The sequence below is a fragment of the Callospermophilus lateralis genome, chromosome 9, assembly GCF_048772815.1.
Source record: "Callospermophilus lateralis isolate mCalLat2 chromosome 9, mCalLat2.hap1, whole genome shotgun sequence".
NCBI classification, from domain to species: domain Eukaryota; kingdom Metazoa; phylum Chordata; class Mammalia; order Rodentia; family Sciuridae; genus Callospermophilus; species Callospermophilus lateralis.
Genome location: NC_135313.1, coordinates 11,705,245 through 11,849,423, shown reverse-complemented (window position 1 = coordinate 11,849,423; position 144,179 = coordinate 11,705,245).

Below are 144,179 nucleotides of genomic sequence, written 5' to 3'. Positions count from 1 at the left end.
TTATTACACATATAGAGCACAATTTTTCATATCTCTCTATATAAAGTAGATCTACACCCAATTCGTGTCTTCATACATATACTTTGGATAATGATGTCCATCACATTCCATCATCCTTGCTAATCCCTTGTCTCCTCCCTTTCCATCCCTCCCCTCTTCCCTATGTAGAATTTATCTATTCCTCCCATGCTCCTCCTCCCTACCCCATTATGAGTCAGCCTCCTTATATTAGAGAAAACATTCAGCATTTTGTTTGGGGGGATTGACTAACTTCACTTAGCATTATCTGCTCCAACTGTATCCATTTACTTGCAAATGCCATGATTTTATTCTCTTTTATTGCTGAGTAAAATTCCAATGTGTATATATGCCACATTATTTTTTTTATCCATTTTCCACTGAAGGGCATCTAGGTTGGCTCCACAGTTTAGCTATTGTGAATTGTGCTGCTGTAAACATTGATGTGGCTGTGTCCCTATAGTATGCTGTTTTTAAGTCCTTTGGGTATAGTCTGAGGAGAGGATACCTAGGTCAAATGGTGGCTCCATTCCCAGATTTCCAAGGAATCTCCATACTGCTTTCCATATTAGCTACACCAATTTGCAATCCCACCAGCATTGTATGAGTGTACTTTTTTCCCCACATCCTCGCTAACACTTATTGTTGTTTGTTTTCATAATAGCTGTCATTCTGACTGTAGTGAGATGATATCTTAGTTTTGACTTGCATTTCTCTGATTGATAGAGATGATGAGCAGTTTTTCATATGTCTGTTGGTTGATTGTATATCATCTTCCTGAGAAGTGTCTGTTCAGGTCCTTGGCCCATTTGTTGATTGGGTCTTTTTTTTTTTTTTCCGGTGCTTAGCTTTTTGAGTTCTTTATATACCCTAGAGATTAGTGCTCTATCTGATGTGTGAGGGGAAAAATTTGCTCCCAGGATGTAGGCTCTCTGTTAACCTCACAGATTGTTTCTTTTGCTGAGAAGAAACTTTTTAGTTTGATTCCTTCCCAATTATTGATTCTTGGTTTTAATTCTTTGCATTATAGGAGTCTTATTAAGGAAGTTGGGGCCTAATCCCACAAGATGGAGATCAGGGCCACCATGATTTAGTAAATGATTGTGCACTTTCTGAAAACACAGACCACTTCTCTAGCAAATAGTATGACCCTGAAATTTCCAGAAATAGCTATGCTGTATTCATAGGATTATACTTAATCTAGAGCTGGGCTGTCTGTCTTCTAGAACAGAGTTGTCCAAGAGATGTTTATGAAATCATGTAAATGTTCTATAAGAACTTGAAATATGGCTAGTGAGACTAAAAAAATCAGGGATTCTTTTTCCAGGGCTGGGAATTGAACTCAGGGGTGCTTGACCATTGAGATATAACTCCAGCCCTTAGGGTGTCCTTTTTGAGACAGGGTCTTGCTAATTTTCCCAAAATGCCCTCAAATTTGTAATATCTCAGCCTCATGAATCCTGGGATTACAGGAATGCATTATCTTGTCTGACCTTAAGAACTGAATCTTAAGTTTTTACTTAATTTAAATAGCCATGTGTCATTATATCAAACAAAACAATTCTAGAGATGTGCTGCTCAAAGTGTGGTCTGAGGTCCAGCAGCTTCTACATTGCTTGCTAAAGTATCATCTGTTACATTTCTATGAGAAACACAGAATCATATCTCACAAACAAAATCTACATTTTCAACAAGGTTCCAGGTGATTTACATATACATCAGAATTTATGAGATGCTGCTCTAGAACATTTCTTGATAAGGCTGATTCTTTCCTGGCTCCAAATAAAACTCCAGTCAGTTAGGTTTTTTTGTTGGTTTGTTTTGGGCAGAAAAACTAGAGGTTTCAATATTACTCTAGTTTATTGCAATAAACTAGAGATTGCAAATGTAATAGATACATTACCATAAACTATAGATCTTAAATCTGATCTCTATTCAATCTCACTCAATTGAGACCCTCTTTTTAGCCACTAGAGCTGCCTTTGCACTTAAACTTGTAGTTTATTTGATAAAAAGACTTTTACTAACTCTAGAAAGAGGCCTCCATGCTACACCCAATAGCACTATCAAAGTTCTTGCTCATGTTGAAATCGGATTGCCAATTCTTTCCACAATTAAAGATAAAATTTTGAAAGCGTGCTTACCTGGAAGGTGGTATATTAAATTTTCACTAGTCTGCTAGGAACAGCAATATCAGTTACCTGAGCACTAAATGTGATAAGGAAGAGGTCCAAAAGAGCATCCCTCTCTGAATATAATGAGAAAGAAATCAGCAGAGATGAAGGAAGAGAGAAGAAAGAAAAGATGACGTTGCAGGTAGCAGGTGAGGCAGGGTGAATTCTGAACTGAAAGAGCCATTTTGGTCCAGAATCAAATCCTAAAGAGAGTGGTGGTAGTAGTGTAGGTGGTAAACTGGACTCTGGGAATATTAGGTGCATGAATTGCAAATGTCTATACCTCCAACTAGGTCCCACACTTAACTATCCTTCAGGACAACCATTTGTATCACAGCCTAAATCATCACTGGCAAGAATACCAGTGTTCCTTAGGGTGATGGACATTTTTGTGTTCTCTGGTTTTTGAGCTCTGTGTGCACGTCCCCTTTTTCCAACACCAGCTCTGAAATTTTATTTGGGGATATTTACCTGTTGATCACTCTTAACCCCAGAGTATCCAGTGGGGTGCTGCTTTCACTCAAAGTGGGAAAGACAGCAAGTGCTAGCCACTAGCCTGGAGATGGTGGTTGGTGCAGAGAATTGCAGAAGAATCAATCAAAACCCAACAGAAAATGTGGACTTTGTCTGGCTGGGAATTCTGCGAAAGACTCTTGATCTTTTGAGTTGAACTTGAAACCATAAAGCATAGAGTTGGGGCAATCATTTTAACAGCAGAGGAGCAACATGCATGAGAATGAATCCACGTGGGACCTTAGCCCAGAGACTGAAAAGAAGAAGAAAATCCTGATATCCTGAAGCCTTTTTCTAAGCATCCAACTCAAGCCTCACCTGAAGCCAGCCCTCCACACGCATTGCATGAGACAATAAATGGCTCCTTTTGCCTAAGAAAGCCTGCTTTCAACCATGTATCCCTTGGAACCAAGGAACTAACAGATAAATCTACTCTTCAAAGAACAGGCTAAGAAAAAACGGAAAATGTTGGCTACAACGCAACCTAGTAAAGGAACCAATTGTGAATGCAGAACTCTGAGCTCTGGAAGCTTGTGCTTCTAAAGAGTAGGCCTCTTGCTTCCTTCCTTCCTGCATGCACATTTCTGTAAATAAACATAGAGGCCAGAGAGAAACTCCAAAACCAAGATGACATAAACAAAATTTTAAAAATTAACTTGTAACATTATTCATCACTTGGGTGAAAACTCATAAGATTTCCAAACGTCCAATTTAACTACGTATTATCTCTATTTTACAGAGGAAGCAATATTTAATTTTATCACACACAGAATAATAGAAATTGTAGCACATGTTCCCAGCTATCTTGTTGTACCATCTAAGTCCGATTTCTATTGGGAAGGCTGAGAGAACACAAGAACTAAAGGGAAAAAAATTAAGTGACGTGCTCTAAAATATTGGAAACAAAATTTAATAATGATGGTGACAACTCTTCTGTGGCATGTGCTAATAAGTCTGAGTCATTTCTTTTTAGTAAAAACAATGTTGGGAACTGAGTCTGTGGCACATAGACCTTAGGTGGTGTCAAGCACATAAGCAACAATAATAAATCAGTGGCAAGGTCTCTGACAGTGAGTGCATAATGTAACACCAGGCAGAGAGGCATCCTATCCTCAGTCACATGAGCCACTTGCCCCCTGAAGGAAATGCCAGTCACGGGTCCCAAATTACAAGTTTCCATAACGCCAGAGGCATTCAATGTGTCATTGTTTTTTGGAGATGAGGTGCAAAAATACATCTGTACATGGATTCATTTTAACATGGATCCGTTTTTAGAGGAAGCTAAGTTTTCTGTATCAAATCAGGAATGGGGATTGCAGCCAATAAAGATGGGGAAAAAAAAAAAAAAAAAAAAACAGCTTACCCCTTACTGCTGGCAAAGCCAATTAGGAGTATATTTGTTTCATGACAGCTATATAAAGAATTGAGGAGATGAGAGTGTGGGCATTTGATATGGATATGCAAACTAATTCTTTCTGTTGGCTCACATAAACAACATTTAGTAGAATATCCAGTAGATGTTTTCTGGCCTCACTTCCCCAAACCTTGTAAAGGCAATGAGATTTAATACATGCGGCAGGTTTCTGTCTTGTTCCCCACCTACCCACCCACCCCTCCAAAAAGAAGAATACAGGAGTTTCCTCAAATAGAAAATTTAAGATGCATTGAAGCGTCAATCCTGATTCATTTTGATTATTCAATTTGAAACTAAAATCAGGCTCACATTTGCATTACGTGCTTGACGACTTTGACTTTCTGAATTTTTGTCATACACTAGCAATACAGCAATTGTTCAATATGCAAATTCAGCATCAGCATGGCTTTTTAAATTGCAAGTATTCATTTTATTACCTTAATCCTTTTGCCATTTATTTTTTACCCATCTCTGCTCCTAGGTCATGATCTCCTGGAGTGGAAGGGCTTCATTTCTGTTACTTTGTCAGTGTTGCCCACATACATACTGAGGTCAAATGCTTATGAAATAAAATTTAGTATCGGTTCATATAAAGAAAGATATTGAGCATTTCAGTTAATATTTTATTATGAAAGATTGACCCACAAGTAAGGTTAAGCAGGATTCTTCTGGCTAGTTCTCATTCTTATTTTATGTTCGTATATTTTTTGGAAGTTCTCTTAAGCACAAGACCTCTTTACCAGTAATATCCACCATTTCCTGATTGCTCACCATGAGTCAGTCAAAAGACGAGGTGCTCCCAACTCAACTATTCCTTCTTTGTTCACAACTACCCTGTGAGAGTAGCATAGGCCATAATTACCCAAATATCACAAGGTAATTAAAGCTTAGGGGGCTTTGTTATTTGCCCAAGGTCATTCATTCTGGCTCGTGGAGTCCTTGTTCTTCAGCAAAGAGCAGTCTGCTGTGCACTCAAACAAACCGGTGTGTAAAGGGGGAATGGATCATGCAACCTCCTTAGGTTGGTGGATCTGCAGAGTCAGAATGGCATGGGATGTTGGCTATTTCCTATCATGTCAGGAATCCTTCTTCCTGTTTCAAGAGAGAAAAAATTCGAACATTTTATATGACAATTGGAGGTGATGAGTTGGACAGCTGTTATCCAGAACAAAGAATTAACAGTGACTAACATTCATTTAGACACAAAGTGTTATTTACTTGATGTTTTCAGATAAAACTTACAATAACTTGATTTGCTTTGAAGAGGTTTTGTGTAATGTAAAATAAGAAAAAGATTCCTTCCTACTGACACTACAAAATAAAAAATTTTTAAAAACCCACATTGATGGAAGATTTAATCCATTTTAATTCCTTTATAAAGAATCTCTACTGAACTAAATTGTTGGCAAAATAAGGTGTGAGATCAATTAGGGAAATACCAGCAGGGCTGCATTATTAAAATATTTGTGAAATCCAAATCCATTTTCCCAAGGCCTCCTTAATATATTCGGAGGGTAATAAATGGATATGTAAAACGATGACTTGGCAGAGCAGGGAGATAGTTAAGATCAGCTTTCAAAAAGCCAATAATAGGAGGTATCTCATCAAAAATAAATCCTTACCCCAAAGGAAAAAAAAAATACTCTTCTTTAGTCATTTCTAGCTTTTCAAATATTTTCTCTGCCAAAAATTCCCATCAAAAGTAGGACAGTACATGGCACAATTGAAAAGAGACCACATGACACAAACCAAAGGCAACCAGGGTCCCAGAGCCAAGAGTTGGAACATAGTCAATAAAATGATAAGCATCTACATACTTATGTCGGTAGATTCTTCTGTCTCATGCTTTACAGTTATATAAAATGTGTTTATATTCAACAATGTGTATTTCCGTTGGCAATCACAGCACCTTCATAGGGTTGCCTTATCCAAATGTTACAGATGCAAGGACTGAGCTGCAGGAAGGTACAAATGATTGCCAATGTCCCACGATAATATAAAGGAAACCCAAAGTCCCATCTTTCCATAATTTTTTCACTAAACAATATAATTTCTCAAACATTTAAAAATGAAAAGTGCTAAGTTTTTAAAAAATTCTTTGAAATTATTATGTCATAGATATCTCATATTGTTTTCCCTGCATAAGCAATTCATATGTGTGTGAATACTTCCATTTATACCATCAAAATATTCTGATGCGCCTGTACAAATATGCCTCAGTGAAACTTGCTACTCTGTATAATTATTATGCACCCATAAAAGTAAATAAATAAAATGCTAGAGTCATTATATATAACTAGCAAATTTTAAATCAGAAAGCAGCATGAATTTTTGATTCAAAATATTTGAATCAGTGAATATGTTTAAACTCTAAGTGCATGACAAAATGTACCGAAATTACTGGAAGTCCTGGACTTGGAATCTGAACATCATCATTTCTAATACAGCTGTATTTCAAAAGAGGTGATCCTCGAACACATTTGCTTTTCAGGACTTTCTGTGGCTCAGATATCATCCTAGTGTCTTGCAAAAGGTTATGTGCTGACAGCTTGGTCCCCAGTATGGTAACGTTGAAAGTGGCAGAAACTTCAATGGTGGGGGAAGATGAGAAGATGATTAAATCATTGGGGACATCACTTTTGGAGGGGATTAATGCTAGTATTATGTAGTAAGTTAGTTCTCACAAGAGAAGGCTGTTAAGAAGTGAGACCACATCCTTCTGTATGAGGCTATTTTCCTTTCTGCTTCTACCATGATGTGATTCAGCCAATGGGACCTCACCAGAGGTCAAACAAATGGAATAGATGGATTGGACTTTCCAATTTGTGAACCAAGTTAACCTCTTTTCTTTATAAGCAACATTTCTTCAGGTATTTTGTTATAGCAAAAGACAAAGGAACAATACAGGATTTTTCTTCAACTATAAAAGGGAGGGTAAATTTGTCTATTGTATACCATCTTAAAGATCTCATTTATTTCTTTTGTTGTTGTTGTTTTGCTATGGCTTTTTGAAGTAATTACCTCCTAAAAACATTATTGCAGATATAGTCACGTTGTAGGTTAGGAAATGCAGGAATTTTGTAGTGACACAATTCAGTCCATAAAAAAGAAAATACTTCTCTTACCTTCTCTAGCTTTACTTCATCCACAAGAAACAGCCAACTTTAAAAAACAATTTAGTTCTTCTGATGCCATTTTCCATACATATTGTGGGGCTCATTGTCTTCCAGCTTCTTGGTCTCTTACAAGTAGCCTCAGTACTGATGACCCAGAAGACGAGGTGTGGAAGCCTTGCTCTAGGGCATCAGTCTCACCCCATATCACCTGCTATAAATTTGATCAATTTCTTTAATAAAAACTTCAGTTTTGAGGGAGTTGGTTAAATAGCTGAAAAATAACAACTGAGTTCTTTTAATGTTGGGAAATAGATAACGAAAAGTGTTTGGGTAGAACTGCTTCATCGATGAACAGGCTTTTAATTAGCCACTCCAATTTCCACCCCTTCTCATTCCTGCAGTCTCTAAGACCGAAATTCCTTATTTGTTGTCTCCTTCCTCAAGAGTGTTCAAAGAACTGCAATTCTGCTATTCTAGGTTCTGTATTTTATTATCCAAGAATTTTTTTGAAATACCTTCTTTTGGCTAAGTTTTCTCCCAGATACCTTTTATCTAGGATCATACTCGACTTTTATTTTGTTACTATTATTTTTATCCTGTCTCTGGAGGCAGAAGAACTAAATCCATGCACTCAGTTTTCCGTTTTCAGTGGGAAATTAGTTTCTACTTAGTAACTGAGAGTTTACTTAATCAGCCATCCATTCTGTATTTAACAAACTTTTGCTGAATATTTTCTAATTAAAAGTCCTAAAAGCCGCATAAGTAGGCCAGGCATTCGTTTAATATTGTTTTCAGCCAGGTGTCCGATGGAGCCAGGCATGATCCAGAATGTCATGATTAACTAGCGACTCAGGATACCAAAGGAGACACCAAGAAGAGCTCTACATTCTCTTTTCTCGAAATCTAAAAATGAAGATAGATATTCACCTCCCTCTGCGGCCAGAGAGGAATGGCTTCCAGAATCTTCTTCAACCCAAGAACTCTGAGAAATGCAAAGAGTGGAGGTCCAGTGGCCTGGGTTCCAGCTTCGACCCAAGGGGAGGATTTGAGCTGTCCCCTTGTCAACTTCCTTCTTCCTCTTCAACTGCCTCCCCTGAGGGTGCCTGGAATCCCACACCACCTGCTAGAGACGAATGGCATCTTTGCTTCTTTTGCAATGGAACGTGAGTGAAAATCATCTGTGCACAACTTACGAGTTACTTATATGAGAAATGCCTGGTCTCAGACCTCCTCTTCCTTCCTCTACCACGTGTTTTAAATATGGATAAATCAACTTCCAACTTTAATCACACAAAAATGGACAATGAATGACACAGAGATAGAAGAGAAAAGTGGGTAGGAGCATGTCCCCCCGCCCAGCCCAGGCCAAATGGGCGGTCACATGAGGAATCAAAAACTCCTCTCTTATTCAGGGCACTCTACTTAGGGAGTCTCTTGATTTTCGAACATCTTAAAATTTCCCCTAAATAATGCAGTAGCTTCATTTCACCAATTAATTGCCAATCCTCTATCAGTCTTCACACATATATTAAAATTATGTTTTAAAAAGGACACCAACCCTAGTTTCCAAATATTCAAATTGTATTCAAACAAAATGTTAGGGTTTCAGTTCTAAATAACAACTCAGAAAGCAAAATGCACAGAAAAAAACATTGCTCTCATCTCAGGCAAAGGTCAAGAGCAGGACAGACTCCTTCACTGCTCCTGCAGGCTCCACTCGGGTATCCGCAGGCACTTCACTCACACTGCATTGGCTGAACCCAGTCAGGGAGGAAGCCCGAGTCAGTGGGGCCACAGAAAGGCACAGTCACTCCTCAAACAACGGCCAGGCAGACACAGTGCTCTTACCAAGAGGGAAACAAAAACTCAGAGCCACAGCTCAATCTCTGCCATCACCAGAACCCAATCCAACAGACTTTTACAAAAGTCTCAGCCAAATAATGTCAGGGTTTCAATTTTACTCATGTATCTTTTTCTTCTTTGTGTTAATGGGTTCTCATGGAGGAGAAAGCATGGTATGGAGTTAAGACAGAGAGAGCCTTTGGCAGTCAGGTCCGGGCCTGCTGCCTTCTTACTGAGGACCTTCAAGCACTGGCCGCCTCCCTTCCTGGTGCCGCGACGCCTTCACCTCCGCACTCAGTAGAGCAGACAGAAGCTCCCTTGCCATGGAAAGGATTTCTGCCATTTTAAACGATAGTTTGCCTTTGCCTCGAGTAATGGTTCATTGGTATACCATTGCAGATGGGCTCAATTTACAAATCCCACCTACTGGAATCCTAAGTGGAAATATTAATTTTAATCACAAAGTGGAATTTTAAGAACAAGGATTTATAAAATATCTCCACAGTGCACATTAAGGAAATTTTTTAATCTTCCATAGTTTTTAGTAATGTTCAATTAGTATAGCTTTCACTGAAGTTTTTCTTATACTAAAGAGTGGGGGAAATACCTTCTCTTCAATTTCCAGGAAGGATTTGGTGCATGACTATATAAGCCATGTGTTACTCCATTCTTCTTCAACCTGAACCACACTAGCAAAATAATATAAAGTTATCAGGTTGTTAATTTTTTATAAAATTATATATATATATATATTGATTTTTTTAAAACTAAGCTTCAAGTAAAAATTCCACATGAAATACAGAAGATTACAAAGAGACACTATATTGGTAAGCATGGATCTTATCACTTTGAACTTATTCAAAGTTGTAGTTTTAAGAAGCAGTCCAGTCGAGAAATTTTGCACAGAAAAGAGTTTTGTATACAAGTTAGAACCTAAAAAGTTACAAGAGACTCTCATTCTTACGCCAAAAAACAAGTTAGATCATTTATAAAATCACGTTATCCTGAACCCAAAAGTGATCTAAGGATGCAAAGAGAACTACATTTCAGGAAGTGATCTGCATTTCATAGGAAATAGAATTCCCGTTTCTGACAGGCAATAAAGCAGCCCATGGTTTATGCTGATAAAGGGAAACCAATGGAACTTCCACCTGCCTCTGACTGGATGTGGGTCAGCAAGGCAGATTAGAATCAATCCCTAGGGTCCTCAGACCCAGAGCAAGTGTGTAGCCACAAGCTTGTCCCAGGATTCTCTGTCATTAACAACTCAGAGACTCACAGGCTTTGGACAAGGAAAAAGGGCTAAGAGAAACCTCTCTGGCATTTCTGAAGAAAGAGCTATCTGGAAGCAACTTTCAAATCTGGTATCTTTACTACCCAGTGCAAAGAGGAATTTTGCCAGAACTGGACTTAACGTCCTGCAAAAGAGAAAATTCTGATGCTGAGTTTAAAATATTTCAAGTGGGTCCTAAATTAAATCAAACTAAAACTGTGCTCAAGCCCAGATCAAGTTCAACAGTGGATCAGGCCGACTCAGATTCCCTAAATTTACCAATTTACACATGAAGGGGCATGTGTAAATTGGTAAATTTAGAGACTCACAGGCTTTGGACAAGGAAAAAGGGCTAAGAGAAACCTCTCTGGCATTTCTGAAGAAAGAGCTATCTGGAAGCAACTTTCAAATCTGGTATCTTTACTACCCAGTACAAAGAGGAATTTTGCCAGAACTGGACTTAACGTCCTGCAAAAGAGAAAATTCTGATGCTGAGTTTAAAATATTTCAAGTGGGTCCTAAATTAAATCAAACTAAAACTGTGCTCAAGCCCAGATCAAGTTCAACAGTGGATCAGGCCGACTCAGATTCCCTAAATTTACCAATTTACACATGAAGGGGCATGACCTTTACCAGAAAAATCTACCAACATTTACTTCACACTGTTATTGTCTACAAAATGTTAAGCATAAAAAAACATGAAGCATCTGAAGCATCAATAAAACAAGACTCATGATGAAGAGAGGAACTAGCAACTGAGAGATGGCCCAGATGTCATGATTCTCAAACTCTAAAATAACTACAGTAAAAATTCTGAAGGGTTTAGTGGAAAAGGAAAGGTACATGCAGGGCTAGCTGGGGAACTTAAGCAAATGCATACAGACTGAAAGAAGAAAGCCATTGAGTGAAAATGGTACAAATGTAAAAGATACAAGAAAAAAATGGAGAATTGATTCAGTTTGCTGAACCAAAAACTGGACTCACCCGAGGAAAGATTCAACAAAATTGAAATCATTCGAAAGTATCTAAGCTGAGCACAAGGAAATGAAAAGAGAAGGAGGAACAGGAGCAAAAGGAGAAGGAAAAAGAAGGTGGAGAGGAAGAAGAGACTGTAGGAGATAAAGAGAGGAGGAAGAGAAGGGTAGGAGAGCGTGACAAGGGAGAAAAAAAAGTAAGGGAAGCGGGGAGAAGAAAGCGCTGGAGATTTATGGGGCAAGGTTAAGTTATCAAACATTGCTAGAGGTTTTAGAGTCCCGGAAGGAGACAAGAGAGACATTAAACAGAAAACATATTTTAAGACATAATGGCTGGGATCTTTTCAAACCCAACAAAAAACAATCCAGAATCCAAAAAGATCCATGAACCACGAGTAAACGCTGAGAAGACCACACCTGAGCACATCAGAGTCAACCTGCTGAAACCAAAGGTAAAAATGAGTCTTAGAAAAAAACAAGAAAAAGACACATTAAATACAGGAAGACAATAAAATATGAAGAATAACTGACTTCTCATCAGAAACAACTGGAAACAAATGACGACAGAGTGACATTTATAGAATGCAAGGGGAGGAAATGATGGTGAACCTAAAACTCCACATCCAGTGAAAATATCCTTTTTTTTCATTTTTAAAATATTTTTATTAAGGAATTATACATGATACAGGGTTCATTTTGATATAATCACATTCATGGAATGTAATCGGATTCATTTCAGTCCCAAGTATTTCCTTTTTCCTCCATCCTGCTCCTCCCCAAAACATTCTTTTAAAATGAAGCAAAAATGTTTTCAAGCAGATAAAAACAGTTCATCTCCTGCTTGTGCACATGACAAGAAATGATAGAAGAAATTCCTTAATCTGAAGGTAAATAATTCCAGATAGAACTCAGATTCGTCAGAGGAATGAAGAAAACCAGAAGGAAGGAATCTGCTATGGTTTGGATACAGTTTGAGCATCCCTCAAAGGTTGCTGTGCTTGGCCTCCAGTGTTTCGGTGTAGAGGTGGTGGAGTCTCCGAGAGTCGGGGCTTAATGCAGGGGGATGAGGTGGTAGGGGTCCTGCCCTCAGAAAAGACTCATGCAGACATCCTGGGACCTTGGTAAATTCCCTTAAGGGCAGATCGGAAGAAAGTGAGTCGCTTTACTTTCCATTCCTCTAGAATGTTGTGATATAGCCAAGGGGGTCCTTATCAGATGCATGACCAATGGAGCCACTCAATCTCCGACTTTCCGTCTCCAAAACTGTGATCTAAATAAACCTCCTTTTTCTTCTAAAATATCCAAGTATTTTGTTTTAACAATAGAAAACAGATTAAGACAAACAACAATACAAACTAGCAATATTTACTATTATTTTAATTGGGTACATGGTTTTTAATTTAAAAGACCATTTACTAGTCTTCCTACCATTCACTCTTTATAAAAATAATATTTATGCATTACACAATATAGCATATATACTTAGGCAAAATGTAAAGCAATAATAGTAATACAAACTATGGGAGAAGACAATTGAAATGTTGTTAAAGTTCTTACACTGTTAATTTTATTGATTTATTGTATTTTTATCGGGGGGGGGGGTATTGGGGATTAAACCCAATGGGTGCATTGTTCTTAAGCTCTATCTCCAGTCCCTTTTACGTTTTTGTTTTGTTTTGTTTTGTTTTGTTTTTTTATTTTGAGACAGGATCTTGCTAAGTTTCTGAGTCTGGCCTGGAACTTGGAATCCATCTGTCCCAGTCTTCTGAGTTGCTGAGACTACAGGCATGCACTACTGAAGCTAGATTGTTAATTTTACCACAGTAAACTACGATAGCATAAAGATGCATACCATAACCTTCAGAACAATTAGTAAGAAAATAACTCTATCATTATGATCCATTCAAAAATAATACCGGAAAGGAGAGAAAGAATAAGAAAGATGAAATAGGTCTAAATAAAATTAAACAAGGATGGAGATTAAACACAACCTTATTAATAAACACGTTAAATGGAAAAATACTAAGCACTCTAGTTAAAAGGTGAAGGATCTCAGATTTGAAGGGAAAAAAAGCAAGATTCAATTTATGTTCTTCACAAGAAAATTCTCAAAAAAAAAAGACAAGATAAAATTAAAAGGGTAGAAAAAATATTTCAAAAAACAAACACTAGAAGCTGGGGTTGTGGCTCAGTGGCAGAGCTAGCACCACAAAAAAATAAACAAATAAAATAAAGACATGCTGTCCATCTACATCTACAAAATAAAGAATTTTTAAAAACCACTAAGCATAAAAAAATCTGGTATTACTGTCCTAAAATATTAAAAAGTTGGATTTGAATAAGCAAGCAATATTACTTGGAATAAAAATAAACATTTTGTAATTATAAAAGAATTAATTGGCTAACTATTCATGATGATCATAAGTATGCAGATACCTTACAGGGAATTTAAAAATATATTAAGCAAAAGTTAATGAGTGAAACATAACTTCTACTTCAGGCCAAGATGGAATAATAGGGACTAGCTTTACCTTTCCAACTAAGACAATATTTTTAACAAAATATATGAGTGAATGTGTTTTTTTAACTATATAAATACACTAATGGTCCATGACCCTAAGGGTAACAAATGAGGCAAATTCCACAATCACCCAAGATTATTGCCTTTGGGTTGCAGCATAGGGCAGGGAAACCCACATAGCCCCTAGTGGGGCCCAGTGGACTTAAGGAGTTGAGGAGGAAGAGCCAGCACACTAGCATCCTCTGATTTGAGAACTGGAAAAGAAGAGACATGCACAAGGGAGCATCTCTGGAGCTCCTTAAAGGGTCTCTTGCAAATATGGGTTGAGTACTGATAAGCACATGCGTGTGAGAATACCACACAAGCAGGAAAAGGAACTGCATAGAGGATGAGAATGTGTGACCAGTTCTTCACACTACAGAGAGCTGGCAACAGTGCCTTTTGCCACCAGTCACACGGAAAAACCTCATGATTTCGGGGGCATTGGATGGAGTATATAAATGGCCTCACCTCAGTGAGACCATTTGTATATAGGGTCACTAGGCCTTGATTTAGCATTATTCCAGTTTCACCTAAAAAAAAAATCTTAAAAAGCAAACCCAGTATCTCTTTCTAATTAACTGCATCCCAGGACAAACCACTAGAATGTTTATAGGAAAACAGAAATAACCAGCATTCAGAAGGTCAAATCACAATGATTGGATCTCATTATCAAGCATGGAAAAAAGGAGGAAACTATGAAGAAGAGATGGATGAGCAATCAAAACCAGCCCAGCACTGTCACAGACATCAGATTACAAGACAAAGATGGTTGTTGCTGAAGTATTTCATATGTACAAATGTTTACATAGAGGCCTGTGAGAAGAACCCAAACTTGTGAAGACAAGACTATGATGTGTGGAATTCAAAATACACTAGATGAAATTAGCAGCAGGTAAGAAATTACAGAAGAAAAGATGGATGAACTTGGAAGATATCACAATAGAAATCTTCCAAAATAGAGCACAGAGAAAAGAGAAGTTTGAAAAATGAACAGAATATTAGAGAGTCTGGTAAAACCTCAAGTGGCCTAATACATGTGACCTTGGATTCAGCAAAGATTGTCAGATAAAAGGCAAAAGCCCAATCCAAAAGGGGATAAATTGATAAATCAGACAAAAAAATTCAAACTTCTGCTCTTCAATAACAACCGATCCCCACCTATCCCCCAAACACACACACACACACACACACACACACACACACACATACACACACACAATAGAGAATGAAAAGACAAATTAACAGATTGGAAATAAATTTGAAATTATGTATCCAAAAATATAACTTTTATCAAGAGAACACTTAAAAGTCAATAATAAGAAAATGAACAGTCCAGTTACAAAAATGGGTTAAAGATTTGAACTAATGCTTTAAAAATAAGCATATAAAAAGATTTTCAACTTCATTATTCCTTAAGGAAAAGAAAAATTAAAGCCAAAATGAGCTACCAACATATATCTTTTGAAATGGCTAAAATTTACAAGACAGACCATACCAAGTGTTGACAAGGATGTAGAATAACAGGAACTCTCATGCATTATTGGTTGGGGTATTAAATAATGCATTCACTTTGGAAAATAGTTTGGCAGTTTAAAAAAAAAAAAAAAAAAAAAATATATATATATATATATATATATATATATATATATATTCAACTAACATATGGTTTAGTCATTAGATTACCAAGTATTTACAAAGTAAAACTAAGACCTATGTCCATGCAAATACTTATATATGAATATTAATAATTGCTTGTGTTAGTTGGCTTTTCGTTGTTACAACAAACACCTGAGTTGATCAACTTATAAATCAAAAAGGTTTATTTGGTCTTAAAATTATAGAGGTTTCAGCCTATGACTTTTTGACCCTATTTTTTTGAGCCTATTTTTTTGAGCCTGCAACATATTATGTTGGGGAGTGAGTTTTGGAGGAAACTCTTCACTTCACAGCTGGGATGTGCAAAGGGAGAAAGGAAGAGACTAGTGTCACACAACCCTCTTTAATGGCATGCCCACAATTTTCTAAAAGCCCCACAAAGTCCCACCTCTTCAAGAATTCTAGCATCTGAGGACGAAACTGAGGACCGAGTCTTTAACACATAGGCCTTTGGGGGCCATTCCAGATGCAAACCATACACAGCTTTACTTATAATAGATTCAATTTGAAAGGAATCAATATGCCCATCAACAGGTGAATAGATAAATAAACTAGTGTGTTCATACTACGGAATACTATTCAGTAATAAAATAAATTAACATTAACACATGAATGAATCTCAAAAAATTATGCATGGGTAGATCCTAAAACATTATGTTGAGTGAAAAACTCCTTACACACACACACACACACCACCACCACCGCACCAAAAATATATTCCTTAGGTGCTCTTCACATTACCCCCAAAAGCAGGCAAAATTACTATTTAGTAGTACAAGTCAGTTGGACGAAGATGGGATTTTTAAATTATGAGGGAAATGAAATTATGTTTCTTTCACTTGTCAAGTCAAGACTGTTACTAAGCACAACTTGGAACCCTCAGAGAACTGTGCCTTCCTCGCCAGGGGTTGCAGGACCCTCCCAGGACACACACAGGGACAGTGACAGGGTTGGAGACAGGCCTTCCTCACTCCTTTCTCCCCTCACCTGCTTTCCACCACCAGAGCCTGCGGAACAGGAGTCAAACTGGGCATCTATCACCCATTTCCAGGAATGGTGGTGTTTGGCTAAAAGACGTACAACAGGAGAAATAAAGCAGAGAAGGGGGAGAGAGAGGCGGGGGGACTGGATGGAAAAGGAGAGAAGGTTCTGGGGAGACCACACGCCAGAGCTGCTGTTTCTTCTGTCTCTAAAATGCAGGGAAGCCCTGTTCACGCTGGGTTTTTAAACATTCTAGGTAAAATAGCAAATACCAGGAGGTGTAGCCCTTGCTTTTGTTTCTTCATTAGTAGAAATTTTTTTTATATACTTGGAGCTTTGAGGAACCTACTTATCAACTTCAGAAGTTAGAAGGACTAATTCCATTTGGACTCGTGTGTCTGTGTGTGTGTGTGTGTGTGTGTGTGTGTTAGAATTACTTGTGTTTTCTCCCTGTATTGAGCTTACTTCTTCAGGAAGAGTAAAAACCCCACGATTTTAAACAGACTGAAGCATTCTCCTTTAAGGGTGGAAACAGAGTATAACAATAGCCCTCGAAGAAGCCCAGTTTATTCCATGTCTCTCGATGAAGCTAATAGGCCATGTTCCTTCCCAGAACATCCTGCTGTGGCTAGCAGTCTCCAGAGCTGGGAGCTAGCAGTCTCCTACAACCTGGGCATCAGCAGACCTGCTTCCTTCAGTACAACATCCTGTTTGAGTCTCACGGGGTCAGGCTGTACCACTGGCTCCCTTCCTAGTCGCTGCCATCTCCCTCATTTCCCAGGGGATTTAGCCCCTGGGCCCACTCTTCCTCCTTCTTTGCTATCTCCTATTCTCAAATGCGTGATTCTCCCAATGTTCTGGTTCCTAGATCCTTGCACACACTCAATCTAAAGAAGATGCTTTTCAACCTAACAGCCATTGACTCACCGCACTCACATACAGGCCAGCGGCTCTCAAAGTTTCACGTCACTATCACCTGAGAACTTGCTAGAAACGAGAACTCTCAGACCTAATGAGAGACCTGCTAAGTCAGGAAATTCAGGGTACAGCCCAGTTTCTGTTTAACAAGCCTTCCTTGGGGTTCTGGTACCCTCTCAGGTTTGACCCTCCTAGAGCCTCATCTCTCTCTTGAACTCCTTTCTCTTTCACGTGGCTCTTATTATTTTCCTTTTACTCCTCTGGCAAAAACTCAACCCTGGTGAAGACTAAACTTCCACGCACTTTTGGCCTGCGTCAAAAGACCTACGGATGGCTAATGAGAAACTATCACCTCCAATTTGTGGCCCCCTACTCCATTTCTCTCCCACTTCTCTGGAGAACCTTTGTGAAACCCCACACTACCCCCCCCCCACACCGCTGCCTCCATTTCTGAGAAGTGATACAATCAGAGCACAGCCCCCACCACCCTTTTCACTGTCTACAAGCACTTGTGCTCTGTTCCCACCTTCTCCTCCATTCACCTCATCCCATATCTGAGATGACCTCTTCCACTTGCACACCAGACTTCCAGCCCTCTGACCTACTGGAGGATGCAGTTCTAATAACTACCCGCTCTCCTCTGCTTCATCCAGTTCCTATTCTGCTGCATCACTCCATCCACGGAAAGCATGCCGATGTTTCTCCCATATGAAAACAAAACAACATCTTGACACTAATATCAAGACAATAAATCTTGGTATTAATATGTCTTTAGCACAGTTCCTCCTGAGACTTATCCCTTCCTGCCTTCGACAATTCATTTCCTTCCGTTATCTCTTAAATCCACTCTTCAGTCTTTTACCACCACTCCATCAAAACGTGCCTGTGACATGGTCATCATGGTCACCATGGTCACCAAGGACATCTCTGCTGCTTAACCCTGAAGGTAACATTCAGTCATGCACTTGCTTGACCCTCAGCCTTACTGGACACAACTCTTTCTTCCTGTGTCTCTGCCAATATTCCTCCCACCTCGCTGTGATCTCTTCTTCTGTCTTCATTCCCATCTCTCCAGCCTGAAATTTCCCAGTCCTCTGACCTTGTTCTATTCTCTTCTTCCGTCTCACTCACTCCCTTGGTAATTACATCAGCCTCTGGTTTCAGCAGAGACTTTGAATAACTTTCACCCTGATGACCTCTACATTGTATCTGTGACCTAGCCTGCTCACAAACTTCACACTGGTGTATCAGGTGCATGCTTGGCCACTTTTGTCATATTAGAAGCTCCATATGACAAAAATTGAGCTTCTCTTCTTCCTCAACAATCATGCTTCCCATCTCTGTGCAGAGTAACCAAGTCCTCCCAACTGCAAAGATCAAACCCTTTCCAATCATTCTTGACTTTTTTTTTAATCTCTCACACCTTACATCTAATTCCTCAACAAACCTGTTGTCTCTCTACCTCAAATCCATTCACGTTTTTTAACTGAAATTTTTATTGAGCTAATTGCAGATTCACATTCCGTTGTAAGAAATAACACAAAGAGGTCCCTTGTACCTTTTGCCCAGTTTCAATGAATGGCAACATTGTTCAAAACTATAGTATAATATCACAACCAGGATACTGACATTGTACAACCTAATGATCTTATTCAGATTCCCCCAGTTTTATTTGTACGAGGGTGTGTGTGTGTGAGTTCTGTACAATTTTAACACATGTAGTTTTCTGTATGCACCACCATGGTCAACATACCAAACACGTCCAAAACCACACAAATCTCTCATGCCGCCCTTTTATAACCCCACCCTGCAACACCTGCCATCACGATTCTGCCCTTTATTTCTAAAATATCCTCATTTCAAAAATGTTATATAAATGAAATCATACAGAATGTAATCTTTTGAAATTGCCCCCCCACACACACACACACTCTCAGCATAATTGCCTGAAGATTCCTCTGAGTTGTTACATGCATCAACAGTTGGTTCCTCCTATTCCAAGGTAGAGAAGCATTGGCAGTTTCTTTAACCATTCATCCTTTGAAGGACACCTGGGCTGACACTCTAGTTTGGAACTACTACACATAAACTGCTCTGAACATTTCTGTACAGTTTTTTTTAATGTGAACTCATTTTTTTAAATTTGTTCTAACTAGTTATACAAAATTAGAATGCATATTGATGTAATGTACACAAATGGAGCATAATTTCTCATTCCTCTGGCTGTATATGGTGCTGAGTCACACCAGTAGTGTAATCATACATGTATATAGGGTAATAATGTCTGACTCATTCTACTGCCCTTCCCACCCCACCGCTCCATTCCCACACTCCCCTCTGCACAATCCAAAGTTCCTTCATTTTTTCTTACCTTACTCCCCACCCTCACTTCTATGGATCAGCATCCACACATCACAGAAAACATTGGGCCTTTGAATTTTGTGGATTTCCTTGTTTCACTTAGCATGGTTTTCTCTGGTTCCATCCATTTACCTGCAAATGCCATATTTCATTCTTCTTTACGGCTGAGTAATATGTACCACATGTTCTTTATCCATTCATCTGTTGAAGGGCATCTAGGTTGGTTTCATAGTTTAGCTATTGTGCATTGAGCTGCTATTAAACATTGATGTGGTTTCATCACTATAGTATTCTGATTTTAAGTCCTTTGAGTATAAATTGAGAAGTGGGATAGCTGGGTCAAATGCTAGTTCCATTCCAAGTTTTCTGAGGAATCTCCATACTGATTTCATAGTAGTTGCACCAATTTGCAGTCCCACCAACAATGTATGATTGTACCTCTTGACCCACATCCTTGCCAACACTTATCACTTATATTCTTGATAATTGCCATTCCAACTGGTGTGAGATGAAATCTCAGTATAATTTTAATTTTTATTTCTCTAATTGCTAGAGATGATGAACATTTTTTCATATATTTATTTATTGATTGTATATCTTCTTCTCAGAAATATCTGTTCATCTCCTTTGCCCATTTATTGATTGGGCTATTTATTTATTTATTTTGGTGTTTTTTGAGTTCTTTATATATCCTGGCAATTAGTGCTCTGAGATGCATATGGTAAAGATTTTTTTCTCATTCTATAGGCTCTCTCTTCACATTATTGATTGTTTCCTTTGCTGAGAAGAAGCTTTTTAGTTTGAATCCATCCTATTTACTGATTCTTTTTTTTAATATTTATTTATTTTTTTTTTTTAGTTTTCGGCAGACACAACATCTTTGTTTGTATGTGGTGCTGAGGATCGAACCCAGGCCGCACGCATGCCAGGTGAGTGCGCTACCACTTGAGCCACATCCCCAGCCCTATTTATTGATTCTTAATTTTACTTCTTACACTTTGGGAGTCTTGTTAAGAAAGCCAGTTCCTAAACCGACATGATGAAGATTTGGATCAACTTTTTCTTTTATTAGGCCCAGTGTTTCTATTCCAATGCCTAGGTCTTTGATCCACTTGGAACTGATTTTTGTGCAGCTAGAGAGGTAGAAGTTTAACTTCATTTTCTTACATAGGACTTTCCAGTTTTCCCAGCACCATTGTTGAAGAGGCTATCTTTTCTCCAGTGTATGTTTTTGGCACCTTTTTCTAGTATGAGATAACTGTATTTATGTGGGTTTGTCTCTGTGTCTTCTATGTTGTACCATTGGTCTACATTTCTATTTCTGTGCCAACACCATGCCATTTTTGTTACTACTGCTCTGTAGTACAGTTTAAGGTCTGGTATTGTGATGCCTCCTGCTTCACTCTTCTTGCTAAGGATTGCTTTGATTATTCTTGTTCTCTTATTTCTCCAACTGCATTTCATGATTGCTTTTTCTAGTTCTGTGAACAATGCCAGAGCAATCAGACAGATGAAAGGAATTAAAAGGATACTAATAGAAAAAAGAAGAACTCAAGCTATCACTATTTCCTGAAATGATTCTATTTTAGAAGATCCAAAAAATTCCATCAGCAAACTTCTAGAGCTAATAAATAAATTCAGCAAAATAGCAAGATATAAAATCAAAATCCACAAATCAAATGCATTTCTATACATAAGCAATGAAGCCAGTGCAAGAGAAATTAGGAAAACTACCCATTCCACAATAGCCTCATAAAATAAAATAAAATACTTGGGAATTGATCTAACAAAAGAGATGAAAGACCTCTACAATGAAAACTATAGAACACTAAAGAAAGAAATTGAAGAAGATCTTAAAAGATGGAAAGATCTCCCCATGTTCTTGGATAGGCAGAATTAATATCATCAAAATGGCCGTACTGCCAAAACTGTTATACAGATTTGATGCCATTCCTGTTAAAATCCATTCACTTTTATGAATAACACGAAGCCAAAACCATATCAACTCTATTCCTGACATCATTATCTCCCCTTTGAGTCTGACGTTAACCAGTAAGAGTAAGTCTCTAAAAACAAATCAGATTATGAATCCCTTGATAAGAACCCCATGGTGTCTAAGTCCTTCCACGTAGTGCCCTACAAAGTCCTCCATGATGATCTGACTTTCTTCCCATCAGAACACGCAACTCAATGTTATTGTTACTCCTTCCAATTACACTGCCCCAGCCATGTTTGTCTCCTTGCTGTTTATAGAGCCTACTCTGGCTTCCAAGCATTTTTAAGCAAACTGAAACCAATAATCACCCATCCCAAAAGAAATTTATTAAATATTAACAGTGGCAATTAATAGTGGAATTGTGGGAGACATTTATTAGCATTACCATGTTTACAAAAGTTTATACGATAAATATATTGTGTTTTTCCTATGTATTAATATATATATATATATATATATATATATATATATATATATTAGAAGAATATGAATTAAAAGTGAAAGTTTCTACTCTTAAAAGAAAATAAATAATAATTATTGCATTTGCATGAGGAAGACTTTATTCTCACTCCACTCAGAATAGCAGCTATTATGAATACAAACAATAATAAGTGTTGGAGAGGCTGTGGGGGAAAAGGTACACTCATACACTGCTGGTAGGATTGCAAATTGGTGCAGCCAATATGGAAAGCAGTATGGAAATTTCTTGGAAAGTTGGGAATGGAACCACCATTTGACCCAGCTATCCCTCTCCTCGGTCTATACCAAAAGGACTTAAAAACTGCATACTACAGGGATACAGCCACATCAATGTTTGTAGCAGCACAATTAACAACAGCTAAACTGTGGAACTAACCTAGATTGCCCTTCAATAGATGAATGGATAAAAAAAATGTGACAATATATACACAATGGAATATTACTCAGCAATAAAAGAGAATAAAATCATGATATTTGCAGGTAAATGGATGTAGTTAGAGAAGATAATGCTAAGTGAAGTTAGCCAATTGCAAAATAACAAGTGCCAAAAGTTTTTTCTGATATAAGGAGGCTGATTCATAGTGGAGAGGGAGCATGGGAAGAACAGATGAACTCTAGATAGGGCAGAGGGGTGGGAAGGGAAGGAGGGGGCATGGGATTAGAAATGATGGTGGAATTTGATGAACATTATTATCCAAAGTACATGTATAAAGACACAAATTGGTGTGAATATACTGTGTATACAACTAGAGATATGAAAAAATTGTGGAATATATGTGTAATGAGAATTGTAATACATCCTGCTATCATATATAAAAAAAATAATTAAAAAAAGAATTGTTCTCTCATCTGAGCCAGTTCTTCAATCAAAGAAGGTATACAAAATAGATCATTATTTTTAACAAAATGTTTTCCTCTGCATCCAGCAGGGCAAACTAGTTTAGTGACTTCTCAAAACTTCAACATGAACCCCAAGGTCTTGGCATCTGCAGTATCTCTAGTCTACCCCTCAATATGATCATCTGTCTCCCTATACTTTCTCAACTTCAAGCTCCTAAATTTTAACTTCTACAATTTAACTTGACTTTGGTTTTTCAGCATATAACACATGAAAACAAAAAAAAAAATAAACTATTTCCTAAAAATGCAGATATTAAAAAATGAATCCAAGGCTACAAGTGTATGAGAACAGCCAGGTAGAACTAGGACTAGGTTTCCTTAGTGTTGTTAGATGTCTCCAAACTCTTTCTTCAAAGGACCAGACCGTAATTTTTTAGGTATTGTGGGTCATATTGTCTCTGCTACTCCACATCTCCTCCACTCAGCTACTGCCCAACAAACAGCCATAGACGATATGTAAGTGAATGAGTGAGTGTACCAGCATTCCAATAAAACTTTATTTACAAAAACAAGTAGTGGGTCAGATCAAGCTGCCAACCACAGTTTTCTAGCTCCTATCCCATGTCCTTTCAATTCAGCCAACAATTGTTCAAGGGTTGATACTCCTTGGAAGAATAAGCCATCTTCATATTTTGTATTCTGAGCAATTTGTTGTCAGTTATAATGGTGTGTTGCAAAGTTAATGAGTTACAAATTATATTTAAATCACTTAACTTTTCTTTCCAAAGAAAAGTACTGAAGAACATTAAGGATAACAATTGGGAAAATGGTTAGAATTCTATTGAACAGTTCTTAGAAACAAAATGCAATGAGTACAGTTATATAAACTATACAAAGAGGGGCTTTTACATATTTGCAATGTAAAATATTCAAAACTTTATTTTGCTGTTATTCAATAATTTTATCTGAATATAATTATTGAGACTTGGCAGTTAAAACACAAGGATCACTGGCAACCTTAGAAAAGTTAGAGAAAATCATAGTTCTGCCTAAGAGAAACAGTAAATACACCCTTGGTCAGAAGTAAAAATGAGTTAAAATAGATTTGGGGGTCAGTGTAATACTTTTACACCATTGACCTTGACTGTCACCAGAATACGTGATAAGACAGAGAGTTGCATGAAAGAAAATATAGCAGCACAAATATTGAAACCATTCTGAAAGTCCAATATAGTAGTTTAAAGGAGTAACGTTTTGTTGGTGGTGAGAAAAAAAAAAAAAAGCAAAACAAACTAGCAAATTAAGGAATGGTAGCAGTAATAGATAACACTTACTGGAACCCTACTCTGTGCCAGGCAACATCCCAAGTGAGATATATACTCATATCATCCATCTTAACTCATTTCATCCTTCCAGCAGCTCAGGGAAGCAACTTCCCAGATGAAAACAGATGACGAACAGATGTGATAAGCAATTGGCCCGATATATCCACCTGGAGAGATGAGCTAGGATTTGAATGTATGGAATGTGGGTTATAGCTTTGCTTTTCTGCACTTCACTATGCTACCTATTGACAATAACAGTTAAAATACTTTTTTTATTATTAAGAAAAGTTTTGCTCACCGGAAAGCAATGCAGAAAAAGCTAGTAGAGAAAGGTAAGAGAAAGGAGATAAAGGAAAAAAAATCTCCAAAAAGATTAGTAAGGAACTCAGGAGTAATTTTAATCATGGAAGAGAAAAAAAAGACATTTTTTAAAATTAAAAAAGGAGGAATGACATGGTGGTGTGAAGGTCACAGAAACTATGGTTGCACACACTGGAGTAGGAGAGGAGAAAGCCCCGGCTACCAGCAGATGCAGCTCAGGGAATGGAAAAATATGGAGAGGCCTTGAAGGGTCCCCAAAGAGCTAAGTCAGAGCAAAGCAACAGGGCCCAGCTGGGCAGATGGCACAGATTTATAATGGGCCCAAACAATTAATGTATTCTGACTTTGGTAAAATGAGCCAATTATAAATCAATTATCTATTCATTTAGACAATGGCTCTAGTGGCCTGTTAATCAATTTCAGCTATTATAATTCAAAAGTTACAAACCATATTCCTTTTTGAAAGATGCTCAACACCCGAGTTGTCACTGATTCAGACTGCCCTTGATAATCAATGCAAATCCTTGATATTTTCTCTGCTTACTGTGTTTCATCCATATGACACAGATTTATTCAGATTTTGACATCTCAGGAGTCAAGTTACATTTTATTCTCAATGATGAAATTGGGAGCATTTTCCCCTAGTGGAAAATAAAATAATGATGTATCTGACAATCTCTGGCATCTTAGATTAGATGAACCATATTATTTACTTTGCCTCCAATTAACATGAATACGTCCAAGTCGAGGGGAGACTAGACACTTAATGGCCACACTTAATATTACTCCTGCTTCCTAAGCTGCTTAACACATTTCTTCCTGTTATGTTATACTCATGCCTATCCTGTGAGATAGATGTTTATCATTGCCTTTCACAGATGAGGAATTTGAGCATCAAAGAAGTTAACAAGGCCACTCACTCAAGGAGCCCACTATCTAGTACAGGCCTTCCGGCAGCAGCCTCTGGGCCTCCAACTACCCACTTTGATCACTCTTAGGCTTTTGCTCTGAATATGTCTGACTGCTCTACATTTTAACTGAGGCCTAATAGCTACCCATAAAACTTTGGCTGTAACTGAAAACCCCTTACTCGTACCTGAGGAAAAAACACATACAAGACTCTCACCCAGCACAACCCTTCACAGATGAACAAGACTCCTAAAAACTGACTGAAAAATAAATTCTTCCTATCTCTTTTGAGTCCTTTTAATTCTAGCAGGAATGGACATCATCAAAATTCCAGAGTTTTTACATTGATATACAGAAACCTTCTTATGCACAGGAAATACATTTATTAAAAAATTTTAAAAAAAAAAGCAAACTGAAAAACTGAGACAATACTTTGAGCTGATGAAATGAGTCAAGATACAAATGAAGCCAGGGAAGAAAGAACCCTGGACTCCAGATTCTCTTGAAGACTACCAGAAAGACAGTGGAATACAATGTAAAATCTGTTATTTACTGAGAATTCAATTAAGTGTCAGTAGACCAACAGAATTATAACAAGGCAGTGTTCACCTAAGGTTACCCACCCATGATTTGCCTACAGGTGGAGGTGAACAGCCCCCGACTTGCCCCGTGGAAGACCAGGGGGAACAGCCAACCTGGTTGGACACGCAAACTAAACATTCAAACTTCCAAATGACCAGTCTGGCTGAAGAACCAGAATTATTTTGAGAGTTTGGTGACCTGACAAAATGGACTTGAAGTCCAATGGTTAGAAGGGTGCATTTGGGATGGAAGTCTGATCACAGACAAAGACAGGGAAGAGGCTGAGAGAGATCCTGGAGAGAGAGAGAAAGTGAATTTCTGGATACACTCAATCATGTGGAGATTTAGTCAAATGCTGTTAAACTCTTGAGCTATCAGACAAAATGTATTGCTAAGAGTAGATAAAACAGCATAATGTGAAGGTAGAAAGAGAATCAACATAAATAGGATATGATAATTTAAGCAATTAATGTAATGGAGAATAGATGAACTCGTGAATAACTGGATTTTGAATAACTGATCAGCTGTTTGGAAAACCAGGTAAAACAAATCGCCACTTCTTTCTTTGCTTTAAAGAAAGAAAATTCCAAATGAATCAGAAACCACAAATGTAAACATTGAAACCATAAGAATACTGGAGGAAAATACTTTTAGTATCTGAGAAAAAAATGTTTCGGCCCTATCAAAATTCAAAAACAAGGCAAATATTTATAAAGGAAATGAACAGTACATTTAACTTTATAAAATTATAAGTTTCCACTTAGCAAAGTATCTCCAAAAACAAGGTTGAAGGATAAAGAACAAAGAACAATAAGAAAAAACAAAACTTTGTGATATTCATCCCCACTAAATTAAAATACTGGATTTTCTTTAAACGTCCTATGACGTAGTTCAGATGAGTGTCTCACAAAGGCCCATATGTAAAGGCTCGGTCCCCCAGAAGGCAGCATTGATAGGTGCTGTGAACTTTAACAGGTCCTTAGGTCACTAGTGGTATGCCCTTAAGGAGGACCCTGGTCCGATCTGCACCGTACTTCCTGGCTCATAATGGGACCACACACTGCAAATATGCTCACCCCCGCCCCCCATCAGAGTGCAAACTAATGGGTTGCCTGACCTTGGATTTGTACTTCCAAACTGTGAACTATATCTTTCAGTTAATTGCCTCAGGTAGTTCATGCTAATAACACAAAGCTGACTCTTACATCCTAGGAATCAAAGATGTTTCAAATAAAAAGGCAACGACATTACCATGCACATCACAAAGGAAAAACAAAAACAAATGACTATGCACAAAGGATTTTTATGTGGGTAATGAAATGTTCTAAAACTGATTTATGGATCCTATGCTTGAAATGGGTGAGCTCTATATGTTAAATGTACCTTCACAGAAATTGTTAACAAATGCCCCCTAAACAGGGTTCTTGCTCCTTACCATTCAAAGAAATGACAATAGCACCTCCTGGAAAGCTACCCTCCCTCGGCCTCAGGGCCCCTGTGTCCTCCTGGTTTTCTTCCAACCTCTCCCAGAGCTGCTCCTCTTCCACTTCTAGAGACGCTTAGTCCTTGGGGTGCCTGCTGAACCTTCTTCCCGTTTTCTCACATTCCTTCTCTAGAGTTACCCCTGTAGACAGGGATCCGTTCCAACAATAGCAACAATCTAAAACCACCTTCCAGACCTCCTTCCTAAGCTACAGAGTCGCAAACCCAACTTTCTGCTTGATTTCTCCATTTAGCCCACATTTAGCGGGTCCAGAGGAAAACTCACTCTGCTCCGGCCCCAGTCCCCAGCTCTTTTCCTCTAGATCTCCTGAAAATGTCTCTGTCTGCTCCCTGGCTCCTGCCAAAGCTCAGAACCATCCCAGTGTCTTGCTCTTCCTTGCTACCCTCCCCCTATTACACCTATTCCCTCTAGGACAGACATATCTTTTGATTCCCGTCACTTCAGTAACTCTACACAACAGTCTTCCTGCAGTTCAGACCATCCACAGTTCTCTTGGAACAATTCTAGGAGCATCCTAACTGATTTCCCACCCATTATTTCAACACTGTGAGCCTGATTGGTTTGCTTTTTGTTTGTTTGTTGTTTGTTTGTTTGTTGTTGTTGTTTGTTTGTTTTTTAATGCAAAACAGGTCACTGTGGCGACACCACTCTATAGCACTCAGATGGCACCTCAAGGGTGATGCTATCCAGAGGCTGAGACCACTTCAGGGTTTCTGGGCTGCAGAAAGCTGCCTCTCTGAGGTCACCTTCCATCCTGGGGAGGCCCACATCCCATGACTGACCAACATTTAGGTATAAGTCCACATGCTTTCAGCCTGCCTGGGGGTAACTGTGGAGGGCCACCCTACAGTGAGGTCAGCTGAGGCTGTTGTTGGGCTCAAACCAATCCTTTTTCCCTTCCTTTCCACAAATGTTAATCCAAGAGGACTCTTCAGTCAACATCTCTTGACTGAACCCTGGCTCAAATTGTATCCTCGGGATTGCCATCTGGAACTGTCTTTTGCTTCCCTGCTTGAAACCCTACTATGACACTACCTGGTCCCATGGGTACAGACAGTCTCTTCTGCTCTCCTGACCTAGTCTGTTGCTTCTTCATCTCCAAACACACCAACTTCTGCCACCTCACAATTTATTTTGGATACACCTTGCACTTGGTATATTCAAAGTAAGGTTTCATCCTGATGATGTTACCTGACGATTGTGGACCATGGAATACTCATCACTCACAGCTAACACTTTCCTTCACTTCCTAAGCTTCTTGCAGGAATGGGTCCTAGGAAGCTGGAAATTCTTTATAGTTGTAAACTATATATAAAGGCACAGAGCTCACAGGGGGCACCCAATAAGATGTGTGTGATTAGGTTATTTGGCAACAATAACGGTATCATCCAAAAAGCTCTCCTGTTACTAAAAAGGCCAAACTCCAGTGGAACATTCATATATATACATATTTGTGTGTGTGTGTGTGTGTTTGTGTGTGTGTGTGTGTGTTTGTGTGTGTGTGTGTGTGTGTGTGTATGTATATATATGAAACTTGGAACTCTCTTATAAGGTTGAGATCAGAAATTCTTTCAAGCACAAACTGAAACACAGCCTCCACAGCAACTCAGGCTCAAGATATTCCAGGAAGTAGCAGGAAGCACACTGGGATGTTGTTTTTTCAACTCTTATCAATCACATCTCAGATACCCTCTTCCAGGAAAGGCTTCTCCTCAAATAAATTCCCTTCTAAGTCTTTCACCTTCTCCCACTGAATTTTTGTGCAAGAGATTCAAACACAAAGGATTACTTTTTATCCTACCTATTCATAGTATCCCCTTTCTCTCTAATATCCCTATACTTGATACCATGTTTTCTTCTATTCAGGATTGTTATCGACAAACTCCTGTGATTCCTGCTTATTTGTAATTAAGATGGATAATACATTCCTTAAGCCAGCATCTGTGGCCCCTTTCAAAGAACCTTCTTTTTAGACAGTTAAGAGTACTTGCCTTGTATGCATAAGGCCCTGGATTCAATCCCCAGCACCACAGAAAGAAAGAAGAAAGAAAGAAAGAAAAGAAAGAAAGAAAGAAAGAGAGAGAGAGAGAGAGAGAGAAAGAAAGAAAGAAAGAAAGAAAGAAAGAAAGAAAGAAAAGAAAAGAAAAGTAAGGTATAGCCATTTAAATAACTACAACTTCTAGAAAAGTCAATGACCCATTTGCAATCAAAGATGACCTAAAGCCTGCATACAGGCTGGATAGTTTCTCCTCCATGTTTGTTGTTGGATTTTAGTAACGAAAGATAGACAGCTCACACTTGTAAAATCATTATTAACAGCTCTTAAGGATGTGAGCTGCCTAGATTTTTAAAAAAGGTCATAGAAGTTGTTGGTAGAGAAGGGATAACAGATCACCCACCCTGAAACACGCCAGAAGCTTAATTATCACCTTTACTTAAGTCTAAACACGGAGGTTCTTGTTTTAAGGAGACCTACTCAGAATATTTTCATGACTAACCTTATGTTTGTAACTGAAGATTAAAAGCTAAATATTATTTGACAAGTTTTTATATGACGACATAAAGAGCGCTAGAGCTCACTGTTGACTCAGACATTTCTGCCAACCTCCTTTGCCTGCCAAAATATAGCTTCAATAAGCACACATAAATTTTATTTTTAATAAATAACCACAAAATGGTTTCATAAACAGACTAAACTGTGGATAATTGTAGCTTACAATGAATATGTGTTACAGTTTCTGTAAACAGAGGCCACAGGGTCTGAGGCTGGCACAGGCTACCCCCAGCGTATGTATTGATGGCAGACCCGCTGGCGTTGGGACACCCTGGCGATGCTCTTGGTCAGAGGCCGACGTGCTAACTGCTTGGGACGCTGCCCTCTTGTACCAGCCTCCTGTCTGTCTGTGCAGACGTGAGGTCTCAGCGCCCTGGGAATTTCAAAGGATAGCTGAGGTCTCCACTCGGTGTCCCAAAGGGTCTTTGTGGTAAGAAAAGTCCTTTATGCTCCAACCAACATGTAGACACCTACGATGGTCTAAAACGGATGAATAAAGGGCATTTGGGGGAATGAACACTGATGTGATGAGAATAAACTGTTCTTTCTAGCTGACTTTTCTTGTAGTTTACATGTTCCTGATGCTCAAAGGAACCTTTTAGAACAGTGTATTGCTTTTTCTTCTGTTGGCAAGCTTTCTTTTGGTGTGTGTGTGCATGTGTGTGTGGTGTATAAAAACCACTTACACATCACACACACACACCTACACACACACACACTCATATATATATATATATATATTTTTTTTTTTTTCTGGTAAGTAAATCAACTGATTCTTTGATGATGCCTTGAGAGGGGGAAAAAAGCAGTTTATTCAAAGCTTAATGGATTTTTTTCTCCTTTAGAAATCAGCTTAATTTTTAAGCTTCCTTGGCCACACGTGTACCCCGATGCATTTTCTTCCCTTCCACTCACGGAAAAGGGTTCCATGTTCCTAATTCTTCCAGCTTTCATTCTTCAAATTCCCCTTCACTTCACTTTGACCCCTGGGAAGGTAGGAGAAAAGTAAAAGGGGAGATTTCTTTCTCTCTTTCTTTCTTTCTTTTTTTTTTTTTTAATGTTTTAAAACTTCCTTTTGAAGATGAGGAGAGTTTTATCTCTAGTAAAAAACAGACTCTTTCATGGAAAGAAGTGATGATTGATCAAACAGCTTTCAAAATTCCTGGCATGCCAAGATATCAATGGGTTAAATGGTGGAGATGACTCAAAGACCCTGTGCTCTTTAAAAATAAATAAAATTACTCGGGCAGCATGTTCTGCATTCCTGTTTGTACTCAGCAATTTACGTGTTTCACATTCTACCTGTGGTGACCTTTCACCCATTTCTTAGCTCACACGTGAATGAATTTGAGCCAGAATCAACTGAGAATGTCTTTATAGAATGTATAAAACTGGACTCTAGGACGGCTGGGTCAGTGCATATGGTGAGCAGGGGGACAGAGCAAGAGGCAGTGCTGATACCAACAAGAAGCACACAGCCAAGGGCTCAGAACACAGCCCTAAGAGCACAGGGAAAGAGTGACTCATGCTGCCGGAGCTTGACCTCTAGCAGGAGGAATGCCTTGAGGTGTGTCGTGACCTATGAAAGACTGGCAGCCTCAAGTGCCACCTCACCATTCGGTTATGCTCTTCAGCACAGCCAAGGCAAGATTTCTCATCTTAACTTCAGTTTTCCCTCCAGACTGCATTCTTTACATGCAACCCCCGGTTAGACTTCTGCAGTGGGCCAGTTTTTCTATTCCTTGCTCCAAATTAAATATAACTATCTCTATATTTCATTTTATATGTAGAAAGCTATGGAGGATACAGAGCTATTGGAGCTCTTACACCAAAAGCATATAACCCAGCACCAACCAAGTTCAACAGGTAAAAATTGAATTGGGAAAAAAATGCCATAATAGAGGTGCAAGTTAAATGCAATGAGTACTTAGACAAAGTAGGGGTCTGTTTCAGGTTCATGGGGTGGTAGATGTTTTCACGAGGGTTCTAGCATGTAAACTGAAACAAGGTGGCCATCATGGCCACCTTCCAAGCTCCTCCAAGGAGCTCCAACGAACAGCCTGAGCAATAGGCTAAAAATGGATAGGTGGCCAAGACTTAGCAAATGAGTGCGGCCAGAGCACAGAATCCTTAAGGAAATCTAAGAAAAGCTGGAAAGGTTGATTTGGGCCAGATCAATCCAAATCATGGAGAACAAAATCACTTGAGGGGTCATAGGGCATAATGAAATTGTTTTCTGGTTGGGGGAGGGTGTTTGTTTGTTTCTGTTTTGTCTTTGAGAAAATACAGACAGACCCACACTGACCTTTGATAGGATTTGAAGTTAGGAGCTAAAATGGACCTATATCCACCCAGTCATAGTGGGACTAGAAGACTGTAAGGTAAGAGACCCAAGGGAGACTGAAACAAAGGTTTTCCCAATGTGGACAAAGCTCCGCTGTCACTTCTTCGTCTCCCTGTCACCCTCCATTTTAACAACCAAACAGGTAAGAACCCAGAGGTTAAGAGGATGGAATGGCCACAGAGATGTCTCATAGAACCTTCTGCAGTAATGCAGCCCCTAAGCTCTTGACATGTGACCACTGTGACTGAAGAAACAAGGGTTTTGGTTCTATTTTAATTTTTAACAACTTTGATTTACATAGTCCTGTGTGGCTAATGTTACCATAGTGGACCTCACAGCTCTAGAGAATGAAATTTTAGAGTCCAGAGATTCTAAGCATTCCTTTAAAAGTTACATTATTCTGCTCTCAATTGCCAGAATTCTGCCATTTTGCTGGATTTTAAAGATGTGTCTACTTGTCTACCAAAAGCCCTGCATTGACACATAGTAAGAGGCAGTGCCTGTATTGGCTCAGGAAGTTCAGGAATATTTTTACTACCCGACCTGATCCTTTTGAGTTATTCATAAGAATGATCTCTCCAGGTCTCCACTGAGAGCCTACTAATGCTGAATATGTCCACAGAGGTCAGTAAGAGGTGGACTAGTTCTCTCTGACTTCAGCCACACAGGATCTGCCTCCTGGGACCCATTTTCCAAAGAAAGTTTCCCTCTCATTCCTTGCCCCTGTGCTATAGAAGCATGGTGGGATGACCATGGTGTGTTGCTAAGTGTTTTTACAAGTTGATTTAATGCTAACTTTTCAGATCATATAAATGTTTTGTTCAATACTTTTTCCTCTGTGGTTTTGGAATCAAGAATTGTGATCAGTTCCTAAAACTTTCACTTTTGAGTTCTTTGAGTAGTTATTCCAAGTACATCCTTTTGCAATTTTCTTGGAAAGGAATTCCTTGTTCCGTGAATTCAGATACATTAGATGTCATGGATTTTGGTCAGCTTTCCAGACACATGGACTTTTAGGCACTTGACTCCTTTTAACTTCTCATAGAGTACCATAGTGGGACCAGAAAAACCAGAATTAGATAACTTACTTGTAAATTCTTTCAATGTACAAGATATTCCTTTGAAGAGATTTAGCAATAAGAGGCTATTAAAATAACATTTAATTTATGCATTCATCTTCTTTAGTGCAACCTACTTAGAAGATGGTTATAATAATATGAATCTCTGATAGCCTTTAAACCCACAACAGATTGCCCTGAAGCCATAACAAAAGACAGGATGTGCTGGAAGCCACAAGAATGAGACAGTGCTTATCAAACTGCCAGCTACCACCCAATAGGCTATGAAAACAGTTTGGTGGGTCAGAACTCAAATTTAAAAGTAGAATGGAACAGAAAAAGATAATATGGAAAGTATCAGTGTACACTGAACATAGAAAGGGAAGGTAAACTTTGAATTGTTAATCTCTCAGTTGTGTTTTTTTTTTCTTTTCTTTTTTTTATTGGTTGTTCAAAACATTACAAAGCTCTTGACATATCATATTTCATACATTTGATTCAAGTGGATTATGAACTCCCATTTTTACCCCGTATACAGATTGCAGAATCACATCAGTTACACATCCACGTTTTTACATATTGCCATACTAGTGTCTGTTGTATTCTGCTGCCCTTCCTATCCTCTACTATCCCCCCTCCCCTCCCCTCCCCTCCCCTCTTCTCTCTCTACCCCATCTACTGTAATTCATTTCTCTCCCTTGTTTTCTTTCCCCTTTCCCCTCCCCTCACTTCCTCTTATATGTAATTTTGTATAACAATGAGGATCTCCTTCCATTCCCATGCAATTTCCCTTCTCTCTCCCTTTCCCTTTCACCTCTCTGTCCCTGTTTAATGGTGATCTTCTTCTCATTCTCAGTTGTGTTTATGTCAGTGTGTTTGTTCTGAGTCGTGATGTCAAATAGACATTTGTTTTTTTTAATAGATCATTACTGTGCAGAAATCTTGAAAGCCACTGATTACCTGAAGACAGGGCTTGAACTTTCCTTCGGATAGACTGTTCCACAGAGCATCTGTCCCATGTCTGACGTTGGATTCAGTTATATGAAAACAAAGCTGAATACATGGTACTTCTTCAAACAGTGTTCTGCCAATCAACATATACACACAAATAATTATAATGCAATGAATATTGCAATAGATGTGTAAAGAGATGCTGAGAACATGGTAGAGGAACCTCTAGTGATGCATGAGAAGGGAAGCAGACATCAGGTAGGAAGACTTCCTGGGGAAAGTGGAAAAAGAGTCACTTAGAAGGAGAGATGGATGAGATGGATGTCCCCTGAAGACAGAATATGTCCTTCAACGGCCGAGAGGTAACATAACTAGGTCTAGAGTCCAGGTTGGCACTCTAATATTTTTTGCATTTCTTGATTCCTTATGACAACCTTCAAACCTAGGGGTAGAAAGTTGAAATTGTTTATTTCCATTATTTTTGAATTGTTACTAGTATGATGGTGTTTGATTTATAGTTCAAAACCATCACTTTTAAGAGCAAAGATTTTCAGATGGACTTCCTGGAGAAGAAAACAAAAGTTATTTGCATAATGGCAGTTATTTGCATATAGCGAGTTCCTTATAGCTCAGACTCTTTTGGTGATTTGAACCAAGCCAATATTAAAAATAATAATAATAATAATAATAATAATACAATGTAGCATCAAGAAAATTAAGTCATGCTTTTGCATACTGATAAGGTGACAGGACATGCATCATTTAACTTAATGTTACATTTATAAAATTTACACTTTAACTGGGGAAAGGGGGCTAGAAATTAAGACCCAGAATATCAGACATATGTGCCTTGAATAAACACATAAGGCTCTTGGAGAGAATTTAAGCAGCATGTGTATGCTTTATTAGCATAAAATTGGAATTAAAAGTATTACTTCAAAATAAAACTTTTCACTGATTTTGTTCTAAGTATTATTTACATTTACATGGGAATGTGTTTGGTATTTATTTCAAATCATTCCTCTTCCTTCCCTTTCTCATAATTCCTTACAGAGAGATTTTCCAATAGTATTTCCACTCATACACCAAATGATTCAACATAATCTAGGCAAAACTAATAATGCTAATCAAGAAAATAGCTAAAAAGAGATAACCAATAAATTATTGCAAACTAGGTAAAAGTTCTTAATCATTCCTCTAAATGCGGTTTGTGTGTATTCTTTCTTTGTGATGGGAAAAATTAATTTTTCAGTTGCTTTTCAAGTAATCTCAAGCAATGCAAATGACCTTTGTATTTTACATTTTGTAAATTCCAAGAGAGTTGACCTTGGGAAGGTCTTGACACAGCCTTGAGGTATAATCTTACTCCCCCTCAAATTATTGTTGTTGTTTTTGCAATAATAACTTTGATTTGAAATGAGAAAATAAATAATAGTATTTCCAAGTTTTAACATAGCACAGTTTTAAAACAAAAATCAAACCCTCCAGCTCAGGTACCCATTAAATTCTTCAGATCTTGGAAGGGAGAAGCATAGTAATTATAAGTGCAGACTCAACTCTAGACTTTAAAGTCAAACTAACCCAAAAGAATCATAACTTTTTAAGGCAGTTCTTAAGGGTTTTCCAGAATAGGAAAAGTGATTATGAGTGAACTTGTGCTTGGGTTTGGTTTTCATCCTCCGGGACTGAACACTAGACGGAAAACACATACATCTTGCAGTGAAAGCTGTACCTCTTTTCCCCAGCTGCCTGAAATAATGCAGTAATGTCAGATTTTTCACATTCTTCTCTACCTTGGAGGTTTCAGATATTTCCAGGAGCACCAGGATGGGAGCCTTTCTTTTCAGCAAGACTTCAATTGTCTACCTGTTTACATAGCAGGAGCTCTGTAATTTAATCTCCACCACAAAAGACAATCATTATGATTAAATCAGGCGCTGCTTTAACAAGGTACACCTAATAGGCACTTCTGCTCATCCAACCTTGCACAAACAACATTCTTTCATTGTGCAACATGTAAAATAGCTCAACTTTTTCCTCCTGTTGCAAACTCTGACATCAGGCACAACGTGCTACCTCTTGACTGATTTCTCAGTGGAAAGTGGAAGAGACGCCCCTCTGTTCCAGAGTCTGTGGCCTCAATTCCAGTAGCCTATATGAAAGCAGGACGCAGAGACGCCTTTTCCACAGTTTGCACTCGCTGTGGGTTTTGGGGATACCACACCAGTAAGGCCTCCTCTGAAGGCACATGGTGAAAAGAATGTGCCTTAGAGAACAGGCTTCTTCCAAACTTGATTGTTTTCCCCACCTTATAAATTTCCTCCCCCTTATTATTCAATCTCTCTCTCTCTCTCTCTCTCTCTCTCTCACACACACACACACACACACACACACACACACACACACACACACAAATCATTTGAAGAAAGCTAAGCAAACCAGAAAGGTCTTATGGAGCAAGCAAATGCAAATAAAAGGAAGACAAAGCTTTTAAAAGAGAAGGAGAAATAAATGTCAAAAGGGAAGACAACCCAGGATAAGAAAGAACCTTAGAAAAAGAGAAAATGAAATATTCTTGAGTACTGTGAAAAGGAAACTGTGTCAAAGGAGGAAGAATAAAAGGAAAGAACCCTGCAGAATCACAGTTCATGAGTGAATTTATGAACTCTCCTTTCCTTTCAAGCCCAGAGGTAGAACGTGGGCCAGCTTCTCCTCTCTCTGTCAGATGTCCTGGCTGTTTTGTTTCTGTCACCGTATCTCACGTATCTCACATGTCCTTCTTTCATTTTTTTTTTTCTCTAATCTCCCTCCCTCTCCGAGGTGAATGGAAGGTGGCCCCTCAATCAATGGCTATTATCCCTTCTAGGGTGAGGAATGTGGAGGACAGATGTCAGGAATTCTAAGCAGCCAAGCAGCATTGGCTTGGGCTGAGCCCTTTGCCAAGGGAACACCAGTGAGTCTGTAGGCAGGAATATGGAGCTAAAGTCCTCCCAAATCATTGCAATTTATGGTGCCATTTAGGGACAATTTGAGATTAAAGAGAAGCAATAGAGCAGCAGTGATGTGCTAAAGACTTGTAATTCATCGCTCACATGCATAACTTGTTCTAATATGTTCCTTCCATCCGTTGGAGGTTTGGGGATGGGAGAAGCAACCACATCCCAGAGTTTTTCAATTGCTGCCTTCTGCAGCAACTCTCAGGGCCACGCTCACCCCAGATTATGCTCTCCTGCAGTAGCTCACGGAGGAATATGTTTCTCCCCAGGAGTTGTTCTGCTGCAGTTTCTAGGCTAGAAAGGAGCTATATATAAAGAGAAGACAGATCGCCACAGTTTATATTAGAAAAGAGACCAGAAAGCACATAAAGCTGCTTGTGTGTGTATGTGTGTCTGTGCGTGTGTGAGTGTGTGATAAATATATGTGAGCACATATGATATCAGGAAGATGGGCAACATATACATACTTGGGTGTAAGTTTCCCATCTTGACTTTTTAAAAACCCATCACTGTTTTTGTTTGCATATGTCATATCATATGGTGATGATTCTGATAACTCACTTTTGAAAAGTTATACACAGTAAGTTACCTAATGTCTATCGTGGGTTCCTGATGATCAAGGCATGGTCCTACTTCTGACCTTGTTCCCATAAAATTACCTCCAGTTTTTGGTTCATCAAGGAGAAGCAGATACATCCACAGGAATTCAGACCCTTTCCTACCCTCCTTTGTGTTTGGCCCCCAACTTTTATAACTCATCTGCACTGACATGAAATCTCCTCTTATCTCTCTCTCAAATTCCAACACTCCCTTCTCTGGCTTACAGAACAGCTATCCATAAAGTGAGCTGACACTGATGTTAATAATTACAACGATGAAGAGAATGATGGTGGTGGTGGTGGCAGCTATGGTGGAGATGATGATGATCTTGACAAGAACGATAACCAATAACTCCTGGAAATGTTAATGTGGATCCAATATTTATTGAAAATTGAGATTAACTCTGAAATTTGGCCAACCAACAAATATGCAGAGAAGACCCCCAAACAATGGCTAGTCGCTGCATAGGTAGTTTACTTGCTTCCAATCAATTTAACAATTTACATATACGTAGATAAGGCACAGTCATTCAGGAAAAAAAGGCTGATTGAAAAAGATGGTGAATTTCTACTACTTTATTTTTGCCTATCAATATAGTTGTAAGGCTTAATATTCTGCATCTGCTGAATTAAAGATTTCATTATAGAATGAATGAAAGATTTTTTTTTCCTCATTACCAATTTGAAGTACTACCCATTAATTTTGCCTACTCTTCCCTATATTTGGCTGCCATTTTGGTGGTTCATTGTACAGTGTGTGTGTGTGTGTGTGTGTGTGTGTGTGTATCATGGCAGTAATGAAGGGATTGGATCAGGGTTACTGTGGATCTGGGATCTTTCTAGAACTCATCAATATAAAAAATGTTTCTGCCTCTTTCCTCAGTTCCCTGTTATTTAACATGATCATGGGTTTGTATATTGTGCTGGTATCTAATTTCAGTTCTCAGGCAGTGTGTCAACGTAAATGACCATGACTTTGATGTTAGGCATTTCTGGTGCCCCCAAGTGTGTGTGGGAGTGAAGAATCCACTTAGGGGGTGTTCTCTGCATTGCCACAGGGCTGGCCTTGCTCACAGGGATTTTGGCTTTTTCCAAGAGAAAGCCAGACTGTGAAACAGTTTGCTTGTTTTGGCCCCTTCCGTTTTTGGATCCTTCCATAGCCCAATCAATTATGTAGCAATTGGCCCAAATTTTACCCAAATGTAGTCAGCTGAGTATGTATTCAGTCTTAGGCACTTGCACACCCAGTCCCCACTGTGCCTGGTCTGAACATTTTGTAGATGAACCCCAGCTCTCAGTGGCTCAGAGCCTGCATGAACATCACAGGAAGCAGGATGCAGTACAGAATAATAGCACATGTTCTGGAGTCGGATTTTCTGGGTTCAAACTTGGGATCTGTCACTATTTGTGGCCCCGAATAAGATATTTGCCTAATGCTTGTGTGCTTCAGGGTTGTTTTGTTTTGTTTTGTTTTTTACCTGTTAAAGAGGGCCAAGTCCTACCTCAAAGAGTTGTGAAGATGAAATGAGATAATCCATGAAACGTGCTTAGCTTAATACCTGACACACAGTAACTCTCAGGAGTTATTGGTTATCGTTCTTGTCAGGATCATCATCATCTCCACCATAGCTGCCACCACCACCACCATCATTCTCCTCATCCTTTGATTATTAACATCAGTGTCAGCATCATTGTATGGATAGCTGTTCTGATAATTAAGCCAGAGAAGGGAGTGTTGGAATTTGAGGGAAAGATAAGAGGAGATTTCATGTCAGTGCAGATGAGTTATAAAAGTTGGGGGCCAAACACAAAGGAGGGTAGGAAAGGGCCTGAATTCCTGTGGATGTACCTGCTTCTCCTTGAGGAACAGCAACTAGAGGTTATTTTACGGGAACAAGGTCAGAAGTAGGTCCACGATTTGATTATGATTTGATCCAAGATTTATTGTGGATCCAAGATCCACATTTAATTTTCTTACCTAATTTTTTGGCTCAAATTCTGAATTTCAGGTACTGATAAGCTGAGTTCAAATATGCTTTCAAGTAATTTCAATTAATTTACATTAGTGTGGTGTGAGAGACGTAAACGACATTATGTACATAGACATGTCCTTTCTGAAAAGGACCTTAAAATTAGTTACAATGCAAATTATTATAAGAGTTGAAAAGGTAGGTCTAAAAGGTCACATTTAGTTGAAGGAATTCAGAGAAATGTTTTCCTCTTTTATTTTAACTCAAATAAGCAACAAAGATTTGTTTTGTAGTTTTTTTTGTTGTTGTTGTTGTTTTTAAAGAAAAAGGAAAACAAAAATCCAGTTCAGGAGGGAAAGAGGAAATACTGGAGAATGATATTGACTAAATTATATTGATATATAATATGTGTAAATGAATATGTAATAACAAATCCTACCCTAAGGTACAAGTATAATGCACCAATAAAAATATGGAAAAAATAAACTTCATCACAGTTCCCAAAGCTTTAAAAACATATCATCCAGCATCCCTTGTGTCTGAAAACCTCAGCATTTTCTTGCATTTAAAGATTTGAAGCAAATGATAGACTGACCCTGAGCCTTCTGGGAGCTTGCAATTGGTTATGCTCACACTTTGTACACTTAATGGAAACAGCTCAAATACATGCCCTGGAATGAGAAGGTCTCCATTTCTGGACTCTGCCTCCTATTGCACTGGTTTCATTCCCAGGCTCCATATGGTGACTCCTGACAACTCCTGCCTCATACTTCCTCGTTTTCAGTCTAGTAAGAGGAAGTGTTCCTTCCCAGGAGCTCCTGAGCATTCCCTGGAGTCATTCTTTCCTTCTCTGAAACAATCGCTTTGGTTAAGGGGTTTTGCTGGACTCAACGGGCATGTTTAGGTCACAGATCCACTCCTTGTACAAGGAGGACATCCTAGTTGAACCAAATGGACAGAAAGTGGAAGTATCCCCTAAAGAAAAGGAAGGGGGCACTTACCTGAAGCAGTGCAACTAGAGAAGAGAGGAACATATAACTATGATGCTTGAGTTAAAGTCTCTATTTAAATAATTGATTCTCAAACCTATGCTTGATTTTCCACGAATGGTTTGGTGCTTACTCATCTGGTGCCTTAAATCCTTGTTCTCGGATGTGGACTCTGGAATGCCTCCTGCTGAGCTCCAGTATGCATTCTGCTCACCTTTCATTGAAGAGAATACAAGTGCTGACTCTTCAATCAAAAGCATTGGAGAGTGGGGGGAAATTTCCTTCATACCTTATCAACCCAGTGAAGCTCAACAAGAGAAATACATACAAATGCAGGAGACAACCCCACAACACAGTGAGTACTTGTCCACAGCCCTGCTGCTATCAAGGCAAATGCTCACTACAGGGACTTTCTACCCAACTGTAGAAAAATGTATAAAGGCTCTGAACACTTGGTATATTGATTGAATATGGAGAAGGAAGAAAGCCCCCAAATGCATATTCATTAATTTTTCCCAAGGCAGATCATGGTTTTAGCTAATGTATTAGTAAACTGCATCGTATAACTGTTAAGCACACTCACACACCCTACTGAAATATATACTTTCTCCTGTCATCTGCTTTTTTTCAGATAATTTTCAGACTTCTAGAACAAGTTTTTGTTGTTGTTATTGTTTGTTTGTTTTCTTTTTTTGTGAGGGGGGAGGTATCATATTTTAAGTTGCTTCAACTTTTTTTTAGAAATAAGAGGGGTGATAATATCCCTGGACCATAGTTTATCACCAGAAAAATAGCAGGGCCTTAATAAATGTTGTGTTCCTTGAATTCTTAGTAATGGCTAATGGGCATGTTTCCCCACTTGAGTAGAATGTCAAAACTTTAGCAAAGACTTACAGGAATCCTTCTGGAGATGACCCCATGACTCAGAAGAATGACAAGGATTAGAAATTCCAAACAACATGGTAAACACAAAGGGCGGAATTCTTAGCATGTGCTCCATTTGGAAACCCCCTGATTTCACTATTTATCTTGCTAATGGAGAATGGAGTTTAGCTACATTACATCACCCCACACTAGAGTAGCAATCTCTATATATCTTGCCATGTCCACCAGACTCACTCAAATTAGATCAATTTTCTAAATATAGTTGTTTTTCTGGCAAGACTATCTCACTTATAAAAAATGATACATGAGAACTCACATATGATTAACAAATTTTAAAGGAACCTTAAAAACATACTTGATGAAAGTATACATTTATTTGATGACAGTTCTGACATATTCAAATAAACGCCCAGCACTACACACTGCATAGCTTCCGGGGAGGTTTCATTCACAGGGTACCTCCTGGGAGTGAAGCCCCCTAGGAGATGGACAATGCCGGGGTCTAATGTATGTCATTCTCTTAACATGCACTGTGTCTGTGTGTGTCTGTGTGTACACATGCATATCTTTATCTCAAACTAGCACACCTGTAGTCCCAGCCCCTGGGGAGGCTGAGGTGGGAGGAGAGGGAAAGATCACTTGAGCCCAGGAGTTCAAGTCCAGCCTGAAGCCAAGCCCTGTTTCCGAAGGACAACAAAAAATAACTAGATTTCATCTTTCAGAGATTTTTTTCTTTTCTCAACAGATATCAAACTGGCTTAGAGTTTTCTAATGCACTTGTGATACTGGATGCATTGTGGTATGGAAGGTACCCAACAGACAGCCATGGCCCTCTTTTCCATTCTCCATTTGATGAGCTATAAATTATAACTGAATTATCTAAACGTGTATGCTTTGTTTACAATTTTATTTAAGTAATCCATGTGCTTTATTTATTTGTATAATGTACGTAATACTAAAACTCAGGGTGTGTGAAAAGACGGAAACAGAGAAAAACAGAGAGAAACTCAAGTATCCATTTATCTCAAAACCATGGCAACCATAAACAAAGCTCTTTTTCCATAAATCAGAAGAATGAGTTGTTCCACACATATCAGGAACTCCATGAGCCTAAGTAAGTCACTTATACTTCTGACTCTTATTTAATCTTTAAGTTGCGTATTTAATTTTAAAAGAATGATAATTTATTCATCAGTAACAGTCTACTTAGTAGGATCAAACAATACCCAATATCTATCCTCAGTGTATTCTACAGCAAAAACAAGCCATCTACTGCTGTCAAGACTTAGAAAGGGTCACAAGCATAAAATTGAGAAAGCTGACAGAAGGCGCAGCATTTTCTCTTAGCTGAAGCTAATATGAATTAATTGTATAAAACTTCCTGATTTCCAAAAATGAAAACCAAGTTGGACTGTAACTGGAATAACACTTAGCTAATCTATTCAAACTGGATCTCAACCAAGTTTCCAGGGTAGAAAAGACTTATGACTAGTCACCAGTTCCCAGTACAAGTTTCAGTTTTCAAAATATTTCCTTTAAAAGAAAAAAAAAAAAAAAGAAAGAAAGAAAAGGGCAGAATACCAATAAGTCTAAAGAAAAATATCTTTGCCATATACATTCCTGGAATCCTGCTTAGTGCTGTCTCACTTTTTCCCATTACCTTAACCTTTTTGTAAAAAGGAACATTTTCCAATTAGCAGGATCCTTCTTTTGTTTAGGGCCTCCATCACTTACCATCCTGAAGGGAAAAAAAAAAAAAAAAAAAAGAAGGAGGACAGCCTTTGTAACAATAGAGCCTTTCACAAGCTTAGTCCTCGCCACTAAAGCAGTTCCTTTATTCTTACCTGTTTCCTCCTGCATAGATTTTCCTATGAAATGTGTATCCACACACTCTGCTGATTTACACCTATGGGAAATCAATGTCTTTCTTAATCCTCCAAAGACTTCACAAAAGTAACCCAACCTCAGCAGCAATAAGATTATATTCCTAGAGAGATTTTCCCTGAGAAATATTACACAGCAGTTTCTTGAACCTATTTCCTTTATTCTGCTCAATAATGTATTTTGTCCTTTCTGATGATATAGTGTTTGCAAACAAACTATTGCCTCTGATAAATCATGTAATGAAGTGTTCTGACCACTAGTTGTTAGAGGGACAATTAGAGATATTCCATGTATTTGTGTCAAATTCAGCTCCTTCCTACTGTTCTCTCTCTCTCTCTCTCTCTCTCTCTCTCTCTATATATATATATATATATATATATATATATATATATATATATATATATATATATACATATATATAAAGAATAAGTTGTTCTTTAAACCAAGAATCTTCTAACTGCTTGTCTTAAGACCTCAGAGGTCATTAGGCGGGAGACCCTGGGAAGGATCCTCTTATTAAGCTGGAATAAGCTTATTATATGGATGTCAACACTGACATCCAAAGTGTTTAAGGGACATATCCAACCTCCCACGGGCAGTTAGCACCAATATCAAAACATTCTCCTCCTAAGTCTCAGGCCAGTGTTCCTGGATTTCAAGTAAATCCACTAACTGGCTGACATGCAAATAATTTCAGAATGGGTGTGTTCCTCATTTTGCTATGCATATAGGACAAAATTCCATCTCAGAGGTTGGTCAGGCAAAGTGACCAATCACTTACCAAGAAAAAAAGAGGAGTTTCTCCTCTGCCCTGTGAGCATCATCTCCTGCAAATGCATCCACAAAAGAGGGTTCCCACCACACACAGCAGGCAGGAGGCGGGGGGTGGGGAAGCTCTAACTCTGGACACCGCATTTACTCCAGGTTTTCTCAGTGGAGTGGCCTTGGAAGGGAGCAGTACCCTCAATATGGCTCTTGCATAGGGTTGGCAGAGAAACACTCAGAGGTGCTGAGAAAAGGGGATCCTACCCAAAGGCCATTTGGGACCTTCCCTTTCCAATGACTAAAATCATTCTGCCGCACACATTCCTGCCTGGCCTATAACACTGGCTCTTCTGCTGCCCACGTTGCCCTCCTGTGGAAGCACCAAGGAAGAAGTTCTCCTTCTCTCCTTGTTGCCACCTCTCTCATCCTGCAGGAGGTGGAAGACGGTGGGAGCCTGTCTTAGGGCTGTGGATGGGGCAATACATCCTTGTTCAAGGGTCAAATTGCCTCTTGGAGTAAGCACTTCTCTCTGTCTACCTGCCTTAAAGAAGACTTCCCTCCCCCCAGCTACGCAGCCTATGACTAAGAATTATGCTTTGGCATTGGGTCCCAGCCACATCCTCCTTACATCCAGAATCAAGCTCATACCTCTCTCCTGATCCTCAGAAAATCTTTCTGAATCAGTTCAGAGTCTGATGGGAGGAAATAAGATGAGCTTAACTGGCCCCTTTAGAAGCTTTGGAGAGGAGGGGAGGGAAAGAGTGACAGATCCCATGGAAATTCAGTTTAAAATTTAATAAAAGAAATTGAAGCCACGACCAAAGTCTTACTTGCCTTGAGCCAAGCCTAGTTGGACATTTTATGAAATTTCACCAAGGAAGAAGGCAGGATGTAATAGCACCCTTCTTTAATTAAGCTACACTTGGATTCATGGAAAAGATAAAATATATTGTAGGTACTTGGAGAGACGCCAGGAGGGGATGTTATTGGAGTTGGGGAGGGAAAGCTGAGCTCAAGGTGATTTAGCAGGTGGGCAGAACCCAGACCCATACATCCACATCTGGCTTCAAATACAGGCTTTGCTCTTCCTAGCACCGTGAACTTAAAACTTCTATCCCAGCTGCTTTTCTGAGATGAGGATGATTGTTTCTACTTCAGGTTGTTTTTATGACAAAGCACGAGAAAGCCCTTAGAAAAACTTGAAGAACAATAAAAAGGATCATCATATAAGAAAAAAAGATCTGTAAAATGATTAAAAGAGATAGACAAGTGAACATTTTAATACTTTCAGGCTGGTGGATCTGAGAAGGTTGTGACTCAGACAGGGGAGGAAAAGGAAGAGAACTATCACACAGGACACCAAAACAGGGGAAGATTGTCGACAGACCCATGTTCAGCTCAGGACCACCTTTAACTCTCTCCCTGAAAACCAGGAAGGGGAGCCCCTGCCTCCAGGCACACGAGCCCCATGCCAAACTGTGGGGTTTGGTGATCGGGACAACGTTTGCTTTTCTATTCCTAATTGTCCTTTCAGCCAGTAGCCCTATGGACTTCCCAATGGGTCCAGTTGCCAAAACTGGCATAGCAGCCCTGAAACGGCTCCTGGCTTTGGGTGAACTTGGGTATCCACATTTCTCCAATGTTCTGGTCTTTTCCTTTGGAAAGCTGAATTTGTCACCACACTTGCCGCCCCCACCTTGTTTTGAGGAGCACATTATATACGTGAAAACACTTTGAGAAACATACACTGTGACAGATAATTAGAGAGCAGCCTAACCTGCACTGCTGCAGCCAGACAAGAGGGAGACAGAGGATCAGTCTGTCACGTGTGAGCTTTAGGACACCCTCCCTTGGCACAGAGAGGAGCAATAGTGACCAGAAGGCAGGTGCACAGGAGCACAGTGATGAACACGAAGACTTTCTTCTTGCTATATTCTAGCTGTAGGGTTCACCGTTGCATTCCTGTTTGGTACCATCACCCAGAGGCTATGGTGACCTCTTTGCCTATTTAATTACTCTGGTAACCAAAACCTGAGACCAAGTGCATATCACCTATATGAAACCTCTTCTCACACCTACTCATTCGTCCTCCTCCTCCCATGGCTCCTAGGGCTTTATTTCTTTTCCCACCCATTCCTATAATTTATTCATCTCAAGATGCACTTCTGTCTCGTTTAATCATTTAAACAGACCTTTGGTGCCTATTTAATTGATTCTTCCTGGGCTTTAATTTGCAAGTTTGACTTTACCATCCTGATTCTTTGACTATCCCTCGCTCTGCATGACATATGTTTATGCTTTAACAGGTTTCCAATATTCTGCAAGACTTCAGAGGCCAAGGTTGAAAAAAAAAATGTTATTTAAAACAGAATCATGTTTGATTGGCTGGGTAACTAAGCAAAACCAAGAGTAAACACTCTGAATGTTCAGGGGACACACAATCAGAGACATCCTTGAAAGTCCAGTTTTCCAGAGCCAACCTGGCTAGTTCCTGAGTCAACCACATGTTCCCCTCTCATGGCCCCTGCCCACATAAGCCCATCAATCAGAAAAGGTTAGGGTTTACTGTGAAGTATTTCAATTGGATTTTGTCTCCATACAACTTAGGAACCTACTGTTTGTTTCTCCTGTATTTGGACTTGCTTTTTATTTGGGGGCAGAGAGTTTATGATTAGAATAGAAAAAAATATTCTAATGAGTTAATAAACTGATGTGTTTAGGAAAGCTAGAAATGAATGAGTCATTCAGCAATGCCACATTCTACAATGTCCCCTGAGGACAGATTTGTGTTTTAAATTGTGTGTGGATTAAATGTAAATAAAGTTGCATGAAGATTCCTATAAATTAATACCATTCGTGGAAGGCTCTGTGATAGGAAGAAGGGAAGAGAGGTGAAGTGCTTTGACTTAATGAGCGCCTATTGGAGAAGATCCCAAAATGTCTTTCCAACTCCCAAAGGGATCCTAAACCTGGGTTCATCTTTCCCAGGTGATGGAATATCCCATTGTACTGGGATCTTGCCATTGATCTGACACAATCCTTCCATTTTCATTTTCTCACTGATAAAATGGAGACTATAAGATGGAAATTATTCTCCAACTGTATTATGAAAAATAGTTAATATTTTAAGCACCCAGAAATTCTACCATATGACAGAGAAATACTGAATATTGTGAGTGCCACATAAATTTATTATGTTCTTCAAAGGAAAAAAATTACTCAAGTTTTAATCATGAACATAGAATCATTAAACTTGCAATGTGGATGTGTAATTTCTGCCAATAAAAAACAAACCACTAAGAAAACATTCCAAGTCTTTCATTTGTTTTAATGAGCTTCAGACCCAGCTCTTGGCACCCAATTCTCTAATCAGTCCAAAGGTTTTTAACATGCATCCATCTTCTTATTGCTATATTTAAATACTTCTTCATGAAAAGTAGCATATTTGCTTTAAATGTTGTTATAATTTAGATATGAGGTCTTCCCCCAAAGCTCCCGTGTGAGACAATGAAAGAAAGTTTACAGGTAAAATGATTGGGTTATGACCACCTTAACCTAATCCATTTGTTAATCCACTTGATGGATTAACTGAGTGGTAACTGTAGGCAGGAGGGTGTGACTGAAGCAGCTGGGTCACTGGGGGCATGTCTTTGGAATATATAGTTTGTCTTTGACAGCCAAGTTTAGTCTCTGTTTCCTGATTGTCACATCCTGAACTGCTTTCCTCCACCACACCTCCACCCGTCTTTCCTAATGTTCTACCTCGAGTTGGGCCCAGAGCTATGGAACTGTCTTTCTAGGGACTGAGACCTATGAAACCAGGGCCCCAAATAAACTTTCCTTCCTCTGCATTGATCTTCTCAGGTCTTTTGGCCATAGCAGAAAAAATAAATAAATAAACCTAACTAAAACAAATGTACAAATGTATTTTTAATAAACCAAGATCCTGTTATAAGAAATCAGCAGTCCTGGGCTGGGGTTGTGGCTCAGTGGGAGAGCAGTTGCCTAGCATGTGCGAGGCCCTGGGTTTAATCCTCAGCACCACATAAACATAAATAAATAAAATGAAGTTATTTTTTAAAAAGGGTCTTTCTGATAAAAAAATAAAGAAAAAGAAATTGACAGTCAATGTTTTTTGTTTTTTTTTTTTGTGTGTGTGTGTGTGTATGTGTGTATCAATTGTAAGTCCTAGATTCTGAATGTACATAAGTAATTTTAGGAGTAACATCAATACTCCCTTTATTTTCTTTTTATTAAACTTCAACCACTCATGAATCTTAAAATAGTAAATATGAACTGGACCTAATCTGCCAATATATCCGTATATTTTTGTACTCTTGGCCTTAAGCATAAAATTTTCCACTTGTGATTCTGGGAACTCCAATTGGTACCACCAATATGACTAAATGGCAATTTCATTTGCTCTATGATTATTCCTGGATTCACCATTGTGGTCAAGTTGGCGGCAGAGTGAACCAAAGCTATGGAGCTGGGATCCAGCTATTTAGGAGATAAACATTTATGGGGATTTTTAAAATAAGTATGTTATCTTTTTTATGTACCTTTAGTGTATGAATTTATTTTTTGTATATGGTGCTGAGGATCGAATCCAGTGCCTCACACATGCTAGGTGAGTACTCTACCACTGAGCCACAACCTCAGCCCAATGAGTTTTTTATTTTATTTTTTTTTGTTTTTTATCTATTTGTTTGTTTTTTAAGAAGCAGAAATGAGGTCCAAAATTATGCAATAGGGAAAAGGAAGAGACCCAGCACAAGACTATCCCATCCTGTGGTTTGTTCACTGCATAGAGATGCGAGGAGAGCAGCTACATGGAAGTGCCTCAGTCTTCTGCGCAGTCACCACAGAGGGTGCAGGAGCGTCCACACAGGAGAGGCACCTTTTTCAACCGCAGGAGTCACTGAACCCACATGTGGAGGAAGAGAGCCACATTCCAGTCATGAACGCCAAAGCTTTCGGGGAAGATTTTAGATCAGAAGTGTTGACTTTGGATGAGGAAATGGGTCAGGGGCCCAGCAAGGGAGTGATGGGATCCTCCATTGGGGGCTCAGAACTGCTCGGCCAGAGCTCAAGTGATGAAATTAAAAAGAAAAAAGACAATGAGGAGTACTGGGAGTAGGACTCCTTGGTAGAAAGAACTAGAGGCACTGGTGAATGCACAGTATATTCTGAGGACCTGACCACCGAATGAGCAGTGCATACAGAAGCGATGTCAAAGGTGTTTGGGAGGATACCCATGTGAGACCGTCTTGGGAGTCTGGCCCCAGCAGGCAAAATCTATTCTTCTTAAGCCCTTCCAGCCTGGTGATTCCCAGAGGGCTCCAGAAAAGATGTACGTGAGTGAGACTCAGGCAGAGGCATGGCTGAGAGGTCCAGGTATTGTCAATGAAATGGAAGCATGTGCTCACAGGGGAACTAAGAGCCACCCGTTCAGTGTCATGGCAGAACTAGCTGCTGGCCTGAGACCCATTCAAATTCCCTTCCTATGGGCAAGATGAGGTCCATCATTAAGCAGCTAGACTGAAACTGCAGGAGTTTGGGGAGCTAATGTAGAGGATGTTCTCAGTCCCAATGCATCAGGCTGCAGGGCTAGGGAGCTAACTGCCCACATTTGAAAGGAAGCAGATTGTAGCAAGAAATGTAAGATGGAAAGCACAAGAAACCAGCACAAGAAAATCCTCTGTTAAAAATAAGAGTGAATTCAAAACACCTTTGGACAGAATCTAGCAGTTCTAGAAGGGTTATATAAAAGGGCTGAAGATATTCATTATTACACAGATTTTAAATAAAATTCAGAAGATGCTATTATACTCTGATGTTTGATTTTTGAATTTACACAGATTCACCCATGATAATGAAATGAGAAGTTATGATATGATAATAAGCTGTCTTACAAAATAATAAATATCTGGTTTTTCAGAATTCCCACTTTAAATACCACACCTTTCTGGGACAACAATATTCTCTGATATAGCCCTTAACTCTCTGTTATGAGAGGTAAAAGGTTTTGGCACAACAAAAAATATATATATAACAAATGGCTTCTGTACACAATATTTTTCAAATGTCTACAATTAATAAGGGAATGTCATACCTCCATAGAAAAATGAGCAAAAGACCTGAACAGGGATTTCATACAAGAGGAAATCCAAACACTCAACAAGCATATGAGAGGATGCTAAAGACCATTAGTCATGATGGAAATGCAAATTAATATCATAGCGAGATATCACCATGAACCCTCCAGAAAGGGTAAAATTGAGAAAGAAGACCATGCCAAGGTTGTCAGAATGTGTGGCAACTGGAACATTCAAATACTGATGGTGGAAATATAAACTGAAATAATTGGCTGAGAAAAAAAAAATATCTACTAAACCTGAAGATGTGCACATCCAAAAGCCAACTTAACTCCTAGCCCTAGCAGCACACCTGTAGGCAATGCACACAGCATTGCAGTGAGCCACCTTCTACAGAACTCCCAGACCCACCCTCCATCACTGCCAATTCCTTGGCTTTCAGGAAGTGAATGGAAGCATCCAAAGAAAGATTCAGAAGAATCTGCGATTTCCTCCATGTGCACTAGGAGAATATTTAAGCAAGAAGAAAACATGCATTATAGGGGAATTCTTGGCTCTCTTCACCTAGGCCTTCTTAGCAGAAATTGTTTCCAAAGTTTTTGGTGTCAAAACTGTAACCAGGTGTCTCCTGATTTTTTCCAGCATGTTTGGTGTGTGCTGTGACTCTGTGTAGATATTTCCCCCTACCCCACCCCTTTCAGGAGAGAGGTGGTTTTAAGGGTTGATTTGGGGAGTGAACTCTCCCATCTACCTCCTCTTCTGTTTCTCTGCTTGCTGATATTGTTTGTGTGATTCAGAGAATTGGAGCATTTACATTCTGTCCTTTTTTGAAAACATAAAATATTAAAAAGTAGTTGTAGAACTGAAAAATTAAAGTGAAAACTGAAAAAATTTAAATGCAAACTAATATCATGTTAATAAAGGAATTCAAGCTTTGGGGCAGCCAAACTCCTGCCTCTCTTCCCTTTGGCCAAGGCAGCGGCTTGACCAGTCCCTTGGGAAACACAGCGTCACCCCAGGTAGGTGACTAATCATATGCAACTGACAAATGCTAAGCCAAAGGAATGAGAATCTGGGGCCTAAGAGAATTAGTTGTACCAGATTTTCCTCTACCTCTGTGAGACTTTTGGGTAGAGATGTCAAAGTTGATGACCCCAAAGCACCCTTACCCCATGTTGATCCCAGTTCAGTGTGCCTGATCCTCTGTGGTAACCTGGGATTGATTCTGAAGCTCCCACCTAGCAAGCAACAGGGTCTCTTTCCTGCCCATTTGGTGCTCTATCATTCAGTGACCATCTAACATGGCCAGCTCTGGTCAGCCTGGAGCCTGCCATCCAGCTGCAATGAACTGCTCTGGAATTCTTCTTCTGACTTTCAGACTGTAGGTTCTTACCCTGGAAGTTTTTGAGCCCTCAGATCTCCTAAGTCCAGGCATTGTCTCTTGGTCTTAGAAATCTTAAAGTCAGAAAAGGAAGTGAACCAGGCTAAAGCCAGAGAATTCACCCCTGGACCAGAGCACTGCAGCCCGGCCCTTTTTTCCATGCCATAACAGTATTGCATCCATCTTCGAAAGCAGCCAGATCCACCTGGGAGGCCGTGCCACCCATCTGGGCTCATCTGCCTCATTGCAGGATGAGGAACCCACCATGCACATTAGTCCAGGACGGGGACTTGGGATTCACTCCCCTACTTCAGAAGAGACATGGTACACTTCATTGGGAGCTGGGCAGCACTGGGTACTGGTTCCTGGTAGCTGGAGTTCCTTTTGGTAATAGCAGCAGCAGTCTAAATGGTAGTATCTGAGACGTGAGCACACCTGCTACCTTCAACTGTACATAGGTATGTTGCTGAGTGGTACTGCCTATTGGATAGCACCAATACAAGGAAATTGAATTGTTCAACTTTTGCCTTTCTATGAACACTTCGCTAGTGTTTTTTTTTTTGTTGTTGTTGTTGTTTTGTTTTGTTTTTCTGTTTCATTCACGAACTAAATCCACCTGGAATTTAGAAAGTCATTTAAAAATAAATAAATAAATAAGTACATGCAACCCTGCATCAAGAGACTGTAGCATCTCCTTTCAAAGGGTTCAGATGGGAAAGAACACCAAAGTCATCAACAGTAAAACAGAAAAATATTAATAAACTCATACAACAGAATGCTGTACAGCAAAACAAAGAACAAACTATTGCTTCTCACAGTAGCAGGAATAAACTTCACAAATACATGGTTGGACAAAAGAAATCAGGTGAAATAAATACATAGTGATAATGCTACCTAAATTTCAGAAAAAAAGGCAAAATTAATTAATTGATTAATCTTAGAAATCTGGATATTTATTCCTTCTAGGTAAAAGTGATTTCTGAATGGGCAGAGGCCTGGGGAAACTTCTTGACTTCTGGACATGCTGTATTTCTTGATTCAGATAGCACTTTCATTGAGTGAAGCTCACTTTGGAACTTCATTGCACCACCTACATATGATCTATGAACTTGGATTCCAAGTATTTGGTATAGAAGTTAAAAGATGTTTTCTTTAAGAAAAAATGTATAACCCTAAAACCTTCATTAGACTTGGAAACATTCCATGCATATTTTATATTCAAAGTGATTATTACCTTGTTTTATTTAGAATTTACAGTTTTTCTTGAAGGATACCATATCACACATCTTTATATGTGTAGCACTGTGCATCTCAAGAAGTTCAGAAACATGCGTTGATATGACACACTCAGAAACAGACAAGCATTGATTGATATGAGAGAAACATTTAAGTGTCAATGCATTGAAGAATGTGTTTGTACATTCTCATGACCTTCCTTACCCTGTACCTTAATCCTTCCTTTTAAAGATTAAGAGGAAAGAAAAGAACATTCACTGAATGCTAGTGTGTTCCCTTCACTAGTCTCAGATTTCATATACATCAATGTCTTCATTAACAATGCTTTGAACTAAGCATTATTATTACAGGTGAAAAAAATCTGAGTTACAAATGACTTCAAGTAACTTGCCCAAGACAATGTAGCTACCTATACTCAAAGCAAAAGGGCATGTTGGTGGCTGGAAAGTCACCACAAATGATCTGCTCTCCCTTCTCCATTTCTTTGCTAGATGCAGCTTCGAGTGTCTGTCAAGCAAAACTTATTGCCCATCCCCAGCCTCCTCCATGTGACCCAGACTAGGCAAATCAGACTTTGTACCTGAGAGTTGATCCTAGAGCAAAAGGCACCAGCACAGGACTCATTCCAGAGGGGTTATTCTTCCTTTCTTACATCTTGGGCTTCACGTTAAAATGGCTTCTTCTCCATTCTCCTAGATCCTGTAAACAAACCACATCTTTCCAGTAAATTGCTTTTGTACTCAGCAGGCAAAAATAGGTTTCTACAGTTGTAAATCAGGTACCCAAGCATCAGACCCACAGCAGACTGGCTGAAGCTACTCTATAGCAGAACAGGTCGCCAATTACCATTTGTCTTTCACTCTGGTTTTCTTGCTAAGAGACAGCTTTGTTCCTGAAGCCTAGCTGTGGCTGTGTTTAGGTGCCCTTTGTAGCACCTCCGTTATTTTAGGCTTTCCTTCAGCTGCCATTGACCTTGCCAAGTACCATGATCAATCAGTCAACGTGCTCCAAATGCAACGTCCATGACCTTTGGCAGTTAATCCCTGGGGCCTGGCATTGCTATTTCTTGAGCCATTTCTCCCGTTGGTTTGACTGCTCCTGTGCCCTATGCTCTTCACAATGCTCAGCAAGTCCGCACCCAGAGGCTGATAGAAAAGCACAAATACAGAATCATTGCCCCCCAGTTTCCAACATTTCAATTTCAGTCACCATTGGGCTAAGAAAAGGGACCCACTGTTGACAATGAATGTGAAACTAAATCTTTGTCCAACCCTGTCTGACAACGCTTTCCTGAAGAGACCAATTCCTAAGAGCACAGAGTAAAGGCATCTTACCTGTCTGTCCTAAATGCCAGCTGCCTTGTAGTATCTCAGTTAGCTCCATTCCACATCCCTAAACTACCCTAAAATGTCCCTGATCAAAACTAAGCTAAACATCTTCAACTCTCTTGCAATCCATCCCCATGGTTAGTTCTCAGGTTTCATATTTAAGAAGTTGAAGTGAGGATAAAGTCTAATTTCAATGAAGAAATAAGATCCACTTGTATTTGCAATTTTGAAATGAATAGCAAAACTCACAGAACCTAAGTGAGAACAGAACCTAAGCAGCATTCTTCCATTCTGCTCTATGCGCTTGAAATCCCTCAAACAGGCGGTCAGAAACGAGCATACAGCTTCCAGAGGGTTTGAATAACAAAGTTGGAAAAGGACGGCCAAAAAAAATAAATTGGCCTCCCTGGCCTGAGCCAGACTCAGCCATGTAGAACTACTGAGCTGGAATAAATAAGACCGCTGATGAAAGTGGTAATCAGACCATCTGAAAAACTTGAAGAATAACATCAAGAAAAATCACAGAAGTCAGTTCTAAAATTCCTAAGATACAATAATTTCAAAATATCCAAGCATCAACCGAATGAGTGGTATCATGACCCATGTGAAGCAAAGCGAAAGCTGATATAAATAATTGTAAATACGGAAAGGTCATTATAAGCTGCCCGAGAATGCCTGACTTTGAGACAGAAGAATATCTTCATGGACAGACAGTGTTTCTCAGAACTTTTGCCAGAAGCATCATAAAAACAGGGAGATTGGGACCTGAGCCCACTAAAACTGGCTGAAAGACACAGCAAAATATAGTACTCTCCTAGCATTCAAATTAATGTCAAATTTAAATTTTGTGTTATGCTAATTTTTGATTATACTTCAATACACATCTATGTAAATATTAAAATGATTTAATTTATCTTAGATAACTATTTGAGATTTATTTTATGTTAAGCTTTGAGTAAAGTCAATTCTTGAAGCCCTGTCATATTATAGTGGTCCTATGGATTCTTGAACTGTTGACCACACCACTACTTACTGATCAGAGCCCAAATAATCCAAGCTTGATAAATGCAATTTTAGAAGCATTCATATATTTCCCAATTAGCAAGCAACTATTGACTGTTGACTGATGACATGAATATCACATTAGGAATCATGCTTTGGAGGTGCATATTCCTTAAGGATTAATTGAGGAGTTGATTTGGCTGCTGTAATAGACCCAAAGGTGTCTTTCCTTCTCGTGTCAGTCTTGGGTGACAGGGTGGCCTATGTTGGCAGCCACGCTCTGTCAGTCTTGTTATTCTGCCCTCCTTGACATGCTCCAAGGTCGCCCTCCAGCTCATGCCATGGTGACCACATCTCTCAGGAGATGGTTGTTCTTCCCCAGAAATTTCATTTGTCATTCCCAGTCACACTCCAAATGCCCAGAATTTAGTCATATGGCCACATCTAACTGCAAGAGAAGATGGATGAGAAATCTCCGTATTTAACAGAGTAGTATCATGTTCTCCTTAAAATTATAATCTAGGGGAGATAGATGTTGAAGAACAACCAGCAGTCTCTGCCACACTCAGCTAAAGTTATCAGCTTTGAAGAGACATGTTCTCAGGATTCAGTCAGAGAGCAGAAATTGTCTTTTAGATATTGTGGCTAACTGAGCCACCTGTAGTATTCTGTAGAGATAACAGACAATGAGAAATTTAATTTACTAAAAAGAAGCTCAAATAAAGTGTAGAATGAACTGTTCAATAATTGAAATCAATGAAGCAGAACATTACACACATTCTAAGTCAGGGGATATTATCAACAGACTTTTAAAAACGTTCAACCATGGGCACTAGAGGAAAAGTTTCCAGGAAAAGCAGTAGGCATTGTTACCAAGGACCTATTTCCAGAAGAGTGAAATCAAATGGTGGACCTTTACTGGAGCACTTTGTCAAGGTTATGAAATACAACCTGGGTTACAAGATGCCACGGGTTTCACTGGAAGCAGGCTGGCAGGTGGGGCTTAGCATGCAGATGTTGATTCAGCAGTGCAGCTGTGGAAGGAAAGGAAGGGTAGAGACCTGGGGCACAAGGAGAAGCCGGGCAGCAGTGCTGTCCCAACTAAGTTCTCAGCCAACACCGGGGGGAACTCGCAATGTTATTTGGCCTTCTGGAATTGTCCCAGGTTGCTATGAGGATGACATGCATTGATCCGCCAGAGTCTATAGGCTGTCCTTGGGAGGAGACATGACCTGGTAGAGAAATTTTTCTTCAACTGAACGAATTCTAAAGGAGACTGACCTTGGAGGAGCGTCTGCCCACAGCATTTGCAGCACATGGGAATAAGTCTTTCAATAGTTGTAAGTCAGTTTCCCTGAGATACAGACTTTGAAACACTGATGAGCATAAAGGCTGCACAGGAGGTGGTCTTGAGCACCTGTGGAAAGGAGGGAATGGAAGCAGGACATGGTATTACAGAACCAATCAGCAAACCTGAAGGAAACTCTGGGTACTGCAACCTGTGGATTGCTTCCCTGTTGGGGAAGAGCTGGTCAGGTCTTCACACCTGTATTGATCAGTCGTTGGATGCGGTCATCAGAAAGGGGCCATGACCGTAGGCGAGACAAATTTCTTCTTCCAAAGCATTCTTCAAAGAGAATGTCTGATGCCTGTATTCCCAGCAGTCCTTCAGTCCAGAAGGATGTGAGGGCGCATCACAGGGCCACCAAACTAGATGCACTTGATATTTTTATAACAGCCACAGAAAAACTTAGAAATAAATTAGTCTTTACATGGAAATCAGATTCAATAATTTATCCATGAAAAATTAGTGTACTTTTTAACCCTTTTTTCTCCAAAGGGTAATATTCACATATATTAAATGTAAAATTGATAATGAAATTTTACAATAAAACATTCTATTTCTCTTATTCCTCCATTATATATTTTATTGCTGTTCTTCTTAGATATGCATGACAGTAGAGTGTATTATGACATAGTATACATACATGGGGTGTAACTTATTCTAATTAGGATACCATACTTGTGGCTGTACATGATATGGAGTTACACTGGAGGTGTATCATGTATTAACATAGGAAAGTTTTCTCTGATTCATTCTACTGTCTTTCCTATTCCCGTCCCCTCTCCCTTACCTCCATCCCCATTTGTCTAATCCAATGAACTTCTGTTCTTCCCCTTCCCATCCTTTCTTGTTGTGGGACAGCATCCACATATATTTATCCTTTGGTTTTTCAGAACTGGTTTATTTCATTAAGCATGATAGTCTCCAGTTCCATCCATTTACCAGCAAATGCCATGATTTCATTCTTCTTTATGGAAGAGTAATATTCCATTGTATTCTTGCCAGAGAATTCCTATCTTATTTTCCTGGCAGGGTAGGGAGAAGTAATCAACACTATTCCCTGCCCTCCTGCCCTCCTTTATTCTAATCCCAGAGCCTATGAAATAAATTTCATTGCTCTCTGAAGAAAAGAATCCTCTATCTGTGTCCTTAATCCCAATTTTTTCCAAACTCATAACCTCAAACCATCACTCTCCATCATCTTCAAAAACTTCTTTATCTTTCTAAATTTCCACATCTTGCTTATTTCACAGGTTCACAAATTTTGAAAGTGTCTTTGCTTAATGCTTCTGTTTTCCCTAATCACAGCCAGGACTCTATGTTATCCCTGACAAATTTCTTAAACTGGCAACATGGGATCATTGACTCTTTTCTATAATCCCAGTTCACTCCTGCATCCCCTGCAATCTCCCTCCCACTCACACTTTTTCATTCAAATGTGACCTCTATGCAGTGAACTCCTGTTGTTCCTGACCCTGTATTTGATGGACATCGATGTTTTCCTGTCTTTTGTCTCTCATTTCTACTCTTTCCTCCTCCCTCCGGTCACTAGTTGAGTAAATTCCCCAAAGCTCTCCTTGGCCCGTATCTAGAGCATCGGGCTTCTTCATTGCAGTCCCCGGGGTGCCCAGCATTGTTCCTGTGCTGATGACTCAGGCCTGGGTCTCCATGCTGCCTTCTTGGGCAGTTCCACAGGGTCTCCACCTGCCTCAGGGACATTTCCATTTGGACACAAAACTCTGCTCCCCAATCAACATGACCCCAACCAAATGTGTCCTCCCAGAAGGGAAGGTACTTCTCAGCTCCTCCAGCATCCTCCCTGGTGCTCACGGGAAAGGGGAAGAAGGAAAATACCTAGCAACCCAGGCATGACGGAGGAGAGAGAGAGAAAGCCACCTGCATCCACCTCTGCCGCCGTATCCCTGGCAGCCCGGATAGTTCTCTGCCTTTACTTCCCCTAGATCTCTATGTATCCTACATGCTGTGGCCAAACTTAAGTGAATCCCAACGTTTTCTTCTCTTCTAAGAAATTTCACCTTTATGGCCTTAACACTAGAACCCCAAATTACTAATCTGCTCCTCGAGACCTTCCTGAAATTGGTGCAGTGTCCTGCTCTCAGCTCCCTCTCAACTCCACACTGTCCACACTGTTTCCCTAAGTAGAAAAAGCATTCCTCCACTCACTTATCTTATTTGAACTTACTCCTCTTCAGATCCATATTTGGTTTAAAAAAGAAGCCTTGCTCAATCTTTTCTAGACTGCTAGATAATGTTCTTCTCTGTACTTCTATAGTAAATCTCAATATCCACTGCTTTGCAGGGACATAAAATTATTCCATGATAACATATCTTCTCTTAGCATTTATGTGTGAAGTCCTTAGAAAAACATTGTCCACACATGAGAACAACTCAATACATATTTTCCAAATTAAGAGGAGTTTTCCTCACAAGTGCCTCTGTACAGTATTGTAGTGGCACAATTCACAACAGCAAAGTTATGGAGCCAACATGGATAGATTCCCATCAACAGATGAATGAATAAAGAAATTGTGGCATATATACACAATGGAATACTACTCAGCCATAAAGAAGAATGACTTTATGGCATTCACCAGTAAATGGATGGATCTGGAGACTAACATGCTAAATGAAATAAGCTAATCCCCAAAAAACCCAAAGGTTGAATATATTTTCTGATTTGTGCATGCTAACCCACAATAAGAGGAGTGAGGGAAGAATAGAAGCTCAGCAAATTAGTCAAGGGGAAAAAAAGGAAGAAATGGAGATAGGAATAGGAAATTAAGTGGAAAGATTATGACATAACTTTCTATGTACATATGTGAAAACACCACAGTGAATCTCACCATTGTGTACATCCAAAGGCTGGGATCTTAACTAGAATAAAACATATTTCATGCTTGTATACAAATATTTAAATAGATTATTTCTGTCATGTATAACTAAAAAGAACCAATTTTTAAAAAAGAATAATATGATAGGTCTGGGGTGGTGGCACATTCTGTAATTCCTGCAATTTGGGAGGCTGAGACAGGAGAAGCACAAATTGAGGCCAGACTCAGCAACTTAGCAAGACCCTCAGCAACTTAGTGAGACTTGTCTCAAAAAATAAAAAGTGCTGGGGATATGGTTCAGTGGGAAAGTGCCCCTGGGTTCAATCCCTGGTGGAAAAAAAAATAACATGATAGGAATGCATAATTTCTTGCCTAATATTTCAAAAAAGAAAAAAAAGTAGAGATAAATCCACACTGTGTATTAATATACAGTGAAAGCAAACGTAGTAAGATACTGCAAAGAAAATTATTCATAAGCTAAAATTATTTCTTTATGATTATATGATTTTTATTTCTCTACACAAAATAAGACTGTTTTAGCTAAGCAGCTAGAAGAGTGGGTGATAGAAAGAAGTGTTCTCTTAGTCATTCTCACTTAGAATTTACCTGCCTTTCATGAATTATTCTTAATGCTAAGTAAATTACTATATAGATGCACATTTCCCTTGAATAGATCTTAACTTCTAACATATAATTTTTATTAAACAAGACCACACAAATGAGTAGGAAAGAAAACATTTTGTCAGCCTTATGCTCGGACACTTGTGCTAAAATATTTTTGCCAAAAAGAAATAGACTAAACATACATCAAGCCAAACGGAGATGCTTACTTTACTGACTACAGAGAGGTACTTTTTAAGATTTAAGACATTAGACCATGATCGGAGAATGTTTGGAAAGAGCATTCAATTGCTCCATGTTATAGTAATCATTGTACAAAGATCCTGTATCCAAAAAATTGTGTAAATACATAAGGCTGACTAGTAGTATTGTTACATTTTAATTTTAAAAAAAAAAAATAACTTTATGAACTTTTTGAGGTTAGTCTCAATCCTTATTGCTGTGTTTTTTGTTTATTGTTTTTGGGGGGTTTGTTTTTACATTTTTAGTGAAATATACTTAAAATAAATTGTGATCTTTATTCTTGATCATCTCTTCTTAGCGTTTTTCATCCCAGGACTCCAGCATGAATGTGTATTCCTTTGTTACATACTCACTGATGCGGTCAGAATTGCCTTGGTCGCAACTCACTCACTTGGTGAGAATTTTTCAAATGGACTAGTTTCAATTAAACACTTGTGCTTCTTCTGAGGCAGGAATGCTGTTCTGGTGTGTGTGGAGGTGGGTTGAGAGCAGTGACCATCTGTGTTCGTTTGATACATGTTTTCTGAGCACTTACTATGTGTGAGGCCCTGTGTTAAATGAAGTGGAAGAGTTTCAGCCTTTAGCCTCACTGAATTGGCATTAATAGGGACAGATGGACACTAAGTAACTAGTGACACAATAATCACAACTGGGACGAGTGCTGAAAAGGAGCAACAGCCAGGCCTCTTTGTATGAGCCTTTTCTCTCACCTTTGAGGACCTGTGGTTTGTGCCTATTTTTTATTCCTCCTAGAGATTCTGTGTAACTTATAATCAGCGAACTCCACAGTGTCTCTAGTGGATGTCTCAGCATGACCCTGCAAACTTTTCAGAGATCAGAGTCCAAGATTTTGAAACCAAACAACATGTTTTGACCAAACTTAACCTGAAAGTCAATCAGGGTAAGTTAAACATCACCAGGCATCTCTGGGAGTAAACATACATGACACAGGTTCAGAATGATGCACGGTGAGCAGTCCCCGGCAGGGCCTCCCCCAATGTCTCATTAAATACCCGAACACAAGGACAATGCACAAAGGAGCTGTGTTGATGGTCAACCTAAATCCAGGATCTAGGAGGGACTGGCATTAATTGTAAGGGAGCGGATCTGAATTGTGAAACCTCCATGCAGACTTCTTGAGAGAGAGAGGCCTGGCACCTCTCAGGTCCCTGATGCACAGATTCACATGCACAGAACCCACTCAGCAGAGGCAGTGGCACACGGACCCCTGAGAATTGTTCTGAAAGACTGAAATCTACGTTAGGAGCAAATGAGGCCAGGACTAGGAAGAAAATCAGAGAGTGACCGTGAGATAAAGCAAGGAGCAGGTGCTCTGGTGAAGTGGCTATACTGTGGCTCATAGCCACTCGGAATACCCAGAAACGTGGCCCTCAAAGATGGTGGAATGGGGTGGACATCATGACCCTAAGTACATGGATGAAGACACCAGTGGTGTGACTACTCTGTGTACAACCAGAGGAATGAAACATTGTGCTCTGTATGTGTCATATGAATTGTAATGCACTCTGCTGCTGTCCTATATAACAAATTAAAATTAAGAAAATTTAAAAAGAAACTATATCCTCTCATTGACACCCCGAAAGACAACTTAGCATGCCAAAATAATAGTACATACAGTTGATATTTCCAGTTTTGATTTAATGATAACCAAATATTATGATTATATACTGTTTTCTCTTTCCAAATTTTTACCTGAAGAACAAACAAAAAGAAAGTGCATATTTTTCTTACCATTAAATATATATCTCAGAAATTTCATGGGAACTTGATGCATCTTTAAATATATGAAATGAGTTTTCTTTTAAACAGTCTTATAAATCAAAATTTCTTTGTAAAGAATGAAACAATTTAAAGGTTTTGTTAAATAAATTTTACCAGAATATATCTCATGTTGGGAGCTAGGAATGAATGCTAATACCACCACCTTAGACACAGTATCTACTGACACTGGACAAGTACCTTCGTTATAAGCCTATTTCTGCACCTGAGCATATAGTCAGCAAAAATACATTTGTGAAAAAAAAAAAAAAAATATATATATATATATATTGCCAACAAATGGATGTTCGTAGCAACACTATTAATAATACCCAAACAATGGAAATAATGACCATCAAACAGTAGTGTAAGCAAATAAACCATGGCCTATTTGTACAACATAATACTCTATAACTATATGAACACACTGCTACTGCACGGAATGACATGGATGGATTTCAAAAAATAAAGTTGAATTTAAAAAGACAGAAACATGGAATATTCATCACATAATTCCATTTGAACAAAGTTCACAAAAACTGTACCATAGGAGGAAGCAGGGCAGTGGGTACCATTGTGATGGGGAATGCCAAAGGAGGACACAAGGAGATGCACTAGGAGGCTGGAACTGTTCTTCCCTGACGTGCACTCTAGTTACATGGGTGTGTGCATTTTGTGAAGCTGTATTGAACACAAAACTTACGAATTGTGTTCTCTTCTACATATAATGTGTGGGTTAAAGCTCTGAATCTCTCTTTTATCTCTACCTTTTTCTTGCACAACCCATAAACTAGCAAACATGCTAAGAAAAGAAGCAAGAGAGAATGCCCAGTTCACCAAGATTTTGACCTATCGAATCTCAATAGTGGATGATTCTCACACAAGCTATTCTGTTACAGACAGTGGCAGAAATCACGTAGTTTGGTTGTTAGTTTTGCTTAAGATTAAATGAGATAACACACATCAAATCCTTACCATAGAGCTAGGTACTTAAAAAGTGTTAAATTAACTACATCACTTATCACCCAATCGAAAACAATCTTTTAGAATGAAACAGATTACTACTAATAAACATACTAGATGACAAACATACATTGAAACTGTTGCAGGATAACTGAAAATTATGGTCCAAATCAAGCTAAATAAATAATCATATTTGTAATCCTGAACTATCCTATAAGTAGAAAATATATCAATAATCCATGATGAAAGTCGGGGAGCAATATATTTGTACAAAGTGATTACAGGTCATTTATAACATATTTATCACCACAGACAATGGACAACTGCACATGCATTAAAAAAAAAAAAAAAGAAGAATAGTACGAGGAAGAGACCAGATTCAACCCACCACGAGATTCTTCACACAGGTCGGAGCTACATCGGATGCTAGAGCTTTCTCAGCCTGTGAACTGAAGTTAAAAAACTGAGTACAGATGACCAGAATCCAAAGCTGCCTCATTTCTCCTAAAAAGCATAATCTGTATTACTTACTCCTATAGACTGAAAGCTCGTGACCCTCTCTAAATTCATATGCTAAAACTCAATGCCCAGTGGGATTGCATATGGAGCTGGGGGTCTTCAGAGAGATGCTTGTGTCATGAGAGGACAGCCCTCCCAGATGGAATTAGAGTGCTTATAAAAGGAACTGAGACCTTCCTCATCTCTTCCACCCTGAAAGAACAGTGAAAAGACAAGGATCTGTGACCCAGGAATAGCCTTACCATGTCTTCCAGCACCTGGGTCTTGGACTTCCCAGCAATCCATGACAGGGAGAAGTAAGTTTTTGTTGTTTATAGTCTACTCAGTCTAGTGTATTCTGTTATAGCAGCCCAAACAGACTGATACATTTACCACATTTCCTCAGACTTTGTATCTTCATATTTAACTGAAATTTTTATTTTTAAATGAGTAGCCCTGAATTTCCAGAGGCCTTGTTTTATACAAGCAAATTCCATTGCACATTACAGAGACATGCCTGGGATCCCATTAGCTGTGATTTAGCATATTTTACACAAATTTTCATGTTGACACCTCACTGCAATTGTGTCTTTCCTTGCTGACACCAGTTTCCCTTGGGTGGGCCTCCAAAGTTGATGAGGCTGGGTGGCCAACTATGGAAAAACAGCAAAAGACTGGGAAATAAGACAAAGGCAAGTTTGGGTACCACATGTTGTGCTCGTTTCCTGAGTAAATATTGGATATACTTGGGCTTCATTTCCCTGATGACTATAGACATGTTTTTCCCACTGTATTCAAATATGGCAACACAATTCCCCCCTACCACCACCAAAAAGGGAGAGGTTTGTACCTAATTGTGAAGGGTAGGGGTTTATATGAGGAAATCTTCTATTGAAGTCAAGTGTAGAAAAAAAATTGGGCCAGTTCATTTTTAAGTGTCCCTTCTCTGATCCTTCCTGGTATCTGGTTGCTAACGCATTTAGAAAGCCCCAGTCTCCTAGGAATGCCACAGACTTCAACCCCAAATATATCATTTCACTTTTCCTATTTTGCCAACTGTCCGTTCCCCACATTCAACTTCTAAAACAGGCTTCCTGTGAAAAACACCTGTTTAATTGGCCATCTTTCCCTCTCCCTGGGGCTACTTGCTTAGTTCTCAGACAGTAAGCTCCATGAGAGGGAAATGGCTCTGTTCTTCTTTCCTTGTAGCAATGCCACCACCCAGGCCACAACCTATTTGTTGGAAGAAGAAATAAATGAGCAACGACTGAGCATCACCTGCTAGAAGCTGGGTCTGAGTCCTGGAGTGAAGAGCAAGCTGGAGAAGTTAAGGAAGTCTGGGACAGGGTAGGACCCAGTGCCCAAGCAGAAGATGACGCCTCTCCGACCTACCCAGTAGTGTCCTCTCTGAAAACCCACGGTGCATAATGAAGCCTGTGTGTATTCCCAGTCTCGGTTTACTTAGACTGTACACAAATGCAGAAAAGAGTACTTCATTTCTGTAAAAGTGAGTAATATATTCTGATCTGTAATCTACTTACTTGGGGCACCCTATCTGAAAAGTAGCAGAGAATGAAAAACATTACAAAGCTCTTGACATATCATATTTCATACATTTGATTCAAGTGTTTGGAGCAAAACCTAAACAGTCACTGGGAATAAACACTTGGTTTCCAGATCCTTTTCTCCCTTTCCCTCCTCTTAAATGGCCTCTTGTCCCATGAAGTAGGGGTATGGCCAACAGCACCCTACGACACAGAGGAAGAGATGTCTTGGTCACCATGTGGTACCCTCTGTGCACTGGGCTCTGCCGCAGTTGGCTCCCAGGGAGCCCCACACTGGCACCTGCCCCTGGCCTGTCTCTGGGTTCCTTATTGCTGCCTGCAGATCTGGGCCTCGGGCCTGCTCTCACCTGGCTTTGTCCTGGCCCTGTGTGTGCTCTAGCACTTTCTCTACCTCTCAGGCCTTCCAAAGACCCCTGGAAGCTTTCCCATGACCCGTGGACACTCCTTGGCCTTTCCCTCTCTCACTAAAAGCCCACTGGACCCCTGGCAAAGTCTGTATTTATTTTCTTTGTACTCACCTACCAAGATGCTGATGAAAGAAAGTCTCTCACTGGCTCCCACCCCTTAAATCAGTATAGCTTCCTTCACTTTCCCTTACTGTGTTTTCTCTGCTATAGCTCATGCTTGGACATTAAGACTATCGTACATCACATCCCCACCCCTTGGCTTTTCTGGGTAAGCTTTTCTGAAAACAGTGTTCCAGGCACAAGCCTTTTTTAATTTCCTTTCAACCTTTTGAGTTTCTAATAATATCACTGAGTATTTATTTTTCTCAATTCAAAAAGATTTCTTATCTGGTGTCTAAGAAGAGTTTCACGTCTTACTGATGCATCCACGCATTCGAAAGTTTAACCCTCACACAGCTCCTTCCTCATCCCTTAAAGTAGTTGAAAATAAGACAAGAAGGGAGAGGTATGGGGCACCCACCTCGTCCTGCCTCCTGTGAAAAGGGGCCAGCAGCCAAGCTGCCTGCAGACATGGGGCACGTTCTCGGAAGTCTATTGCATACTTACCTGCCCTTGTAGTTGAATCCTGCCTGGAAAATACATAGATAGATAAAGGGAAACGTTCATGTTCCTACCAATGCCTAAAAAGCCCACAATGTGTGTTGACTGCTTTAAGGTAAGATTTAACTTGTTTTAATTACCTCCCTTTCCAAACCTTTGCACACTGTGAGTTGGAATATAAACTGGTACAGTCATTTTGGAAAACAGTATCAATGTTCCCCACCCTCAAATTAAATTCCCCACCTACTCCTTCAGCAATCTTTTTACTGGTTATGAAAAGCAAAGGAAATCAGTATCTCAAAGAGATATTTGCATTTCCTCTTCATTGCAGCACTATTCACAACAGCCAAAATATGGATGAATGACTAAGTACATGGTGGGTGGGGAAGGACAGGGAATATTATTCACCCATAAAAAGGGGGGAACCCTGCCATTTCCAACAATGTGGATGAAACTAGAGAGCATTATGATAAGAAAATAAGCCTGACACAGAAATAAAAATACTATAAGATCTCACTTTTATGTGGAATCTAAGAAGTCAAACTCACAGAAGCAGAGAACAGTCTTGCCAGTGAGGGCACAGACTTTCAGGTATAAGGAGTAAGTTCTGGAAATGTAATGACAGAAAGGTGACTGCAGTTGATATATTTAATATTGCTACATCATATACTTGAAATTTGCCAAGATGGTAGATGGTAAGTGTCCTTACTACAAAAAAAAACATACATAAATAAAAAGGAACTATGTGGTAATCATTTCACAATGTATAAATGTGTCAAATTATCATATAGTACATATTGAATACCATTTTTGTTTTTCAGTTATACTACAGCTCAGTGTGGGGTGGGGAGGAATCTCCCTCACCAGATGTGACAAGAACCTGCCTTCTGTGGTCCACACCCGCTGTGGCAGGCCTTGAACCCACGCTTCCAGAAACCTAAGCCACTTCATCGCATGCTCTTGGGACACCAGTCACCGCAGACAAAGCAAGGATCTGGGCTCCTCCCAGGGATCTGGGCACTTTTGATTTCTGAAAAAGATGAGAAGATCAGCCCTAGTGATGGCATAGTTAGGTTGGAGAAGAAGATGGGGACCAAAGGCTCAACAGGCTTTTCCTTCCTTCCTTCCTGAAATAAACAGTCCACTGACCACAGCCATTGGGTGGAAAAGAGATTTCTCTGATTAAAGTTCTACTTGAAGGCCAGAAAAGTGGGCAAAGTCCATGGACAGTCCAGCTCCCAAGGACCCAGTGGTGCTCTAAGCTAGTATCAGCTTCCTGGGGTTTCCATAACGAAGCACCAGCAACTAGGGGGCTCGTGACAAGGACAATTTACCTCCTCACAGTCCTGGAGGCCAGAAGTTCAAGATCAAGATGCTAGCCGAGCCAGGCTGTCTCCAAAACCTCACGGAGAGAACCCTTTCATGTCTCTTGAGCTGCTGAGACCCCTAGGTGTGTTCTTTGACCCGTGGGGACGTCGCTCCAATGTCTGCTTATAACTTTGCAGGAATGTCCCCCCTCTGTCTCTGTCTTTACTTCTTATAAGGACAACAGTCATGTTGGAGTAGAGCCCAGTTTGATGACCTCATCTTAACTTGATTACATCTTCCAAATAAGGTCACAGTCTCAGTGGCAGGTGTTCCGATTTCAACATAGCTTTTCAGGGGACATGGTCTACCCACAACAATGCTGTGGCTTCTAGCACATTTATCTCACCACTTTGAGTATCCCAGATAAAGAGATGTCACAATTTTGCCTTCCAGTAAATCTGATAAAACATGCCTTACATAGGGAGTTCCCAGTGAGGAAGAAAAGAAGGACAAGAAAGTCACATTTGTATTTTGGAAAAAAAAATTGGATTCTTATTTTTGAGCAAGACAGGAAGAAAGCAATTAGAAGAGAAACTCAGTTCATTTTTCCAATAGAGTAGATGAACAGAGACACACGATTTTAATAGCAGCTCTGTTAATCTCACGTGTTATGTGTCACCCTATGCATTTATGTCAGTTAGTGCTCTAAAACTGTATTCACAGGTGTCCAGCATAAATAAAATTGTGTTGACCTGAAGGAAATGGTTAAGGGACAGTTAAATATTAAAAATGTAAAAACAAAAAAAAATGATCAATCTCAATAATAATCAACCAAAAATGAAAATTCAAGAAGTAGTTTGGGTACTGTTTTTGCCTATCAGGTTGGCAAATATTTTCAAAATTCCATAGTATGCACTGCAGCGAGGATGTGAATAAAGACACCATCCTTAGACCATTGTTGAGAATGTAAATTGCAGCTTTGAGGACAAAGAGGATTTTCCATTGACTCAGAAGTTCTGTTTTGTTTTGTTTTCTTGGTACCAGGGATTGAACTCAGGGACACTTGAGCACTGAGCAACATCTCCAGCCCTACTTTTTAATTTTATTTAGAGACAAGATCTCACTGAATTGCTTGGTGCCTAGATTTTTGCTGAGGTTGGCTTTGAACTCAAGATCCTCTTGCCTCAGCCTCCTGAGCCACTGAGATTACAGGTGTGTGCCACTGTACCTGGCTTCCATTGACTCAGAAATTCTATTGCTGGTAAATTGTCTTCATAAAAGGCCAAGTAATAACTATTGGTGTCATTTTTTAAAAAAATAATGCAGTAAAAAAAGTATTGGAAAACTGTAGCCCCTGAGCTAAATTTACCTATAGTAAATAAAGTTTTATTGGGACACAATAACACTCATTCACTTATGCTTTCTCAAAGTTAAGTAGTTGTAGCAAAATTGTTCTACCAATCATGTTTTTACCAATTGGACCTTAATAGAATTGTTGACTGATTTCTACTCTAGAATAATTTATGATGATACAGAAGAAGTTGCCAAGTACATCCATTAAAAAAAGAAAGTTACAAGATAATGTACACAGTCTGATACGTGGTTTTAAATATGAACATATTAATTCAATACTTGTGTATCTATGTGTATGCTAGTCCATACACCAGAAAATGAAGTCATTGTCTCAGAAAAATAGTATTCAGAGTTTTTTCTCTTTTTTCAAATAATCTTTCCCAAAATGCCTGATATAAATATATGTGTTTATACACATACATACATATTTTTTTAAATACTCACTATAAAAATTAAATTAATTTTGGGAAAGTTGCTTAATCTCTCTAAACTTCCCTTCTGGCCTCTGTTCAGTGAAGTTAATAATATTATCTACTGCACGAACTTGTAAGCTTTAGCTAAGAGATAATATACATAAATGTACCTAAGAGCTCCTGGCACCTTCCACTCATTGATAGAGAATTGTTAAAAGATGCTAATGCAGTAAACAGCTCTGCAAAATCAACTCTAGAAGAAATTCAATGTGCCTGCATCTAGGAGAGAAGCATTGAAGGGGACTTTAATTTTTAATTTAGCAACTGACCTTAGAGTAGCACCTAGGATTTTTGCAGGAATGGAGCCTAGTTCTAGTGAAATCTTTTAGGTATTATGTTTGGTTATGTGCCCTATAGGTATCACAACATAAATATAGAATATTAGCTAATTTGGATCAAATAGCTAAAACAAGATTCCTAAAATCTTAATCATCTGTCTTTCAAAATTAACTATAGTTCCACTAATTAGTACTCTCTTTTCTCTTAATCTTACATTTCTTTAAAACCAAAGAACAGAAGCACTTTTTGTGAGAAAGCAGCAGCATTTTTGACTTGTAAGCTTGGGAGGGCCCCAGAAAACACCATAAGTGAGTAAGGTAGGAGATGTTGTTCCAAATTCCTTCCTTATTCTCTGTCATATGTTTAGAGTGATAAACATTGTTTTGACTACTTTGAGATTTGATTTATCTCCTAGAAAATATAGTATTTCATTCAACCAGTATGCATTCATGGTTTCTCTTTATCCCCCTTTAACTGTCTTCCAGTCATGAAGCTGGCCAGAAGTCATTCCAGATAAGAATGTACAAGGTATTGAAGAATAGCATAAAACCAGACCAAATTCCTATACTGAGAAAAACCTAGGAATGCATAAATTATATAAATTGTGTGTTCCTGTTACACACAGTTAAGATGACTGTCAGCGCCAGCTGTCTTTACATCAAAGAGGGTATTCTGATCTGTCCTGAGCACTGGCTGTGTAATTATTTAACATAGTGTTTTAATCCCCTCAACTTCGACTTCTGTTCCTCAGTAGGTAACATCCAGGGTGGCTTGGGAAAAAGTAAGCCAAGGCAGTTTTGGTTTTCTGGTTTGTGAATACTCCCACATTGAAGCTCAAAATCATGATAAAGTATTCAAAACTATTTTAAACCTAGGGTTACATTAATAAAAATTAAAACAAAAAAAAGAATGTATCCAAACTAGATATGGGTACAAATAGAAGAATGATGTGCACTATTTATACTGACGCAGATTTTACAGGAAGCCAAAACATCTAGTTGATTTAATTACAGAAAAAGAGAAACTCAGTCAATCCAGATGTCTGGCATCATAGAAAACCAAACATGGGGATGATTGATTGAATCTTTGACATGATTCACCAGATGTTTTAGCCTCTTGGAGACAGACTCAAAGGGAAGGATTCGGATGGGTTTCAAATTCCTTCATTTCTCCCTGGGTACTCTGTGTGAATCTCCTTTGTTTCTGATTTAGTGTCTTTCTCCAGCTAATCCCCACACCCTTTGGTAACTGTATCTCACATTTTCTTTTACACTGAATCTTGGGATATTTTGATCAACTCAGGAGTGAAATCCAAGTGACCATGAATAAACAGTTTCATTTCCTTTCTCCCTAAATATGTGCCTCATGTCACCTTTTTTTGTTGTTTTGTTTTGTTTTTTTTTCTGGAAAGATCACAGTGCATTCAGCATCCCAGGAGCAGGATATGAGGACACATGCTGCCTGCACACACAAAATCTAACAAGATCAACTGAAATGATAAATCCAGGAGAAATATTCTCCAAAGGTATTATTAGCCTGATTACTTTGCAGTGTGAGCATTTGCTGTTCAGATTGCCTATAATCAGCTTTCCCTGTATTAAGCCACTAATGAGTTGATGGTGAGATTAGCTCTTTCTCAAAGGAAATAAATTAGAGACCGACAATTACAGAAACAAAGAGAAGAGAGCAGAACCACTTGTGGAACCATCTGTGGGGTCTGCAGGTTTGACTTTGTTCTGAATTATAAAAACACAACTGTTATTTTAGAGACAACTCAAAGACGAGGAGTCCTGGGTTCCATCACTTGTATTAGGCATTGAAAGAGACAAATATCTCAAAATGGATGATTCTGTTATATCTTCACCTTTGGCCTGAATTTCCCTTGCCTGAGAATGGAATGATGCAATAACAGTTATACACAGCTTTGCACGCAATATCTCAGTTGATTGACAACAATTTTTTAAAGAAATGCATTCTACCCATTTCTCTCAAGAAACCCAAGGGTTTGCCTAAGGGCAATTGACAGAGGGCAGTGATACCAAACCCATACTTAACTCAAACTCCTAGCCTTACTTGGTATCACATTGCCTCTGCAAAGGAGATTAAAAAAAAAAAATTGAAACCACTGGGGCCAAGAAGATTCTAGGTAAAATGCATCCCTGAGTGTTTGTTCATCAGATTAGTCAGTTGACACCTTGAACTTTAAAGGGGTAAGAAACAGAACAAACCCACTTGGGGTCCAAAACTTAACATGCAATCTCATGTATTTGCAGACAGACTTCATAGAAACAAACTTAGTCTTTACTAGCTTAAATATTCTAGAACATAAATTGCCAGACACTTTTGCTCCTGAACAGTGGTAACACACGGGAAAAGGCCATGATGGTTCTTTTCTCTCTAAATTTCTAAAAATCTCAATATCTAATTAATGTTCCATGTTTTACACTAAAGGGGCCTAAAATCACTTTGGGGGATGAGTGCCCCCCAAAAGGTCTATATTTAAAGACTTCGCCCCCAGGGTGGTGGAATTGGGATGTGCTACGGACCATTAGGAGATAGGGTCTAATGGGAGGTCCTTACATTTATTAGGACCATGACCTCGAAAGAGATGTGAGACCTGGGACCCCACCTGACCCCTTAATTCTCTCTCAAGTTGGAGATGTGGACATTTTTTCCAACATACACTTTCTGCCTGTATCACCTGTGCCATGAGATGATGCAGTCAAGGGGTAGAGTTCATCAAGCCACGCCTGCACTACACCGTTAAGCTTCTAACCTCCAAAACTTGGAGCTAGAGAACATTTTTCTCTTTGTAAAGCTAATCGCATCAGAAATTTCATAGCAGCAACACAAAACCCACCGATACACTATAATTCTGAATTCATCTGCTTTCTTTGTCAATACCTTTCTTAACCTCTCTATCCTCAGCCAACCACCAAACTTCTCAGCTGCTTAACTGAAAATCAACCCATCTCAAAAGTCATTCCTGTTGCTGAAGCTTTAAGGAAAAAGTGCCTTCTTTGGTGAACCCATCAATTTACACAGCATCATTCCTTTTTAGTAGTTGTCATTCCTCCAGCTGGCGGGGTTGTTGATAGTTGAGCGTAAAGCTGAGCACAGCACGTGGCTGAGGCTGACCATCAGAGAACAGTGTTACTCAAGTCAAGCAATGAGTTTTGGCAGAGGATTTGATCCAAACTGAGCCAATGAGTGCCAGTCCAAAGGCTTTTGCTGGCACTATCAGAAAAGTCTCTCTCTCCTCTGGCATTAATAACTGTCTCGGGAACTGCATATGAGGAAAAGTCACCACAGAGGAAAGCAGAGATGAAGATGGAACAAAATACATCAGAAATGTCATCTCATTCCATACCCTGTCTGGCCCAGAAAGGTAGTACTGCCACTACTGATCCCTTAGTTACATGAATCCATACATTGTGTGTGTGTGTGTGTGTGTGTGTGTGTGTGTGTGTGAGTGTGAGTATGCTTAGCATACTATGAGTTGCATTTAACACGATCAAGTGTCCTGCCCAACACATTCTTCTTTCCAACCTTTAAACATTCCCTGAATAGACTTCTGAACTCTTTGAAATAAAGTATGTTTAAGAAAGAAAAACAAATTTTGGAATCACTGGAGTTTAATTAGTGTTGTAGCCATATAAATATATCTCTCAGATTTCTTTCTATGAGGAAGATAGTTAGCTGATGTCCCCAGAGGCTATCTCAGATCCAATGGCTGAACAGAGCAAGAATGCTATAGCAGGCCATTTCTATGAGATATGGGAAGGATTTAAAGAATAACGTTGGCTGGAGGACTCTCCATCAGCTTGTCAAACTTTTTATACCTGTACGCTACCTAGGACTCTTATACTCAATCTTGCTTCTTTCCCTCTCACCGCGTAAGGTCAGACCTGTACCATCATAGTCTGACAGCTGCTCCTGCCTATCCCAATGTCTTCCATATTTTCCTTTACAAGGCATTTTTGTCAAGAATTTTGGATGGTCTGAGATTTTTCGCCTGTTTACAAGGAAGAAAGTGAGTCTATCTCAAGTGATATCCTCATTAATACTGGCAGAAGAGAAGAGACTCTTGGCTCTGAGACAAAGGACACATTTTTTCTCATAGCAATAGTGGTAGCTGGAGTATCAGCATTTTCCCTAGTTATTCAATTTCAAATTTCAGAGAATGACATTAAGAGAGCACCAATGTCTCTTCCACACACCATGGGGGAGAGGATCGTTTTTGCTTTTGCTTTACATTTTTATGGGAGAGGCTCCCTAAACTTAGGGAACCTGAATCTTTTCTAATGAGCATTAACCCTACCTGGTTTTTACCTTAAAGAAAGACATTTTCTTTATTATACTGCACAGTGAACAATCTGTCTTATGCTCAATATTTACTTCCAAATAATGTTCATACAAACGTGCATGAAAATAGAGTCTGGAGCAACCAATGGCAGTAAGTGCCCAAATTCACAATACGTGCAGAAATGCAAGAGTCCATAAGAAACTTCTTAAACACTGAGTCTCATCTTTGTCTCTGCTTCTAGGATGTCCATACTAGTACAAATTATATCATTGCTAATTAGATTACATGGAAATAAAGAGTAAAAATAATGCTTTGCTTTCATTGTCAGCCTCCACAGCACTTAGCCTGGCAAGGACAGGTGTATAAACTGAGCCAGGGAAGAAGATTAACAGTTTAACTATAATGAATAAAAGACCTGGGTTTGGGGTGATTTTCAAGAGCCAAAAAATTCAACTTTATTATAATTGTTTTTAAGGTTAGCTATGATCTTGATAAATGTTATGGATAAGTCTATACCAAGTAAGACCTAGGTTTTGAAAAAGGGTAAGACATACTTAAAACTGTTTGCTTTACACACAAATTTCCCTGTTTGATTGTTCATATTAACTGGACAAGGAATACAGCTCAACACAGATACTATTTAGCCATTTGTTTGTCTCTGTCTGTTCCCACTAACTTCCCATGGTGATGACTATCCCATGCAAGTTTGGACCATTGAGTGCTAAACAAAGAGGTATTCATAGATATTCCTGAATCACTGGCAAATAGACTCTCAAAGAAGTACTTCTGTCTCTTGTCCACTCTTAACTAAATAAATATGATCACGACTAAAAATGTGCCCACAAGATCTGAATTTACAAAGGTGGTTGGGTGATGACATGAAGAGGTCAATGCCATTGGAAGAAGAAATGTATTACTTCCATTTCCTGAGAGAGCGGACCATGCCTTACCAGGCAGGGCTACATGTTTTGATCAGGAGCAGAAGGAACAAGGAAAAACACTTGGCCAGAGGCTTTATTGGGTTTTCCATAAGCAAGACAAGACAGGACATCATCAGCAGGCTAGGATGAACTTTGGAGTTCAAGAAATCTACCTTTGGGGTTTAAGAAATCTACCTCATTGTCTGGTTCCTAGGCCTGGTTTGATTCGGGGCAGGGCAGTGGTGATTTAGTGTGTAAGAATTTGATTAAAAAAAATAGACTCTTGGAGGTATAAGCTCCGGGTTGCTTAGAGAATATGTGAAAGGCAGGTTCCCCAGTGAAACCGTGGCTATTTCTAGAATGTACCTAATCCTTGGAAGGGCAGACTCCCCTCCCACAGGAGTTGGTTTGTTGGCAAGACCACAAATACCAGAGCATCAAAAATACAGAAAAGTAGCAAAATACTGTTTAACTTAATTGGCCCTGTGAGGAATACATATTAAATAGACAAATGTAGAATCTACAAAATAAAATTAGAAGATGGTACCTCCCTATTTGTCTAAATCAAGGATAGGCCCTACTTCTTCATAGCAACTTCTCCTGAGTTCAGAAGTCCAGCTTTGGCCGCCAGTCAGGTAAATGGTAGGAAAAGGGTGGTTGTTTTTTTTTTCAATCAAGTTATTTCAATAACTTGTAATAACTTGGACATGATTTCTGGTCTTTTTCACTTAACTCCAACTTTCATTTTTACTTCATTGGCTATTGGCTCAGGTATCAGTCCCCATTGACCAGAATCATTGGAACTTAGTAGGGCTTCTGGGATCAACTCAAGAAATGAGCCATACTGCAGTTGCAGCCACTGTCTCCAAGCTATCTCCACATCTGCCTTACCTTAGTTCTATCACCCTAGGTTAAGGACATCATTCTGAGCTCCCAAACATCATCTCATTACCTGTGTGAAAAATAAGCTACTGATTGTGACTTTTGTGGGAGACACTAAATGTGTCACTTTCATTTTTATCTCTGCCATGAAATCACATTTCATGTAAGAATTTATCATAATAAAGTCCATTTAGCAATAAAATGCCCTCGAGATGAATTATTCAGATAAAATGGATTGAGAGGTCAAATGATTCTGTTCTGTATGGATATAATAGTGTGCATCATAGACCATGGAAAAGAGCAACAAAGGATTTCCACAAACCTTTGAATGTTCACAAGCCATAGGTGCATGACCATTTATTCATACTTAACTTTAGCTTTTGCCATAATTATACTTTGAAGGAAGGTGAGGTGGGACAACATAGATGAGTGAGTATTAATTTCATCAATTTGTAGATGTGGTCTGTCTGACCCTAACCCTTGGCTTTTAGGTTCTTATTGGTAGATGGCTATACTGATTTCTAGTGCCAATGTTGTTGTGAAGGCAAAGTAGATCAAGACATGAGGACTTAATGTAGGAGTCATTTTGTTATCCCAAATGGATCCATGTAAGATGCAAAGAGGAAATAGACAACTACTACAGGTATTGTACAAGGGGTGAAAAAATAATTCTGGTTTTTCTCCTCTTTTGCTATCTTTCTTCTTTTCTACTCAGTGTGATAGTAGGAGCAGGTTCAAGCCAATATACAGAGGTGGTAAGTGTCATTTCAGAGGTGGCTTCCAAAGACTTTATCTAATGAATATCTACAATGTGCAAGATGCCTGGCCTTCACCTTACCCCCACAGAAATGTTTTCCATTCCACATTTATATCTTTAATGAGATAAACAAAACTTTGTAATGAAAATTACACACATATGTAGATGAAATATTCTATTGATATTCTCTAAATATACCGTGTTATCTCGAATAATCCAGCTGTTTCTCTCATTTTTAGTACAAGTTAAGCAAGCTTTGCTTATAATTCTCTGCATATGTTGAGAACTAAATTTCCCTTTGAAAAAAAAAGATGATATTTTCCTACCCAATAATCCACTTTTTATAGTTTTGAAATTACCTAAGCAAAATGATCCAAAATAAATGTTTTATTCTTTAGGGGGGAAATATGAATGGAAATTTAAATTAAGACACAAAACTAAGCTTTGCTTTTCTTGCAAATAAATCCAATGGAAAAATCTTTGATGGGTTTTTCTTACTGTTTTTATTAAAAAAAAATTTAAATATCTATTAGTTGCTTCAGTATGAAAATATTTTTACCTCACTATATTCCTAAATTGTAGTGGGGTAAACCCATAGATATATAGTCAACTTGATAATTCTATTTATGACCAAAATATAGATTGTTATTTAAAATGATGCAGAACATTGAGAGGCTGAAGCAGGAGGGTGGCAAATTTGAGGTAAGCCTCAGCAATTTAGCAAGGCCCCAAGCAACTTAGTGAGACCCTGTCTCAAAATAAAAAAATAAAAAGTGCTAGGATGTTTCTCAGAGGTAAAGGACCCCTGGGCTAAATCTAATAAAATAAAGCAAAATAAAACAGAACAACGTAGCATGATTAGTCTTCCAGATTCTGAAAAACATATTCACTAAGTTTATAACACACTCACTATATTTGCCATGATCGCTAAAACATCTATTATGAATTAGCAGTAAATTTCCATGGAGTTCAAGATAAAATTCAATGAATTTCAAGGAATGTGCTATGGTTTGGATGTGATTTGAGGCCTCATAAAGTCATGCTGAAATTTGGTCCCCAATGTAACAGTGTTGAGGGGTAACGGGACCTTTAAGAAATAATTAAGTCATTAACAGGGATTAATGTTTTTCTTGGATCTGCAAGTTCTCACTGTCTCAGGATTGGATTAGTTACTGTGAGTGAGGGGCCAAGTGGGTCATTATAAGTCCATCCACCTCCCTTCATTCTCCTCTTTTGCATACACACTTTTCCTCCACCTTTCCACCATGAGATGAAGCAGCATGAGGCCTTCCCAGAGCAGCTGCCTGATCTTGGATATCCAGCCTCCAGAACCATGAGCTAAATAAACTTCTTTGTTTCATAAATAACTTAATCTCAGATGTTCTCCGGGTGCAAGAATCCATGTAGAATTCTTATTTCTCTACAAACTGCTTAAAGAAGGAAGAAAAGGAAAAATACCAAGGTCTTCAAAGTTCTTTTGAAATTTCAAGCAATCATTTAAATAAATACTTATTAAAAATGCAAAGTTTCAAAATAACACCTGATTTGGCATGAACAGAAAGCATCTTGAGAATTAAAATAAAAGCTTGAGTTGTGTGATCTTTTGGTGACTATTTATACTGCTGAAGGCTCCAACAGACCCCCAAATGTACCTGTATCAAAAAGTAGCAGTAGCACATAGGAAAATTCGGCATGCATGGTAACAGATTGTGATGAGGGCAAGCAAAGTCATAACAAAGTGTTTTTCTCCCTAAATTGTTTGTGAGCTCCATTGTCCTATGGATGAAGCTGCTTTACACTCTGGTTAGTCCTAAGGCTTCACCACCCTGCAGTGCCACATGCAATCCTATGTTCATTTCAGGCATCAATGATTTAGAGAGTGCACTGAGAAATCTTTTATCAATTAGATATGAAGGATCATATTCCCATCTTGATTTGTATCAGCCCCATTGGAAACCACTCCGGCCAAGCACTGCAGTTCATGAAGACATATACTATCTTTTTTTTTTTTTTTTTTTTTTTTTATAACCATGCTCAATTCAGGTTCCATTTTCTAAGACAAAGTACTGCTGTAAGTGGAATTCAGGAAAGCAAGGTAGTTCTAACTTGCCATAGATTCTACTGGGGAAAATAAATCCTGTGATCTGTTGCTGTGTGAAGATTAAAGAACATCACGGCTAGGGGAAATGTACACTGTGTCTGGTCGGAATCCATTGCTGCCATACATGATGAAATATGACTCAAAGTAAATATGCTTCACTTGGCGTGAATGTATGGAATTTTGGCTTTCCTACGCAGAGCCTTCTAACTTTCAGCCAATTGTCATTCGGAATGCACAGATCTGAGTTCAGTAAAACTAGCATCATGTACAATTTCACAAAAACAGAAATATTTCCAAACAGGCCAAGGCATGATATAAATGCAGTCTTGAAAGACTGCTTTTTACATAACCCTGTTTATCAGGCTTGACTTTCAAAATAACCAACTGCTTTCAAATCAAGCAACTCTCCCTCTTCTCACTATTTGGTGTAAAATAACAAGCTGCCCTCATCTATGAAGATGATACGACAGGTTACCATTTTCCAGCCCAAACAGGTAGATATTGAGTGAATCTCTCAGGAGAAGGGATATGTTTGCACTGGTCTCTGCCAATTTTTTCCTGGTCCTGAACCTTGCGATCAAAAGCACACATCTGTAAAACAGCTGCCTGGGAATGGGGTGCAGGTGATAGTCACGGCTTTGGACTCAACCTTAACCTTGTAAAAGCCCACTGACAATGACATCCACAGGCCACTGGATACCACAGAATTAGCACAAAAAAAACATTTTCTGGGATGCTGCCTTCTCCTGTTGACATTTCAAAACACGATATTACCACATATTCCGTGCCTTCTACCACATTCATTAAAAAAAAAAAAATAGTATGTACATAGTGCAACAAAATGGCCTTGACACCTTCACAGACTCAGGAGAATCTCCTTTACTCATGAATGACTTACCAGAGCCAAGAATGCCAAGGCATCTATGACAAGACAGCAGGGAAAGGAAAGCAACAAGCCACTTCTCAATAGAGATTCATAGGAGTTCATAGGAAATTAATCAAGATATATATATTATATGTATATATTATATAATATGTAATATGCATATATATATCTATATCCATATCTATATATATATATATATAGATATGGATATAGATATATACGTGTATACTTCTCATATTGAACTCTAGGAAATGAAAGCAACTATAGTTGAACCCTTGCTAAGATATAAAAGGACTACTGCCAAAGTTTTCTAAAAATATAATATTACAGGGCAATAAATCTATGGTTGATAAAAATTGCATCAAGAATCAGTATCCCAACCAGATGTGGTGGTGCATGCCTGTAATCCCAGCAGCTCAGGAGGCTGAGGCAGGAGGATCAAGAATTCAAACCCAGCCTCAGCAAAAGCAAGGTGCTAAACAACTCAGTGAGACCCTGTCTCTAAATAAAATACAAAAGAAGGTTGGGGATGAGGCTCAGTGGTTGAGTGTCCCTGAGTTCAATCCCCAGTACAGCCCTCCCCCCTACCAAAAAAAAGAATTCATATCCCTTCAATGAGAAACTACCAAAACCTTCTTGTACAGTCAGGATTTTGTATGCACTGATTTTTAGAAATGCTTTGAATTGTAAAAGGTACATTACAGGAGAGATTAAAAATTCTAAAGATACATTAGCAGCTATTTATACTTTAATGTATATCACATCATTGTCCAGATATCATTTTATGACTCTCTTGTGAACATGGACACCTGAGATTTGTTCTTTTGTGGAATGAGAACTACTAGTTTAGACAAGAAAAAAAATGTATAATGAACAAGGAGAAACTGGTCATTGAGAAAGATGAAAGAACCATAGATATAATATTTTATACCATTAAAAATGTACTTGTAAGGAAAATAATTTGAACCCATAGACAAAGATAAATGAGGATTCTCAAGAAACATCAAATACTGAAACATTTTTAAATTTTATGGAAAATCCTTTTCCCAATGAAAATCACAAAAATTACCCCGGGGGCAGACCTAGATTTTATGGAATCTTTTTTTTTTAAGAATGCAAAATTAAGTATAAAAGTGATTTTTTTAACAAGAGAAAATATATCATGGCAAATCAAAAAGTTTTTAAAACTGACAAGCATTATAAAATCTGAAACAAATTGCATTAAATGTTTTTGATCAAACACCTGATATACCTTTATTAGACTTTTTAAATAATTTTTATTGTATACTCTTTATGTATAAAGAGTATACTCTTTATGTATAAAGAGTATACACAAAGACCTCTTTATGTATAAAGGGTGTTCAATACCATTTTGCATAAAAAGAAGAGAAAAAAATTAATCAAAAAAATTGACTCAATGAAATTTGTTTGTCATTATTGATTGACTATGAAATTCTTTTCAGTTTCATGACTTGTTTATAATATCACAAAAGTTTCTGAGTTGCTGTCACTCATGGAAAAACCTCTTACAACCCTCTCTCTTACATGACCATGCTCATTATGGCTCACACTGAAAGCTGTTCACCCTCTCTTTCAAGTATCTGACCGACAGTAGGGAAGGACCCATGAAATATAAAATGTTTCTCCATTCCCCTTTTCCCCACACTAGAACATTTGTTTGTCTTAGATTCCCTAAAATTATCAAGAGAAAAACTCACATTTTGTTTATATTAATATTCTTTTAAGAACTCTGAAACCCTTGTGATTGTGGAAATAATAAAAAAATGAATATGGTATTTCTAAAGAGATTGATAGTGGGTATCCAATTTTCTTTCTGTCCATATTTCTCTTGAATGTATTTTCTGTTGGATGTATTTTCTCATGTCTAAGTTTAAATCGATAAAGTGATTTAATTCTATAATAAAAAAAACAAGTTATCTACTCTTGAAGGTGAAAATGTTTAACCTTGTAAAATAAAAATCATACTATATAATACTGAGAACATATAGTACAACTTTGAATAAAATAGAATTTGATATGACAAGTTGAAAACAAAAAACAGGTAAAAATTAAGTAACTTAATACATTTCTAACATTAAAACTGACCCAGATAACATCTCATATATTTTAAGAATATATTCTACTAGTTTTTCTTCTGAGGCAAAGTCAATTTGAAAGCAAAATATGATTTATTAAATATTATTATAATCATAAAAGTTCTTACAGCACTTACATTGAGTGTTTATAAATGACTAGAACAACCCTTATTACCTTGTAATGTTTTGTCAGTATTTGCTTGCACTAAGTAGTTTTAAATTTGGAGATTTCCTTTCGCCTGCTAATTCAGGTCAAATCAGACTGCTATGTATTCTCATCCAAAACTCAGAGATCTTTAACCTCCTGTGGGTAAAAGTCATGGCTGATAAATATTTATAGAACTCCACAGCAAAGCTTCTGTTTGTTACAATTTTCTCCAAGAATGACATGACCTCGGAATTTCCTAGAATCATGTTCCTGTTGTGATCTATAGCATTCAGAGGCCTTTACCTCATTTAAATAAAAAGCCCTAAGGAAGAGCTTTCAAAATCAAATTCATTTTTTTTTATTTTTGACATTCATTTCACATTGAAACCACAATTTGTTGTTGTTGGTTTTCCTTTTTTTTTTTGATCTGATAAGCTATAAGATAATGCAGGATTCAGACATGAGATATTTTTAGATATAAATATTAAAGTGATCGAGACCAACAGTTTTAATGACATACCAAAATTTGTTCAGTTTGAATTTGTTTCAATGGTCTCTTTTCTCCTGGGTTCCTTCTAGCCTGCCCTTCCTCACCACATATATCCACCACACTCTTAGCAGCTCTTTCCATTTAGTTTTGAGGAAAGCTCTTCTTCCACTTAATGGACCCCAAGCTCTCCTGCCCTTTTCTAGGAACTTGATCCATAATTGGTACTTATTATACTGAATTTTCAACCTCTCCTTCTCTGCCTACTTTCTTCTCCTTCATCAATAATATGTTCTAATCTCTCCCATTGTTGAGAACCTGCCCTAGATCCCCCATCCATCCATCCATCCATCCATAACCATTCATCCATCTCTCTCTCTCTCCTCCATCCTCCCCTCCCTCTCCTTCTCTCTTTCTCCCCCTCTCCCTCTCTCCCTCTCTCCTCCATCAAGACCAGGTACCTAGAACATATCATCTCAATTGTCATCCTTCATCACTTCTTCATTCCCAATGCATCTGAAGAGACCTCAGCACCTGCCAATGCGCTACGTGTTCTCAAACATCCCAAAAGCCTTCTATATTGCAAAACCCAAAAGAAATCTCTGCGGCTTTACCCTCTTTCACCTTTCCATAACTATATCCTGACCATTTCCTACCTTGGCTCCAAACACCACTCTCCATGATTCTCTCTCTACAACTCCATGACCATTCATTCCTCCAATCCTCATTAATGTCCATCCAACAGGGGATGTTCTGCATTTCTCCCATTGATCTTTATTCTTCTCACTTGTCATCATGTCTCAGTCATTGTATTCATCTTTATGATGTAATTTATAACCTATAGATCAATGGATTTCAAAATTGTATCTTCATTCTAGATGTCTTCCACATACCTAGCTATACTTCCATGTTCATAACCAACATCTTATCTGCATTTATTGTCTGAAGCCTTCCTTTCCCACTTTAAGCTCCATAAAAACATTTTTGTTTTGTTTATTGCTGATTCACCAGTACCAAGCCTGAGTTAAGCATCAATTGAAAAATTACTCCATTTAATGGATTGGAATTGAATAGATTGATGTCCCATAGACTGTCACATTCAGTATGAAAAACACCAAACACCTAATCATGAGAAAATTGATTTTCCTTCTATATTTTCTGTCTTAATTGAATTTAACCCACATATTTATATTTCCTTTAAAAAAAAATCCCTCCATTCTCTTAAGTCCAAAACTTTAAACTATGTTCCTACTCGTCCTTCCCTTATCTCCCATATTGATGCATTCATAAGTTTAGCTAATCCAATTCCTTGAATATCTCTTGAATCTGAATCCCTTCTCTTCTTTATCGACATTAAATTTTACCTGCATTCAGTTTAGTGAATGATTCCATTCAGACTTTCTTTCTTTCCACCACCCCAGGATTACCCTAAATCTCTTTACAAATGCACATCAGGTCACATTTTCTCCTGGATAAAAGCTATTCAGTGGTTCTCCAACCAGCTTAAATGCCTTAGTGGTTTATAATGTGTGTGCATGTATGTCTTGTGTATTCACAGGCATGTGAGTGATGTGCACATAGATAGATATATGTGCTTGTCAACCTTTCCTGACCTGACTCCTACCTATTTGTCTAGTCCACTTCCTTCTACTCTCTTCACTACTTCCAATTTTGCTCCAGGATTATCAGGTGATTTACAGTCCTCTAAACCATGTATATTAATGGGATGTATCTATCTGATCAGTGTGTCTTGATGGTCACCATTTAGTTCAATTTCCCAGCTTCTAAAAGTTTTTCCCGCTTTCCATTGTTAACTTTCCCCTCCTCCATGCTATTACACATCTTGGTACTAACTTCCACTGTTGCCTTGACTCTCCTGGGTGTAGTATGCATCAACTCCAGCCATAACACGCTTGAAATACCCCAGAGAGAGTCTCTTTTTAATAGACTTTATTTATAGAGCAGATTTGGGTTCACAGTGAAAATTGAGCAGAAAGTAGAGTGTTTTCTATATACCTCATGCCTACAGATGCACTATCTAATATCCAACATCAGTGGTATGTTTGTTATGACTGAGGAACTTAAAATGACTCAGCATCACCCAAAGTCCATGGTGTGTACATTGGGTTCACTCTTGGAGTTGTGTGTTCTATAGGTTTTGACAAATGCCTGATGACATGTGCCCTCCTGTAAAGTCTAATACAGAAATTTAACTGCCCTGGAAGTCCTCTATGTTCCACTCACTCAATCCTACCTCCCCTAAAACCCTGGCAACTACTAATCTTTTTTGCCATTTCATAGTTTTGCCTTTTCCATAATGTCATACAGTTGGGATCATACAAGATATAGCTCTTATTTGAAAGCCTGCATTTAAAAGTTAGTGATTTTTTTTTTGCCATTGATTTTCCCTTACTTACAATAATTTTGGTCAGAGAATAGGTACTTAGTAATTTCAGTTGAATTAAATTTATAATTTAATTGTATAATTATTTCTCTTTCTTGAAAATATATCATTCAATATTTCTATGAATTCTATCCCTTATTTTAAAAGGAAAAAAAGACATAAAAATCCACTTAGTCTCTCTGAGGCTTTGATGCATAATTTTGAGACAAGAAGTGGTATTTTCTACATGCAATCCTGGGATTCACAAATACACATGGTACTTTTCTGTGAATTAGAAGCAGCATATGTCCTTAATGATTAAATTTTTTGTACCAGGGATTGAACCCAGGGGTGCTTAAACACTGAGCCACATACCCCAGCCTTTAAAATTTTTTTTTTGAGATGGGGTCTTTCTAAGTTGCTGAGGGTCTCACTAAATTGCTGAGATTAACTTTGAACTTGGAAGCCTCCTGCCTCAGCCTCTGGAGCCACTGGGATTACAAGCACATGCCACCATGTCTGGCTAATGGTTGAACTTTTTGTCTCCTTAAAACTATACCTTCAATGTCATTTATTTATTTGCATTCTGACCATTTTTCCTTGGTCATGTTTTTCATCCAGAACTGAAGATGTCCTCAAGGTTGAGTTGACACTCTCCATTCAAACCCAGTTTTATCTGTAGCAGTCATCTTGCTATCCTTGATTGAATTTTCTGAATTCATTTCAATGGTCACAAGCCAAATGACCATTTCACTCTCTGTCAAAAATAAGAGTTATTTTGAATTTATGTAAATGGGAATACGTGACTAATCCTACTCATAAACACTGATGATTTGTATCACATTTCAATGTCACCGAATCCCCTTGAACTACCTGAAGGCGTAAGCGTTTATTCATTATTTCCCCAATGTTAGTGTACATCAGAACCTTGGAGAGAACTCCTTCAATTTTACATTCCCTGGCCACAGCTCAGTAGATCTTCAAGGGAACAAGCACTGTACACCTTCAACAAGGGTTTCAGGCAATGTGAGGCCGATGGTATGGAGATATCTCCTCTCTCTCTCTCTCTCTCTCTCATGCCATACTTCTTATCAAAATGATTTAAGCAGGTGATGACTATCTGTATGAAATCTCTTAGTAAAAGTAATGAGATTTATCATCTGTTAAATTTAATGCTCTATTCTAAATCAAAATTGGAGGAGCAAACCCTATTGATTTCCAGGTGCTAATTAACAGGTGGAAAATAAATGAAGTGTCTCTAATTTCCCAAACTGCAGGAGGCTTTGTATCTAAAGAGAACATTGTTGTTTTATTAGAGTTATTCCTTGGGTGAGGAAAGATTTCAAGGGTATGAGACTTGAGAAAATTGCTTCCTTTACACATAGGTTGGAAATTGTGAGAATTTGTTCAAATCAAAAAATTCTTGTATGTCATTTTTCCCACAGGACTAGAAATACATTCATTTTGTTGGAACATCAACATTTAAATCTTCATAGGTACCTTGAAAAGTTTATATGATTAGGGCCAACTCACTGAAAGCCAATTAGCAAAGCTATTTTTGCTATGTCCCCTTGTCCACTCGCCTTTCCCATCTCCCTTCCCATCAGGTGTACACAGGTTGAGCATTACAGACTCAAAAATATGAAGTTTGGGGCTGGGGTTATGGCTCAGTGGTAGAGGGCTTGCCTAGCACATGTGAGGCACTGGTTTGATCCTCAGCCCCACATAAAAAATAAATAAATGAACAATAACATAAAGGTATTATGTCCATTTATATCTAAAAAGAAAAGGAAGAAAAAATCTGAAGTCTGAAATACTCCAAAATCTGAAACTTTTTGAGCATCAGTATAATAGCACAACTGAACAATTCCATACTTTGTATGATGAGTTACAATAAAAAATCAGGCACACTATCAAAATATATGAAATTACCTTCAGGCTATGCATGTAAGTTATACATGAAACATACATGAATTTTGCATTCATACTTGGGTCCCCTTCTGTATGTATATCAATATGTATCTATAGATACACCAAAAAAATTTTTTTGAACTCCAAAATACTTCAGGTTCCAAGCATTTCAGATACAGGATACTTGACCTGGATAAGCAACTTCGTTCTTTCTCTCATGCTGTTTGCTAATTAGTTGAACCAGTGGGATAATCTTGATATTTTTGTTCTCTGTTATTACTTAAAGTGATAGATAATAACAAAACTACATTCTGGATTAAGGGAAACTAATTGGCAATTTATTAACCCATAATGAAATCAGTTGAGATAGAAGCACATCATTATCAAGGCTCTTAGTAATAATGGCCAGACACAAATAAATGTTTCACAGGCTTTCCAAAATATGGTTATGTTTGTCTTTCATCTTGAATACAATGTTGCTGGTAGAATCTTTGAGAATATTCAATCAATAATAAGCCAAGAAACAAAAATCTCATTATACAGCAATGAAGCAGAGACTTAGACCAATTATAGAGCAAATATAGAAGAAAGTGAATTTGTTGAACATTGATCCATCAAGAAGAAAAATTCTATTTCAATGAAAGTTACAAAGTTTAAAATAGCCTCTGATTAATGGGAAAATCAAGAGCATTTTTAGCAGATGAACTTCAGACACTTGTGTAGAGGTTAGAAAAACTGTAATCTGTAATTGCCTGCCAACCAATTATACTGCAGAGTCAAAATCAGCCCTTTTTCTCAGGAAGGACCTTTCTCTTATGACAATCCCCTTCACCAGTAACTCCTTAAAGTGAGCCTCCCAAGGAGGAAAATACAGAGGTGAAAATATAATTCAGTGCATTACTTGTTTTCCAAATGTGTAAATTATTAAAGTATTTTGGTACAAGACACAAAGAAAAAAAAGTAAGTTTAAAAGGTTTCACAAGAATATTTTATATTTTAGTAATCCTTAACTTGTTGCCAAAAACCTCTACTTCTCTTCCTCCATTGTGACTTGGGTTGAATGTGCAGGGCAACATCCTTTATCAAGTTGGTCTCCATGAAAACATCTTGCCTTGTAGTTGGATAGAGAATAGTTAATGAACACCTAATATTTGTGAGAAACTATACCAGATTTTCTCTTTGAAAAATCCTCCAAGCATTGTATAGTCTGATAATATTGATATTCAGAAGGTCTCCATAGTGAAAGTGCTGATATGAAATTATCTATGTACCAAAATGGTAAGGTCAAACCAACACGATAAAGGCACAGGGGATGTATCCAGGTTTCAGATTTCAAAAATAATCAAAAACAGTCCCAACTGTTATGAAATTTAGATGTGCTGGCAGGGAGGGAAGACCAGGTATGCAAAACCCACCAGAGTGAAAAGAAAGAGGTGAGTGGGTTGCAAGGAGACAGACCTCATATCTGTTTGGGAGACGATAAAGCAAGTTTTCCCTATAGAGGTGGCACCAAAGTTACAACGCACAAGAAGCAAAACTGATTCAGATAAGGAGGGCAGTCTGGGTGGAGGAAGTTTCTCAATAGGAAAATATGGTAACTAATACTGGGAAGGTATTGTAGAGGGTGCACTATGGAGCTAGAGAGAAAGAGCAAGAGAATTGGTAGTTTAAGGTAACAGCTACAGAGATTCTATTCAAAATCTGGCTCGATTGTTTAGGCCTAAGGAAGGATGTGGAAATGCAGAGGGACGTAACAACTTTGGAGCTCTGCAATGTGCTAGGTATTGAACTAGAGTCTGCAAAAAAAAAAAAAAAAAAAAAAAAAAAAAAAAAAATTACATCACTAAACATCAACAAAGAGTGAGAATTTCCCTGGAAAATGCTAGCATGGTGCATCTTTTGGTGGAAGTTTGGGAGCTGAGAAACCAATTACAGAAAAACAAAAACAAACAAACAAACAAAAAACATTTTAAAAATAAAGTTTTTATTCAAGTGGTATTGGTGGAGAAAGGACACTGAAGAATGTCTTATCATGATGGTGTTGTTGTAGGGCATTTTGTTTCTGTTTATTCTTTTGGCAGTACTGGGGATCAAACCCAGGGCCTTCCACATGCTAGGCAAGCATTCTACCATCAAGCTACACCCCCCTATACTCTTATCATGATGATTTGACCTTGCCATTTTGGTACAGTAGATAATTTCATACCAGCACTTTTACTATGAGGATCTTCTGAATATGGGTATTATCAGAATATACAATGTTTAGAGGATTTTCAAAGAGAAAAGTATTCTCTAGAGTTATGTGCTTTTGTTGAGTCAAGGTCTTACCAAGTTTTCCAAACTGGTCTTGAATTTGCCAAACTCCTGCCTCAGCCTCTTGAGTAGATGGGATTACAGTCATGAGTCACCATGACCAGCTCAGAGCATACTACTTAATACTGTTAATTTTAGCATACTGCTAAAATGCTTAATCTTTAACTAATTTTTCATACAGAAAAAAAATAGACAGTCCCTAATTTTTCCATTTTTGTTCTTATTTCACTAAAGTTATCTGAATTACAATAAATCATTTCCCCCAAAGCTAGTTTTAAGTCTATAATTGATTTATCAATCCTTTTGTTTGTGTTTGATTTTTTGTTTTCTTTTTAACAACAAATTTTACCCTTTTTTATTACACACATTTACGTATATTAGAGATCTTCAGAGAAACAGAATAAGTAGGACATTATAGATACCATATATAATAAATGTTTTATAAAAAATATATATGGTATGTATAATAGGAGACTACATATAAATATTTTATTATGCATAATAGGAAATTTTAGATGTGTAGGCATATAGATATATAATGAGATGTATGATAAAGAATTGGCTAAAATAGAATAGAATTTGCTATAATAGTGATTATAGAAGATGACAAGTTTCACAAGTTGCCATCTGCAAGTTGAAAACCTAGGAGAGCTGGTAGTATAGATTCTCGTCCAAGTCCATGGCCTGATAACCTGGACTGTCCAGTCCGAAGGTAGGAGAAGGCCTGTATCTTGGCTCAAGCAGTGAGAGAAAGACTATGTCCCTTTCTTCTGCCTTTTGTTCTCTGCAGGCCTTCAATGGATTGGACAATACCTACCCACCTTGGGAAGGATAATCTTCATTCAGTGTGATTCAAATGCTTGTGTCTCCCAACATCATCCTTATCTACATGCCCAAAGATAGAGTTTAACCAGATATCTGTGCAGCCCATAGCTCAGTCAACCTGCCACAGTAAATTAACCATCACAGTGATTTTTAGTTTGTGACCAATAATTCTACCAGCCCAGTGTTACCCAGAAAACATTTTTAAGGATTGAAAAACTGTGTCAAGATTTTATATTTTCATCAATTTGTTAGAAATGCCAAAGTTTACTCTTTATCTTTTACTATGACTGATTTAATCGCCTATCAACTATCCATCTGATAATTATGATTTCTAAGAATAGATCAACAGTTTCTACTATTTCTCAGAAAATTTATTGGAAATTTGTAAGAAAAAAACTTCAGGTATCTCAGTATTGCTAAATTATCATAATACTTTAAAGGCCAAAGAAATATTATCTCAAAAATTTCCATGCATACTTGTTATGGTTTGGATGTACTGTGTCCCCCCAAAAGCTCACGTGTGAGACAATGAAAGAAGGTTCCGAGAGAGATGATTGGGTTGTGAAAGTCTTAACCCACTCTGTGAATTAATCCCCTGATAAGGATTAACTGAGTGGTAACTGAAGTGGTAGGGTGTGGCTGGAGGAGGTAGAAATTGGAGCATGGCTTTGGAGTATATATTTGTATCTGGCAAGTGAAGACTTCTCACTCTGCTTCCTGATCATCATGTGAGCCATTTCCTTCTGCCATACTCTTCTGCCATGATGTCCTGCTTTACTTCAAGCCCCAAGGAATGGAACCTGCTATCTATGGATTGAGACCTCTGAAACTGTGAGCCCCTAAATAAATCTTTCCTCCTCTACAGTTGTTCTGGTCGGGTCTTTCAGTCACAGCAGTGAAAAAGCTGACTAAATCAATACCCTTCCCCCAAACGTTCTTGGTTCCAATGTTTTCGATCCTTACAAATTAGGCAAGACAATATGATCTAAATAGTGGGTTTAAAAAATGGAAACATTCCATTCCAATGTAAAAACCATCTAAATTGCAGTGCTGAGAAGACTGGTTATAGCTAGATGGGGTTGTGAAAACTGAATAAAAGATGAATTTGTGGTTTTGAAACTGGGTGTCATGTAGACTACTAAAGGCATTAAAGACAAGGGGATATCCTTAAGATAAAATCTCAAATGGTTTGAATGGATAAAATCTGGGGCATCATTTCTGACTCACTGCATTCATAGGATCAGAAGAACATCTTGGAGCTACAGAATTGGATCTCAGGTGAGAAGACAAGATCAGAAATCAAATGCGAGTTAGAGATCAAGAACTGACACACAAGGATTACTAATGAACAAAATGGTCCAGGGGAGAGTCTAACAGCAGAACAGGGATGAACCTCAGAGTCAGAGGAGAGGATTGAATAAGCTAGTGAGGACCACAAAGAGTAGGAGAGCTGGGGAGTGTGTCACATAGAACCCAAGGGAAGAAAACATTTCAAAAGAGAATGGCCAACAGTAAGGAATAGAATTTGTGGCTTTATTGTTCAAAAGCAGTAAATTCATTAGGACTTGGAAATTTGGAGAGGTACTGAGAAGAGATAGTTTCTACCCTCAGGGAGCACCGAGAATGACAGTTACATCCAGGGAGATGAGTGTCAGTGCATAACACACACAGAGAAGTCAGGAATTACAAAATGATACTGATGAATCCGTAAGAAATGTTATGCATTTAAGATATTATAGAGAGAAAAAGCTGAAGGAAGGTTTCTGGGATTAAAATTGAGGAGATTTTTGTTGGCTCTCAAATGATAATGTTTCAATTAAATAGTGTCTTTTTCCATGCCAATTTAGCACTTAGTAAACCACAGACAAATCTATGATTTTAAAAGTATAAATTAAATGGTAAACTGAAGCCATTGCACTATAGCAAGAGAGCAAAAGAATAACTGATTTTTTAAGAGCTCATCTAAAATTAATGATCCTTGTCCTGAAGATTAAGAATCATGGTATCCAGTCATGAGACAAAATACTTGATCCCAAAATGATTGGTTTTGACATAGTTTCCAAATTTAGAACTTCTGCCCCTAGTGACATTACTCTAGCCCTTTAATATTTTTCTCAAGAAAAGGCAACAGAACGCTAATGATCACTAATTGGAAAAAACAGTAAGAGCTCTATTGAACCATTTCTCAAAGGAAAACATCTAATGAGTACATTAATAAAAATAGACTTTGAGTGTTTATGTAAAATAGCTCTCTTGCATTTTGTAAAATGAACTTTACATTACCACGTTGGCATGTTCTTCTCAATCATTTTCAGGGAGTTCAATTTTTGAGCTTTCAGCTTGGACAGTTGTTCTGAGTCAATTAAAATGGATAGAGGGAAAGGTAGGAGAGTAGGCAGAGCAATGAGCAAAATGCTAGCAAAATCCAAGGTTTTATAAGAACAAGGGTCAGAGCCTAATGTATAAGCAGGTCAGTAGTCCATGAGGTCATGCAAGTTGGTTTCATGGTTCTGAGAAAGCAGGCGAGACTTAGCAAGGACAGCCATTGTATAAAGGAGATTTCCAAGTAGGTCACTGTTTTTCCTGCTGGTTAGGAACTTCCATGTTTGGCACCTGAGTGCTCTCTCATCTGGAATTATTAGCCTAATTGAGAATTCCTGAATTCCAAAACTTTAATAGGTGAGCAGTCCACCTCCTGCAAAAATACAGCCTTGAAGTTCAGCCCAGAAGTACTTGAAGTCTCCATACAGTTGGCAGTATGGATTTCAAGATCTCCATGAGGGATTAAAGTACCCTTTGGGGTTAGAATGGAGTCCCCTGCAGCAGTGATCTCCTCTTCTCAAATTTTGGTCATTCTTATCCATCAGTCGTTGTCAATTAATTATCTTCTTAAACATCATGATATGTACTACATTTTTTCATTTACCTTATGGCTCATTTATTATCATCTTTCTTTGGTTTTAATAGAATCAGGGATAAGACCTTTAATATACTTCTACATTTCCTTTTGCATGTGATCCAAGTCTTTGCACATGGTAGATACTCCACCAAAACCTACTGACTTCATTTTAAATCACTAAACATACCTAACAAAAGTCTCTGTTCTCTGATTCTCAACAGTAGTTCAATTATTATGAGTCTCAGCAAACCTTGCGGTTTCCTCCCAATCAAAGGAAATATGAATGACATAAACACATGGCTTTTAATTACAGTGAAGACAGTATGGGATTTATTCTTTCAGTCAATCAACCAAGAATCACAAACTGATCCTGATTTAATAAAAGGTGGAAGATTTTATCAATTGGAACAATGTAACATACTGCTTTGTAAGCAGCAAGCTTCCTATTTATTCATCCCTTTATTCAACAAACAATTATTAGCCACCCACAAAGTGACTGACACAGAAAGTTAAAATACCCTCTCTTCTACTTTCTTCTTGAGGAGAGTTTTCAGACACAAACTCTTAAGGAAGGGAAGGAAAACATATTAGTTTCCTATTGCTGATATAACAAATTATCACAAATTTTGCGACTTAACATAAATTTATCATCCTATAATTCTGGAGGTCAAAATACTAAAATGAGTCTCTGGACTGAAATCAAGTTGTTGGCAGGCCATGTTCTTTTTTGAAGCTCTAGGGGACAATCCATTTCATTGGATTCACTCCAAGAAATCTCATTGCCCACATTCCTTGTCTTCTGGCCACCTTCCATTTTCAAAGCCAGCAATGGCAGATTGTTGCTCATATCAAATCACTCTGACTTCTGTTTCTATCAACACATCTCCTTCTCTAACTTTGACCTCTATCTACCTCTTCCACTTTTTTAAGACATTGGACCCACACAGATAATCAAAGATAACCTTTCCATCTCAAAGACAGCTGACTAGCAAACGTGAACCCATTTATAACCCAGTTGCTATGCAAGCTTATTCAAAGTTTCCAGAGATTAGGACGTGGACTTCTATGAGGGGTCATTATGCAGCCTACTAAATAGGAAAAAAAAAAAAAGAAAAGAAAACATATTTATACTCAGCACTCCAGCAGGTATTTTCTTTTTTTTTTTTTCTTTTTTTTTAAAGAGAGGGAGAGAGAGAGAGAGAGAGAGAGAATTTTAATATTTATTTTTTAGTTATCGGCGGACGACAACATCTTTGTTTTGTATGTGGTGCTGAGGATCTAACCCGGGCTGCACGCATGCCAGGCAAACGTGCTACCGCTTGAGCCACATCCCCAGCCCCTACCAGGTATTTTCTAATTCATTTCATATCCAGAAAAACCTAGTAAAGAGATATTCTCCTTTTTATTTTTGCAGATAGATAAAAGCTGGAATGCATAGAGATTAAATCACTTGCTATGGGTTGCAGAACTCTCAAGCAGTGGGACCTGGGTTGAAACTCAAGTCCCTTTGACACCAAGATCCATGATCTTTCTCCCTACCAAGCTGTCTCTCAAAGCACTAAAATCATTTAAGTAACTGGCCATCTATCATGGATATTGCCAACAGTCTATATTCTATATTGAGAAGGAGGTAAATAGCTTGCCACTGAATTCTGAGTCATTTAGCTTATTTATTATTAGGTAGAAATATAGCTTCTACCTTCAAAGAAATTACCATCTGGATTAATAAGTTATATAACATTCAAAAATCAATAGGATGAAAGAGTAAATAACAAGAGTTTAACACAAATTCTAAGGGCTTACAGAAATCAGGGAGGGAAAAAAAAAATCTTTAACCAGAAGTTTTGCTCACGGATGATTTGATCTTGGAACTCTGGAACATTTTTGAATAGCTGAGGCTGGGAGCATATGGATGAAGTGACCAATGCAAGAAACCTTGTGACATCCTCAGGGGGCTTGAAAACACCCATCACTCACTGGCAAATAGAGATTGGAGACCTACAAATGTGCTGGTCACTGACCTGAAAGGAAGGGGAGAAAGTTAAAAGAGCAAGCAGGGTAAGAGAGGGCCAGACTTTTAGGCAAAAGAGTAAAGAGGGAGAATATATTGAAAATATATTTTCAATATATTTGTGAGGAAGCAAGCAGAGAGGCAGGGGAGTGAGACAGAGCCCAGTACATCAGTGGTGAGCCCAACTCTTGGACCTAAGAAAGCACAAAGAAAATTTCATGCACATAGAATTCAGGCATTTGAACTGATCCGGGTGATGGGTGCTGATGGGTTCCAGGTAAAGTCTCAGACTGGCATCATATGGAAAATTTCTGGCTGCAGACAGAGGTATGGATTAGAACAGGTCAAATTTCAGGCTATTGCCTCCTTTTGGCTCTACACACTGAGGTAAATGCATGACGGGGTTTCAAACACGTAGCACTGTTAGTGTTTGGGGTCAGATCATGTTGAGGAGGGCACTGACTTGTGCATTGTGGGATGTTTAGCAACATCCTCAGCCACTAGGACCCTTAGCAACTCTGCTACTCCAGTGAGTACCCTGTCTCCAGGAAGCACCTCCAGGGAGTCTTGCCAAATGCTGTCCTTTAGGTATGTAAGTATGGGATTCTCACGTCCTCCAGCTTTTGAAGACAAGTCACAAAGGCAGACATTTATGGGAAATATCAAGATCTGATTTTTAAACTTGGCCTCTAATTAAAGTTTTCAAACACAATGTGAGTCAAACCTGACCAAACCTGGCCACAAGTAAGACCTAAACTGAATAGGCCATATGGGACCCAGCAAGAAGATGGCCATCTGCAAACCAAGTAGAAAGGCCTCAGGAGAAAACAACCCTGACAACCTTGTCTTTGGGCCAGTTTCCAGAACTACAACAAATTTTTGTTGTGTAAGCCACCTGGTCTGTGATATTTTGTTACAGTAGTTATAGTAGACTAACGCAAGGTATATGAACGAACTCTGGGTTTTAACAAACTAAGAAGAATATCCCCTACACAGTGGACTAAGGAGTAGACACTATAAAGAGGAAATAAAAGGCATAGTCAATTCATTCAAGAAATTTGATGATCAAAGAAAAAATATTACATGCTGACCAGTATCTATGTTCATTTCTGTTCATTAAATACATGTGCTTAAGAAACCTCTCACGGAGACTGTGTCCTCTCCCTCCTTCCTAAGGATGCTTTGCTTGCAGAGGGTTATAGCTCCCTGGTTTCTTCCTTCTCTGTGTCCGGTGCTCTCTGAATTCACCGTTCCTTCTAACTCCTCTCCTAGCATTTGGACCCAAGCACTCTGGACTCTCCTCACTCATCCAGCAATGCAGACTCCCCTCTGTCGAGTGAGGATATCATAGGCGGCCTCTGGTCCAGTCCCATAGCCAGTTCTTGACTAAGCCTGTCCCTACTCCTGGGCCATACCTGGCCTGAGAGCAGACCATGTGAGGACACAGTGAGAAGGCCATGGAGAGAGGCCTCAGGGGAAACCACACACGGGTGGGCAGCATCATAAGGGAGACCCCCACTGGGCAAGATCAAGGACACAGGTAGGAAGCCTGGCCCTCATGAGCTTCTGTGCCAGGAGAAAATAAAGGAGAGAATAAAGAAAAAAGCCAAATGGGAGACTTAGCTCTGCCTCTTAGTATCTCAGGCTTCTCCATGAAGCCCGAGGGGCGTGTCATGAGGAAGTGACAGTGAAGTCAATGGGCGCTTATGGGAGAGCTGCACAGGGTGCTCCAGGTATGGGTCCAGGTCTAGACTGGGTGAGAAATTATGCATGGCCAGAGAGAAGAGAGGAAGATGCTTCTTCTTACAGAGTCAAAGTTTAGATTGTCCAAACACATTGACAGTGACAATGCTTTAGTTCATGGGATAAAAGGCCAAAAATGTCTCTGGTTCTGCTCTAGTTCCTCTCCCTACGCTCACTGTATTACCTTTTTTTTTTTTCTCCATAGCATTTGACATTAGTGTCTTTCGTATATTAGGAAGAACCACACATGCATTTATATAGCACCTACAACTAAACACACTACCAAGAAAAATTGCAAAAGAAGATCTCTATTGGAAGGGTGCTAGCACTTTTAGTTCAAACCTAGATGTTTCCTATGATCATTCTGAACATACTTTCTTTAATGCCTGAATTCCAAATTCCAATTTATCTGTTTGATCCACTTAGCAGAGAAAGCTTTCTACTCTGAATTCCAACAAACAAACAGCAGAACACAGCATTTAAGAGACTCCTAAGCATAACCCAAGAGGAAAAAAGAAAGCTTACCTCTTTTAATACAACATCCGTGGAACTGATATCAAAAGTCAGCCTTCTGCCTTATCACCTAGCAAGTTAAAATGGCATAAATTAAGCAATAATTACATGATGATTCAATGCAGATCATCGTCTCTGTTATGTTTGATATTGGAGCTATATTGTATATAGCCACTAAGTATTAACTAACCCAAACACAGACTCTATAATTGCTAAATACATAAATTAGAAGACTATTTTTTAAAGCCTTTAAGAATGACACGTTTATGGAAAATATTAAAATCGCAAGAAAACCTAATGGCATGCTACTTTTAAGGAATCGCATCTGCTGTAGGAAAAAAAAATGTAATGAGTTTAAAAGATTAAAGCAGGAAGATCACTAGGACAGCTTACACTTGTCCCTGATCTCTACTTTTCTTCCTTAAATCGGATCATCTGCTTTTGTAAAAAGAACCAGAAAATAACATCCATGTCTGAGTATCAGCGAGGAGATTTATCCCTTCCTTGGGCATAAGCCACTCTCCTCCATCTGGCAAACTGGCTAGAGGGATTTGGTGTGGGAACACATCCCCAGGCAAGGCTTCTTGATTCCCAAATGCTGTGATCCCCAGACAAGTCAGGGTCACAGTTGCACTCCCCACAGGGAGACACTTGGCTGCAGGCACACAGTCTCATCTCCAAAGCAAATGCACTAAATTTTTTATTCTTGTTCTCCACTTATCCCCACCAAATAAATGAAAAGACTCTATTTCCTAAAGGCTCTTCATTCTACTCAGGATGAGATCAACATTTTTCAGAATGAGTGAAGTGTATAAAGATTTTTCCATGATTAAAAAAAAAAAAATTCAGAGAAGGATGCATGTTTGTTTGTTTGTATTTCTGCCTGTCTGTCTGTTTTGATCTTAATTTGCTTAATCAGTAAAACATGTCAGAACTTCTGTTTGACCAAGTTCCAATTTAAATATAGTTATTTAGAAAAGCTGCTTCCTTGCACATGGGCACCAGAGCAAGAACAGGTTTGCCAAAGTGCAGGGTGTGGGGAGGATTCTTGATCTGGGTCGGCTCCATCAGCATTTCTCTCCCAACAACACCCCCACCCTTCTTGAGAGAGAAGATATGAATGTGCTGGGTCTGGTGCTATAGGAAGAGTCACCTGTCTAGAGTCTCAAAAGCAGAGCCATTGGATAGATGTCAACATTTCTCAGAACAGGCAGGGCTGCCCTTTTTTTTTTTTTTTTTTCGAACCCTGTAGACATGCTATGGCTTCTCATGGGGTTTGATGTTCTGTGACATGTGCTATAAAGAGGAAAAAAAATTAACAGCCAGTGATATGCAGAACAGGCATCATTTCAGATCATAAGCCAGCTGCATTTGCAAGAGTTTCCCTCTTTTATTCCATTACCACACACTTACAGTCCAACATGAAAGGAAAGACAAGACCTCGAATCTTCCCTGTAAAAGCTGAGTATCCCCAGGCACACAGAACTACTAAGTTTTATAATACTTTCATACAGTTCAAAACTCATTTAGTTCTGGTTCCATTTACTTCTTAACAAATTGCTCCCACCAGTCAGAAACTAACTTCCTAGAAACTCCTTATATTTGAAGATTCTAGGAATTTTTTTTTCTGATTTTTCTCACTGTTCTTGGAAACAGTAAAGAGAAAACATTGTTGTAGAGCTCAAGACAGATCCCACTGGTCTGTTAGGTACAGCATTAGTCCCCTGAGATGAAACAGAAAGACAGCAGCTGCCAACTTAAAGGAATCATGGTATACATGTTAAGAGAATGGGCTTTGGAAATAATCAGACCTCAGAGCTTTGACATCTCTGTACAAACTTGTGCAACCACTTAGGCTCTCTAAACCAGTTGCCCTGTTTGTAAATATGCCACTTATTCTGTTCTGATCATTATGTATAATATCCATGTATTGAAATGTCACACTGTGCCCATAAACACATCTGACTAGCACACCAGGCCCTGAGTTTGATTCCTAGCAACACACACACACACACACACACACACACACACACACATACAAACACAAACACACACCACACACACACACACACATACAATTAAAGGATTATTCTTAAAAGTTCTTGAAATGAGCATTAAAAACAATGCCCAATTCTTATTGGAAGGGTTTGCTAAGATACATAAATAAAGCACTAGCTCAGTTCCTGGCAACAAAATAACATTTTTTTTCTTGATGATTTTAGTTCATTGTTACTAGAAATGCAGAAAATTACCAAGTGGTGTTACTTTTATAATTGTCTAGGGAAGGCTGATTTTGATGAATTGGTATAAAAGGGATGCTAATAACAACAAAATATCCATTCCAATGTTAAATTAAAATCCTTAAAAAGGAAATCTTAAGGAATGAACATGAATTTAAAAATTCACAATTTAGAAAAATTTGAAGCATCTGGAGAGATTGACTTCAAAGTCAGCAGTACATTGGTGGTGTCCCTGATCAAAAAATAATATTTATAAATGAGATAATGTGTAAAAAACTTGGTTAAAAAAACATATCTCAAAATACACTTTATGAGATACTTACAAACCATGGTTACATGCCTGGTTTTCTCCAAAATTGAAATGTTCAGTTATTGACATGGAATACATGGTCTAGGACGTAGCCACGAAAACCAAAGAGGTTTTCTTAGAATGAGATGTGGCATTACAGCACAGATGTAAGAATGCTTTAAAACAGCCATGTCACATTCTATATCATGGGATAAAGCCCAAAAGAGCAACAGGAAGGTTTATGGGTAAAAACTAGAACTTTAAAAATCCAAACCAGTATAATAGCATTACTCCATCACTGCAGAACTTCAGCCATCATAGTTCTGATTCTCCAAACCTGGGAGAGCAGGAGCTGGCTGTTTGACTCCAAGATTACATCTGGAGTGGTGGTGTGGGCGTGCAGGGAATTGCAAAACCAATTTAGACACCTCTGTCCCCTCACCACCATGATTGGGGCAGAGCAATGGAGGAAACAGGAAAGATAAAAGTGGGATGGATCTGTGCAATTCTCTTACCCCAAATCTCCTTGGTCCTCTCAGTTTTTTAAGAGAAAATATTTTAGCAAAGGAAAATCAAACAAAGCCTTAGATCCATTAATGTAATTAGGATGAGAGTAAAAACAATGTCTGCTTCCATGATCTCTTAAGAGAAAACATTATTGCCCTCATGGATACTAAAAAATTCAAGTTCAAGAAATATGAATTGGTAAGATTAGAACTAATGGTTCTAATTGTACAACCCATTATTGCTATGATAAATATGGGATTATGACAAATAGCTATAATTTATACTTATTTTCAAATGACTCTTTGTTCTCCACACTTACACTTTGTTCAACCAGTGATGCAAGCTCATTAAGTAAAACCTTGAAAATTAGAGAAACACAGAAAAAAACTCACCACAACACCAAAAGAAACCTCAGATCTACTTCTGTGTACTTCCTGTTTCACAAGAAGCATATACAGAACCTGTTTCATCATGGCTGTATTCATGTCTCTTATTAGCAAAAAAAAAAAAAAAAAAAAAAAAAAATGTCCTAGGAATCATTCTAAGTATCTTATTTATTTAAGGTATTTATTAAGGTATTTCAGTAAATAAGGTACACTTACTCAACCCTCACAAAAATTCCATGTAACAGAATAATGTATAATATGCCCATTGAACATTTAAGAAAACTTAGTCTCTTAAAGACTAAATGATTTTCCCCAGAGGCTGTGACAACAATGTCAGATAGTAACTGACAAATCGTGGTATAGTATTCAGGCAATATGACTAGCATACACACTCGGTAGCAAATTTTATCTAAACAGTAAAATGAACTTTTTCAGATAAACATCTTATGACTAGTCCAAAAACTACTCCCATAACAAGGAGTGGCAATTTACAATGAGAGAATTTACTTCTAGGCTCCATTCGGATGAAACTGTGGAAGTGGCAGCGTTGTCTTCAAATGGCTGTATCTTCATTAACAAGGCTAGTTTAATACCTTTGCTGGGATGAAAGTTTGTCCCAAGACTTGGGAAATAAACTGCAGACTTGCCCATATCTTGTACCACTGGGTATTGCAACAGACCTGTTGTGCCTTGGTTTAACAGTTCTGGAATTTTGTATATTAAAATGTCTCTATCTGTGGTTTCCTTTTTCTAGAAACTAAGATGATTGGCATATTTCTAGCATGTCTATAAATGTCTTGCTTTTCTACTATTTTTAAATCCTAGTTAAATATAAAATAGTCAAGTAAAAACTCTTTTCTTCCCATTCCCTCCCTCCCTTGACCTAGCTCCATTGTGTCCAGGGAAAATGTCAGTCTAAGGCCAGCTCAGCTTTGTTCCTTTGTTTTTTATCTTTCTTTTTTCTGCATGAATGCTTATAGACTCTTTTTCTCCATCCCTATAATTCAAATGTTACAAAGTTCTCTTTTCATCTAACTTACTTTGAACATAGTGAGCGCTTTTAATCTGCTTGTTCATTCTTTTCTAACTCAGGAAACTTTTATCTAATTATATATTTGAATAATTGTTCCTGTTCTACTCATTATTTATTTTTCTCCTAGGACACCTATAATTCTCAGGTTGGCTCTCCCTTCTATGTTCTCTGTACATATCATTTTCTCTCATTGTTTACAACTCCTGCTTTTTCCCTCTGTGTCCTGGCAAAACTCCTTGTCTCTTTGGTAGCTTGCAACACCTGTTTGATGGTTTGTAACTCCATTTCTATATTGCTTTACTTGTTAGTGCATCTTTATTTCTCCAACAATATTTTTCTAATTTTTCCCAACTGCAATTTTATCTGTTGTGGAGTCCTGCTGCTGTCTGATGGTAACTGCCTATCTTTCCTTTTTTCTTTTCTAATCCCATAGATAAGGGTATTTTTTTTTTTTTTCTCTTTCAGAGGTCTACTCTTCTTTGGTAGCTTCTAGATGACAATGATCTGCCTTCTGTCTTTGGGAGTGTGTGTGTGCATGTGCGTGTGCGTGTGCGTGTGTGTGTGTGTGTGTGTGTGTGTGTGTATATTTCCCATCCCTTAAATAAGAAATTTGTCCAGACCCAACCAACATCCAAAAGACAGTTGTCCTCTTTGTCCAGTTGGGTACTGGTCAGATTGGTTTCTCAGAACTGCCTGTGGGTGGCAGATAGAGGAGCGCAGAGGTCCTGTGCTGATTTCCCTTCTCCGACACACATAACTCTAGTACATGGTAGCATCTTCCCAGCCCCACAGGTTAGCTCTCTGACTCTGAGCAAGTAGATAACGTAAGAAAATGCAAGACAACCAGGTGCCTCCTGTATCAGCCTTCACCTACTGCCATGCTCCACTGTCACCCCCACCTCCTTGCCTCTAAGTGACTTTTCGGCTGTCTAGGAATTTTAGTCTGAAGCAGAGAGAGATGCAAAAGGATTGGGGAACCTAAGGACACCAGGTCTGATTGATAAAGACCTTCGGTGCAGTGCTGTAGCAGATGATGAAAATGAGGCTGCAGGGTTCTGTTCAAACTCACTCCCCCTGCCTTCAATATTAGCGACATTGTTCTAGCTTCTAGCAATGGGTAAACGGTCAGTTTTAGGTTTAGGTCACAGTATAAGTTGTTTCCCTTTTCTGTAGAGAATGATAAAGCACAGAGACCTGAAATGTTCAGCCTCATATCACAGGGCTGACAACAAATGAGATGGGACACCTAGGACACCGGAGCAGTTTGGTCTACTGAAATGCTAGGAAGGGACCCGGAAGGGCCACAGCACTGGGCCCGAACGATGCAAGAACTCTAGCAGAAAATTCAACAGAAAAACAGATTTTTAAAAATAAATCTTCAAAGTAAAAAAAGAAAAAGAAAAAAAATTCAGAAATTAAAATTGAAAGTTTCAACTCAATATTATAAAATAAAAAGTGAGGGCTGGGGATGTGGCTCAAGTGGTAGTGCGCTCACCTGGCATGCATGCGGCGCAGGTTCGATCCTCAGCACCATATACAAACAAAGATGTTGTGTCTGCCGATAACTAAAAAATAAATATTAAAAAAAATTCTCTCTCTCTCTCTCTCTCTCTCTCTCTCTTTCTCTCAAAAAAAAGTTTAATAAAAAAATGAATTTAGGAAGCAAGATCAAGTGCTTTGAAATTTGATTAAGTAATAAGTATTGACTGTCACTAAATATTTAGTTATGTAATTTGCTAAAAAAAACTTTCGCATATATATCAAAATCTTTAGGTCAGTTGGGAAGCATGGTTGTTATCATTCATAACTTTTCTTTTGAATGCTTTTATGTTACATCTAAATATTAACAAAAATATGACTGGATATTTCAGTAATATATTTCTAGATAGAAGAAGTACATAACTGTCTTAGAAGGAAATAGCTATATTTGGTGAAAGGGGCTGTTTTCTATAAAAAATTGAAATTTGGAATACACACACACACACACACACACACAAACACACACACACAAATTCCATTGTAAAAAAGAGTTCGTCTTATAGGTCCTACCACCTAAGCAGATTTGGACCCAGCTTCCTTCTCTCATTAAACTTTGATTTCTAGTAATAGCAAAGCTAAGCATAAGCTGTAATTAAGAGAATAATGCAGGAACTGAGGAGACAAAATAGAAATTGAAAATTAATTAAGATTAAGTAAAATTAGTTTCACTTAATAGACACACACACTAGCCTGTGACAGTAAGCTTATTAGTCCTATTGATGTGAATTCATAAGAGCTTAAAAGGTCTATATTAAGAGTCTGTCTTTGAAAATGTTTCTCATTATCAGCCCTACTGGTTGATGAAATATTCTAGAGCAAAGTCATGCTCTTACTGACTTAAGGGTCTTTTAACACTCTGATCAGCTCTTAACAGGTGTTCACTGAGTGATCCCAGGGAAAGGTAAACCACCACGTACACCCACAAATGCCCCAGTCAACACCACCTCAATCCCCCATTTCCAAGGGCATCCCAGACCATTTCTGCATGGAGAAAGCATAAAGTTCTTGTGACACTTTTAAATTTTGATGAGTTAAGTTTTAGACATGGTAGGGAAAAGCTGGAATCTTTCTCATAATGAACCATCAATTTTCTTCTAAGGTCTGAAACAGATGTCTATTCTATTGAGCCTTCAAATACAGTTTACATTCTCATGTAAAATAAGCATTTTTGTTCTTAATGATATTAGACAAAAAAATACCCATGTGTGCAACTCAGTAATGCAATCATCCTATAGTCTAGTAAACTGACTTTTAATTATTTGTTCACTATCCATGCTTTAAAATGTGTGAAAATTCTACAAGACCTCACATTCATCAACATGCATAAAAGCCAAAAATTTTACAGAAACAAACTTAAAAAGCAAAGGAAAAAAAAAACGCACTACTTCTTTATAATTCAGTCTCTTGAAAAACGAAAACAGATTTATCAGCTTATATTCTAACTATAAATCACTATTCATAGTGATTCGAACTATAAACACATTTCTTCATACATAGTAGGTCTCAGGTGTCTAAAAAGCAACCTGCTGAGAGTCATTGTGATGTGAGTGCCCACTTTATTTTGAAATATATTTGAAGCTAATATTAGATATATTTCTCAACAGCAGCATATTCACATTCTGAGCTGGATAGTTCTTTGGTCTGAGGAGTTGCCCGCTGCATTACAGGATGCTCAGAAGCATCAGGAGCCTCTTCCTTCCCCCAAAATCCCCCCAGTTGTGAAAGATTGCAAGATGCATCTTCTAGGAAGAAGCCAAGGGCAGGAAAGTGCATCTGATTGAAGATTGCTATCTTAGGACTCATGCTCAGTTGTGCAGGCCCTGGATATGGAGAGAACTCCTTTTGATGGAAGAAAATTACCATGCATTGAGGGTTAAAGGTTTGGTTCTACCTTATCCAGATGGGTTACTGGAGCTTGCCACATTTGTACATTTGAACTTTGTCAACCTCAGCCAGTGACTGGCTCTTGGTTCCTGCAAGTATGGTCCTGTGAGTGTTGGAGTGCAGGCATTCACTGTTGTCCACGGGTGAGCTCTGCTCAGCTGCAGATATACATCCCTCAGGGAAGAAAGAGTGGTTGACATCGATAGAACAAAACGTATTCCCTCAGATTTGCATTCTTCCCTTATTTTCAGTCTTTACTTCCCCATCCAGTCAACAATAATTTTTATTGGAAATTTCTAGAAGCAAGCTTCAGCTCTGCTAGTCTGCCTTTGGGCTTTTTTCCAAACTCTGATTTCTCTCCAGCTACTCATGATGCCAGTTTACATGATGAATTCCACTGCAGCTCTCCCTGACTGCACACTCCTTCTCTCTTCCTAAGAGCAGCCCATCCTGCAGCCAGCATGTGACAAATCATATGCCTTCTTCTTTACCCTCATCCCTACGACAACCTTACAACAGCTGAGAAACAGAGGGCAGAAGAGAAGCCGGTCATCTTGAGAATATCAATGGGAAGCCAAGGAGTAGGAAAACTGGGTTCTTACACACCACAATTTAGTGCCTTTCAAGTATCTGAAAATGACATTGGAGTTTCTATCTCTAGGAGGAAAGATTTTCAGACCTTCAAAGTTTTGCCAAGCAAAAAGAGTTACCTGCAAAGTATGGAGTTGGGACGTCAGTTTTATAAAAGGACACAAAGAATAGAAATAGTCTCATCCTGGAGGCATTCAAAACTGGATGTGGCCAGGTCTAGCGCACGGCGTCATGATATTTGTTGAAGGGCATTTGGAGAAGGCCCTCTGCCCTCAATACTCAACACCATTTTGGTTCTAGCCAAGATTAAGGGGATGAACTCAGATGGGGAAAGATATCTTGCAGACTGTCCTGGTGTCAGGTGCCTTTCCTAGTCCTCTATACCTGCTCCAGCTCCCCCCCAGGTCCAGAGCGTTCCGAGAAGTTCAACAGCTCTAGCGTCAACCTGGGATAGCTTTTACTCCAGTTTGATGACAAGAATCTGGCTTGGCTTGGGTCACCTAAAAATACCAAAATGTCCAAAATTGAGTACACAGCTGTGAGCAGTCCCTTTAGGAGATTGGAAACAAGAACAAAAACAAAGAACTAGAAACAAATGTCCCCCACAAAGCCTTAATATATCATTCAATTTTTAGAGAAAGAGTTTCCAAATTAACTAATTTTGGAGTAAGGTATTCAAGGCCTGAGAAAAAGTACTGGACAATCTCTGCCCTTTATACACCCATCTCTTTAATACAAAAATGCTTCTACTCTACAAGATAGGAATTGATTGCCCTAGGTACCCTGCTAAGACCAACTGTTTATGCACATATGTAGTCGTCTAGATGCAAGTTCAGATGCATGATTACAAACTTCCATTTTTATGGTAAACTCAATTTTTTTTTTAATTTAGAATGTGCATTTCATTGGTGAGGATAGGGAAGTCAGAAACCCAACCTCATATACTCAGGATGATCCCCAGAGATGACCTTTAGTATCCTGTGGGCATGCAAAGATCATGAGTTAGAAGTTCAATAACAGATCTTCTCCACACACCTGCTGATAGATGTATCAGTATCTGCAGGGTCTCAGTTCTTTGGTTATTGAGTTTCAGAGACACTTGCTGTGAGGTCTCTTCCTCTCAGCTGTCAGACCTCCCTAGGTCCACATCAGAGCCTTCAAGGACACACAGGCAATCTATGACTAGGAGTAAAGGAACTATGTGAAGTTATTTCTGCATGTCTGCTCAGAGGACACCACCTTCCATGGACAGTGTCTTACAAACTAGGCAATTGTCCTTTCTAAGCACTATACCTATGGAGCAAAAAACAGGTTTCCTCAGTTTTCAGATGACCTAACCCACCTGTGGTTTTAATTACAACTCTTTCACCCCTTGCCCAAGCAAGCTCTGAGTCCCTCCCAAGATCCTACCAGCAACTAAACCTTCAAATTTGTCTCTTTTCTCATGCCAAGTTCATGCAGTCTTTTTCTAAATGGGGCAAGGTAAACAGCAGGAGTTCTGCTCTCACTTCATCAGTATTGTTGTGATTATCTTCATACTCAAAGCTTAGAATTTGATTCTTTTGTTCTACCGTTTCCATTAGGCATCTCTTGGTATTTTCAGGTTAGGTTAATATCCCAAATAGTCATCCTACTTCATAATTAAATGGAGATATTGCTTTTAAAGATGGGTGAGCTCTAGCTCAGAGTATGTAGCCAGCCATCCCACTGTCACATTTCCGACTCTCCCATTTAAGGTTGATGAGCTTTCTTGAAGTACCAATGAATTATTGCACGTAGATCTGTCTAGCCTCTTTATGAGCCCACGTGCTGATGGCCTTATGTTCATAAGTGTTCTTGATAATTAGGTTGACTATTTCTTAATTATCTGGATCTTCTAATACTGTCTGGGTTACCACACTCTGAGAAAAGAGTCTAAGGTAAATCTCCTTAATTACAGAGCAATAAAGCCATTAAGACTTGAGATACATTATTTTCAATAAATAAGAGGACAGCTTGTTAACAATACTCAACCATATGTACAAGTGGTGGAAACAAACATAATGGGCCTGTATTTGAAGGGGCGGTTTCTTTGGAATGACTAATCGATACCGTACTAGTCTTCTGGGCTGCCACAACAAAGCACTACAGACTGAGGGGCTTACACAATAGAACCTCACCTCACATGGTTCTGGAGGCGGATGTCCAAGGTCAAGGTGCCAACAGGGGCAATTTCTCCTGCAGCCCCTCTCCTTGCACTGCAGACAGCACCTTATTGCTGTGCCCACACATGTGGCGTTTTCTCCAGATACAAACATTGCTACTTTCTCTTCTTCTTATAAGGACACCAGTTTTATTGGATCTGATCCCCACCCTTGTGATCTCATTGGATCTTAATTAGATCATTAAAGATCCTATCTCAAATGCAGTCATACTAGAGGTTAGAAATTCAACATATGAATTTGAGGAGGATACAATTCATAATGTAACAGTCCCGTTACATAAATCCATCAATAACTACACATTAAATAGATCGTAAAATCTAAATAACACAAAATTCCTGTTTTTGCAATATAGCACAGGAATAAAATTTTTGAATTTTGTTTTTCAAGCCCAACACATTGCTCCCCTTTATACCAACAAACAAGCCAACCCAGCACCCAATGGGAGGTCACACTGATCCCTAAGGCAACCTAGAAAGACTAGGATGAAGAGTTATCTGCTAGGGATGGAATAGTCTGAAGATAGCTCACAGGCATATGATCCCTTGTGTCCAAATGACAGCCTTGCACCTTCTCCATGTGCTCTGACAAGGAGCAGTGAGTTTTACTTTCCTCCACCATTGCTGGGATGCATGCATTAAAAACTCACATTTGCATTTGTCCTGAATCCTATTTAACCACTTTTCTCAATAACATTTGGCAATTAGGAGGGCCCTCAGCTGCATTTTTCCCCGCTATCAAGAACAGAGGGTGTGAGCAATTAAAACAAAGAAAAGTCAAAACTCCCTCTAGTAAAACCCTCTTAGAAAACAACATCGTGGAACTCCCTGTCTGGGAAAGCTGAACACAGAGGGGATCTTGAAAATCATTAGCTCGCAGAGGAATTTTAATAAACCTAAACTAAAAAAGTTATTCGTTTCTATAATTTAGCTCTCTTTCATTTTTCTCTAAAGAGCCCCAGCACACTGAAACCAAGAAAATTGAGGACAAATAAATGCTTCCGTGAAGAAGCTGTTTCTAATGCAACCACCTAAAGAGCAAATTTATCTGGTAAAGTCAATAATAGAACACACACTTTTCTGTAGATTTACTTCTTGTGAAATTTGACGCTATTGTATATGTACACACAACAGGCCCACACACAAGCAGTATGAAGACACTTAAGGATCATAAACAACATGTTTATTTAAAACTTAAGTTCATGGTCAATTGCTTAGTTTTCTGGCAAATTTAATATCTACATGAGTTTCAACCTTAAGGCTAGCCAACCTCACCTTCCAAAATTAGGCACTTGGAATTTATATATACCTTTTGTGGATCAAGAATGAAGAAAAATTCTGCTAAGCATTTTTGTTGTTGCTGTTCAGTTACATGTATTTTTAATGATGTCTTTGGAAATATAATTATGATTTTAGCCTTGCTTAATTAATTGGAAGAAATTACATTTGGGCTATGAAAGGTGATAAAATGGAGAATATAGAATATAGAAAAGGAAAATTCCCACAAAAGAGACATGCAATGAATATAGGTATCATTCTGTTATTGTTTTTAAAATATGAAGAGAAAAATGATTGACGCATAGATGTTAGTCTAGAATTATTCCTGTGCACAAGCATAAGAGAAAAATCTTCTCACATGCCCACAAAACGTGATATGACAATTTGAGCACTGTAAATTCTATATAGAATTTGTATTTTGTTTCAAGTTACCATTCCCATACAGAAAGAGACAACTCACAAACCCCAAGTTATAAATGGCAGGTTTTCATCAGTCTTACCCACAACCCATCTCCCAACCCCAAACTCAAAGCACATGCAAGAAAAGGGTGTTGCCCCCACTCTCCTGAGAAAAGAAACTGCAGAAATGTGGAGATATTTTTAAAAGTATGAAATCAAAAACTTTAAACCAGGTGGGGCCAGATTCCCTTCTATTGGGTCCTGATGTTTTTTGTTTTTTTTTTAAATAAATAAATAACAAAGAGGAAGAATGATAACATTCTACATGAGGAAGGAAAGAAATCAGAGATCTCTTCCTCCTGCTAACATATTGTGGCCCTGTTCAAAATTTCAAATGTATCTTGTATACGTTTAAGATAAAGAAAATCATGTGAGGGCTGGGGTTGTGGCTCAGTGGTAAAGCATTTGCCTAGCATGTGTGAGGCACTGAGTTTGATTCTCAGCACTGCGTACAAATAAAATAAAGGTGTGTTGACAACTAAATATGTGTGTGTGTGTGTGTGTGTGTGTGTGTGTTTTAAAGCAGCTTCTTTTAAAAAACCATGTGATTTATTCTGAAAATTGTACATACTGAAAAGTGCATTTTAAATTCAAAAGCAAAACTCAGTCATCAGCCTGTCTTTAGCATGATCTGAGAGGTTACTATGAGCAAGCACTGGTGATGCACATTGGATGCATTATGCCACTTATTTGTCACTATGGTTGCCTCACCTCGGGGACAGTGGGTTCCTGTGATTTCCCTTCTGCAGAGGGAAAACTGAGGCAGAGTCTGAGAGTGTGTGTAGGTAGGAAAGGACTTAATTGAAGCACCCACTCCATAGCCTCAGCTCTCACTCGCTCTGTCACATAGCCACCTTGTCACCATGTCCAGCACCACTTCCATCCTCCCTCACGGCGAGGGATGATCGGCTTCTTCTCATTTTGAAGTGACTTATCATCTCTCATTTTCTTGAGGTTAGAAAGATGCAGCCCTTGGTTTCAGGCTAGACTATCAAGTCAAGTCCTGGCAACCAATGGCTATAATTTACATTTCTTACATAGCAACAAGATTCCAAGGTTTTGAATGGAGTCCCCAAGCACAGTGTGCTTTGAAATTGTGTGGGGATCCTTGTAGAACATCCAGAAGGTTTCACAGTTATACAAGATTGACAGATGCCCCCTCCCCTGAGTGCCCTGGAGACATCTGCAGAGGGGATGTGAACTGAAGTGGCTGAGGATAAGCCACTTGTTTCCTCCTCCAACCCCACTCCACCCCATGGCCCCTCACACTGCTCGGATCTCTTTTATTGTTCCTTTTAAATAACTTTTCTGATAGAAACTCAACAGAAAGGAAAGGAAGGATACATCACACAACTGCTACCCTTCACTAGATGAATTTATGTCTATGTCCCGCAGACCAATATTTTTTTCTGATATTCCAATTTTCCCACCTTCCATCTATGTAATTACCTAACACATTGCATTTCTACTTTTTAGTGTACAACAGACAATCCATAAATGCCTCCTCTGTATAAAAGGCCCAATGCAATAGAGATATCTAAAAAGGAGTGCTAAGGTGGCAGCTAAAGATAGCAGCTCATAAAATAAAAAGGAGCTCAGAATCCTCAGTGTCAGGTCACTGACCTCAACCAGGTCCTGTCCAACCCTGCAAGGAAAATGCCCTCAACTCTCTGGGGAGCGGGAAGGAAACACGTGATCCTTGGCAGAGACTCGGGGCTGCCTCTGGGGTGACAAGTTGCCAAAGAACACAGCACGGTACGTAGAGCAGGGCCACCTGTGCCATCTCACAGAGGCCAACCTGGATGCTCCTGGCCATGAGTTCCTGTGTTTCAAACACCTTTCTCAGCCTCCACCTGGTCCATAGGGCTGTCTCTGTGGGAAGACAAGGTAGACAATTAAATTAATAAACCATTGACTTTAGTAGTCAAAATCCATGGACTCAAATGATTAGCTGAAAAAAACCATTTCCCTGCTAACACACCTACCTCTCTGTTGTTTTTATCATATTGTTATTCTTCACCCTTTCTAATCAGAAATACCACCAACTAAATTCCCTGTATTTTCTCTCCAGGTGACTGGCTTATCGTATCGTACTTGATTTGATCCATTACCTCTAATTCCTATAGTTCCATTAGGTATGGTCTAAGTTTAGACATAAACATTAGAAAGATTGTATTGTGTATCCCGAGTCCCATATAACCTAACCATGGCATTCTTTGAAAGAATTCAAATGATCAGTGACTAATTTAGGGGTGCAAAGAAAAATGAGGAAAATAGATGAATTTACTATAAAGAGGTATTTGATGGGACACTGGTGGCCATTGGGGTATTTAGAAGGTTTTCCACACAATAGTATTTATAGCAGCTAAATAGCCTGACAATTCTTCGTAGTCTCTCAAAATCAGAGGTTTTCATTCTTACTCCCCTCTGTTATAGAAGGCTACTAATAGGTTCAAAGGATGGCTGTCATGTTAAGTGAAGAGTACCTAGAACTATTTTCCTGGTGATAGCAGTAAGAACATGAGTGTTCACCTGATCTACAGAGCCCGGTCAAACTCAGTCAACCCATGTGCTTGATGAACTATTATCTAGAATACCCCATGGTGGATGGAGCGCATGGCCACAAGTCCAGGCCACACACCAGCTTCTTGAAGTTCAGTGTCTGCTCCCTTTGCGGCTTTTGACTACCTGCATCTCGTCATGTAAGGATGGTTTCAGTGGAAAAGTTCAGTAGTCACAGCAATTGGAGATGAAGGACTCCAATTCTAACAGAGTATAGAAGTATGGTATAAATGAAAGCCAAAGTTACTCTCTGAAATACAAACAAACAAAAAAGAAACTCAAAATAACCTGAATGTTTAATAATAGCAGCAGAATTAACTAATGATGATGTCACCATTTGATGGAATAGTGTGTTCAAAGTCATGGTTTTGAATATCTGATGACACTGAAAATTATAAGGCATTATATAAATAAAAGAGGCAGGACTAAAAACAACATGTAGTTAGGATGCAAATCTTATGGAAAAAAAGTGTGTGTGTGTGTGTGTGTGTGTGTGTGTGTGTGTGTGTGTAACACTAGAAGGAAAGATTCCAAAACCCTAGAAGACACTCTTCTAGGATTACAGGAAATTTCTTTTCCTCTTTGTGCCTTTTCCAACTTTTTCACAAAGAGTGTATGTTATTTTTATAGTAATCAAAGAACACCCTTTGATGTTCTTTGATATAAATCAGGGTGATCTAAATCTCACTTCTTTCCTGGTTCATCCCACTATTAGTGTTTTTTCCAGAGATTTCTCAGGCAATCCCTTATCTCACTTTACCCTTCCCAGTGCCATCAGATTTTTCTTTCCAAGGTATGAATGTGACTTCAATTTTTTTTGACAAAAACTTTTGTTGATATCCCATTTCCTAAAAAAGTAACAGAGTCCAGTCTCCTTTGACAACTTTTCAAAGAATTCACAATCTCCAGTGAGTCCATCTGTCCTCCCTTCATCTGCCGCCACTTTTTCCCTGAAGTTCCCCTCCCAATACCCCATGTCTCTATACACATGAGCCACTGTGGATTCTTCCCTCACTTGATTTCCTCTACCTGAATATCCTGCCCTCATTTGGCATCTGCCAAATTCTTGCTTGTTTTTCAATAAGTGCATTACTTAACCAATCTACGTCCTAGTCTATAGAATAGGTATGATATTTAAAATTAAACGGTGGAATTGAGGGGACTTAATATATGACACACTGAACCAGTAGCAATTGCTTGCACACAGCCTTCCTTCATAAATCTTAGTTTAAATTTGAAATATCCTGCTGTCACCCCTGCAGCCTCCCCCAGGACCCCAACCTCACTATGTGTGTGGACTGCACAGGACACGCCACCCCGTTATAGCTTTCCCCAGGCTGCACATATGAGAGTGACTTATTGTGCCTGTCTTCTCTGTGAGAGGAGGAACACATTCAATAGGGACGAAATTATATTGGCCTGTGTTGTTCCTGTTCCTGGTCCATAATTGGTACTCAGGATTTCTTACCAATTTGAAGGATTTGAAATAAAACAGCCACAAATATTGACTACTGATTCAAGAAACCAAATAAAAGTAGACATTTTAAAATCATGGATGAGGATTTGATGACATTGAGTGATGTTTTAATTTCATTAAGGGTGATAATGGTATTATGATTCTGGTTTGGTTTTGTTTTCTCAAGTACTGATCTGTTCTCTGAAGAATTTATTGGTGAAATGTCCATATTACCTAGAATTTGCTTTAAGACATTTCAACAAACAAAAATCAAATTAAAGCAGGTTGTTGATAATAGATGGGAGAAAATTCACAAAATGTTGCTCATTGTCAAAAGTGGCTATGGATCCCTGTTCTTATTATATTTTTTCTCTCTGCTATTGTGAATGTTTGAAAATTTCCCTAGTACAAGTTATCCAAACATGCTAGCAACAAATGAACCAGAGGGTTTCCATAACAACGTTGAATGAAATCTCAAAACGCTGGTGAGTGTTTTCACAAGAGAAAACCTAAGTAGAAATTCTTTCAATAAGCTGATGAGTGCCTTCCCTGCACGGAAGACCCTTAGGTGAGTTACAAAAGCCCAGTGGACTTGAATTTGGCAACACACCGCAGCAGTGTCTTTAGCAGTGTCTTTAGCAGTGTCTTTAGAAGCCTGCTTCAGTTGCAAAAGGGAGACTAGAGACTCCACCTTTCAGGATAACTAAAACAATAAATAATTAATGGCAATGAGCACTCTGCTAATATAAATGCAAATGATGATCCTTGTGCCTGCTCAATTTACATGCAAATATCTTTTTTTTTAATCTATCAATAGTGGAAAATCAATAGTGTTGGTGATGGGAAAGTGATTTCCATAGCTTTTTTGAATGCTAAAAAAAAAAAAAGGTCAGTAAAACAGTTTTCGTGGTTCCCTATGCCCCCTGAGACCTGAGCCCAGCCACAGGAATCAGCATCCATGCTGATTCACTCGATGACCTCAGGCCTTGCATCTGTGTCCTTGTTTCCCTGGAAAAGGAGGGAAGAATGTCCATGGGTGGGGATATCCAGAGGTCATCTAGACCTGAGAAGATGGGGGACATCCAGTGCCAAGGGGCTTCTAGAGAAGGATCCTGCAGTCTCCATTTAGAGCTTCACTTACTATCCTTATTCCAAAGCCCTTCTGCTTCACCGGTTCTCTCTGGCTCCAAGCAGAAGCCTACTTTCTTTGTCCCAGGGCAATAGACAATAGCTAATAGCCATCTACCAAAAGGGTCTTCTCTGTGGATTCATGAGTTTACATCACTTTATATAAACAAAAAAGGTCAGGTCAGGACACATTCTGCCTGGTGGCAGTTTGATACTGAAACTAGAATCATGAAGCATTAACTGTGTAATGTTCAGTGATAAGCGATGTCTTTATTGCATGATGAGTACAAAGTGGCCATTGTAGTTTTCCTTGCATCAAATATTACAACGTGCTAGGCACCCCCTAACACCAATGAAAGCCCTTGCCCCCTTCTAAAGAACTCCTCACTTGAGAGACACTTCAGAACTTGAACTCTGAGATTACCCCCAGGACCAAAGGGTAGAAAGAATCTTCATTCTTTTGAGAAAGAAATAATACAGAATTCTAATTTAAGAAAAAAAAAAGAGACACACACATAAATACAAATATATAAACTGATAACAAAACTCTCAAATTTGAAAATATCATGATGAAGACAGTTTTCTATGGAATCAGTTGCTGAGTACAAAAATGTCACTCTACAGCATAAAACCAAGTTGCCATGATGTGGAATCGAAGATTTGAGTTTTACCAAGTAGGTAACTAAAACTTAGCACTGCACTCCCAGAAGAATCATTCCCTCCCATGGCTGCTGATTAAGAGGTTAGTTCATTCTCCATTTTGAAAAGTATATTTGGACTGGTCTGTCTCAAAATTGAGCCTATATGATACTCACAAAAACCCTACTGTGAGGTGCCAACTAAGGGGTTACTTGAAAGTAAAAAAAAAAAAAAAAAAAAAATTAGGTCTTCCAGAGCAGCTGAACTGTCATACAGGGTGTGTGGCTGCCATTTGGGAGTCACTTCTCTCTAAGAAAAGAGAAATAAAAACAAATAGTGATGTCCAAGATAAAATCCCACCACCCCCTTCAATCAGTGGAAAGTCAGCAAGGCAGATACTTCCTACCACGCTGGTGAGCTGCTTGTCAAATTGGCCACTGTATCCAGCTTGTGCATTGCTGCTCAGGGTAAATGAAGATGAGGCAAAGTGGCACTAATTCTCAGGGCCTGAGTGACACTTCTCTGGCTTTCACCCAGTCCTAACCCTGGGCTGCAAGGTTATCTACTTAACAATGGTTGATGTTTCTCCCAAAGGCTCCCTGGGAGACCTAAGGATTAAAAACAAACAAACAAAAAAAAAACCCATAGGATTTCATTCCAGGGCTCTGTGGGATAGAAAGAATGACTGCACTTGAGATGACAAGCTCTCCCTGGGAGAGCAGAGGCATAAGGGAGCCTCCCATCCAAAGACCCAGATGCATACTCCTAAAATACGACTACGTCAGCTTAGGAGACTGTTGGGAGTTTCCCAGCCCTTAACCTCTCTGGACAGGGTCACTGGCTGAACCCCAGACTATAAGGGTCTTACTTTCTACCAAAGCTGGACAATTTCACAAAGTCCTGCTTCCAGCTCCTGGGACGTGAGGGTGATCATTCAGCTCTTTGCCTACATTCAGATCTCTATCAGTAAACTGAAGTCCCTCTCTACCAAGGAAGGCCTTAGCCTCCCCATTGGGGGGCATCCCAACTCTGTTACACACTGAAATCACCCAGGCCACACTCAGGTTATTAGGGAGAAGACCCCAGGCACTGGTCATTTTAAAGATCCCCAGGCGAATCCAGAGTGCAGCCAAAATTCAGAACAACTAGTCTGTATAATTGAAATTACACCAGTCACTACAGGTCCCTAATTAGCCAGATCCTTACCCAAAACACCAGGTGATGTCCAGAGGCCTTGATGGCCTCAAACTCATTACCTCCTCCTACTCTGTGGTTAGAATTACTAGACTTAATTGGAATAATCTGGACTAGTCTCCACCACCACATGAGTGTACACACACACACACACACACACACACACACTCACAAGCACACACACTGCTTTGGGTGATGAATAGAAAACAATAGACAAATTATTGTGGCTAAAAAAAAATACTAGAGGTATGAAGATTGATAAGATTTGGAGCCTCAGTCCTCCTCTTTTCATTCCCCAAAATTAGGGACTGGCCCAGCTATAGTACTGACACAGCTCTGTCCCTGCTCCCCGCTCTCCGGGAAAGCATGATTGACCATCCTCTGATCCACTTTCCTCCTATTTCTACTCAATGCCGAGAGGCTAACCCACATGGAATATGCCAGGGGCTTCTTTTTCTCTGGTTTCCACTGGGCTTGTCCAAAAGGAGAAACTTACATGGTATCAGAAAAGAGATTACGGTATTTGCTGTCCCCCATCACCTTCTGCTGAGTCCCCTGGATATTTCCTCTTCTAAACATCCCAACTAATTTCAGGCAACCCCTCCCTCATCTGTCCTCTCCAGGGCCTGGTAACCATCTCCTCCCTCATCTTCTATGTTCAGGGGTAGCAACAGCATACTCCAGTTTTCCTACAGCCAAATGTACTGCATGAGCTCTTGTTTGTTTCCATAAATCCTGCCCCCTAAGTATGTAAACTCTCTCATTAAGTAGTCCCCCTATTTTCCAGTTGGAGGGTACCATCTGCTTCCTGCCAGAACAATGATGGACAGATCCTATATTCAGGAGGGGCAGGGTTCTTTGCTATGGAACCTCACTGGAGGCATATGGAATGAAGAAGGGGCAGTCCCCAAGGGACAGAGATGCTGAACAATAAACATCCACTACAGACAGAGGAGGACATTTATGTTAGTGCCCCTCAAAGCATCATCTATGGACTGGTGCATGGATGGGTTTTGCTGGTTGGTGATGGGATAAGAAGAAACAGTGAAAAGACATATTTAGAAACCCTATAGCAATTTCATATTGCCTTAAAATTATGTGCTTCAAAAAATTATCCATTGATGATATACTAGAAGTTAACATCTTTAAAGTCTACTCTTTCATGACAGCTTGAGGACACAATATACAGAAGTGTGAAAAAATATTAACACGTCCCCTTCTATTGGGACACTGACCCAGAAGTACATGTTTTTACATAATACAAATTTAAAAAATTAATACAGTCTGTGGACTTACTAAATGCCAGCTGTGTCTTAAACATGTATTATTCTTTACCTGGGTTTTTTTATGTTTAATTTTTTCAATCCACCTAGCAGGTAGGTCCTATTATTATCTCCATATTGAAGGTGAGGAAACTGAATCACAAAATGATTAGCCAGGGCCACAGCCAATGTAGGACAACACCAAGATTCATGCCAGGACCCAAACCTGGGTATCTTGGCCTTAGAGGATGTAATCCCAGACTCTCTATAATGCCTCTCCATAACAAAAGTTAAATTTGATTTGTTGACAACATAAACATAGTTAAAATAGATATGACTTTTTTACAAACCACTCCCCTTTTCTGGTCCTAATCTTGAGCTGGATTAGAAGAGATATTTAAATCTCTCTCTCTCTCTCTCTCTCTCTCTCTCTCTCTCTGTCTCTCTCTCTCTCTTTAACCTTTAACAGAATCCTCTGTTGTTCTTCAAACTCTTCCAGAACAGCTAGTTGTATAATTTGAAGCACTCTGGCACTATCTATTTAGAAGGAAATATATCAAAAATCACTCACAGCTTAATGGTGTATAACCCAGCCCATCCATTCTGCTTCCCATTATATTCTGCAGAAATTTTATCCATAGTGTCAGACCATCTCCTTATGCAGTCTTTAGTTGTGTGCTATAAATTGAAGACTTACCCACGAGCTATAAATGTCAGTTCCATTCAGGGACATGATGGAATCTAAGAGCAAAGTTGCTTCCGAAATAAAGTTGAGACCTGGATGTCAACTGACGTTTGGATGATGTTGACTTATGCATCGTTAGGACACTTCTATCTTTACCTCCTGAAAGAGAAGCATGTGAGAGGGGCACCTTTCTGCCAGTATTCCAGGGTAGACAAAATCACACACAGGAAAGAACTGAGGCTTTCCAAAGCAAGGTGTACATGGGTGATGAGCCAGCTGGAGCTTAGGACACAGAACTCCTTCAACACATTCTGCAACAGCACCAACATTCGTGGCCTTCATTGGTGTCCGGTAATTCCATTATGCCTCTTTAATGAGACATTGGAAGTCCATAAGTGACTCGCCTAGGATCTATAGTGTGTGTCTGGGACTGTGAATCAAGCCTTTATAGACCTTGTTTTCCACACAGGAAATTATTCAATTTTTTTATTATCCCATAGTCTACTTTATCTGCCATATATCACTGCTAACCTGGGTTCCAATATGGAAACTTGGAATGGGTCCCCTCATACCACTTTAAATTTATTAACAATTTGGGGGTATATTTGCACATTTATAGGACAAGATGGAGAGGAAGGTGGATACAGCAGTGATAAGCATGAACTCTGGGGGCTCCTCTGCCCTGGTTGAATCATTCTTTATAATTCCCATCCGTAGAACCTAGGGCATGTTGCTGGCCTCCCTATTCCACAGTAACCTTTTCTGTAAAATTAAAGTGATACCATAAAACTTCCTTTCAGGATTTTGATAAAGATTGACCATTATACACAAAATTCTTAGGACAATGCCTGGTATGTGGTCAGTACTACATCAACGTTAGTTAGGTTAAAGCATCCCCAAGATCCCTTTCAAAAGGAAACTTGTATGCTTTTCTGAAACTAAAATGCAAAATTTATCTCTTAAAAGACAGTCGCATAACATTTGGGACGGGAGCATGGAATAAGTGAAGTGGGCTTGGCAAAGCAGATGACCCAGTTGGGTGACCATATTCTGTATTGAAGAAACGGGGACCATTTCATATTGGGAAGGTGGAAGTGGCACATTAATAATTTCAGTGAGGGAACAGGTGTGATCAGGAGTATCCAAGACCCATCAGGATGCCGGGTTTGCCCTCTCCATGGGGCACTGCAAAGCTCCCACCTGTCCTGTAAATATCTCCCTTGCTAATGTGCTGAGATCACCCTCTTTCTTCATACCGAGCTTGAATTTCCTCCCACTTGAGATTCCCCCATATCATAGTCATCCTCTAAACTAGAAATAAAGCCCAGATATTTTTAAAAACTTACATACCTTTTGCCTTACCCAGGCCCTCTTCTAAACAAGATACCCCATGAAATTAAAAAACATGAATTTTGACATAAACTTTACATCTTATACAAAAATTAATTCTAAATGAACTAGAGACTAAAATGTATAGCATAAAACTATAAAACATTCAGAGAAAAGATAGGAAAAAAATCTTCTGACAGCATTTAGGCGAGGAGTTCTTAGACTTGATACTAAAAGCATGATCAATATAAAGGTGAAAAAGACAAATTGAGCATCATCAAAATTAAAAACTTTTTTTCACTGGAAAAGACCCTATGAAGAGAATGATATGACAAATTTTGGATTGAGGGAAATATTTGCAAATCACATATCCAGCAACAACAACAAATTAGACCTTAAGAACTCTCGAAACTCAACATCAAGAGACAAAAATCCAACTCAAGAAGCAGGCAAAGATTCAGACATTTCATCAAAGAGGACACATAGATGACAAATAAGCACATGCAAATGTGTTCATTATTAACCAGTAAGGAAATGCAAAATAAAATTATCAAGATGTCACTGTAATGAGCAGAGGCAAGCAAGTGGCCACTCCGGTAACCTGTAGTGGTCATATTCTGCACTGAGGAAATTGCTGACCTCAGAGAGTACTGTTAAAAATTTCACTGGATTAGCAGGCTTGATCTGAGACTATTGTAGACAAGCCTAATAGAATGACTAAAATAAAGGAATGGTAATAACAAATACAAACAGCTGATAAGGGTGTGGAGAAGCTGGATCACTTACACATTGCTAGTAGGAATATAAAATGGTACAGCCACTCTGGGAAATAGGTTGGCAGTTTCCTTTAGAACTAAAAATAGATTTATCATACCAACCAACAATTGCACCCTTGGGTATTTATTCTTGAGAGCTGAAAACTTACTTTTATGAAGAGAACCGCTAAATACGGTGCCACCAACACAAGGGAATATTAATCGGTCATTAAAACAGATAATTATGACAACTGGGTAGAAATAGGTTTTAAATGATCCCAAAATAATTTTATATTTTAAAACACAGAAATCAAAATCACATACTAGATAAAGATTTGCAGGGAATGAGCAGAAGGAAAACAGCTAATGTCAGAGAGGTGGGATTGATTGAAGTACTCTTTTTTTTTTCCTTTAACTTTTTCCAGAAGCTTCTTTTATGTTATTTTTATGTCTTACATTTTTAAAACATAAAATCCAAAGTGAAAAAATCATTAACAGCAGAACAATTTACAGAGGGATTCTTCCTGGGAAGGAGGGGCTCTCCAGAAGTGCTTCCTGTCCTCCCCTAGAATGATCTTTATCAGATTAGCTGGTGAGGACATTGAAAAGCAGGTATGGGGGGGCGGGGATGTTGGATGGCTGGGTGCAGGGGGGAAGGGGGGAGCGGAGAAAGTTGGAAACTGACGGGACTGCAAGAGGGACTGTGGAAGTAAGGGGAAAAGGTGAAAAGATAAATAGAAAAAAGAAGCAGAGGATTCAACTGAGCAAAGCCCAGTTGATCAGGTATCACCATCAGAATCTGAGACAGCAGCAAGAAGAAATCTGCAGACCAACCAAGGACAGGAGAGGGAGGGACACCAAACAGGAGACCGTATGAGCAGATGGAATAAGTAATTCTGTTTTCAGTGCTACAGGATAATCATAGCGAATTTTACATTCAGTTTCTAACAACATAAATAATTAGAGGAGATAATGATATCCTTTGTTAACAGGATTCATTATTCTTTTAGCTATTTTGATGTCCATGCACAACCCCATGGGGGACCTTTTTAAAAGCAAACTATTAATTACTCCTTCCAAATGAAGGAAGGAATGAAAGCACAAATTCAGAAACAAAGAGCATCATTTCAAGGAGATGATCTGTCCAAACACACCACAGGCCACTATTTCAGCTATGTCCCCATTAACGCCCCAGGCTTACTTGATGAATCGTGAGGCTGTTTGATATCTAGAGGTTCCAAGGAAGAATGGAGTCTTTGTTGCTCAGCCCAAAGTTACTTTTTCTCTCTGAACTTCATAAGAAAGTTGTAAGGATAAAATGAGACTGAAGCGGGCACGTGCATACTCATGAAAGCTTGCAGAGTGTCCTGAACAAGGAGGCACTAAGAAAATGCAAAATGCTGATCACTCACTCACACTCCCCTCAACACTCACTGTGCACACAGGCAGCTTCATATTGACACACTTTCTCTGAGGTTTGCTGAGTTTTGTTTTGTTGTTTTGTTTTGTTTTGCTCTGCTTTGCTTTGCTTTGGTACTCTCTGCAGACTTGGACCAGGTCAGAGATACCAGTGGTCAGTTCTCAGAAAAACCCTCAATACAAATAGGAATTGCAAGATAAAAACCTGAGTTTCCTTACCACTCAGAAAAGGCATATCCAAGGCATATTTTATATTGTCTCTCATATGTCCCCAAAAGCAATTGTCCCCAGTAGTTCATAGCAGTAATTTGATCATTAACTCCTTGCATTGTTTTTTTGTTTGTTTGTTTGTTTTGTTTTGTTTTTCCCTCCTTAGTCTCAAGTTCCCATTCCTCTATTGGTTCTTCCTGGTATCACCTCCCAAATAAAGTATTTCTCCTCCAATCCTCATCTGTAGAACCTTCTTTGGATCCCCCTTAAAAGTCAGATTTTGTGGAATTCAACCCAAGATGCCAAGTAAACCCAACCCTGTGGCCCCTCTTGCTTGGGTGAGACATGCATGAAATTCACCTGGAGACTGGCCTAAGTAGAGTTCAGCACTGGCCCCAGAATCTCAACAAAATAACTCCACAGCCCTTTTCAACATAGCATTGGCTCTCACTGCTCTTCAGAAATTATTTTCTTGGATGTTTCAAACAATCTCTTTGTTGCAAATGCATTTGGTGAGTGTGTATTTTAGTCACTGTATGGTTTCGATCTGGCATTTTCCCCAAAGTCTTGAGCTGAAAGCATAGTTCCCAAAGCAGCTGAATTCAGAGGTGGGGTTTTTAGGCAATGATTGGAACATGAGGGCAGTGACCTCGTTATTGGATTAATTCATTGATAGCTAAATGGACTACTGGGAGTTGGGACCTAGTTGGAGGAAGTAGGTCATTGGGGAGGTGCCCTAGAAAGGTGTATCTTCCCATGTCTCTCTTTCTGACTCCCTCCAAACCACCTGCCATGAGCAGAACAGCTTTCTTCTACTTTCCCTTCTACCATGCTATTCTGCCTCACCCATGGGATGAATCTCAAAACCACAAGCCCAGAATAAACTTTTCCTCCTCCAAGTTGTTCTTTTCAGGTATTTTGATCACCATAAGGAAAAGCTGACTAACTATCCCTATGTCCTCATCACCTCCACAGAACTCAACACCGACATAGATCGGCCTTCATGTGACTCTCTTTCCCCTTTGTTGGGAAATTCATTCCCCAGCTCTTCTCTCTCTCTCTCTCTCTCTCTCTCTCTCTCTCTCTCTTTTTTTTTTTTTGCAGAACGTTCTCTGGATCCCCCTTAAATGCCTGCTCTTGAGACGTAGGCTTTCGCAAGATTCTGAATCCAGAATTTGCTTCTGACTTCATACTCTCCTCCCAGACAATCTCATCCACGTTGATATCTTGAAATATCTCTTTTCTACAGATGGCTCCCAAACCTACATCTTTAACACTGTCCTCTCTCTTCCAAGCTGAACTTCAAATGCAAAGTCCTGCTAAACATATCTATACAGAAATTCTCCCATCCCTTCAAATGCAAAATGCTCCAAAATGAAACCTCAATCCTACCCTACCCTAACAAGCCTGTTCCCTGCAATCCCTGCCTCAGTTAAATCACCTCCAGCTCACATTCTGCTGTATTTGTCCTCCCTTTCATGTGGGCCTCCAATCCAAAAAGTTTTCCCCATGCATGCATGTCAGCCTTTGATTTTTCTCTAGAGTTTCACAATCTCCTATCAAATAGAACATTGTTAGGGCCTGGGAATGTAGCATAGCCGTAGTGCTCTTTCCTGGCACATGCAATCCCCAGAACCACAAAAAAAAAAAAAAAAAAAAAAAAAAAAAAAAAAAAAAAAGAAAAGAAAAGAAAGAAAGAAAGAAATAACACTTATTTCCTAACTGCATTGAGGTAGCAACGTATCATTCCTTACAGATCTCACATATGTAATCACACAGCAAAAATCCCATGTGGTGACTATTGTCACAACCCCCATTTTATGAGTGAAGATTTGGCAGCTCAAAAGTGAGGAAACTTGTTGAGTATCAGCCCAGCCAGTAGGTGCCCAGACCAATTCACACAGATTAGAGAATCAGCTAGAAAACATTTGAAAATTTTCTACCACTTTAGATGACCATTTGGAGTGGATGATAAGGTCCTCTATGCACTTTACATATCAGAGGGGAATAAACTTTCTACTGTTATAATAAATGTGTTTCCAAAGATGGAGCAATATCATTTGGAGCAGTGAATTCTCTGACCTTGATCTAGACCATGACCCAATTAGTGACCTCTCTGAGCCTCCTTTCCCCATCTATAAAATGGGAATAATAAAACTTACCTAGAGAACTGTAAAGAAAATTTAATGAAATATTATAGGAAGGGCATCTATTACATATTTGGCACATTACAAGTGCTTTGAAAATAGTAATTATTGTAATAATTATTCTGTATAGCTACTCTAAGGGAGAAAAGAGAAAGAAATATAATGGGATGATATAAAGTTGTGGGAAAATTAAGTTGCTAAATTTTTAACAAAATTTCCGAACAAATAAAACATGCAGGCAAAAACTGAACCTGAACACTCACTCAGAATTCCCAAACCAAGGAGTCATTTTAGCACAGACAGAGTGTACTAAAGTAATACTTTATTTGGCTGTACATCTATTTACAAATCTTCACCGCTGTCTCTGAAAATGAAGAAATATAGCCTTCATTTGGCTTGGATTGCACATGTCTTTGCAACTTTCACAAAAGTTTCTCTATCCTTCCATTTTCAAGAAAGCCGTTTCAGGTCAATCAAAAAAAGGCAGTGACAGATCAGGATGGTGAGCAATCACTAAGATGTCGAGGCTGCTCTGAGCACTTACAGGTATTAGCACAGCACAGCGAGACTCGTGGAACTGCCAGCTAGAAAACCACACTCACATGAGAATCCTGAGGGGAACCTCTGGCCTAATCTGGGACAACCAGACCCACATTCCATAACACATCAGAGACTGCTGAGTAGCATGTGGGGATGAAAAGAGGCATTCAAACCAGACCAAAAGTGTTGATGCAATAGCATTCTCTGTGTGATCTAAGAAGGACATGAACAGACATAACATGAAGATGTGAGCAGTGTGACAGAAGTGTGTGTCTAGAATCACAGTAAGAAGGAATGCCAAATCCAGGGGGAAGTGAAAGGCCAGGATGCTAGCCAGCTGGGGTGAAGACTGAAGATGACCAACCTGGACATTGTCTCTGGGTGGAAGGTCATTCCCATTACCAAAAAGGTTTGGAATATAAATCCCTAATGCATATACAATATCCCACTCCTCAAAATGTCTAAATTAAGGAGTTTGACCTAAAATTCACTGGCTATGTTTTATAAATCCTAAGAAAAATCTTCCCTCGGGTCTATTCTATTCTCCACTGTGAAGCCCAGTTCTTCTTTGAAAGCCCAGTAAATGACTCCCACAAGTTCCAACAGAGTCTATACCCATGGGGCAGAGGCAGTAGGGGAGACCATGACAGAGTGAAATCCAGAGATGTGGAGGAGCCTAGAGTGCATGGTGGCAGTTAGGAAGCACTTTCATCTTCAAAAATATAAGAAGAAGATAATAAGTTCTAGGCGGACACAATATCTTTGTTTGTATGTGGTGCTGAGGATCCAACCAGGGCCGCACGCATGCCAGGCGAGCGCGTTACCGCTTGAGCCACATCCCCAGCCCCTCTAAAGGAAATTTTAAAAATATTCAAAAATTTCAAAACTAGACACTGAGTACAAAAAAAAATAGCACGAAACAACCAAATTTACCAATACCTTTTTTCAGAAATTAACTTTTAACCGTTTTTTAAAATAAATGAGTAAGATGGCACTGTCACTTCTCAATAGGTTTCCAACAGTGTGGGAAAAATAAAATAAAGAAATATTGACCAAGAGTAACCATCTTTCTTCTCTTGGGAACATTCTATCCAAATTCAAGTTTTGTCCCTGTGCAGGAGTGCTGATGGGAAGATATTATAAGGGATAGGGTAGAGAAAAATGGAAATGTATTTTGGAAGAAATTTCTTTGCAGAAGAAAAAGAATAGGCATCTTATAGATATCACAGGAAATGCACACAATAATTTTTAAGTCTAGTCATATTTTGGGAGAGTTAGGGACACATGGTCACTTCTCCTTTTTCCCCCAAGTCCTTCAAAGAACCAGATGACTCTTAAAATACTGGCTTTGTTCTGAAACTTGACCTTGGACTCACTCCCTATGTACCCCACTCCACAACCCCTCACTGGGGCAAAGTCCCATTCTCCTGTTTTGGAGGAATAGCAGGTTTTCCTATGAGAGCCCCCATTCTTTCCCCTTCTGTCCAAAATAGCTCTGTGGAATAAGCCACCTATGCCCTTCCATACCCAGGGAAGACACATCTGACCAATCACTATATCTCATTTCCTTGATTATCATGATTGGGAGGAATAAGCATGGGAAGCAAGTCAGCCCAATAGGAGCCAATCATGCAGCTTAAAGATAAAGCTCCTCTTTACATAGCGGCTCAGTGATTTCCCTAAGAATGCAGATGAAGGACACAAGCAAAAATAATACACTTAATTGCAATGCAATTGACCAAGTCTGTCTGAGGCAACATTTGTATGCTTGATGCATATCCATATTTTAATAATGAATTTACTGAGAAATCAACACAAATGTTGAAAAGTTCACCAAGAAGGGATAGTAAATATGATCACTGGTTGGCAATCTGTGTCTATACTTGACTGTTCTTCCCAACTAGGAATCACAACCATTTTCTCTGGTTTGAATGAAGTGAAAATTGCTGAAAGTAGCTTCTTCCACATTCTTGTGGCTAGGAACAACAGACCAGGCCAAAAAAAAAAAAAAAAATCTGTTGGGGATTTTTTCTTTCCCTAATAGAAGACTCCATTAAGTACTTGAATTTTGTGGTTTTCAAACATATGATAAATGGGAGGACAGTAGTCACATGGGGTTTGGCAATCTGTTTCCAAATATTTGTGATATTTGTGTTTAACCCCAAATCCTCTTTCTTTGGTTATTAAAATGCACATGAATGACAAATAAAAAGACATGGTTTTTTTACACATCAAAAACAAACCTTCCTGAGACCCTCATCGTTATACAAAATACATGTATGAAGATGTGAGAAAAAAAAAGAATATCATTACCTTAGATTAGGTAGAGAGGAGTGATGGGAGGAGATGGGAGGATAGGAAGGATGGTAGAATGAAACAGACATTATTATTACTGTGTATATATATGTGACTGTATGACCAATATGATTCTGCAACCTGTATACACTCAGAAAAATGAGAAATTATATCCCATCTGATTCAAATGTATGATATGTCAAGGTCATTGTACTATCATGTGTAACTAATTAAAACAAATAAAAAATTAAAAAAAGAAACCTTCCTAAGAAATATTAATAATAACCATAGAATCACAACCTGTTCTGTTTTGAACTGGGAGTGAATTTCTTCCAAAGATAAGCCAGAATGAAAGGTCACAAGTAGGGTCAAAACCAGAGTTAACTTTCTGAGTGAAAATAAGTTCAGTCTATGAGAAAGAGCATACCTTCCCCAAAATGCACATGTGTGCAGATAGATATAGATAGAAAGATAGATAAATAGACATCTGTATATAAATAGATAGATGTGTGTTAGACATTTTAAATGTTATTTTCACTAGAAATGAAGGGTGTGAAATGTCTGTAGCTCTATTTTAGAGAAGATTCTAGCAGCTTTCACACTCTCTGCTATCCCTTCAACAGCTTTAGCTCAGAACACAAAAAGTCCAAAGTGACCATTGTCTTATTGGATGATTCCATCATTCTCTTGAAACACTCCCCAATTTGTCTTCATTCTTGCACATTTCTTCTTACCAACCCCACTGCAACCAGATACAGAAAATTTGGGATTTTAATAACCTAAATAGGGTGTGGAAATTCTTAAAGCATAACATGTTTTTAAGGAAACTATAAGAAAATGCACTTTAAAAACTGGGAAGAAAATAAGGCTTCTCTTCAAAACAGACATCTTTATTTGAATTCTTTAAAGAATTCAAGGCTCTCAACTCTTGCTCTCATTTTCAATAACATTAATTCTTCCACTCTAGTCTCCTCTCTACCCAACAACTACTATGAACAAGAGAATCCAATGACTCTTTTTATAGCATCTTCCATGCAAAATCTCCAAACCATTTGTTCAGATGACTGATCTCAGCATAGTGGGTGAAGGGCATTAATAGACATTTGGAAATCCCTGTAAATCTATCATCCTGAAAGACAGCACAGAGCCCACGGTGACTCCAAAGAGAGAGAAATGAAATATGCCATAGACTCTCTGGAGGTTAATCGATCATATTTCTGGTGCTACTTGGTTTGACATAACCAAATTTGCACTGAAAATCAAGTCATCTATCTTTGTTCTGGTCAACTTAAAAAATTTAATCCTATTTGACCTTTCTTGAGGTTCAATCAAAGAAAAACAGATGCTTTTTTGCACTGGGCCACCCCCTTTTATCTGTATTGCAGTCACCTGGCCACTGTTCTAATTCAAAAGTGCTGAATGCCCTGTAACAAATCCATTCACAGGCTTTTTGGCCCCCAGAGGCAGGAAGACTGGGAGATTTTATTTGTTTTATTTTGAGATGATAAAGGAAATTTATTTTAAGGAAGATTAAAGACAGAAGGAAAGAAAGAAATAGTAATATGATGCTCTGACTCCCCATATGACTGAGGCAGAAATAAATCCAGAGAAATCATTAGATTCCCACAATCAAACAATTTTCTCACGGAAACTGTCACTCCAGCCAGAATTACTATGGCTTCCAGAAAGCAGATGAGGCTCTCTGCCTCTATTTGTTTTTATTAACTTAATTTAAAATTTACTAGAGGGATGTTACATTTTGTATAGAGAGGCTTTTACCCCAGAGCTCAGAGTATTTGAAATACTTCAACCACCTTTACAGAGTGATCTTTCTCTCTCTCTCTCCCCCTCTCTCTCACTTTTTCTTCCTTCTCTCTTTCCCTCTCATCAAAAAGTGTTCTGCATACTCTTTGTTGGGTGTTTAAAACTCCATCGTTGTCCAGGAACATCTCTCATTAGAGAACTTCTCCCCAGGGAAGAGAAGCAATTCTCTCTGACGATAATGGGATATTTTGATTCGTTCAAAGCTGGGCTAAGTTTCTGCAACAGAGGTTGAAGGGGAAGGCAAGTCAAACCCACAAGAAAGAACACATGTGTCCATTTCATTTTGGTGACCGAAAGCTAGCTAAGCAGAAAGAAGGAGTACCTGGAACCAAAAAGATTAACCGATGAGAAAAGGAAAATGCACTTTAAAAGCACAAACCCCTCTCTGTGCACAGACTCATCATACATGGGATGTATGAACACACATGTAATGTACTAAATTCTCACACTGTGCTCTTCCTCTGTGTGTGTGTGTGCGTGTGTGTGTGTGTGTGTGTGTGTATGTGTGTGTGTGTGTAGAGGCTAAATCAAACCCTTGGTTCTGTTAGCACAGATAGGAAAAGTAGGTAGATGGAGTTGGAATTTTCTAATTGTATACTTTTGGGGTTTTCTGTTTCTTTCTTTTTTCTTAAATAAGAAAATGTATTTGTGTTAGTACTAATGGATATTTTCCTGTTTTTACTGAGAAATAATTCAAAATGTCAGACCAACATTTAAAGGAAAAAAAAACACTTTGAGAAAAGATGAGGTTTAATTAAATTTCCTGCTCTTTAATAGTGGGACTTAGGTAGATGGTGGGGTCCCCTCATATCAGACTGCTTCACCATAGAATTGCTGTGGTTGTCTGTGAGTGGGAGTAATATATATGCTGGTGAATTAAAACCCCCAAAATTCCCACATCTGAAAAGATGTTCCTATATATATACTCTCTGATACATAGGAAGCCATTTTTATCTTTGAAATAAATGTTAGCAAATTCTGCATTACAACCCTAAGAGTCTCTGTTACATCATCATTTTTTTAGCCACTCCAGAATATAATCATATAAGACATATATTTTAACAATGGTAATAAATCATATATTATATGAATAACAATATAAAACTTGCATTAATATTTTATACGAGGCAAGAGTCAGCTATAGCATATGCACTGAATAAGTATGACTAAAAACAATGTTAATATTTGTTTACATTCTTTGAGCAGGTATCACCTACCAGGCATTGTTATAAGCACTTAGCTCATTAATCTGAATGATGATCTTGGGATGTAGCCACAATCATTTCCCTGACTTGCCATGTTAGGAAATGAAGGAAGAGAGTTTTAAGTAAATTTATCAATGTACTATACAAAAAGATCTATAAATATAACTCTATTACAATAACATCCGACATACATTGAGGGTGTGTTATACAACCCCCATTCCCTTAAGCCATTTAACATGCATGATTTTCGTACACTTCACCTAGGTCCTTTGGGTTCATACTGCTCTTAGGTGCAATGACACCGAATATTAACTGTCAAGCTCAAAGAGACCTGCCATAGAAACAGAGTCTTGCCCCAACCTTTCTGTGGAATTTTCCATTACTTGAAGAGGAGCACAAATGTACATTGGCCTTGACCATTTCTCTGTGGCAGGAATTGAGTGCCACCCTTTATATACATTATCTCGTTTAAAGATCCCAACACCTTGGCATGAAGAAACCATTTTACAGATGAGTAAATGGTCTCAGAGTAATATTTCAAGTAATATTTGAAACCAGGATTCAAACTCATATCCTTCTGATGCCAGAGTACAAATGGGGCCATTCCATGGTTTCCTCTTTTGGGTCTTGGAAGAGGGTAAAGGAGGTAAAAGGTTATGCACTACTCTTTATCCCACCTGCATTTTAGTGGTGGTTGAATAAATGAAAGCTAAGCATATGATTATGTGAACAAAAGTAATCAGTGCATTATGATGAAATCAAGCATACCAAAACATATGATGTTTTCTGTATGTTAAATATGTGGCAAACATATTTAACTCTGTGATAAACAGCCTTCTAAACTGGCTCCCATTTGTTCTGTTCTTTGTATTTATGGTGTCATAGGGTCCCTTGAATCTGGAAAACTGATAGTTGTTACTTCTGAGATGAGGCAAGGGAGGAATATGACTTGTATCAGGCTCGCATCCTGTTTCTCTTGCCTTCTAAGCTTGCTGGCTTCAGTAAGCAAGCTGTCATGTTGAAGAGGGCCAACAGCCAGTGAGGAACCAAGCCCTCATGTCTAACAAGCTACACAATACCAAACCCTGCCGACCTCAACACGAGTGAGCTGGGATCCTTCAGCAGAACATTCGGATGAGATCACAGTCCTAAAATGCATGGAACGAGAGACCATCATGTTAAGCGAAAGAAATCAAACTCAGGAGGTCAAGGATCATATGTCTTTTCTCATATGTGGAAGCTAGAGATAAAAAAGGAAAACAAATATGGGTGAGGGGCATGGATCTCCTGAAAGTCAAAGGGAGATCAGTAGAGGAAAGGGACCAAGGGGTGGGAGGGAGGGAGGGACGGGGCAAGGTGCTGGGGAGTGATATTGGCCAAATTATATTGTTATATTGTGTGCCTATACAAATATGTAACAACAACTCCCAATGAAAAAAGATGGGGAAAAAAGAAGAGAGAGATCACAGTCCTAGCTAACACTTTGACTGTGAGACACCTGAAACAGAGAACCCCATGAAGATATTTCTGGATTTCCAACCTACAGAAGCTGTGAGATAATAAATACGTTTTGCTTTAAATCGTTAAATTTTACAGTAATTTGTTATGAAGTGATAGAGAATATATAACCTCCTTCTCCCATAAAATATTCTTCCAGAGATGTTTTTGATGTCATTTTTAATTTAGCGTGATGCATTCACAGCTACCAAGAGTGAAAACATTGATTTCAGAAATCCCAAAGGACAGGGACAGCTGTCCAGTTTTGTTTGCCACGTTGTTGCTGGAAAAGTCTATGGGTGGTGGTTACAGCGAGCAGCACACTGGACCTAGAGTCGGAACACCTGGCTTTGCCACAAGCTCTGTCAGTTCACCCCTCTCAGACTTGCCTTGCTCTTGGGTAATATGGGGTGAAGGTGCTTGCCAGAGATTCCATGTGACATTCCTCCCAGCATGAAGGGTAAGTAGGTGACCATGCTTAACAGAGCTGAAAAGGTGTTACTGTTCAACAATAAGCAACTGCATTTGTTGTTTGTGAAGAGACCATCTCAGTCTGGAATTGCTGCTGTATAACCAGTATTAAAGATTAGCCTTTCTCCCTTAAAGTGGATCAAAACCCAAGTCAGGACCCAATGAGTCACATCTCTGTGTTAACCCCTAGGTAGGGTACTACTTCAAGCCAACCTGATTTCACAACTGCCTGGTAGGATAGCTGTAAGTCATAACTGATGTTCTCCCACCCCACCTCCAGACCTGGGGACCATGACTTCATCAGGGACTTTGCTCAGCCCCAGGACACAATGGTGTGCACGTATAATGTCCACAGTTCATAAATCATGTGCTGTGCTACAAATTACATTTCCAGGCAAAATCAAAGCCAGTGGAAAAAGAACTAACTCACTGGAAAAACAGTTAGGGCCCTGAAGTGAAATATCTAAAAAGCCAGAAGTATTTAAACAGTTTTATATGGACACAAATGTGAGTTTTGTGGTGAATCATTGGTATTTTTATGATTTGGAGAAATCTAACTCTGAAATTCTGAGGGATAAGGAACCACCACCTGAAACAGTAGCTTTGAATGGTAACTTCCTTGCAAGGTGAAGAAGACACTTTGGGAGATCTGTAAATTATTTCTAAGCTATCTTGGGAAAATCTATTAAAAACCTGAAATTAGTTCATCTTGTGCTCATCACAGGCTCACAATACAACAGTCATCCACTGATTCACCATGAAGGAGTGTTGAGCTACTTTTATTTCTATGTATGACCGCATGCCCTTTTGATCAAGAAACAGCCTGATATTCGATTTTAAAGCTCACTATCAATATCTGCGAAGCATTTAACTTGTGTTATTTGGAAGGGGTTGGTTCAATTGTTTTATTAAATCTCATTAGTTCTACAGTGAAAATTAAAGCAACACACACACACTCAAACACACCTACATAACAGCCATGCCTATGTTGTTTCTTAAGTGAGAAATATCCTCTCACCTTTCAACTGTTTAGCAATTATACAATGGACCCAATTAATATAGACAGCCAGCACAAATACACATAACTGACTTTATATGAATTAATAAGTACGTAATGAGACCTTTCTGCTTGTTAGCGTGAAAGCTGCAGACAATTGACTTTGTTCTCCATTTCCCTCTTGCATTTAGAAGCAGCGTAAAACAGGGGCCCAAGAGAAAAATGTCTGACAAGTAAGCTTTGCTTAGGGAACATTTATTTTGGAGACCATTAGAGAAATAAGCTGGGTTGCGGTATTTTCCACACTACTGTTCAACAGCTTTATCATGCATGTCTCCTCTAGTCTATAAGTCTGTGATATTTAAAACCTTGGACTCAGTTGTTCCTGGTTCTGGAATCCAAGAGTGTTCATTTATCAGTCTTTCCTTCCTTGATGTGCGAATGTTTTTTCTATGCAATTATTCTTTTAGACACAAGCAAGTGGTTGCAGTACTGGGACAAATTCGTGGGATCAAAACTGCCTGGAAACCTGGTGAAGAGTTTGATCTTGTTCCAGAAGCTAATACTTTGTTGAAATTCAATACCACATATTTTACCAGTGTGTGTTTAATGTACAGCAGTGGACAGGATTTGAAATAGCAAACGTTGATGCTAATCCATAGGTGTCATTTCCAGACACTGCTTAAAGGATCTTTTAAAAACTACTCTGAATTCCCATGGCCATAAATGCTACCAACAATAATAGAAATGTCCCTTATGATACCTCTGAATCTGAAATTTACTTGTAGATGAGGTATAAAAACCCTGAGAGACAGACAGAACAAGACCGATTATTTCCAATTTGCAGGTTAGGGAACTGAGACTGCTGTGAGTAAAATAAATAGGTTGTCAGCAGCAAGAAGTACACAGAGAATTAGAATCCAGATCCTAAAGCAAGAATATCTAGCCTATTTTGTCATGTAAAAAGATGGAATTTAATCAAAAATATAAAGATAAAATAGCACAATAATCATGTTGGCATTTTTATCATAACTGGGCAAGACTAAAATAGAACATAAGTAATATTTGGAAGTAGCAATTGGGAGATGAGGTTCATTTGGAAATATGAGAAGAGATTTTCTATCTAAAAAAAGAACTGGACTCATCTATAGACCTGCTGATCCTCTCAGTTTCCACCAGCTGCAAAGGAGCCAGCTACCTGACATGACCAACACACTTCTCCAAGTGAGACAGAGGTGGGTCAGTCTTCATTTCAGAATGTCCTCAGCTTCTGTGGTCACAGCTCCTGGATGTGTCCAGCTCTTCTAGATTCACCAAGCTCCATTGTACAAGTTCCCATGGAAAATCTTATGAATGGACCAGAGCAGATGCCATGTTCCCCCACTGACCCAAAAGGACTCTAACTTACAAAACCACCTCCTCACTCATCTTTGCACTCAAGAGGCAATAAATCGTGGTGGTGGGATGAGAAACTGAGTCTCTGGTCCCAAGCACTGGGAACCTCTTCCACTCATGATGTCTCCTAACATTAGACATAAATCTAATGTGAGACCACGTCAGTGGAACTGTACCTCTTTCAATCTCTTTCATCATGGGACAAAATGCTTCTATCAAGGACATCACTTCCTCTATCTTGTTCAATTGATCCCAGAAAAACTTCCTCTCCTAAGTTAACAAGAAGTTGTCAAAAGGGAAGAGCATTCTACTAGAGACAAAAGATGATTTGTTTATTTTTAAAAAGATAGTAATTAGAGGTGGGGATATAGCTCAGTTGGCAGAGTGCTTGCCTCACATGTACAAGGCCCTGGGTTCAATCCCCAGCATCACGGGAAAAAAAAAAAAAAAGACAGTAATCAAAGTCAATCTGAGAAGACTATATTCTGTGATGGCAACTACTCTATGATATTCTTCCTGGAAAAACCATGCAGACAGTAAAATGATCAATGATTGGCAGAAGCTTGGGGAGGGAGAGATTAATAGGCAGAGCACAGAGAATAAAACATTCTGATACTACAATGATAGATAGATAGATAGATAGATAGATATATAGATATAGATAGATAGATAGATTCTCTAAAACCTACAGAATGTTCAACACCTAGAGTGAACCCTCAATGTAAACTCTGGACTTAAAGAGTCATAATGATGTGTAAGCCTATGATCCTAATAAATACACTTCTCCAGAGTAGTCAGGGAGGCTGACAGGGACAGCAGATATATTGAGAAATCCATGTACTTTCCCCTCAATTTTCCTATGCACCTAAAACTGCTCTTTTAAAAAGTCTATTTTTTAAAAGGATCTTGATTAAGGAAAATCAAGAATTATGCAAAAAGGAGGCAACTTTGTGTTATTGGTTTGTCAAAAATGGGGATAGGAAGGAAAGTAGAACGAAACAGAGATTATTACTATATATATATATATATATATATATATATATATATATATATATATATATATATATATATAAATAAAAATAACCACAGGACCATTGTGATTCTACAAAATATACAGAGAAATGAGAAATTATACCCCATCTACATATGATATATCAAAGTGCATAAATGCATTCTATTATCATGTACAACTAATTAAAACAAAAAAAATTGAATTGGTAGGGAAGTGAAGTCAGTACAGAAGAAGCAAGAAAATCAACAGATTTGAAAAGATATAACTGCCAACTGCATCCACTGCGAGTCTCCGTTTCTCGTGCTTCATAGACAGGGTTCAAAATACTGAGGACACATTTCCTCCTGCCCTTCCCCCAGCTCCAACCTGACCACTGCTCCACTTTCACCACATTCATTAAGAAAAAGTGATCATTTATTCCGGGGGGCGGGGGGGCTTCCATGCAGCATTCCACATGTTTTTACCTACGTCTTATTGCACTTTACTCTCTTGTTATCGTTTGTCCTGTTCCGTGTCTTCTGCTCCACCATGAGGTCCCTGAGAGGGGGCCCGCTCTAACTATTGTCCCCTCCCTGGCACCCAACTCTGTGCTCCAACATAGCAGCCTTCTTTCAAGGACTCAGCGGATGGACTACAAGGCCTCACAGTCTCCTGGCAGCAACTCACTAGAGAGAAAATGAAAAGGCAACATGTTCTCTTCCTTCCCCCAACTCCACATTCTTTCACACTGAAATACTTTATTTTTAAAAACAATCCACAATCGCAGAATCATCCCTTTAGGAGGTAGCATGGAGATCCTTCTTAAGGGAACAATGTTCCTCTTTCTGGGCTGGTACTTCTAAGTAAGAACACGTGTGTCCGACCCTTTCCGGAAAGCAGATTTTCACAGAGAGGAGTCTGACGCGCGAGAGAGAGACAGACATGAAACAGATTGAGAGACACAAAGATGGGCCAGGGACACCAAGATAAACTCTGACCACGTCATAATCTTACCCAGACTAATCCCGTCTGGTGGTCCCCAAGCATCTCCTAGGTGGTCCATTGATGGGTTTCTTGAGGAATTTGTGTTTATAATATGACTGCATCTTTGTTTTCGTTTCTGGAATGAATTAATCATTTAGCTAGGATAGTAAATGAGGATCAGACACCGCCTTTCAACAATCGCAGTTCCTTTTGTCTCATTAGTACTTGAGAAAATATTCAGAGCGGTAGGATGTGAGTAGGTGAGATCTGTCTACTGCAGGGTCTTTTCCCCTAATAAAAAACGACGCAAAAGAAGGAAATGTGTGAGATCCCTGTTACTATCCTCCTAATTTTATGGAGTTTCTCTCTAAACCATTGGATTAAAACCATGTCAACATCAGATTATCCGTTTACAAGAAGATGTCACATGACTTCTGGCCTCCACATCATCTTTTGGGATATTAATGACATCTAAACTAATAGGGCAGTATGTAAAAACGTGGATGTGTAGCCGATGCGATTCTGCAATCTGTATTTGGGGTAAAAATGGGAGTTCATGACCCACTTGAATCTAATGTATGAAATATGATATGTCAAGAGCTTTGTAATGTTTTGAACAACCAATAAAAAAAAGGAAAAAAAAGGAAAAAATAAATAAAAATAAAACACTCTTTCCCCCTCATCTTCCTTAAAACACTGATAATTTTTTCATCAAAATTCAACATGAGCACCATGTCTCACGGAAACATTTTCTGATTCCTGCACAGAAGGGTAGACACCACCTATGTTCCCTCGCTTGTCTCTTGTATGGCCAGGACTGTTCTGTACAGAACAGTGAGCTGAACTTGTACATTTATTTGTGTCTCTTTCTGCTTCAACGATTTATTTCTATATAACATACCATCCCCAAATTTACTTACTTAAAACAATGCAGTTTTATTATTATTATTATTATTATTATTATTATTATTATTATTATTATTTCTCATGAGTCTCTGGGCCAGCTGGGCTCTGCCAGGTAATTCTTCAGCTGTGGTCACTGTTGTCACTCATGTAGCTGCCTTCAGAGGGATGGGACTGAGGCTAGACCTGGGCAGCGTAAGATGTCATCTCACCTCCAAGGCCTTTCTCTGCATAGAGGCTAATCTCTCGGTAGCCACTGCCCTCCAAGAGCAAAAAGGTCAACCTGCCAGGCTGCTCAAGGGCTAGGCAGAGAACTTGTGGAGCAACATTACCTTCACCTTTTATTGAACAAAGCAAGTCCCAAAGCCTTCCAGAGCAAGGGAGGCTCCACCTCCTGCTGGGAGGAGAAACAAAGTATGAATGGCCATCTTTCTTCTGCCACCCTTCCTTCCCACACTGCAGGGCCTTCCAGGATAAGGACTGAACAGTTTCTGAAACAGTACTAAACAAAGTCAAACATCTTTAGGGATGGTCGTCTTTGAGAAATTAGGAAGGATGTTTAAAGATGCATCAAAAGGAATTTAAAATAAAAAGCATGTAAAGAGATTCCATAACCCACATTCTGAAATTCAAAAAGATTCTGGCTTCGACATGGCCTAAGAGAACAATAGGAGGAGAGAGGAGTAGTGACAGATTTCAGTGGCATTCTCTTGAGATGCCTAAGGGAAAAAAGCTTCTTGTAGTCAGAATTATTATGAAAACATGCACTCCCTAGATTAGAGCTCCAAAATCTTCCATGTTCCACTCTTAATCCAGAGGAATAACCAATCTGAGGTTAACCTGACATCAGGTCTCAGGCCACATGAGACATTTAAATAAATTGCAAATGATAACTTTATCTAGATAGGGCACAGTGTGGCACATCCTGTAAATCTCAGCTTCTCAGGAGACTGAGGCAGGAGGACTGCATGTTTAAGGACAGCCTCAGCAACTTAGCAAGACTCTTTCTCAAAAAAAAAAAAAATAAGTGCTGTATATGTAGCTCAATGGTCAAGCACCCCTGGATTCAATTCCCACAAATAAAAGGAAAGTTTTACTAAGACATTACATGTGAACTAGTAGGATCTAACAACTAGATTTCCAGGTGTTTGGTCTGAATATGAAATAGTGTACTTCATTTGATAGAAGCAGGATTCATGTAATGAAAGGAAAATGGGAGGCTTAACAATCAGTTGACCCAATTGCATCATTTCTTGGGAGAGTTTATGTAGTTGTCTTCATGCTATAAGGGATGGATCATTGATTGTAAAGTTCGGAGTGAAATCTTTCTCAAGTAAAATTTGATTTGATAACCTATACAGCAAAAATGTTGAAATTTTTGCACATCTTTTGATGTATGAATTTCCCTAAGTGTTATTCCTAAAGGAAGTACTTATGAACAGGCAAAAAGACATCATTAGGAGGTGTTTACTGTGGTATTATTTATAAGTGAAAGTGTTGGAGACAACCTATATTCAAGCAATATAAGATTAATTATAAAAAATTATAGTACATCTATAGGATAGGATTTGAGGTAACCACTGAAATTATACTATGGAAATATGTTTAACAATACGAAAAGATAATTTGCATTGGATATATAAAAAGCAAAACATAATACAGTTATAAGTAGATATACACTGTATGAAAAGCTGCAAAGCAAAACCCAGATGATTAACAGTGATTATCCTTGGGTAGGAGGATTTTTTTATTACTTGTGTTTTCCATATTGAACACATATCTGAAATAAAAAGCAGAAACTTATATTTCTAAAGATTTTTTTTTTTTTACTTGTACATCACTAAGGACTATTTGGAAGGTGGTAGAACAGAGAAATTTGATTTAAGCCAGAAACTAGATTATGAGAACTATTATTTATTAAGATACTACTCCAGATCAAAAATAATATTTAGGTCACGTGTGGTGGCACACATCTGTAATCCCAGCAGCTTGGGAGGCTGAGGCAGGAGGATCACAAGTTCAAAGCCAGCCTCAGCAAAAGTGAGGTGCTAAGCAACTCAGTATAACCCTGTCTCTAAAAAACACAAAAATAGTCTGGGGATGTGGCTCAGTGATCGAGTGCCCCTGAGTTTAATCCCCAATTCCAAAATGTGTGTGTGTGTGTGTGTGTGTGTGTATATATATATATACACACACACATATATATTATATAATGAAAAGCCATTGAATATGCACTATATCAAGTCTTCTATACTAAACAACAAATTATATTTTCTCATTGATGTGTTGTGCCTTCAGAACACACTGAGTCTGAAATGTCTATGAGATGCAGAACTGAGAAATGGAACTACAGTTCTAGACTGTAAATTCCAAGGAAGTAGGGATTTCAGCTGTTCCATTAAATACATATGTTTTGAATGAACAAATGATGAGATCACATGAGTCATTAATTTTCTATGAGATAGTCTTCAAGATAGCTCCCTAGATGATCTGACTTTACATCATTAGGTCCTCTGCCGTGGCTTCCATGAACAGCCCACGCCCCAGGCACTCCTGAGGACAATTTTTGACAAGCAGTTATACACATACAACCAGGGCTGAGGAAACTCCCAGTGCATAGTCAAAAGCTAAACCACAGGGAGAAATTCAGTCAAGAACATCTAGAAAAGAATAGTCAAGGACAGAATTCTGAGGAATAAAAATGGGTGATGAGCTCACACGTCCTCTCTGCCCACCGGTCCTTCTGATGTGCATGTGTGAGTTTTCACAACTGCCCCCAGCAGACCTAGCCATAATCTGTAGTTACAAGACCAAAGCAGGACCCTGCCACAGAAGGTCCCACATGGCCAAAAAAGTTCTACCACATCAAATGCTCACCCAATTATCCCACATTGAACTTCTGTTCTTAGTGTCTTACTCCCTATTCCAAGTCTTTTAAGACAAAAGATTGTTTGTTAGTATGTTTATTTGTTTTTGCCAAAGATCTCAGTTCTTGCCCATCTAGGACCTGATTCTCTGCACCTGTACTATTTGCCTCTTGCCAATTCCCAGGTCCTCCAGCCATTGACTGAAATTCCTCCTTATTACCCGTTGCTGAACTCTATAGAATTTAGAATCTGATGCTTCCTTCTTTTGAAACAAAAGCCAGTTAACTCCTATTATGTGTATGGAATCAAAAAAGTAAAAAAAAAAAAAAAAAAAAAAAATCTGAGTTGAAGTGCTTCTCATCTGAGGGGAAAAGAAACCGTAGACTCCCACGTCTCTGACATTTGCTGGGTATATGGTCAATCCTCTAACTTTCACCTTTTTCTGTATCATGGACCTTCTTCTGCACACCTGGATCTTAGATTTAATTTTGGACATATGCAGAAAATGCTTATGCTGTATTCTGTGTGTTTGTTGAGATCCTCCTTCAGTTCTGAGTCACTCAAGTTCAGGATAAACCCTTTTGGGATATGCATGCTAAATGTCCATCCTTATACTATCAATTTCATTTTTTCTTCTTCATGGTTACTAAGGCCTCTTCTTCCAAATGATTTTTCTTGCTCCCATCATAGATCCAAAGTTCCCACAAATAAAGAGCAAGACTCTTTGTGCATTCAGATTCTTCTTCCTAAAAAATTTCAGAGGATTTTCTCTCCTAGTGTAGGTGCCAGAAGGAACATAAATGGCATCCTATCTGACAGACAAGGTCCTGCCCTCATGAAGCTCACATTTTAGAGACAAATGAGCAAAATATTTATGTAAGACAATGCCTAATTGTAAGTACTTTAAATAAAATAAATGGGAGGAAAGAGATTTTCTAGTGTAATAAGTTAGACAACCTGGTGGGGAAAAGCCCGTCGGGTAAGGTCACTTCTCTACATAGGATTATGTTGTGGCAGACATGGCTTTGATTTATGTAAATCACTAGTAAACATGAATGATTTCTTCTCAAGTTATTTAAAGTGTTTTTTAAGCATTGTTCAGGTTATTGGAGATATTTCATGCAGATTTTTAACAGATGCTGTCAAATCTAAATATTTGTTCAGTTCTTAAGATGGTATCCTGAGGGCAGTATTTTGTATTTTTAGATAATCGTGTTTATTTGCATGTGACCTTGGTTTGTTACAACCAACTGTCTGATGATCTCAAATTTGTCGAGATCAGTACAGTGAGAACTCTCTTGTTTTTCTTTCCAGTTTTAATTCTTTCCTTCATCTGATAATTACCATTGTCTAAAGGATTACAAAAGGGGCCTCCTTAAGAAAAGATACACATGGGAACCTTTTCAAACACCAATTTTGGCAACTAATTCAATTATCTCATCAAATGAGTGCTCCCTCTTAAGCTGGAGGCAGCATCTTTCCCAACCACATCTGTGAGCACACAGTCTCAGCCACATTTCGCTGGGAGACACATCTCAGCATCAGGAGACCTCACCCAGAGCTTTCGCAGGTCACCCAAGGACCATGCAGAAAACAGCTCACAGCACCCGCTCCTCAATTCCTGTGCAGTTGAAAATCCATGTGCAATTACTACTGTCCTATGGCTGTGGAGACTGAGGTACGCTCCAGCAAGCAATTAGCTTTAAGAATAGTTGGCAGCAAAATTAAAAAAGAACTGTCCCTACTGGTCCCTGGACACGGGTGAGCCTGTCTCCTAGGGATCAACCTGTCTAGCTCTCAGTACATTCCTGGGACCTAGCAGAGTTCTTGAGACAAGTAGATTCTTGTATTAGTTTTCTATCGTTCCTAACAAATTACTAACCAATTTTCCAGCTTATAAACAGCATTTATTAAATCACCGTTCTGTAGATCCAGGGTCCAGGGACACCATGACTCAGCCTGAGCCCTCTACTGTAGTCTCCAGGCTGAAGTCAAGCTAGCAGCAGGGCTGTACTCCTCTAGGGAGGCCGCAGGAATGAGTCCACTGTCAATTTACTCAGGTTGTTGGCCAAATGCAGTTCCTTGTGAATGGAAGCCTGAGGTGTCCATTGGCTAGATATAAGCGTAGGGCTGCTCTCAGCCTCAAGAGTCCACCTGCTGTCCCTGGCTCATGGTCCCCTTCATCTTCACAGCCAGCAGGGGTGGGTCAAATGCCTCTCGTGCTTCGGATCTCTCTTGCCTCTTCTGCCACCATATTTCTCTCTGACTCTTCTGATCACTCTTCCACTTTTTTTTTTAAATTTTTTGTTGTTGTTGTTGTTGTAGATAAACACAATATCTTTATTTTTTTTTATTTATTTATTTATTTATTTATTTATTTATTTATTTATTTATGTGGTGCTGAGGATAGAACCCAGTGCCTCACGCTCACAAGGCAAGCGCTCTATTGCTGAGCTACAACCCCAGTCCCTCTCTTCCACTTTTAAGGGTCCATGTGATCATATTGGACCGGCCAGGATAATCTCCCTATTTTAAAGTAATCTGCAAGTCCCTTTGCCATGTCTCATGTCAGCGTTGGACTCAAACCTAACATCTTCATGGGCCTGGGGGTCAGGGCGTGGAGATCTGGGGAGGGGGGTGCATTGTTCTGCCTGCAACAGTACTCAATTTTTTAAAAATAAATGGGGAATTCACCTAATCACAGACATGAATACTATTGTATCCCTGAAGACTGGATTTGATGGATGAGGACCTGGGTAAACATAGAAGGAAAGAGGAAAACATTACTCTTTGACCACAGACTTTGTGAGCCTGCATATTAGCTCCACTTTCTAACACAGATATATTGAGGCTCAAGTTAGTATTGCGACTTGTTCACTAGCAAAGCCCTCTAAATTCAAGTGCTTGTTGTTCGTTGTTCCTGTTACATGGTTTCTTCTTGCTTAGAACTGTATGTGTTATCCCCATGTCTAGTGGCGCTTTAGTATACAGACTCTGAAGCAAGGCTGTTTATGCTCAAATCCAGAGCTGGACTGTTAGCGTTAACTATCAGCAATGGGTTTCAACCACATTTATTACCTTTCAATTTGTTTGTTTGTTTGTTTGTTTGTTTTGTGACATTGAGGATAGAACCCAGGAGTGCTCTACCACTGAGTTATATCCCTATCTCTTTTTATTTTTTATTTTGAGACAGGGCCTCTCTAAGTTGCTGAGGCTAGCCTCAAAGTTATAATCTTCCTGCCTCAGCCTCCCCTGGGTTTACTCTGTCACTGGGATTACAGCCCTGCTCAATTAGTAATATTTTAATCTTTTACCCACGGATAGGTCTTATCATCTTGTGATAGATTTGCATTTACTCGGCCACTTTCAATGTTCTCCACAAGCCCTGAGGAGTGATAAAATGATAGAGGTGAGAAGCTACCTCTGAAATGTGGACTGGACCTAAGTAATAGATTTGGAAGGACATGTGTTGGGGGGTCTATCAGACACTGAGATGTTTCTCCAGGTGTGGCGGAAAGAGACACAAACCCCAGTGATGTCCGGGAAGCCCAGACCAGGTGGACAGACCATGGAGTTAGGCATGGTGTTGATCTGCAGATGACCTCCATTCCCCATCACAGCCTGGCTGGGCCCCGCTGACGGAGCAGAATCGAATCGTTCTGTGCTTTCAGGACAATGAGTTGTGTCCATAGAGAACCTCCTTTTCAGCAGTGGCAGACACTACCCATGGCTACTCGAGCAGGAGCATGTC